Genomic DNA, 122,135 nt, shown 5'->3' on the forward strand with positions numbered 1-122,135 from the left:
CTGTAATCCCAGGGACTCTGGAGGCTGAAGCAGGAGGATCACAAGTTTGATGCCCTAAGCAAATTAAAATAAAAAGGGCTGGGGAAGTATCTCAGTGGTAAAGCACCCCTGGGTTCAATTGCCAGTGTGGGGCAGATAAAAAGGGCTAAAAATGTAGCTCAGTGGTAGAGCACGCGCCGAACAGGTGAAGGCCCTGGGTTCCAACCTCAGTACCTCGAAAAAAATGAGAAAGGACTAAATTATTATTCCTACTTTATCAGCAACAAACTTGATTCTGCCTGATCTGAGGTCATTTTAAATAACTTTTTCAATTTTGTCCTTGTAACTCGGGAACAATGGTTTTCACAGCAGATAGCTATCTGAATTTAAGACTCCAAACATATCACAAACTAAAATAGTCCATTTAGAAGCAAATAGTAACAAAAATAAACCAAACTCCCACTCACCCAAGGTCTAGTCTGAGCAGGGAATGTCTCCCTTCCAGGTGTATTTCTGGGTAGACAAGGGGGAAAAAATCTCTGCTCTTAATAATGTCAGGGCTGGGACCAGGTTACACAGAGCTCAGCAAAGTCCACCACAAAGCATGGTGGGATCTAGTCCAAGCTCTACCCTGACAGCCTCTGTGAATGTGGGTGATTACTTCATCCTCAAGGATGGCCTTGACCTAACCCTGTGAGTTGTTAATGAATGGTGCACAAAGTGCCCTTGTCGGACAGGAGCTAGATAAGTGTAAGGAAGGATCCTGGAAACCCAGACCCCAGCCACTATTGCATAAGATCCTAAGTGCTATATTCACAGGAGAAACAAGAGTGTTTAGATTTTAGGTGCACAGAAAAAGAAGGGAGCTGGGAAAGTTTTCACTTTATGTCAAAGCAGTTTCTAGACCAGCAGCTTCACCCCAGAAGATGTTAGAAATGCAAATATCAGGCCCCATCCCCTACCTGCAGAAACTCTGGAGTCAGGCCCAGGACTCTGCACTAAGCAACTTATTGAGAGCCCGTTTCTAAATAAAATACAAAATAGGGCTGGGGATGTGCTTCAGTGATCCAGTGCCCTTGAGTTCAATCCCTGGTACCCTCCCCGCAAAAAATATTGGGATGGGCAAAAGGGAAGGACTTTAAAATTTTAAAATCATTAAAATTGAATGCAATTAAGGCAAAATATTATATTTTCAAAATGGACCAGCAGGGCTAGGGTTGTGGCTCAGCAGTAGAGCACTTGCCTCACATGTGCGAGACCCGGGCTTCATCCTCAGTGAAATAAAGATATCGTGTCCAACTACAACTAAAAAATAAATATAAAATATAAATATAACATGAATACATAAAGATTTATATATAAATTTACATAAATATAAAAATATTTTTAAAAAGACAAAGAAAATGGTTCTTCAGACTTTCTATTTCTCACAGTGCACCACCAGCTGTGATGGTGAATTTGACATGCTCCTGCCTAAAACTACATGGGAAGCGGAAACTAATGGCCAGGTAGGAAGGCTGTAGAACACATGAACATGAGGTAATACATAAGAAAACAGAAAGTTATGAGGGAAAGTTAGAGTTAGTTGAACCAAACTATAGGAGCAAGTGGAGCCTGAAGGTCTTAAGAACTCAGCTCTTGTTGGGCAGGGTGGCACATGTGTATAATCTCAGCAGCTCAGGAGGTTGAGGCAGGAGGATCGCAAGTTCCAGCCTCAGCAATTTAGCAAGGCCCTAAGCAACTTAGAAAGACCTTATCTCAAAATAAAATATAAAAAGGGCTGGGGATGTGGCTCAGTGGTTAAACACACTGAATTTCAATCCTTTATATTAAAAAAAAATAATAAAGGGCATCTCTCTCTTGAGATTGCCCCCATTCACAGCCCTCTCTCTCTTTCTGTCTCTCCCTCTCTCTATCAAGTACCAGGGATTGAACTTGGGCACTCAACCACTGAGCCATATCCCAAAACCTTTTTCATATTTTATTAGAGACAGGGTCTCACTGAGTTACTTAGCACCTTGCCCTTGCTGAGGCTGGCTTTGAACTCACAATCCTCCTGCCTCAGCCCCAAACTGCTGGGATTACAGAAGTGCTACACCAAAAAAAAAGGGGGGTGGGGGGTGGGGCAGGGGTTGTGGCTGAGTGGTAGAGCACTCGCCTTGCACGTGCAAAGCCCTGGGTTTGATCCTCAGCACCACATAAAAATAAATAAGTAAAATAGAGGTACTGTTTCCAACTACTTCCAAAAAATAAAAAATGTTAAAAAAGAAAGAAAGAAAGGAAGGAAGGAAAGAAAGAAAAGAAAAGAAAAGGAAGTCTTTGCCGAGGGTGTAAGCTCAGTGGTAGAGCACTTGCACAAGACCCTGGGATCAGCCCCCAGCACTGCAAAACAAAACAACAAACCAACTCTAGTGTACACTTTTGCAAAGGATGAAATAAGAAGAGTGGGGCTGAAAAGTGGGTGGGGAGCTACTGAGCAGTTCGGGTCTTTGTATCTGGCACCTGACCTGAAACAAGCAAATAAATAAAAATGGAGAATTCTATCCAGGTCACAACCAGTAAAATGTATCAATGGAGCCTTGCAAGTCATGAGACAGGAAGGTGTAGGAGGAGAGGCAGAGTTCATTGTGCATTCTGCTTGCCTCATCCAGCCTAAACCCAGCAGCAGAGCACTGGCTCTGGAGCCAGAGTGTCTTGGGGGAGAAGTCCCCCTCAGCTGCCTCCCACTGTCCCTGGGGATTTCCTTTCCCCTCTCTGCTTCCTTCTCTTCCTCAGGTGAGCCTCCCTCAAGGTTGTGAGGATTAAGTGTGATAATGAACATGCTTTCATTCCAGTGCCTGTCCCATAATGTTCAGTAAGTGCTTTTTGTTATATTCTCTACTCTGTGGGATTAGGCATTAAACATTGTCTCAAGACCTTGAAACTTGCCACAGCGTGCAATTCCTTGCTACCCTGAAACTCTGGTGGAACTGTGATCTGCTGTGTACTCTGCTATACAGCAGGCCTCTCTGTGTCATGGCAAGTTCAGAAACGTGGCTGCAGCTTTGCCTGACAGCAACCAAGTGGTCCAGCTTGGAAATTGACAAGTTCTGGCCCCTGGCATTTTCACCCACTGTTCTTTGCCTGGAGGGCTCTTCTCCAGGCAGTGCCAGGGTTTGCACCTCATTTCACTTAGGTACCTGCTCAGATGCCACATTATTACAGACAAGCTTTCCCTGACCTCCCTATATAAAGTAACATTCTCACTGCTGCCTCTGGGGTCTAGCACTCCTTCCAGGTACCCTGCTTATGGTTGTCATTGTCCCTGACATATAATTATGTGTTTATTGCCCCGGAGACTCTTCTCTGTCATGGAAAAACAGCTACTTGCCAGCTCTCTCATGCCTACAGAAGGAGGATGTACTCCAACACAATGTAACTAGCACACAGCCAGGTCTGCCAGGTATCTGGTAGGTAGTGTTGCAGGGTGAGGGATAGCAAGAGCAAAGGCTCTAAGGTGGGAGAAGGTGGGTGAGGCTGGAGTGCAGGAGTTGGGGAAGAGAGGATAATTTCAAGGTTTTTGATCTAAATACTGAAAAAATTGAACTGACAGTTGCTAAAATGAGTCAGGTGGAGGGAGGACAGGTTTTGAGATGCTTTCAACATCTAAGTGGAAACACCTGCCATAAATCAGACAGTACACTGAGTAGCTCACATATGGCCTCTCCACTGCACAATAAGGAAACTAAGGCTGGGGAAGTTGTGTCCTTAGGCCTCAAGTCACATACAGAAGGACTGGGATTTGAGCCCAGGCTGCTTCTCCAGGGTTTGTTCCCCAAAGAAGTGCTGGCAACTAAAGGAAGAGCTGAGAAAAGACCTGTTTGAAGCCTGAAAAAATCAGGACTCACCAGGCACACGTGTAGTCCCAGCGACTCAGGAGGCTGAGGCAGATTGAAAATTCGAGGACAGCCTCAGCAACTTTGCAAGACCCTAAGCAACTTAATGAGACCCTGTCTCAAAATAAAAACAAAAAGGGCCGGGAACGCACCTCCATGGAAAAGTGCCCTGGGTTCAATCCCTAGTACCAAAATAAATAAATTAAAATAAAAAATCAGGAATCATTTGGATAAGGTAAACTCTGATGTCTTCTCCAAATTTTGGAAAACTAGAATAAAGACCCTTTTGTAGTTGGCCTGAGTTTCGGGCAAATAAAAGGATATACACAGTGCAGGAGTGGTGGGGCTGCAATTCCTCTGGCCTTACCAGGTTTCTAGCTGGCAGTTGTGTTTCCACATCCATTCAGGCTGCCACATGATGCCAAAGCAAGGGCATGAAATGTGGAAAATCAGTTTGAAGTTATTATGGATCACACTCCAGGTTTTCACATTTTCTGGATGTGTTTCCCTAGAAAGCATTCACTAAAACAGTACTAATGGAATGAACTTTAAGGGCCTTGATTCTTAATGTGTAATCTGCAGATAGCAGCATCAGGATTGTAATTACCTGAAAGCCATTGGAAATGCAGAATCTCGGATCCTTGCCTGGACTTACCAAGTCAGAATCTGCATTTCAGTAAGATGCCCAAGGATGTGTAAAGTTTGCAAAGCCCCATAGAGTCAATAGTTCGGGTTCTAGGGGCCTTTTATGACTGCCTGATTCTCCCACTGTAGTGCCAAAGAAGCCAAACAGTATGTAAAGGATCTGGAACTGGTTCTAGTGAGACCAACCTTTGAATCTGAAACAATTTTCATGTGTCAAACATTATTCTTCTGATTTTTTTTTTTTTTTTTGTACCGGGGATTGAACTCAGGGGCACCACTGAGCCACATCCCCAGCCCTATTTTGTATTTTATTTAGAGACAGGATCTTAGCACTTCGCTTTTTGCTGAAGCTGCCTTTGAATTTGTCACCCTCCTGCCTCAACCTCCCGAGCTGCTGGGATTACAGGTGTGCACCACCGCATCAGGCTCTTATTCTTTTGATTTTTCTCAACCATTTAAAAAATGTAAGTCAGGCTGGGGATGTAGCTCAGTGGTAGAGCCCATGCCTAGCATGAGGCCCTGGATTCCATCCCCAGTACTGCCAACAAAAACAACCAAATGCTTAGTTCCTGAGATCACCTGAGCCCAGGGTTTAGGCCAGCTGGGGCAACATAGGGAGATCCCATGTTTTTTTTTTGGGGGGGGGACTGAACCCAGGGGCCCTTGACCACTGAGCTAAATCTAAATCCCCAGCCCTTCTTTTTTTTTTTCCTGGAAGGGGTACCAGGGATTAAACTCAGGGGCACTCAACCACTGAGCCACATTCCAGCCCTATTTTGTATTTTATTAGAGACAGGGTCTCATTGAGTTGCTTAGCACCTTGCTAAATTGCTGATACTGGCTTTGAACTCGTGATCCTCCTGTCTCTGCCTCCTGAGTCACTGGGATTACAGGCGTGTGCTACCATGCCAGGCTACCTTCTTGGTTTTTTTTTCTTTCTTTCTTTTTTTTTGGTACTGGGGATTGAACTCAGGGGCACTTGACTACTGAGTCACATCCCCAGACCTACTTTGTATTTTATTTAGAGACAGGGTCTCACTGAGTTACTTAGTGCCTTGTCGCAGTTGCTGAGGCTGGTTTTGAACTTCGGATCCTTCAGTCTCAGCCTCCCGAGCTCCTGGGATTATAGAGGAGCACCAATGCCCCATCTTGTTTTTTATTTTGAAACAGGGTCTGGGTAAATTGCTGAGGCTGGCCTTGAATTTGAAATCCTGTTGCCTCAGGCTCCTGAGTTGCTGGGATTATAGGCGTGTAACAATGTGCTCAGTGATCCCATCTTTTAAAAAATAAAAATGTAAAAATCATTCTTAGCTCACAGGCTATATAAAAACTGATGGGGCACATTTACCTCTGAGGCTGGTGTTTGCTGACCTCTGGTTTATGTCCCACCCACCTCAAAGCACCTTTTTCCCCCCACATTGTTTTATTGGTGCATTATATTTGAACCTAACTATGGGGTTTTTCTTACATATTCATACATGCACACAATATAACAATATAATTTGACTAATATCACTCCCCATACCTCTTTTATAAAATAAGGCAAGCAGGTTCTGCTCAAATGACTGACCTCCTACTTAAGGTACAATAGTCTAGATTTAATTCTGATATCCCATTATTGGGGACAATAGGTACTCCCCAGTATCACCATTGAACAGTTTTGGTCTCACTGGAATCCTTCACAGCTGTGTGGTTTAAACAGCAACCTGCTTTTGGGAGTGGTGAAAATTAACCTCAGGAAGCAAGGTTTCAGTGCAGTGTTGGGTGTGTGGCACTTAGAAGTTAGTCTGTCTTCTCTCCTTAGCTTTGTACCTCTGAACTACCTCCCAGTTTGTGTGTGTGTGTGGGGGGGTGGGGTGGTGGGAGGTGCTGGGGTTGGAACCCATGGTGCTCTACCACTGAGCTATACCCCCAGCTCTTTTAAGTTTGAGACAGGGTTTCCCAGGCTGGCCTTAAGCTTTGGATCCTCCTGCTTTAGCCTCCTGAGTAGCTGGGATTACAGGTGTGCACCACTGTGCCAGCTCTACTTTTTGTTTTCCCTTTAATCCTTCCCTGTCTTCTTTATATAGAAATATTCAACATTATTCAAAATCACCCCCTTGCCAGGTACCGTGACACATGCCTGCTTGTAATCGCATTGATTCAGGAGGCTGAGGCAAGAAGATCACAAAATCAAAGCCAGCCTCAGGAACTTAGTAAGGCCCTAAGGAACTTAGTGAGACCCTGTCCCAAAATAAAAAAGTAAAAGAAGGGATGGGATGTTCCTTAGTGACTAAGTTCCTCTGGGTTTAATCCTCACTACCAAAAAATAAACAAACAAAAAAACAAACCACAGCCTTCTTCTTTCTTTTTTTTTTTTAAAGAGAGAGTGAGAGAGGGGAGAGAGAGGAGAGAGAATTTTTAATATTTATTTTTTAGTTCTCGGCGGACACAACATCTCTGTTGGTATGTGGTGCTGAGGATGGAACCCGGGCCGCACGCATGCCAGGTGAGCGCGCTACCGCTTGAGCCACATCCCCAGCCCAGCCTTCTTATTTCTTGATTGAATCCAAGGGTGCTTAATCACTGAGCCATATCTCAATCCTTTTTATTTTTTGAGACAGGGTCTCACTAAGTTGCTTAGAGCCTTGCTAAATTGCTGAGGCTGGCTTGAAACTTATGATCCTCCTGCTTCAGCCTCCTGAGCCACTGGCATGCACCACCACACCCGCAGCCTTCATGTTTCTTCAGGAACATTTTAGAGTCGCTCGTTTTTCTCATCTATATCACATGATTAATACTCCATTCTTTAATCACACCCATCCAAGCCCAAGCCACCTATCAGTGGTGATCCATTTCTTTCTTCTCTATGGGTATATGGTTCAGGCCCCATTCCCCCATGACCAGTGTTAGCATATAGGGAGAATTATTACTCAGGCCAATATGAAATGTCAGAAGAACAGAGCTTTTAAAAATATGAATTGCCAGTTTCAAGCAATACACTGTGTTTGCCATTGTCTTTATCTTTGAAGTTTTCTTTCTCAGAAAGACCGTTATGGAAAAGTGGACAGCTAAAAGGGAGAGAGGATATTACATAAAGTGGAGTTCATTCTTTTCCTCTCTATTTTACATTTTATCAGCTGGAAAGAAGGAACATGCTGCACGAAAAAGATAATGATTAAAAAGCAGTAACATTCAGGGAGGGAGGTGAAAGAGGATATTAGAAAAGCAAGGTTGCTCTCCACAAGAATGGAAGATTGTTCCAGCTTCAGTGGGCTGTGAGGAAGAACTCCTGACTTGATAAGTAAAACAAATGGTGTCAAAGAGACTTGCTTCGGAACTTCTGAACTGGGTGGTAGAAGGATACAAAAAGCATAGACAGAGATAGGAGGATGATTGACAGAGAACTTTACGAAGGCTGAGATCTGAGTTTTTAAAATCAGTGGTGAATTTTCCAGACACTTTTTCATTTTGTTAAGAAATGAGGGGAAATAACACTGATTAAATGTCTACTCTATACCAGGCATTGTTACAAGGCTATTTTCCAACATTATTTCAATTTTAATTAGTACCTACTCATGGGCTAAATGTAGTGGCACACACCTGTAATTCCCATGATTTAGGAAGCTGAGGCAAGGAGGATCGAAAGTTCAAGGCCAGCCTCAGCAGGTTAGTGAGGCCCTAAGCAACCTTGTAAGACCCTGTCTCAAAATGTTAAAATAAAAAATAAAAAGGAGAGCTGGGGATGTGGCTCAAGCTGTAATACTCTCGCCTGGCATGCGTGGGGTGCTGGGTTCAATCCTCAGCACCACATAAAAATAAAATAAAGATGTTGTGTCCACCAAAAACTGAAAAATAAATATTAAAAAAATTCTCTCTCTCTAAATAAATAAATAAATAGGGCTGGGGAAGTAGCTCACCGGTATAGCATCCCTGGGTTCAATTCCTAGTACAAAACAAAACAAAACTATTCATGGAATTAGTATGTTATTGGCCAATTTTCAGATGAGGAAACTGAGAGGTAAAGAGATGGGATTGGAAACCATTTTTTTTTTTTTTTTTTTGGTATCAGGGATACTTTACCACTGAGCCACATCCCTGGCCCTTTTTTTTAAAATATATTTATATTTTTATAGACAGGTTCTCACTGAGTTGCTTAGGGCCTCACTAAATTGCTGAGACTGGCTTTAAATTCTTGTTCCTCCTGGCTCAGCCTCCCAAGCCGCTGGGATTATAGGCATGCATCACTGCACCCGGCCCTGGAACTCAGTTCTGTAAGACCACAATACCCTGTGTTCTACACTGGCTTACTTAGTATAATTCATAATGGAAATACTGCCTTCACAAAATTCCTTATTCTTTTAAACCCTTGACTGGGGGTATAGGCCCTATGTTCAATCCTCAGCAAAACCAGACCAAAACCAAAAAAACCCTCTAAATTTTTGAGGTGGGGGGAAATAACATAAACAGACTGGGAAGTTTTTATATTATTCCTCTATCTACCCCAACAAATGCAATAATTGCATTAAAATGACATCAAATCCTTTTTCTGCTATGAAGAAAATAGTATCACTAATGACTCAGTACATTGGCAGTCAGGTGTTCTAAGTTAAATCTGTGCTGCTAAATCAATCTAATGACAAATATATAAATCCTTGGCAGAAATGTGAAGTTACATCTGGGGACTATTAATTCAGGGTTACTGTGAAGCAAATGTACTATCTCACTTAATCCTTCAACAGTCCTGTGAAGTAGTAACACCATTTTATGGATAAAGAAGCTGAGGTTTAAAGTAGTTAAATATCTTGCTTAATGATGAGAGGCAAGAGCAGGATTAAAACAGATGGCCCTGAGTAGGGTCTGATCTGGTCATAACTATCGTCTCTTTCCAGAAAAGGCCTAGAACAGCAGCAGTACAATCATACAGGTTAAGGTATCTGAGGACTGTCAACTCACTTGGTATATTAACAACAGTTTTTTTTTGTTGTTGTTGTTAAGCTGGGTATTGAACGTAGGGCCTTGTACATTCTAGGCAAGCAGTCTACCACTGAGCTACATTCCAAACACTGCCACCATCTTTGTGATGAAGATGGTAGCTATTATGGAACATCCAAGAAAATGCTAGACATCTTCTTTTTTACCCCTGGTGCTGGGAATTGAATCCAGGAACTCATACTCTGCATGTACTCTGTCACTGAGCTATAACCTCAGCCTTTTTTTCTTTTGAGACAGGGTCTCACTAAGATGCTCAGCCTGGTTTCAAACCTGTGATCCTTCTGCCTCAGCCTCCTTAGTAGCTGGGATTACAGGCATGTGGTCACCATTACTAGGTAATGCTTAACAATCTTTAGTGCAGTATAGGTAACAGAACAAAAGAAGATCAAACTACTCTAGTTTTCCCCAGTGTTTTCCTCAGAACAACTTTCCCATAAGGCAACCTGTAATAACTAACCAACCAAAAGCCAGGGTAGAGCTGGACGTGGTGATGCATACCTGTAATCCCAGTGGCTCTGGAGGCTGAGGCAGGAAGATTGCAAGTCCATAGCCCCAGCAATTTAGCAAGGCCCTAAACAACTTAGCAAGACTCTGTCTCAAAATTTAAAAAAATTAATAATAATAAGAAGAAGGGCTGGGGCCCAGTATAGTGGCACACACCTGAAATCCCAGTAATTTGGGAGGCTGAGGCAGGAGGATTTCAAGTTCAAAGCCAGTCTCAGCAGATTAGCAAGGCACTCAGCAACTCAGTGAGACCCTGTCTAAATAAAATAATAAAAAAGGGCTGGGGGGCTGGGTATGTGGCTCAAGCGGTAGCGCGCTCGCCTGGCATGCGTGCGACCCGGGTTCAATCCTCAGCACCACATACCAACAAAGATGTTGTGTCCGCCGAGAACTAAAAAAAAGTAAATAAATATTAAAAAAAATTCTCTCTCTCTCTCTCTCTCACTCTCTCTTTAAAAAAAAAAAAAGGGCTGGCGATGTGGCTCAGTGGTTAAGGGCCCCTAGGTTCAATCCCTGGTACCAAAAACAGCGGGGGGCGGGGGGGGGGGGAGCTGGGGATGTGATTCAGTGGTTAGGTGGCCTTGGATTCAATTCTCCACATTGCAAAAAACCCCAAACCAAACAAACAATCAAAAACCAGGGTGGTGGTTCCAAAGGAAAATGTTAGGAAGATGAATATGTATCCAAATCCCCCTCTTGAAGACTGATTTATTCTGTTTAAATTTAATCTAAAGTATCCAAAATTCCTTCTTAAAAGGTAACTTTTACTTCCTCTCATGTCCCTATTTTCCCTCCAGTACTGGGGATTGAACCTAAGGCCTTATGAATGTGAGGCAAGAACTCTACCAATAAGCTATCTTCCCACCTCCTTCATGCATTATTACTCTATTGCAAAGTACACAATATACCAAAATTAGTCAGAGGATATCCCTATATGGTCCCCTATGACTGTGAACATGAATCTGGAGGACTTTCCATTCACTTCCCCGAAGGTGGGAAGGACCTGATAACCAACATGAACATTTTCCAGGTCCATATTTCAGTCCTCCATAGCTGATGGGAACTAGGCCTTTGCATGGGGGCATGCCACCATTTGCCATTCCATGACAGGCTGAGTCTCATGAAATTGCCATATGACCAAACACACTTTTAACAAGTTGACTCGAGAACCCCAGGTGAAATACAAAGAACCATCTGACAACAGAATTTGTTTTGAAAACATCCTGTTTCCTCTGGGAAAGGGTGAGATCTATTGTCTATATTCTCTTGCCTTTCTGTTAATATTTCCATTTATATGATGTTTAATATGTGGATGCTTAATACATGGAAGCACTCAAACTCTGTGGTAAGCAAACTCATTAAAAATTCTCCCAAGCAGCTGTTTTTGGGGTGATGTTAGGCCTAAAGTGGGGCTGAAAGTAGACTTATGGTGGTGTAAGTTATTTGACTTGTGGAGAAAAATGAACTACGAAAAGTGAAAGTAAAAACTCATCTCTGGGGCTAGGGTTGTGACTCAGTGGGAGAGCACTTGCCTTGCACATGTGAGGCATTGGGTTTGATCCTCAGCACCACATAAAAAAATAAATAAAATAATGATATCGTGTTTATGTCTAACTAAAAAAAATATTAAAAAAAAAACAACTCATCTCTGTGTTCCAAAGATTACTTACATAATTACTTTAAAAAATAGAATAGTGGACTTTTCTACCTGGAGAGGACTTGGGAAATTCTCTAGCTCCAATCCCTTCTTCACACATGAGGTTGGTAAAGGCTGAAAAGGTTAGATAATAGGTTCATGACGCTGTCTATGGAAGAGCTGGGCTGGAACTCAGTTCCAAAACTGGCTAGTGCTTGTTTGCCTTTTTTTTTTTTTTTTTAATCACAGTGCTGGGGATTGAAACCAGGGCCTTGTACAGGCTAGGCAAGCCCTCTCCCACTGAGCTACATACCCAGACCTTTATTTTTTATCTTATTTTTGAGGCAGGGTTTGGCTGAAGTGCTTAGATGGCCTCCAATTTGTAATCCTCCTGACTCTGCATCCCAAGTAGCAGGGATTACAGGCAAGTGCCACTGTGCCAAGCTGTATTCTTTTATGTTCTTTTCTAATTTACGACAGTGTAATTTTAAGGAGTTACCTTCTTGATCATTGGCTGTAATGCAAGAGCTTGCCTCATTTGCTTTCCTTTGGTGCTGCAGTGGGAAGCAGGCCCACAATATCCCTCTTTGCTTCTCCTGCTCTATCGGGTGGAGCTTGTACTCAATTCTCCACCTTGCCATTTTCCCCAACCTCTGCAGCTGATATTCTCCTTCTGCCTTTCAAAGAGTTATCAGAAATATGTGTATATAACTTTCCAAGTAGTCTGGGACAATAAGGAAAATGATTCCTGGTTTCAGTTTTTCCATAGGGCTTGAGTTTGCCCCAAGATTTTGGAAGGTTGGAGAACTAACAAAAAGTAAAACTGCCATTCTTTCCCCATTTCTCAAGTCTGTTTTCTCTTAATTTATGGAAGAATTAGGAGTAAGAAAGAATTAAGCACAGAAACTTCACTTGGAGTACTTGCCTAGCCCTGGAAAAGTTCAAGGTCTGAACTTTCCCCTTGTGATTTGTTGGTAGTCCTTCAGTCATATGGTCAAAGAAGCATCAGAGAAAAAATGTTGGGTAGCCGTACTTGAAGTCAGTGTTTTGATTCATGGAAATCAATGAAGAAAGTGTATTTTTTCCTTGGTGCTGAGGGTCAAAGAGGGAACCCTTTCCCATGCAGGAAGCCCACCTAGGGCACAAAAACTCACCCTACCTCATTCCTCAGGAGACACTGTTTTTCCATCCTAGCACTTACTATCAGACCCCCCTCCCCAAGTAGCCGGAGGGCCTTGTTTTTAATCCGAGGTTGAAATGGAACCTTCCCTTGGGTGCCGGAGAGTGTCCCCTGAGGGCAGTGGCCTGCCTCTGGAGGGCAGCATCCTGGTGGGGCTCCTCTCCGATCCCAGAGCACCTTTTGTCCCTGGAGACGCCTTGCCCACCAGGTATGTGTAAAGCAAGTGCGGCCCGCTTTCCGGGGAGTCTGGTTGGGGTCTGGAAGAGGGACCATGGTTTTGGAGAGTGGCGGGCCAGCGAGCACGGGAACACGCTGGGCACAGCGAACTCACTAGCCGGGCGTCTCCTGGAAGTCCGGTTTGGGTCCGCCGGCTCAAGGGTTTTCTTCCTCTCAAATTCATCCCTGGGCAGAGCAACCTCACTTCTCATCCAAACTTGTGCAGATCAAGGATTAAGCGGGCGCGGGCCCAGCCCGACAGCGAGGTCCCTTCAGCGCCCCGGGAGCCGGTTACACAAAGACGGCGGTGGGGGCCCTGGGACTCCGACGGGCCGGGCGGGACGCAGGGCGACCAGGGGCCGCCCGACCGCCCCTCGCGTCGCGGCCGGTCTGCCGGCGCCGCCCGTCGCCCGCCCTCAGTCGTCCGGCCAGGCGCGGCCTCCTTCGCCAGCGCGGGGTCCCGTGGTTAACCCCTGCCCGCCAGCCCGGCAGCTGATTGGAGGAGGCGGGGCGCCGGGGCAGCGGGGACCCCCCCACCTTCCTCGTTCCCTCCTCCTCCTCCTCCTCCTCCCCCACTGTCGGCGCTTCCCCCACCCCCCCAGGACCCCCCCTGCCTCCCAGCCGTGCAAATCTCGCGAGGAAACACGCGCTTTCACTAGTGTGTTTACACCGATCACTACTAATCCGGACCGAACCGATCCGGATTAAGGGGCCGGAGGCGGGCCCTGGGCACCAGCGGTTCCGACCCCCCCGCCCTCCGCGCCGCACCCGAGTGGCCCCCAGCCGAGAGGGCCCCCACCTCCCAGCCCGGCCTGGGCCCTCCTGCGCCTCCCTTGGCCTTTGTCCGGCGCCAGGAGGCCGGTCCCGCGCCCCCCGCGGCCGCCCGGGCCCGGGCCCGCGTCAGGCGCCTAGCTCTGTACGCGAGCCCGGGGATCTGCGGCCTCCACGACCCCCTCCCCCGCTCGCCCTCTCGTGGAGCCGGGCGCCGGCGGCGGCTGCCCGGGCGGGGGGTTGCGGCGCTTAGGAGAGGCCCCGGCTCCGCCCCGGGCCTGCCCAGGGGTAAAGCGGAGCGGCCGCTGCCGGGTCGGGTCGGGGCCCCTCCCGGGAGAAGCGTGGAGCGGCGGCGGCGGCAGCGGCAGGTGAGAGGCTGAGCCCCGGGCGGGGGAGGGCGCTGGGCCTGGGGCATTAACCGTCCCGGAGACCCCCTCGGCCTGAGGAGGCTGCGACCCGGGCCCACCCCGGGACCCGCGCCGGGCCGTATCTCCACGGCGCTGAGGCGGGAGGGACTCCCTGAGGGCTGCGGGTCGCCGAGGGGCTGGGCCGAAGATGGGGCAGGCCCAGGCCTGGGAGTGGGGCCAGCGGCCGGCGGAGAGAGGGGGCGCCTCGGCAGCTGGAGGCCTCGGCAGTCTCCCGGGCGCCCCCGAGAGCTGGCCCTCCCTCCCTCCGTGACAGGTGGGCTTGGAGTTGGGGAAAGTTTGGAGCCAGTGAGGGGCGCGGGACCAGGCCCCATCGGTTTTGCTTCGCGGCTGTGGGCTGCGGGGAGGATCCCTGTCCAAAGCCGCGATGGAAGGAGTCGGAGTGGATATTTCCTTAACATGAGTTGACATTAAATGGAATAACCGCTGGGGCGTCATTTTCTGGGCCAGGCCTGGGGATGAAGATTTGGGAAATGTTGCGAGAGACCTTGGGGTTGGGGAGAGACTGCAACCTCTGCGATTCCGACCCGATTAGGTCCGGGCTGGACGCTGGGAAGGGCACTTACCTACTTAGGGAAAACTCATTCAATCTCCGTCTTTCTTTTTTAAAAAAAGATGATTTTCTACCCTTCTGAGAATTTCTTAATTCCTTTTTTAACCTGCACTTTTAGGTGTGGGTGAAACTTTAACTTGTCACCCTTTCATTCCCCTTTGCCCCATGCTCTCAATCCAGGAAGGGAAACGAAACTGAAGGACTTTGTAGGGCTGTTACTGGAAACTGTGGAGTTGTTAGATTGCAGAGGGGAATATTTGATTCATGTTTTCTGTGAACTTTAAAATCACACCAATCATTCTAATAACAGCTTAATAGTGTGTTTGAAGGGGTTCCATGTAGTGATAACATACTCTTTTCCCACTTTTAATGTTAAAGATTTTCGGTGCATCGTGTAAGAGTTGATCTCTTGCAAAGGATGGACACATTTGTTCAAAGGAGCCTGTGCATTAATTGGTCAAGGAAGGAGTTTAAAAATGGTGCCCTCCCGCCCCTCCCTGCTTGGAAGGAGTACTAAAAGCAGATGTCCAGAGTGAAGAGAAACCCACTGCTTCAGGGAGTGGTCAGAAAATGATTTTGTAAAGAAATTGTTACGGAGCTATATTAATTTCCTGAGTGAATGCAAGTTGAGGATTTTACCTTAGTTGTCTATTAAATTTAAAATAAAATAATTCATTTTTTTTCATGAGGTACTGTGAGCTCTTCAGAGAAAGGAGCTACATAATAGTGTTATTTGAAGTAATTTGTAGCTTCTGATTCATGCCATATTTTGAAATTATTAATGATTCATATTTTTAGTTTAAGAACTAGTTCCTGTGTGTTTGGGAAAGAAATATCTGAAAATACTTAGCTAGAATTCAAAGATACAAAGGTTGTTAGAAGTAAATTTCTTTTTGCAAGCTCATCCATGTTTTATTGTTGTTGGTTTTGTTTTTGGTCCTGGGGATTGAACTTGGGCACTCAACCACTGAGCCACATCCCCAGCCCTATTTTGTATTTTATTTAGAGTCAGGGTCTCACTGAGTTGCCTTGCGCCTCGCTTTTGCTGAGGCTGGCTTTGAACTTGCAATCCTCCTTTGAACTTGCAAGCCTCCGAAATTGCTGGGATTACAGGTTTGTGCCACCACCCCGCCTCATCCATGTTTTTTTTTTCCCCCTCTACTACTTTTACAGATGTTGTATGAATGGTTTGTAGTTTTTCTTTATTGGGATAAGAGTAAGTTGCCCCCATAGACAAGGACTTCCAAGCTGCTATAGAACTTTGAATATATTGGTAATGTCAACTAATTATTTGGTGCAATGCATTATAGTTAACTACTCTTATGCTCTATTTTTTATTTTGAGGTTTACCATATGTCTCTACTCAATCAAATAACTGCTCTGAGTTTTGTTGTAATAAAACTTTTCCTCACATTTTAGTTTGCATGGTTTTTACAGTCTACTTTTTCTTTTTCAGTAGAAATGATGGAAGAATTGCATAGCCTGGACCCACGACGGCAGGAATTATTAGAGGCCAGGTTTACTGGAGTTGGTGTTAGTAAGGTGAGTAAAATGAAGATGATGAACACTATTGGTAGTCTAATGTAAACACATTTAAAGAATGATTAAGAGCAGTTTGGGTGAAACATACTGATGGGTGCAGGGAAAATTTGTCTCATGATTCCATTGAACTTTTAAATCCTGCCAGTCTTTCCAATAGCGTATTTGAAGGTGTTCTACATGGGAGTATATGCTTCTTTCCCCCTTCAAATACAGGAGAAGTTTCTTGAAGGGTTTGTTAAAAGGATACTGATAGAATGTGTATCTAGAATTTATGCCATATTTTGTTAAAAATTCTCAGCTACTCAGAAAAAAAAATAATTACAAGGCTTTGCCTAGTTTTATTACACTGATTTTACTGGGTAGTTATATGATATAGCATTGAAGAATCTTACTCTGGTGAAATCTTTCTGTTCAGTTCTGCAGCTTAGCTGATTCCTCCTGGTTGCACCCCAGACCGTTTTCTCTCTCCTCTTATTTTCCTCCCTTTTCATTGTTTTTGTTTTTGTTGTGGGAGTGTAAAATAAGTTCAAGGCCCCATTAATGGGCAGGTGAGATGTCAAACAGTGCTATGGCTGCCTGCATATCCTTATGTACTTGCCAGTTCGCCCCTCTGTTCCCATGGGATGATTTTATTGTAATATATAAAGAGTGTGTGTGTGTGTGTGTGTGTGTATGTATGTATGTATATGTATGTATGATGCTTTATTTAAAAATTTCACTGACCCATGATTGTTAGATTATTTAGGCTTGAGGTACGTGAATATGTGAATTTTTGATCTTTAACCAATATGATACATTTCTTTCTTTGTTTTCCAAGAAGTTTTATCTCAAGGTAACCTAGGTTTCATGCTTTGGTTAGTTGCTTCTTCAGGGAAGTGAATGTTAAGGTTTATAGTTGGAAAACATAACTTCTTTGGTGGATCACACAATTTTGGTGAGCTCTGGGATAAACTTATAGTTTTTGTTTATTCAGTAGGTATTGAGTGCCTATAGTATTCTAGGCGTTGTGCAAAGAGAGAACGCCAGTCTCTGAGGAGAGATGATATTTTGATGAGAGCTGCATTAGAGCTGTGACAAGGTGCTTAGGAACCCAGGATTTGTTACACATTTTTGGTTTCTTTGCCACTTTAATTAAATAACTTGACTTTTGGTGGCACTTTGGAGTGGCTACTCTTGAACATTGTGTTTTGAATTTCATGTGGATAGACATAAATTCTCTGACCTAGGTGAAGTAGCTTCAGATAGAAATGAGCAGTGTATTTGGATATTAAATTGATCCATGGTTCAGTTGATTACTTATTGATGACTTTTGATGTGTCTTTTAACAAGGGAATTTGGCATAAGGCTTACATCCAAATCTATATACTCAGTTGGTTCCCTATTGAGTAAATTAGAAAGTTGGTGTTCGAGTTGTATGCAGTTTAAACTCATTGGTTTTTGTTAGGATGTTTTTCTTTCTTTCTGCTTTTAGACTCCTGATGGCTATATCCAAGAATACTTTTGATGGAGTGGGGCATAAGTAACGGAAATGAGGGTGTTCTGAATTTGCTGCTTCAACCCAATTTAGAATCATGGAACTAAGGTGTCAGAAGACTTGAAAGCAGTATCCTGCTTAATAAGAAGTTATACCTTTAACATAAAGAGAAAGATGTTCTCTGTGGAGAGAGAAGTTCCTCTAAGTCCTGTTGTTTTTATTCCATTAATTGTATGTTATTTTGATGTTCAAGTCATAGTGTATTTATCACAATAAATGTTATTCAGGGACTAGTAGGAGAGTATTGTTTTCCAGAACAAAGAAACTTGAAAAAAAAATGTAGTATCTGTAATTTGCAGTTAGGAAGAGGTAAAGAAAATATCCATTTTATATGAATTTTGTTGCCTATGAGACATATTTATCAGACCATTGATTAGAAATGGAGAGGGGAAGTAAAAAGGACTGGGTAAAAGGATGCTTTTGGAGAAACTCTTGGGTTTGAATTTATTGTTACAGGTCATAGTTTCCCAATAAGGATATCACTATAGATGACAGTTTTAGTTTTATTTAGTGTTTTTTGTTTGTTTGTTTTTTGCTTTCTTGGTACTGGGGAGCTTTCAGTTTTGCTAAGATCAACAAGAGATTTCAGGGCTGGGGATATGGCTCAAGTGGTAGCGCGCTCGTGCCTGGCATGCGTGCGGCCTGGGTTCGATCCTCAGCACCACATACAAACAAAAGATGTTGTGTCCGCTGAGAACTAAAAAATAAATATTAAAAATAAATTCTCTCTCTCTCTCTCTCTCCCCCTCCCTCCTCTCTCTTAAAAAAAAAAAAAAAAAAAAAAAAAACCAAGAGATTTCAGCCTTTGCTGTTTCAAATGGGAGAGCAGAGTGACTTGCTTGTGATAGTGCCATCTAGTGGGACTGGTGCAGCCTCACAGACTAGCGCTTAAGTTTCTCCTAACTATTCATAACATTTTCAGTACTTAGAAGGAAGAAAGGCAGTGCCCCTGTGGATTCTTTTCTAGTGGACAAGGGCAAGAGTTTTATAAGTAGCTGCAGTCTTTGAACTTCCTAGTTGTTATAGATCTTCTGTCATAATGCTCCAAGTTTTTTAAACTTACAAATACTTCACAAAACTTAGGCTAAAATGAAATGGCCAAACCACCACATTTATTACTTATATTTAAGATACTTACTATTTATATTTAGGTTTTTTATTTGCAAGTTTTTATTTTTTATATAGTACATTTGTATGCCTTTAATTTCTATATTTGCATATTTATTTCATAATAACTGGTAAACCAAAAGTTCATTTGTTTGGGGCTTTGGTTTTTGTTTAAAATATTGATATTTTCTGTTGTTCATGGTTGAGGATGGGAAAGAAGCCTAATACGCACTGAGACATCTATGGCAGCTTGTTTTCCTTCTCTACCTGCCATTTTTTAGGAAAACCAGAAACTATCCTGTTTGTTTTTTTTGGCAGTACCAGGGATTGAACCCAGAGGTGCTCTACCATTGAGCTACATCTCTAGTCTTTTTGTTTTTTAATTTTTAGACAGGGTCTCCCTGAATTGCCCAGGCTGGCTATGAACTTGCAATCCTCCTGTCACAGCTTCTTGAGTTGCTGGGATTACAGGCATGCCCTAGTATACCTGCTCCTCTTAGTTTGTCGACCCACCCGCCCGCCCGCTCGCTCGCTACTGGGAATTGAACTAAGGGGCACTCAACCACTAAGCCACACACCCAGCCCCATTTTGTATTTATTTAGAGACAGGGAGGGTCTCTAAATAAAATACAAAATACACTGCCTTGTGCCTTGCTAAGACTGGCTTTGAACTCTTGATCCTCCTACCTCAGCCTCCTGAGCCGCTGGGATTATAGGCATGCACCACCCCACCTGACCTGCCCCTCTTAGTTTTGACATGATAAGATTAAATTGGATTGTGAACATACTTCTTCATTTTTTTATTGACCTGATATTTGAGCTATTCTACTTCTTTTATAAGATACCATCTTTTAAGCACTGGATTATCCACTTTTGGTAATGTGAAACTGTCTACATTTTGTATTCATATGTTTTCTATCAGGACCTGTTACAGTTTATATTCCTTACTCTGTTCCCTTTTGGAAATTTAAGTATAGGTAGTCTCTGTGATTTTGAAGACTGAAGGAAATGGAATCCTGACCTTGCATGTACTGTTAACTATACTTCATTGAACAAATAGTTGTAGAACTTGCTATGTACCCAGTACTGTCCCGGGAAGAGCAGAAACAATAAGAAGTAAATTTAGTGTGTAGGGTGGGGGTGGGTACTAGAGATTGAGCCCAGGGGAGCTCTACCATACAGCTACATCCCCAACCTTATTTATTTATTTATTTTCTTTTAAGGGACAGGGAATAAAACTCAGGGGTTTTATACTTGAGCTACATCCACAGCCTTTTTTAATTTAATTTTTATTTGAGATAGGGTCTTGCTCAATTGCTGAGTCTGGCCTTGAACTTATAATATTGGTTAACAAATTTGTATTTTAAGCAATTCAGCACATTCTCCATCCTCTTCTTATAAGCTGTACTGCTTGATGCCCACTGCATTTCTGCCACTAGAGGAAATATAGACTTGCCAAGGATCATTTTATTACACCCTGGATTTGTATTGTAATTACATAGCTTTAGAGTTGCATAAACCAATAAATATGATAGTGAAATGAAAGGTTTATTTTTTGAGCCGGGCATGGTGGCGCACACCCATAATCTCAGCGGTTTAGGAAGCTGAGGCAGGGGGATCCCTCGTTCAAAGCCAGCCTTACCAACTTATCAAGGCCCTAAGCAACTCAGCAAGACATTATCTCTAATAAAATATAAAAAAGGGCTGTGGCTGTGTCTCATTGGCTAAGCATCCAAAGGTTCAGTTCCTGGAACAAAAAAATAAAAAAGATGTATTTTATGAAACTGAGTTAACTGCCATAGAAAGGTGACATATATACACATAGAAAGGTGTTTATGTTTTTTGATGGGAAGGATTGAATCCAGGGCCTTTTACATGCTTAATATGTACTCTGTCCTGAACCACATACCCTCTGCACTTATAATTCTCTTTTTTAATATGAAAGACTTTCATTTATGACTTTATTTTTTTTTTGAATTTTTTAATATTTTCAGTTTTTGGTGGACACAACATCTTTATTTTATGTGGTGCTGAGGATCGAACCCAGCGCCCTGCGCATGCCAGGCAAGCACATTACCACTTGAGCCACATCCCCAGCCCCTCATTTATAACTTTAATAAGTATTTTTTAAGTTCTCACTTTACTCTTTAAAGATATTGAAACTGGAAATTATAGATTATGTATTATAAGTGTAGCTTGTGTAAGACTACAATCACTGGACTTATAACTCAAAAGGCCCACCTCAAAAGACTGGCAGAAGGCCAGATGTGGTGGCACATGCCTGTAATCCCAGCAACTAGGGAAGTTGAAGCAGGAGATTTACAAGTTCAAAACCAGCCTCAGCAAATTAGGGTATTCCTGAGTATCTTATTGAGACCCTATCTCAAAATAAAAAATAAAAAGCCTGGGGATGTGGCTCTGGTTTAGCGCCCCCTGGGTTAAATCCCCAGTACAAAAAAAAAAAAATGTCAAAAGAATGTACATTTAGGTTGGAAATATACATGCTTAGTGGTAGGAGAACTTGCCTAGCATGTGCTGAGCTCTGGGTTTAATCTCTACTAGATATCTGGTGTTAGCTCTTTAATATACCAATGCCATTTATTTATTTATTTAGGCACTGAGGATTGAACCCAGTGTTTGCCACTGAGTTACATCCTCAGTCCTTTTTATGATTTTTTAAAAAATTTTGAGACCCAGGCTGCTGTTGTAGCTCACTGGTAGGGAGCACTTGCCTAGCATGCATGAAGTACTGGGTTGGATCCCCAGCACCACATTTAAAAAAAAAAAAAAAAAAAAAAACTAAACAAAATTTTGAGATGGGGTTTCACTAGGTTGCTTAGGGCTTTAACAAGTTGCTGAGACTGGCCTTGAACTTGTGATCCTCCTGCCTCAGCCTCTTGAGTTGCCATGTCCCCTGGCTCCATTTTTATTTATGTTTTAAAAATTATTTAACTATTTTATATGTATTTTTGTTTCAAGTATTTTATGTGCAATATGTATTAGACAATGATAAGTAAATAAATGCTGAAAAATAGTTCACACTTATACTGATGCTTTTGAATTCAAATTCAGATTTTTCTTTTGGTACCAGGACCACACATCCCTAATATCCTTTTTTTTTTTTTAAGTAGGTGGACATATACCCTTATTTTATTTATTTATTTTTATGTGGTGCTAAGGATCAAACGCAGTGCCTCACACATGCTAGGCAAGTGCTCTACCATAGAGGCCACCAGTGTACCCCAGCTCTTTTTTATATTTTATTTAGAGACTGGTTCTTGCTGAGTTGTTAAGTGCTTTGCACAGTTGCTGAGGCTGGCTTTGAACTTGTAACCTTCCTACCTCAGCCTCACGAGCCACTGGGATTACAGGTGTGTACCATTAATGCTTTCAGTTTAGTACTGGGGACTCTACCATGGAACTACCTTCTCAGTCTTTTCTATTTTTTATTTTGAGACAGCATCTCATTAAGTTGCCATTACTGAGGCTGTCCTTGAACTTGTGATCCTCTGGCCTCAGACTTCTGAGTAGCCAGGATCACAGGCATTCACCACAATGCCTGGCTTCATGTCTCTGAAATTCACGTAATCTGAATTTCTCATGCCATTAATTCCATCACCATTGCTACTGCCTTGATCCAGACCTACCTCATTCATAACTGTACTGGTCAGTTTCTCCTCCCTAATACATCTTTCTCTAAACTGCTACCAGTTATATTTCTGTTCTGTTTTTATTTATTTTATTTTTTTTTCATGTACTGATGATTAAACCCAGGGATGCTCTATGATGGAGCTATACCCCTAGAACCTTTTTATTTTTTTAGGGACTGGATCTCACTAAGTTTCTCAAGCTGTCATTGAACTTGTGTTCCTCCTGCCTCAGCCTCCCAAGTCGCTGGGATTATAAGTGTGCACCACCATGTCCAGCTACCAGTTATATTAAAAACAATAATATAATGTTACTCCTTTGCTTTACAGGCTCCCCATTTCTATTCTATAATTAATTACCTCAGAAGTGATAGCATATATATTTAATTTATCAAAAATTGATGTTAATCAATACCTTTGCCCTCTTGGTCAGTCAGGGCTCTTGTAGAATAAACTTCATCTATTTCTTTCCCAATTCACATGCTATTGGTTTTTATATTTGTGTGTGTGTGTGTGTGTGTTTAGCAGACTTTATTTTTTAGAATAATTTTGGGTAGAAAATCAAGGTAGAGATAGTACAGAGTTCCTACATATTCTACCTGGCTCCCATTTCCCTTTATTAATATCTTGCCTTATGTGTGGAGTATTTGTTAAAATTGATAAACCAATATGGATACATTTTTAGTAATTGTAGTCTAATTATATTAGGATTTACTTTTTGTGTTATATTATTTTATGATCCCCTGCCCGCACCTGCAGTGGGCATTGAATATAGGGGTGCTCTGCCACTGAGCTACATCCCTATCCCTTTTGTTTTTTATTTTTGGACAGGGTCTCACTAAATTGCCCAGGCTGTCCTCAAACTTGGGATTCTCCTGCCTCAGCATCCTGAGTAGCTGGGATTACAGGCCTGTGCTGCTGCATCTGGCGGTTTCATGGTTTTGAAAAATGCAAAAAAAAAAAAGCCAGGTATAGCCCATTTGTGTGTGTGTGTGTGTGTGTGTGTGTGTGTGTATGCACATATATATTTTACATATATGTATATGTATATACACATATACATATATTTACACACACATTTTATCAGTCCACAGATTATTATTTAATCTATTTTATATAGGCAGTGTTCATTTAGCTTGGTCTACATATTTGCCACTTGATTCTGTGTTCTTTTTTGTGGGTACTTTTTCCTTTGCCTGAAATATATTCTTTGGAATAGATACTGTGGATCTACCAGTGATGATATCCTTAATTTATCTGCTTAAAAATGTCTACTTTGGCCTTGATTTTTTTTTCCCTCCTGCTAAATGACGTTTCACTGTGTTGCCCAGGCTGGCTTGGAATTCCTACACTCAAGCAGTTTTCTTGCCTCAGCCTCCTGAGTAGCTGGGATTCCTGAATAGTTGTGATCTGTCTGCACCTGACTACTTTGGCCTTATTCTTGAATAGTATTTTGTTAAAATTGTAGGCTGGCCGGGCATTGTAGGTATACCTATAATCCCAATGATTTGGGAGGCTGAGGCAGGAGGATAAGTTTGAGGTCAACCTGGGCAACTTGTTTTTAAAGAAAAATAACAATAATAACAAAAAGGACTGGGGGTTTAGCTTAGTGATAGAACACACTGGGGTTCAGTATTGTTTCCCCCACCCCCCAAAAAAATTCTCAGTTGTCCATTACTTTTTCTCAGCGTGCTGTTTCTTCTGGCTTCCAGTATACTGCCTTTTATTTTTAGTCAGTACTGTTCTATCAAGGGTTATCTGTTTTTTCGGTGCCCATTTTAAAGATTTTTCTCTTTGTTATCTTCTCATATTTCTTCTGCTTTATTCTTTCTTCTTTTGTGGCACATCATTTATATATGCTAGATCTTCTCGTTGTGTTTTCTCTAACCCCCCACCTCCCTGTGGGGCTGCGGATCAAACTTAGTGCTTCCTGCATGTTAGCCAAGCGCCTTGCCACTGACTTATACCCTGGCTCTTTTTCTGCCTCTTAATCCTGTCTTCTGTGTTCTGTTTGTTCCCCCTGTCTGAATACTTGGTAGTGTTCAGTTGATTCATACTTGGTAGTGTAGGTCAATTTCTCCTGACCTGTCTGCCACTTCCTTTATTTAAGAGACAGGGTCTCAACTGTATTGGTGAGGCTGCCTTTGAACTCATGATCTTCCTACCTCAAGCTCATGAGCCACTGGTTCTGAGTCACTCTTATTCTGAGTGAATAGCCTGTGGGTTTCTTACTTTTATATATTAATTTGTTTTTGTGATTCTGGGGCTAAACCTGGGGCCTTATACATGCCAGGCAAGTGTTCTATCTCTGAACTATAGCTTTAGCTCTCATTTACTTTTCTTTTTTTTTTTTTTTTTTTTTCTTTTGTAGCAGGGATTGAACTCAGGGGCACTCAACCACTGAGCCACATCCCCAGCCCATTTTTGTATTTTTTAATTTAGAGATAGGGTCTCACTGAGCTGCTTAGTACCTCTCTGTTGCTGAGGCTGACTTTGAACTCATGATTCTCCTGCCTCAGCCTCCCCAGCTGCTGGGATTACAGGCCTGCACCACCACACCACTACCAAAAGTAATTAATTAATTAAACTATTAAATAAAATATAGGCTGTCTTCTTCACATTCTTTTGAGGCAGGTTTTAGGTTTTGGCTTATTTCTCTTCCTATACCCCTACACATCCTAAATTCAACTCAGTTTCAAAGCTTTTCCTATAGAATTAAATCAGCAAAACCCCTCAAATTGACATAATAGTGTTTTGGGTGTCTTTTTGTTTTGAGTTGTAGGCTTATATCTCTGACTTCTTGCCTTAGAGATTTTGGTGCAGTAATTTTTTTTTGGGGGGGGGGAGTTGCTAGGATTTCAGGAATTTAACCCAGGGGCGCTTTAGAACTCATGCTTCTCCTGCCTCAGCCTCCTGAGCTGCTGGGATTACAGGAATGCATCACAGCTCCTTTCAGTCCTCAGCCCTTTTTATCTTTTCCTTTTTTTTTTTTTTTTTCTTTTTGTGGTACTGGGGATTGCCAGGCAAGTGCTCTATCTCTGAACTATAGTTTTAGCTCTCATTTACTTTTTTTTTTTTTTTTCTTTTGTACCAGGGATTGAACTCAGGGGCACTCAACCACTGAGTCACATCCACAGCCCTATTTTGTATTTTATTTAGAGACAGGGTCTCACTGAGTGAGTTGTTTAGCGTCTCACCATTGCTGAGGCTGGCTTTGAATTGCAGTCCTCCTGTCTCAGCCTCCCGAGCTGCTGGCATGTGCCCCTGTGCCCAGCCTTTATTTTTTTCTTTTGAGATGAAGATTCACTAAGTTGCTGAGGCTGTCCTTGAATTTGTGATCTTCATGCCTCAGCCTCCTGAGTTTCTGGGAGGCATGCAGTACCATGCCTGGCTTTATTTTGCTTTTTTACAGTCAATAACATTATGTAAGTCACAAAGTGAGTATGAATTCCTTTGATACAGTAGGTAGAAAATCCATATCTATTTTTCACTTGTGTGATTTTTACTTATCTGTTTCTTTCCTTCCCATATGGTTGGCATTGTCGTTGACATTGTTCCTGGTATTTGCAGTCATTTGTTTGATCTCTTGTTTTCTATTTACTTTTAGTTAAGTAAAATTAAATTGAAAGATTTCTTAACATTTTTTAAAAAAAAGTCCTGGGGAAATAAAATTAAATAGTCAGTTACTGTTTCAAAACATGAGTCTAGGAATGATTTGACTTAGTTGGTCCTTTTCTTCTTTGTGAATCTCAAATTATCAGGTCCCTTCTGGTGATAGGTTTCACTTGGTCCTGACTACAATTAGGTGAATGGAATTTGTGTAGAATCTGCTTCATAGTATGTTAGCCATGGCTAAACACTCTTATACTATTCTGTTTGACCATTTACAGTACTGGTACCCTGTTTCTCTAATCCAGAGGCGTGGTTCTTTCTAGTTCCAACTATTCCTTTCTTAAACTTTAGGCACATTTATCTTTCTCGGAGTACTTGGTGACTAAGGGCTGCAGAAGGATTCACCTTCCCATCTCTGATTCTGTTTGGTTCATTCAGGAGTATCCTTTTAAAAGCAAAGTGTGGAACCATAGGGTTTTGGTCATAGGATCATTTGCTCTATCAGCTGCTTACTCCTGGTCAGGTTTATGCCCTAATAGGCTTTCATGGGAAATCTTGTTTTATAATTTGACTATTTTGGAGGGGGGACGAGTACTGGGGATGGAACCTAGAACTACATTTGCAGCCCTTTTTAATTTTATTTTGAGACAGAGTCTGACTAAATTGCCCAGGCTTGCCTTGAATTCCTGATCCTCCTGCCTCAGCCTTCCAAGTGGCTGGCAATTTCCAAGTACATTTCACCATGCCCTACTAAAATCCCAAAATTCTATTTAGGCATTAATACTATCAGAGAATGAGTAGTGGTGTTAAAATATAAATCCTCAAGGGCTGGGAATATAAGTGCCTTGTATGTACAAGGCTCTGGGTTCAATCCCCAGCAACACACACACAAAAAAAAAAAAAAAAAGAAGAAGAAAGAAAAATATATATTTATCTCATCAAGAAGAAAGCTCTTTAGAATAAAATCTGCCATATTATTTTCTTCGTTTGTGTATAGGCTTTTGGGAATGTTGATCATGCAGAATAAAGTAACAGTGGGAAAATGCCATACATGTATACTTGGAAGTTCCATATATTACTGTAAAATATACAACATATAAATTTACTATTTTAGCCTTTTTTTTTTTTTTTTCCTGTAGTGGAATTGAACCCAGGGGTACTTTACCTTTTTATTTTTTATTTTGAGACAGGATCTTGCTGAGTTGCTTATGGGCCTCTTTAAGTTGCTTTGGCTGGTCTTGAGCTTGTGATCCTTCTGCCTTTTAGGCATATAGTGGCATTAAGTGTATTTCACATAATTATACAACTATAACCAATATCCATGTCCAGAACTTTTTCGTTTTCCCAAAGTGAAACTTCATACCTATTAAACGATAACTCATTTCCATCCCCTGGCAACCTCCATTCTGTTTCCTTCCTTCCTTCCTTCCTTTTTTTTTTTTTTTTTAATCTACAAAATGTTCTATTTACTACTTTTACTTTTAACATTCTTTGTGTACTTCTAAACATCTAGAAAGACTAGATGTTTCAAATAGGACCTAAGTTTGTTCACTGTGTACATAGTAGTGTTAAGTAAACTACCACAACAATGGTTATATCCAAAAGTTTTTTCTAAGTAGGAGCTTCCTGAACTAGAAGATTTTATTTCTCTGCACCATTCTTTTTTTCTGACTCTGTTTCACTACTCTAGTTACCTCCGACAGTATTTGTCCTTTTGTGATTACCTTATTTGATCAGGGTTCATCTATGTTGAAGTTTATGTCAGAATTTCCTTTTCTTTTTGGTGGTGCTAGGAATTGTTCTCAGGGCCTTGTGCATTCAAGGCAAGCATTCTACCAACTGAGCTATATCCCCAGCCCAGAATTTCCTTTTTTATTTTTATTTTTTAAGTCTAGGATTCTGTTGTAAGTAAATACCACATCTTATTTATCCATCTGTTGATGGACACTTGGATTGTTTTCACCTTTTTTTTTGTTACCAGGGATTGAACCCAGAGGTGCTTAACCACTGAGCCACCCTATATTATATTTTCTTTAGAGACAAGGTCTCTCTGAGTTACTTAGGAACTTGCTAAATTGCTGAAACTGGCTTTGAATTCACGATCCTCTTTCTCAGCCCAAGCCACTGGGATTACAGGTGTGTGCCACCATGCCTGGTTTACCTTTTGATTATCGTGAATAATGCTGCTGTAAACATGAATGTTTAGAGTCCCTGCTTTAATTCTTTTTTTTTAATATTTATTTTTTCGGTGCATTTATTTTTATGTGGTGCTGAGGATCGAACCTGGGTCCCACCTGTGCTAGGGGAGCTCTCTACGCCGAGCCACAATCCCAGCCCTCTGCTTTAATTCTTTTGGCATGGTCTGGGCATGGTGACACATGCCTATAAATCCCAGAGACTTGTTAGGCTCAGGCAGGAAGATCAAAAGTTCAAGGCCAGCCTCAGCAGTTTAGCAAGACACTGTCTCAAAGTAAAAAAAAAGAAAAAAAGAAAAGAACCACCATTTTCTGTCTGGGCGTGGTGGCACACACCTATAATCGTAGCAACTCTGGAGGCTGAGGCAGAAGGATCCCAAATTCAAGGCCAACCTCAGCAATTTACCAAGGCTCTAAGCAATTTAAGGAGACCCTATCTCAAAATAAAAAATAAAAAGGGCTGGGAGTGTGGCTCAGGGGTTTGGTTAAATCCCTGGTACCAAAAAAAAAAAAAAAAAAGTATTGGGAATGTGACATAGTAGTTAAAAAACTCTTGGGTTCAATCCCTAATACTAAAAAGTAAAAGCACAAAAGGGATGGGGATGTATCTCAGAGGTAGAATGCTCCTTGATTCCGTTTCCAGTATATGTCAAAATACACACACACAGATTATAGACTTGCTAGATTATTTTAAGCTATGTTCTTGTTTTGTTTTGTACCAGGGATTGAACCCAGGAATGGTTACCCACTGAGCCACATCCCCAGCCTTTTTTTAAATTTTGGATTTTGAGATATGTCCTGCTAAGTTGTTAGGGCCTTGCTAAATTGCTGAGGCTGGCCTTGAACTGGGAATCCTCCTACCTCAGTCTCCCAAGCTGCTGGCAATATAAGTGTGCACCACCAAGCCGGCAACTATGTTCTTTTGTTGTTGTATTGGTGGTACTGAGGATTAAGCCCAGGGGTGCTCTACCACTAAACTGTATCCTAGCCCTTTTTATTTTTTATTTTGAGACAAGGTCTTGTTAAATTGCTGAGGCTGTTCTCAAATTTGTGGTCCTCCTCCTTTACCCTCCTCGGTTGCTAGGATTATAGTCCGAACCACCACACCTTGTTTAAGCTATTTTCTTTTATTGAAGTTTGACCTCCCCTCAGGGTTTATTGTCTTGGGAAAGCCTGAAAATCAGCCTGGGGCAGTGCTGTATGCCTGTAATCCCCCTGTAATCCCAGCAACTCAGGCTGGAGGATCACAACTCTGAGGCCAGCCTCAGCAATTTAGCAAGACCCTTGGTAATTAAAATGAAACCCTGTCTCAAAATAAAAAAAATAAAAAAGTAAAAGGACAGAGCTTGTGTGGTGGTGCACATTTGGGAGGCTGAGGCATAAGGATGGAGAATTCAGAGCCAGCCTCAGCAACAGTGAGGCGCTAAGCAACAGGGCGACTTTGTCTCTAAATAAAGAAATGGTTCAGTAGATGAGTACCCCTGAGTTCAACAACCCCCCCCCCAAAAAAAAAAAAAAAAAGTAAAAGGACAGGATGTAGCTCAGTGGTAAGTAAAGTAGCCCTGGGTTCAGTCCCGGGGGGGGGGGGGGGGGGGATAGATCAAGAAAAAGGGTTTAGACATCTTAGATATTTGGTTAGCATTTACAGATGAACTAGTAATAATACTCGAATTGCAACTAGTTTTGCAAATAGTTATATTGGCCTAGTAAGTTGAAAAACTAAGATGTAATTTGGTAAATTATATAGGATAGTTATTTATTTTGACCAAGGAATACATTTGTTGTTGGTTTTTTTTTTTTTTTTTTTTTTTTGGTATTGAGGATTGAACTCCAGGGTACTTTATCACTGAGCTACATTCCCAGCCCTTTTGTTTGTTTGTTTTGAGAAAGGTTTCACTAAGTTGCTTAAGGCCTTGCTAAATGCTGGTCTGGAATTTGGGATTTTCCTGCCTCAGCCTCCTGAGTTGCTGGGATTACAGGCATGTGCCACTGGGCCTGGCTAAGAATAGGTTTACTTTAAAGTGATAATAGAAAATGAATATCCATATTTGGTGTACAACAATTCTGTCTTGTTTTATTTATTTATTTATTTATTTATTTATTTAAAGAGAGTGAGAGAGGAGAGAGAGAGAGAGAGAGAATTTTTAATATTTATTTTTTAGTTCTCGGCGGACACAACATCTTTGTTGGTATGTGGTGCTGAGGATCGAACCCGGGTCGCACGCATGCCAGGCGAGCACGCTACCGCTTGAGCCACATCCCCAGCCCTTATTTTATTTTTTGAGCTTGCTGGGGATCTATCCCAGGGCCTTGCTCATGCTAGGCAAGTGCCAAGTGCTTTACCACTGACGTACATCCCTAGCCCTAGAATTCTATTTTATTTTATCTATTTATTTTGCAGTTCTGGGGTTTGAACTCAGCGTCTTTAGCATGATAGGCAAGTGCTTTACCACCACTGAATCATATCTGTAGCCCTAGAATTCTATTTTGAAATCAGGTGTTGTCTCAAATATTCAGTCCTCTGAAGAGTGGTAATGCTGTATACATAAAGACAACAAAGTGCTGGCATCTATTGTAGTGCATGTGATCTGTATAAGTAATAACTTTGTAAAAAAGGGTAAATTGGGATGGGGTTGTGGCTCAGTGGTGAGGCACTGGGTTTGATCCCCTTCACCACATAAAAAATAAACAAATAAAATAAAGGTATTGTGTCCATCTACAAAAAAAATATATATTTTTAAAAAATGGGTAAATTATGTGACTTTTATCACATAAATTGCTGCCATAGTTGGTGTTCATTTAGTTCTGTTTTGTCTGGGTCTAGAGGACTAATAGGGATTAATTGTAAAATTAAAATGTAATGTGAAGGGTCAACTGATTTCAGGAGGTAGTGCCTCCAGTTCAGGATATTTTCTGTTATACTAATTAACTTTAGCAGTCACATTTAACTTTCAAATTAGGACAATTTACCATCATCAGACTAACTTATCTGGGTTTCTATTAGAGTAAGGATACACCAGCAAGGATAAGACACAAAATATTCTATTAAATTCTTTTGAAAAGCTATTTGATCTACTTGTATCTGGATAGATGAAGGAAAAGAGACAAAATAGTTATATTGAAATAGTAGTATTTACATTTTTCAGCAGTTGAATTCAAACAACTTTTATTGAGTCTGTACTGTTATAGGGGATTTGAAGAAATCAGGCAGGCCAGGTGTGGTGTAATCCCAGCTACTCTGTAGGCTAAAGCCAGGAGGATTGCAAATTTGAAGCCAACCTGGGCAATTTAGTGAAACTGTCTCAAAATAAAAAATAGAAAGTGCTGGAGATGTAGCTCAGTAGTAGAATTCCCCTAGATATAATTCTCAGTACTGAAAAAAAAAAAAAAAAAGAGAGAGAGAGCAAGCGCAAGAGTCAAAGAAACTCACTGTATTTCATTCACGTTTATAAATATATATAAAATTAATATAAATTTTAAGTAATGGATAAATCCACATCAATACTAATTTTATATTTAAAACTTGAAATGACTATATATATATATATATATATATATATATATATATATATATATATATATATATAAACTAGACAAAGAACACTGCAGAATAAGGAAAATGTTACTAGGGGCAACAAAGCACCTTTCATCATGAAAGAAGGATGAATCCATCAAGAAGACACAACAGTCCTAAATATGTATGCATCCAATAATAGAGCAAAGCAAAAATTGACAATTGAAAAGAGAAATAGGAAATCCACAGTTAGAAATTGGAATGTTTTCTCTCAGTGATTAATAGAATAAGCAGACAAAAAAAAAATCAGAATTTAGAAAATTTGGACTATCCTCTCAATGGACTGTACATAATTGACATTTATAGAACACTCTGCCCACATACTTTTCAAGTGCACATGGAACACTTAACCAAAATAGACCATATGCTGAGCTATGAAACACGTTTCAATAAATTTGAAAGGATTGTAGAGACTACTCTTGACTATGTAGAATTAAATTAGAAGTCAAAAAGAAAAAGATATCTGGAAAATCTCCCAATATTTGGAAGTAAAATACTATATTTCCAAATAATCTCTGGGTCCAAGAAGTTTGTTTATTTTTTGCCAGGGCTGAAGATGGAACCCAGGGCCTTACACCCTGCAGGCAAGCACCTTACCACTGAGCCACGTTCCTAGCCTTCAAAGAAAAATTCATAAGGGAAATTAGAAAATATTTAGAATCGAATGAAAATCAAAACACAGTATAACAAAATTTGTGGGATACAGCTGCCAGTGCTTTACAGTTTTGTTGTTTTTTTTTTTTTTTGGTAGTTAAAGATGAACACAATACCTTTATTTTATTTATTTATATGCTGAGAGTTGAACCCAGCGCCTCACATGTGAGAGACAAGTGCTCTACTGTAAAGTAATAATAACAATGAGACCAAGAGACTATGTGCAGAAGCAGGGGTCTTGTCATCCTGGGTCTGGTGGAAACCTATATTTCACATAAATTTTTCGTGAAGGCTGTTTGTGAGAAAAATGTCTGTCTAAAGCAGATGACCAATTGTGAGTATTACCACTGAGCTATAACCCCAGACCTAGAGGGAATCTTATAGCTTTACAATAAAGGTGTAAAATCAGTGATCCAAGATTCTGCCTTAAGAAGCTAAAAAAAGAGCAATTTTCAATAAAGGCGAGAAATAGTAATGAATTGAAGTAAAGTAGAAAAATAAGTCTGAATAACTGATTATTATAATAAAGTCATCCCAGAAAGAAAAGTCCAGATGTACCTGGCTTTACTGTAGGGTTCTAGCAAACATTAAGGAAGAAATAATAACAATTTTTCATTAAAAAAAAACATTTATGAGGACAATACTGTCTTGATGCTAAACTGGACAAAACCATTAGGATAAAAGAAATCTCCCAGGCTTAGTAGCACACACCTATAATTCCATCAACTTAGTGAGGCTGAGGTAGGATGATTAAATTCAAGGCCAGCTTGGGCTCTTTAGTGAGGCTCTGAGCAATTTATTGAGACCCTGTCACAAAATGAAAAAATTAAAGTACTGAGGATGTAGTTCATTGGTAATGCACCCTTTGGTTCAGTTTCCAAACAAACAAAAACAAAGCAAAAAATAACAAAAGAAACAAATACCTGCCCCTCACAAAAGTCATTAGCAAATATTAGCAAATTGAGTTTAGCAATATGTAAAAAGGATAAAGGTTAATACATTATGACAAATTGGGTTTTATCCTATTTTCAGGGTTGATTTAACATTAGAAGTCAATGGTAATTCACCATATTAATGGGATAAAAGAGGAAAGCTAAGTGACCTTGTAATAGATAAGTAAAAAAAAAAAAATTGACAAACTTCAAAATGATTGAATTTTTAATAAAAGCTGTCAGCTAATTAGGGATAAAAGGGAACTTCATAATCTGATAAAAGGCATATATGGAAAACCTGTGATTAACATCATACTTAACAGTGAAAAATGGAATGCTTTCTGCCAAATGTCCAGAGCAGTCAAGAATATTTGTTCTCGAAACTTTTGTTCAACATGTTCTGAAGGTTCTAACCGGTGGGCAAGTAAAAGGAAGTACAGATTAGAAAGGAAAAGTAAAACTGTTTATTATTTAGGTGTCTTATGATTGTACACATATAAAGTTTTAAGCTGTACAGATAAATTTAGCTAGGATACAAGATCAGTTTATAAACATAAGTTAGTTTGTTTGTTATTTTTGACACCAGGGAATGAAATCAGGAGTCTTTAACCACTGAGCCACATCTCCAGCCCATTTTATTTTCTATTTTGAGACAGGATCTTGCCTAGTTACTCAGGGCCTTACTAAGTTGCTGAGACTGGCTTTGAACTTGCAGTCCTTCTGCCTTAGCTTTCTGAGTCACTGGGCCTTGAACCTGAAATTTAGAAAGCACTATTTTTAAAATAGCATGAAATGGTATACAATAAAAAATATTCCCCAAGTACAAAAGAATGAGGATAATTCTTGGGGTTCCCTAAGAAGTTAGGTTGTATTCCCAATTTATGGATGGAGGACGTTAGGGTACAGAGGATTGAAGAAGAACATTAATTTGTTCATGAGCACACCTTTATAAACACTCATTATGTAATAAGACTGTGGTAAAAATATACTAGTGAGTAAAATTACTGTTCCCTGCCCTTATGAAATTTATAATCTTCTAGAGATTGAAAGAAATGCATTTAGAGCACTGAATTTTCATCTTTGCTTAGCATTTATGTGTTTTGCAGTGCTGGGGATTGAACCCAGGGTCATGGATATGCTAGGCAGGTGTTCTATCCCTGAACTACATCCCTAGCTCCTTAGACCTTTAGATTTATTTATTTATTTATTTACTTGCTTGCTTGCTTGCCCTGGGGAGGGGGGGGTTACCAGGGATTGAATTCAAGGGCTCTAGACCACTGAGCCACACCCCCCCAGCCCTATTTTGTATTTTATTTAGAGACAGGGTCTTACTGAGTTTCTTTAGTGCCTCACTGTTGCTGAGGCTACCTTTGAACTCACGATCCTCCTGCCTCAGTGCTCCTCAACCCCCAGCTGCTAGGGTTACAGGCGCGTGCCACCGTGCCCAGCTAGCACTTATGATTTAGATGAGTGGTTCAAAGTCTTTATCTTTTAATTAGACTTTTTTTCTTCTTCTTTTTTTTTTTTTTTTTTTTTTTGCTACTGGGGATTGAATCCAGGGACACTTTACTGAGCTACATCCTCAGCCCTTTTTATTTTTAGTTATTATTTAGGTACCTGGGATCAAACCCAGGGGTGCTTAACCACTGAGCCACATCTTCAGCCCTTTTTTTTAAATTTTGAAACAGGGTCTTGCTAAGTTGCTTAGAACCTCACTAATTTGCTGAGGCTGGCCTCAAACTTGTGATCCTTATGTGTCAGCTTCCTGAGTTGCTGGGAATGCAGGCGTGTGCCACTGTACCTGGCCTAGTTAAATATTAAATATTGTAATTTGTTAAATAATTTGGCCTGTATATGTGGCATCTTGTTTTATTTTAATATATGCTTGGCAGTTTTTAGAGTGGTTGATACTAGCTTGGTTAGTTAAAGTTTCGTATTAAGGACTGTCCATGAGAGACCTCCCATAGTGGCAAAAAGTAGTTAGCTAATTTTCATTAAGTACTATGTTTCCAGCACTGTTTTATTCCCTACAACATGATAGTGTATTAATTTATATAATCCCTGCAGTATCCCTAAGATAGGTGGTCTTTTCTCTTTTATCACAGATGAGAAGACCAGAGCTCATAAAATTTTATTTGCCCAGTTTCAGTCCCACACCTGTCTGACTCTCCCACACCTATCTGACTCTCCCACACCTGTCTGACTCTCCCACACCTCTCTGGTTCCAGCTGTTCTAAATCAGTTTTTTCCATTGGTCACATTCATGGACTGTCTCATTCTTTCACACTTGGGAAATGCAAGTAAGTGAGACTAATTTTTATAGTATATAAAAATTAGCTATAAATTTGTTTGTTATTTTATTTTAAAAGTATATAATTCACAAGAAGAACAAACTCAGTGATTTCTTGTGATACTCCTCACAGTTGATATCTCAAGACACCAGTTTTTCTTTTTGGGGGCGGGGGCTTACCATGGATTGAACTCAGGGGCAGTTGACTGCTGAGCCACATCCTTATCCCCATTTTGTATTTTATTAGAGACAGTGTGTGTGTGTGTGTGTGTGTGTGTGTGTGTGTGTAATTTTTAATTGTAGATGGACACAATGACTTTTATTTATTTATTTATGTTTATGTGGTGCTGAGGACTGAACCCAGTGCCTCACATGTGCCAGGCAAGTGCTCTGCCACTGAGCCACAATTCCAGCCCTATTTTAATTATTTTTATGTGGTGCTAAGGATCGAACACAGTGCCCCACGCATGTAAGGCAAGCGCTCTACCGCTGAGCCACAACCCCAGCCCAGGATTTGTAGATTTTTGATCTAAAGGAGATGCTCAAGTCAGTTTTCTGTTGCTATGACCAAACCTAAGATAATCAACTTAAAAGGAGGAAAGATTTATTTTGGCTCATGGTTTCAGAGGTTTCAGTCCATGGTTGACTGGCTCCATTGTTTTTGGGACTGTGGCAAGGCAGAACATCATGGTGGGAACCTGGTGGCAAAGGAAAACTGCTCATGTCATGGTGGCTAGAAAGCAGAAAGAGGGCTGGGCACGGTGGCGCACACCTGTAATCCCAGTGCTTGGGAGGCTGAAGCAGAAGGATCATGGGTTCAAAGCCAGCCTCAGCAAAGGCGAGGTACTAAGCAACTTAGTGAGACAAAAACTTGTCTCTAAATAAAATACAGAATAGGTTGGGGAAGTGGCTCAGTGGTCTAGTGCCCCTGAGTTCAATCCCCAATACCAAAACAAACAAACAAAAAACAGAAAGAGAAAGGGCTGGGTGCCCAATAAATCCTCCAGGGGCATGCTCCTAACTTCTTCAACTAAGGCCCTACCTCCTCCCGGTAGTACCATCTGCTAGGGACCAAGTTTTCAACACATAAGATTTAGGGGACATTTAAGGTCGAAATCATAACAAGAGAGTTTTTTTTTTTTAGCATAACAAGAAAGCTAAAAACATAAATTATAGTCCTTGAAATATGTTGTGGTTTATATGGCTAGTATTTCTACTCTTTTCTCTTAGGATTAGTTGCTGAACTATTGTGCTACATTCCTAACCCTTTTTATTATTTACTTTTCTAAGTTGCCCAGGCTGTTCTCAAGCTTACGATCCTCTTGCCTCAACCTCCCAAGTAGCTAGGATTGTAGGTGTGTGCTCCTGTTCCTAGCTTATTGTTTCTTTCATTCTTGCATGCATTCATTTATATGTTGGTGCTGGGATAAGGCTTTGTGTATGGTAAGCACACATTCTAGGGCTGAGCTACATCCCCAGCTCCAGGGTCATTTTTCTTTAATAATCATTATGTAAACACATTTGTAAAATAGTGTTTTGTCACTTATTTAAAGAAATCTTAAGTGGTATAAAGGATTTGAAAGTTAGAAGGAGATAATGATAACTTAATTCCTTCCATAGATATTTAGGAAACTGTGGAGGGCAAGAATTGTATTTGATGCCTCCCTATGTCCAGCACGATAGTAACATGGTTCCATGATTGTAATTGCTTCCATCCAGCAAGATCTGTTTGTTTGTATTAGATCTTTCTTCTGTTCACTCAAAGTGATATACAGGGTTGTGTAACTATTACACAATTTTAGAACATTTTTATCACCTCCAAAAGAAACTCTTATATAGCTACTACCTCTCAAAAACCCCAATCCCTCTTAGCTCTAGGCAACCATGGATATGCTTTCTGTCTCTACATACTTGCCTGTTTTGGACATTTTAAGTACATGGAATCATACAATATGTGATATTTTGGGATTGGCATCTTTTCTTTAGCATCATGTTTTTAAGGTTCATTTGTGTTACAGCATAGATCAGTACTTCATTTCTTCTTAATTTCCAAATAATATTGTATACCAAACCACATTTTATTGCCATGTCATATTCCAATTGTACACAAACCAAATTTGTTAGTGAAACCTTTTTCTTTTTAATTGGGTCTCCCCATATTTTTCAAGTTGGTCTGGAACTCTTGGGCTCAAGTGATGCTCCCACCTCACCTTCCTAAGTCACTGGAACTATAGGCATGTGCCATCATGCCCTGCTGCAAAAACCAAATTTTGTATATATGTTTATCAGTTGATGGGTATTTGGATTGTTATAATTTTGTTGGGTATTATGAATGATGCTTTTGTGAGAATTAATATACAAGTTTTTCTGGATACATATGTTTTCTTTAGAGCATATTATACCTTTGAGTGAAATTGTTGGAGCCTAGGGAAAGTTTTTATTGAACCTTTTAAGGAATTGCCAGAGTTTTCCAAAGCATCTGCACTGTTTTGTAGCCCAATCAGTAATGTATTAGAGTTAAAAATTTCCTCACATTCTTGCCAATACTTGTTCTTTTTTTAAAAAAAATATTTATTCTAATTTTTTATACATGACAGCAGAATGCATTTCAATTCATAGTACACATATGAAACACGATTTTCATGTCTCTGATTGTACACAAAGTAGAGTCACACCATTTGTGACTTCATACATGTACTTAGGGTAATCATTCCACCATCTTTCCTACCCCTATACCCGCTCCCTTCCCTTCTCTCCCTTTTGCCCTGTCTAAAGTTCCTCCATTCCTCCCATGCTCCACTTGTCCCCATTATGGATCACATCCACATATCAGAGAAAATATTTGCCTTTGGTTTTTTGGGATTGGCTTACTTCACTTAGCATGATGTTTTCCAACTCCATCCATTTACCTGAAAATGCCATGATTTTATTCTTTTTCTCTATTTTTATTTGTTTATGTGGTGCTGAGGATCGAACTCAGGGCCTCAAGCATCTGAAGCAAGTGCTCTTACCACTGAGCTACAACCCCAGCCCTGGTTTTTTATTCTCTTTTAATGCTGAGTAATATTTCATTGTCTGTATATACCACAGTTTCTTTATCCATCCATCTATTGACCAATACTTGTTGTTATGTCTTTTATTACACGCCCTGGATGAATTTATATATCTATTTATTTATTTTCCTCTTTTTTGGTACTAGGGATTGAACCCAGGGGTACTTAACCACTGAGCCACATCCCCAGCCCTTTTTTTCATATTTTATTTAGAGACAGGGTCTTCCTAAGTTACTTAGGGCCTTGAGTTGCTGAGGCTGGCTTTGAACTCATGATCCTCCTGCTTCAGCCTCCTGAGCTGCTGGGATTTTGGGCCTGTGCCATCATACTCCAGCTCATGCCCTAGATATTGAGTGAATTATGTAGCCTTCCTTCCATAGGCAGGTTTCTAGGTCAATAGACAGCTAAAGTATATTTTGTGTTGAGCTTGTTTGTTTTCTGAAAATGGATGTTATTAAATTACATGGTTAAGATTTGTTATGACTGAAGTATTTCTAAAAATCAGTAATATTAATGAAGGATTTTCTTACCAGTATAATGTGATACCTTTGTTCATTTAGTACTGCACAGTTACTCTGTGTACATGTGTGTTGTCACTGGAAATTAGACCTAAGCCATTGAGTTACATCTTTAGCTCTTTTTAAACTTTTTTTTTGGGGGGGGGGTACCAGGGATTGGACCCAGTGGCACTTAACAACTGAATCACATCCCCAGTCCTTTTTATATTTTGTTTTGACACAGGGTCTTGCTGGGTTGCTTAGGTCTTCACTATGTTGCTGAGGCTGGCTTTGACCTTGCAACCCTCCTGCTTTAGCCTCCTGAGCTGCTGTGATTACAGGCATGTGCTACCTTGCCTGGCTAAACATTTTTATTTTGAGGCAGGGTTAAGTTGAGGAGCCTGGTCTCCAACTTGGGATCCTCCTTCCTCAGCCTCTTGAGTAACTGAGATTGCAGGTGGATGCCTTGCCTGGCTACAAAGTTACTTAATTAAAATTACCTCACTTTTGGTCAAAATTAAGTGGAACTATAGAATGGGCTTCATCATTATCTATACCACCAAAGCATGTTTTCCTGAATTATTACTAGAGTTAAGCCAGTTGATTTAATTGGACATTTCTTCTGGCTTTCTAGATTAGTTTTGCTTATTATCAAGGTGTCAAAGTCAATACCATAGTGAAAGAACGTCCCAGTTATTTTGGTTTAAAGTTATAAAACTTGTATCGAAGCTAGGTGTGATGACTTGGGAGGCTGAGGCAGGAGGATCACAGGGTCACACTTGACAACTTAGTAAGATCCTATCTCAAAAATTAAAAAGGGCTTGGGCAGGGGGTATAGCTCAATTGGTAGAGTGCTTGCCTTGCATGTACAAGGTCCTGGGTTCAATCCCCAGCACCACAAAAATAAATAAATAAATAGGGCTAAGGATTTGACTTTGTGGTAGAGCAACCCTGGATGCAGTCCCTAGTACACACAGTATCTCCCAACTCCCCAGCAAAAGAAAAAAAAATATATTGGGGCTGGGCAAGGTGGTAAATGCCTGTAATTCCAGTGATTTGGGAGGCTGAGGTAGGAGGATCACAAGTTTAGGCCAGTCTGGGCAAATTAGCCAGACCTTGTCTCAGAGTAAAAATAAAAAAGAGCTTGGGATATAGCTCATTGGTAACTGCTCCTGTGTTCAGTCTTCAGTACAAGGGGGAAAAATCATTGAAATAGATTGCAATAGTGCTACCAATTTTTAAATAAGTCAAATTTATTTTATTCTTTGTTTTTTTTTTTCCTTGTGGGGGTTGTTGCTGAGGATGATTGTATAAATTAAAGAGGTAGAATGTTCCTGGCCTAATTAGGAGCAATTCTAGAAGTAATGTGAGTATTCTGCCAGTTGTTGAATATGTCTACTCCAATCATGCATTCTGAAACTGGGGAAATCACAGGATGTGTTTAGGAACCCATCTGACCCACTGTGAGATGATCCTGAGTTGAAGCTCCATTGATCATGTGACCTCTATAATCTCTTATTCTTTTTCTTGTTTCTTTTTCATAAGTTTTTTTTTTTTTTTCTTCTTCTTCTTCTTTCTGGTCTGGGCCTCTAACCTAAGACCTCGTGAACACTAAGTACGCACTCTACCACTAAACTACACCCCCAACCCCATAAGCTTCTGACTAGTGGCCATAGTAATGTTTTGGATCTTCTGTAATTAGTGCCAGTTCACAATCATCTAATAATCTTTTCCCCCTAAACAGCCACCTATGATAAAAGACCATAGGTGCTTTGGGGGAATGCTGAGAGAAAGATCAGAAGACTACATTTTGTCATGAGGTTCTTCCTTTAAAGGATCTGACTTCCACATCAGTCAGTGTGTTTTGAATCTGAAAATGAACTCAAAATTGGGAATTGATTAAGAGGCTACATTTTTGTTCATTTGATCTAGACCTCTTGTGGTTGTACTTAGTAAGATTTAGTAGACTTCCTGTGTATTTAACTTCTAAGAACACTGGTCAACCAGCCCACACAATAAGTCTCTAAGAGTCAAGACTACACTGATTACTGCTTTGGCTCTACTATGGTATGAAAAGGGGTAGAGCTATTAATGACTAAGAAAAAAAATTATAGAGACCCTTGGCATATTTTTTAACCTGTCTTTAATAGAGCATTAGGTAGTTTGACTCTGTTGTCAGCTGTACTGCTTTACACCTCATCAAACCTATTTTTTGTCCTCTGTTCCCAGTCCCTTGAAGTTACCAGTTTAATCAAGGAGGAAATGGAGACTTTAGAAACTCAGCAAATATTGACATTTAAACTTATATAGGAGTGAAAAAATCACCTTTGGTTCCTTCTTCTACAAGTTTTTCTTAGTTTATATGGACTTATTCATGTGCTGAAGGGCTGGTATCAATGTTTGCATCTTTTTTTTTAAAGAAAGTATTCTTTTTTAATTTTAATTTTTGATTTTTATTTTTAGTTATATAGGTGGACACAATATCTTTATTTTATTTTTATGTGGTGCTAAGGATCGAACCCAGTGTCTCACACATGGTAGGCGAGTGCTCTACCTCTGAGCCACAACCCCAGCCCCTGTTTGCATCTTAATCTCATTTGTTGTGGATTTATAGTTTATCCCTAAAGTTCTCTATTTTGTTCTCAAAAACACATTTTAAGCATGTTAGAAATATGTTTCACTTGATTTTTAGAAACTGCTTTTTTAAAAACAAGGAACTTAATATTTGTCCATTTTTTAGTCTGTCCGTTTGGTTTTTTACTTAAAAAAATCATTAGTAGTAAGAGGTTAAATTGTATAAATGAATCATAGAAAATGGGACTTTCATGGAGAAGTCTTAATTTATCATATTAAGTTAGAAATTTACTAGCATTGTTTTGTGCTGAGATTGCAGGTGACAGTTTCCCTTCCCAATGAGTCAGATCATTTATCCAGCTATCCTATGTCAAATGTAGCTGTTATATATAAAATGTTTTATATATCTAGTACATATATATGTGTGTGTGTGCGTGTGCATGTGTGTATTTAGCTATTGCATATCAAATGTGAAGTGCAGAATATTTTACTTAGCATATAAGATAAAGAGTTGTATAATTAAACTTACATAATGTTAACAGAGAACATACAAGAATATGAATTTGCCATATAATTTAAGGTTTTAGATCAGGCGCAGTACTTCATGCTTATAACCCCTGCAGCTTGGGAGGCTGAGGCAGGAGGATCGCAGGTTCAAAGCCAGCTTTAGCAACTTAGAGAGGTCCTTAGCATGTTACTGACACCCTGTCTTAAAATAAAAAAATAAAAAGAGCTGAGGATGTGGTTCAGTTGTTAAGTACTCCTGGGTTCAATTCCTGATACACACCAAGAGAAAAAGTTTTTGGAAAAATAAAAAGAGGAAGTAAAAATAAAGATACAATAAGAAATAAATACATTGCAAAACAGAATAGGAGATCAGTTCAGAGTTGGAAAATTAGAAAAATGAAAGGAAATTAGGAAAAATGAAGAAGAGTAAATGAGAACAAAAGGATGTGAGGATCAACAAAGAGAAAATATTGGAATTTGATGCTATTAGTTATATGTTACATGAAAGTCTCAATGAGGTAAATAATTTGTTCAAAGATAATAGGAACAATAAGACATTAAAAATTAGGGCTGGGGTTGTGGCTCAGCGGTAGAGCGCTTGCCTAGATGTGTGAGGTCCTGGGTTCGATTAAACAAAATAAAGGTATTGTGTATAACTAAAAAATAAACATTAAAAAATCAGAACAGGCTCCTATAGCCAAGGAAAAATTGAGGAAATTATAAACTATTATAAAAGTAAAAATAAATTATAAAATTGTTTCCACTATTCCCCCTAGTTACTGGTCAACCCTCCTAACCTTCTAAGAAATAAATAGTTCTCTCACCAAATGATGACATTGAAGTAAACAACTCTGATTGCAAAATCTGATGAACACACACAGACAGTACAACAGTCTCATTTATCAATGTATTGATGTTTAAATTAAAATAAAGATTTTAGCCATGTATAGTGATGCACAGCTGTCATTTTGAAAAGGCAGGAGGGTCACCAGGTTCGAGGCCAGCTTTAGCAACTAGTGAGACCCTCCATAATTTAGTGAGATTATCTTAAAAAAAAAAAAAAAAAAGACTGGGGATGTCACTCAGTTGTAAATCTAGCAAATGACCACAGGAAATGATTTCTTGACTATATTTCAAGTAGTTCATACTAGGAGTGCCAGACAGGTTTGATGTTTAAGAATTCATTAGCAAATCTAGAGTTGGTGCTATGGTTTGAATGTGTCCCCTCCAAATTCTGGTGTTGCTAGTATGATAATATTGAAAGGTGAGGCCTTGAAGAGGTGATTGTATCTAGAGTACTCCTCCCCTTATAAATGGAATTAGGTGTCTTTGTAACAGGGCTTGATGGAGGGACTTTGACCTTGTTATGCTCTTTTGCTATTTGATCTTGTTATGCTATTTTACTATTTGTTAGTCCTTTTTTGCCCTCGACCCTCAATCATATGAGAACAGAGTTCTTTCCCTCCAGAGAACAGCTGTTCAAGACATCATCTTGCAATCAAAGCCTGAATGTCTATCACACCTCCAGCCGGCCACCACCTTGACCTTGCACTCTCCATTCTTAGGTATTCTATTATAGCAGCCCATAGAGACTAAGTCAGTATAGCTGAATGGTTAGGAGTACATATTTTGAACCACATCTCCCTGGTTCAGATCCTAGTTTTTTTGCTTTGAGAAGGTTGTGTGAGCTTGGGTGAGTTAATTTCTTTTATAGTTCCCTCACTTGAGTAATAATAGCAGCTTCTTCATAAGATTGGGCACTAGTCTGCTAGTCTGCCCAATCTTATGAACAGATACCACAGACTGGGTGATTGAATAACAGAAATTTGTTTTTTCACAATTCTGGAGTCCAAGATAAAGGTGCCAGCAGGTTTGGTTTCCTCTAAGGCCTCTTTCCCTGGTTTGCTGGTGGCTGTCTCCTTATGTTATCTTTTTTTTTTTTTTTAATTTGTGGTGCTGGGGATTGAACCCAGGGCTTTGTGCATGTGAGACAATCACTCTACCAACTGAGCTATATCCCCAGCCCTCCTTATGTGATCTTTGTAAGCATTTGTGTGATATAACTTTGTTGTCTGTGTGTGTGTGTGTATGTGTGTGTCTCTCTCTCCCTCTCCCTCCCTCTATGGCTCCTGCGCCCCCGTCTTGATAATTCTGTTCTTATGAGGACAGCAGTCCTATTGCATTAGGGCCCAACCTAATGACCCATTTTACTGTAATTACCTCCCTCCCCACCCCACTACAAGGGTTTAAACCCAGGGTCTTGTGCATGCTAGTTAAGCACTGTGCCCCTAAGTTACATCCCCAACCCTTTTTATTTTATTTTGACACAGGCTCTCACTTAGTTGCTCAGGTTGGCCTCTAATTTATAATCCTCCTGCCTCAGCTTCCCAAATTGCTGGGATTATAGGTATACGACGTCCCCCCATCATACCTGGTGACTTTTATTTTCAATTTATATAATTACATAATTATTGCATTGCTTTTCTGACTTTGTCAGTAGTCAGTTGAACAAGCTGGGCATGGTTGCCCATGTCTATAATCCCAGCTACTTGGAGGGGCAGGCTGAGGCAGGAGGATCACAGTTTTGAGGCAAGCCTGGGCACCCTAGCAAGATCCTGTCTCAAAATAAGAAACAAAAGAGCCCCGAGTTGCCTTAGAACCTCACTCAGTTGTTGAGCCTGGCCTCAAATTTACAGATCCTTTTGCCTCAGTCTTCAGAGTCACTGAGATTCCAGGCGTGTGCCACTGAACTTATCATAAACAATAACTTCTAAAAATGTATTTGAATAAACTCAATACCCATCCCTACTTTCTAATCTTAAAAGCAACAATATGCCCATTTTATTTATTCATTCATCCATCAGTGCCTATTTGAGTTGCATTTACTTTTTTGGTTATTGTGAATACTGCTGCTGGGAGAATATTTCTTGAAGACCCTGCTTTTAGTTGTTTTAGGTATGTACTTAGAAGTGGCATTGGGGTACCATATGGTAATTTTACTTTATTTTATTTTATTTTTTTTTTTTTAGAATTTTTAATATTTATTTTTTTTAGTTTTTGGCGGACACAACATCTTTCTTTGTTTGTATGAGGTGCTGAGGATCGAACCCGGGCCGCACACATGCCAGGCGAGCACGCTACCGCTTGAGCCACATCCCCAGCCCCGTAATTTTATTTTTTATTTTTGTGAAATTGCCATACTGTTTTCTATAGTGGCTGCACCATTTTTCATTTCCACTAAATTGCACCTGGGTTCCATCTTCTTCAGTATTTGTTATTTTCTGCTTTGGGGTTCTTTTTTGTTTTTGGTAGTAGTTCTCCAAATGGATGTAAGATAGTCTCATTGTAGCTTTGAGTTACATTTCCCTAGTAATTAATTATGTTGGCCATCTTTTCATGTGCTTATTGGCTATTTGTGTATCTTCTTTGGAGAAAGCCTGTTCAGTTCCTTTGCCCATTTGCAATTGGGCATGATTAACTGGATAACATTTTATTATGCATTTGAAATATTAGCTTTCAATAAGATGATTGGAAATATTTTCTCCCACTCTGTGGATTCCTTTTTTACTCTATTGTTTGTGTCCTTTGGACAAAAAACTCTTCTATATTTTAGTTATCTATACTTTTGGTTTTCTATCCAAGAAATTATTGCCAGATCCAATGTTATATAACCTTTTCCTTATATTTTCTTCTAAGAACTTTGTAGTTTTACCTCTTATATTCATTTTTTTGATCTGTGTTGATTTTTATATATAATACAAGGTAAAGGTCCAACTTTTTAATTTTTTTTTTAGTTGTAGATGGACAAGATACCTTTATTTTATTTATTTTTATGTGCTGCTGAGGATCGAAACCAGTGCCTCACACCTGCTAGGGAAGCATTCTACCCCTGAGCTACAACCCCAGCCCCAAGGTTCAACTTCTTTTAATTGCATATGGGTATCCAATTTCCCCAGCACCATTTGGGAAGAAACTCTTCTTCCCCATTGGCACCTTGTTGAAAAATCATTTGATCATTTATGTGAAGGTTTATTTCTGTACTCTCTATTCTTTTTCATTGGTTTGTGTGTCTATCTTTATGCCAGCATCACAATTTTGGTAACTCCAACTATGTTGCCTAGGCTGGTTTTTCTTGAATTCCTCTTAAGGCTCAAATGATCTTCTTGACACAGCCTCCAGTAAGCTGGGTCTATAGTTATACGGCACCATGCCCGTCTTTGTAATAAGTATTAGACTTTGAACTTAGGGTTTTTTAAAAAAGTGTTTTGTCTATTTAGCATCTTCATATAGTTGTCTTTTCTGGTTTTGTTTTTGGCAGTGGGGACCAAATCCAGGGATGCATTACCACTGAACTATATCCCCAAGCTTTTAAATTTTTTATTTTGACAGGGTCTCACTAAGTTGCTCAGGGCTTTGCTAACTATCTGAATCTGGCCTTGAATATATGATCCTCCTGACTCAGCCTTTCCATTTACTGGGATTATAGGTGTGAGCCACCATGCCTGGTTTCATATAGTTTTTTTTTTATTTTTTGTACCAGGGATTGAACTCAGGGGTACTTGACCACTGAGCCACATCCTCAGTTCTATTTGTACTTTATTTAGAGACAGGGTCTCAGAGTTGCTGAGGCTGGCTTTGAACTCGCTATTCTCCTGCCTCAGCCTTCCCAGCGGCTGGGATTATAGGCGTGCACCACTGGCCCAGCCTCACAGTATTTTTTTTTCTCTGTCAATAAATATTTATTTTTTAGTTTTTGGACACAATACTCTTTTTATTTATTTATTTATTTATTTATTTATTTATTTATTTATTTATTTATTTATTTATGGTGCTGAGGATTGAACCCAGGGCTTCGCATGTGCTAGGCAAACGCTCTACTGCTAAGCCAAAACCCCAGCCTGCCTGTTTTCCCATTAAAAACATAGTTTTTAATGGGAAAACACTAGAGGAGTTACCATGGAAATGAATAATAGTATAACTAATTAGATCAGTTTTTAAAAATGAATAATAAAACATTGTTCTCGAAGACAATTACTACTGTATTTATTGTACAGTATGTACAGTAAAATGTGAAACAAGACAAATTGTGGAAAGGAAGGTAGAAACATTATAAACATTATTAACAGGGCTGGGATTGTGGCTCAAGCGGTAGTGCGCTGGCCTGGCATGCGTGCGGCCCGGGTTCGATCCTCAGCACCACATACAAACAAAGATGTTGTGTCTGCTGAAAAACTAAAAAATAAATATTAAAAACTCACTCTCTCTCTCTCTCTCTCTCTCTCTCTCTCTCTCTCTAAAAAAAAAAACATTATTAACAAATTTTATATTTTAGATGTAGACAATAAATCTAAAGGAAGAAACAAATGATTAGAAAAAAGAACAGTTAGTAAAACAATTGGCTAAATAATAAATCTAAAAATTATATAATTTCTGCATACCAGCAGCACCATAAAAATAGAAAAAATTGAGTGCTAGTTATATTGTTTTTAATATCTGAAGATGTCACAATGATAAATGATAGTTAAACCTTGACAGCCTGCAGGCTTTTGTGCCTTGGGGTTTCATTCACACTTGGGAATGGTAATTAAGGCCATAGTTCTGAATTGGAACTGTAGAAGTGGGAAAAGACAAGCCTGCCTGGGACTTGGATTAGTCAACAGCTCATCATTCTAAGGGCTAGACAGAATTGAGCCACTTGTTTTGTATTGGGTCTATATAGCCATCTGCAAGAAATGGAACTAGACAAAAAAAACACTAATGTATAAATGTGTTTGGAAAATGCTGTATGTTATAGGGAACTGACATAGACCACCATGAAACTATCCCTTAAGGCCTATTCTTTAACTTCTGAAATGTGGAGGACTCTCCCAAAGCTGAATGTGAAAACTCACAAAGCACATTAATAAAGGAGATGTAGCAAAAGAAGAATTTACAGTTCAGGACCTGATAATAGGCCAGTCTAAAAAAGAACTTGATTTATTTTCTTGCCTTTGGTACATTCTTAATATTGATGTAAATAATAATGTTTAACATATAGTCCATACTACATTTTGCTATATTTGCTTTGCTCCCAGTAATTCTTTGTAAATATTGTTTGATTTTACTTGTTTTCCCCCTCAATGCTGAGGATCCAACCCAGGAATTCATTCATGCTAGGCAAACCCACTTCCACTGAGTTACATCCCCATACTCCTATTTTGTTTTGGTTTTAGTTCTCGGCGGACACAACATCTTTGTTGGTATGTGGTGCTGAGGATCGAACCCGGGCCGCACGCATGCCAGGCGAACGCGCTACCACTTGAGCCACATCCCCAGCCCCATTTCTTATCTTTTTGATTCTAGCCATCCTAGTGCAGTTGAAATGGAAGGTCATTGTTATTTTGATGTACATTTCCCTGATGGTTAATGTTATTGAACATCTTTTCATGTGCTTATTGTCCATTTGTGTATTGTCTTTAGAAAAATATCTGTTCAGTTCAGGTTCTTTGTCCGTGTTTTCAGTTGAATTCTTTCTTTTTATTAATAAATTGTAAGACTTATTAAACTGCATAGAAATTCCTTATCATGAAGGTTTGCAAATATTTTCTCCCGTTTTTTAGATTGTTTTTTTCTTTTTATTGATAGTGTTTTTTGAAGCAAAAAAAGCTTGGTTTTCCAAAGATCCAATTTATTTATTTATTTTTGTTGTTGCTTTTTGTGTCATATCTAAGGATCTTTTGCCCAATCCAAATTCATAAAAATTTACCTTTATGCCTTTTTAAAGAAGTTTATAATTCTAGCCCTTACATTTTTTTTGAGAGTGAGAGAGGGGAGAGAGAGAGAGAGAGAGAGAGAGAGAGAGAGAGAGAGAGAATGAGAATTTTTAATATTTATCTTTTAGTTCTTGGCGTACACAGCATCTTTGTTGGTATGTGGTTCTGAGGATCGAACCCGGGCTGCACGCATGCCAGTTGAGCGGGCTACCGCTTGAGCCACATTCCCAGCCGCGCCCTTACATTTTTGATCCTTTTTGAGTGTATATCTATGCCTATATGTATGGGGAAAGCAATCATTTTGCCCTTTGTGTGTGGGGGTGGGGAGGTGTGTGGGAATTGATTGAACCTAAGGGCATTTACCACTGAACTACATTCTTAGCCCTTTTTAATTATTTAGTTTGAGGCAGGGCCTTACTAAGTTGTGCAGGCTGGCCTCCAGTTTGTGATTCTCTTGCCTCGGCCTTCCAGGCTGCTGGGATTACAGTAGTGCACCACTGTACCCAGCTTGCCTTTGTGTTGGTTTTTGTTTTTGTTTGGGTTTGGGTTTGTTTTTGTTTTGTTTTGTTTTGTTTTTGGTAGTTGTAGTTATAGATGGACAGCATGCCTTTAATTTGTTTATTTTTTATATGGTGCTGATGATTGAACCCAGAGCCTCACACGTGACAGGCAAATGCTGTGCCACTGAGCTACATCCCCAGCTCTCTTGCCTTAGTTTTTAAGAGACTACTTTCCTTGGTATAGGTTTCTTGGTTGGCATTTTTTCTTTGAGCATTTTTAGTATTTTATTCCACTGTCTTCTGAACTCCGTTTGTTTTTGCTTAGAAGTCAGATGTTAATCTTAACTGGGTTCCTGTATGTTATGTTGTTTTTCTGTTTTTAAGAATTTCTCCTTGTCTTTGCCTTTGAGCATTTTTTCTGTGATACATCTATTTATAGATCTCTATGTGTTCATATTACTTAATGTTTGTTGAGGTTCCTATTTGTGTAGGTTATTATTTTTCTTTTTCTAGGGTGTGTGTGGGGGGGAGGCCAGGGCAGGTGAAGGATTGAATTCAGGGGCACTCAACCACTGAGCCACACTTCCAACCCTGTTTTGTATTTTATTTAGAGACAGGGTCTCACTGCATTGCTTAGTACCTCGCCTTTGATGAGGCTGGCTTTGAACTCTTGATCCTTTTTTCTCAGCCAGGCATTTGCAACTGCTCCTGATTATTATTTTTCAATAAATTTTTGAAGAGTTCCTTTCTCACCCCTCTTTGACAGTTTTACGTATTTTTCTGATGCTCAGTTTATTTTTCTCCATTCTAGCCCCCCCCACCTTTGTATTTGGTCCTGGGGAATTGAAATAATAATAATAAGCACATGACCTAATGTCCTACCATAAAGCTACACCACTGGCCCTTCAATTGGTTCAATTCTACTATTGAGCCTCTCGTGATTTTTCCCCCCTTCCCTTAATTTCAGTTATTTTTCTTTAAACTCGGGAATTCCCATTCATTTATTTTTTTTATAACATCTGTTCACTCGTACCTTTATTTCTTTGTTTTGTGGTGCTGGGGATTGACCCAGGGCCTTGTGTATAGAGGGCAAGCACTCTACCAACTGAGCTATATCCCCAGCCTGTTCTTTATTTCTTTAATGATGGTTTCCTTTGTTTCTTTTGCCTGATTTTTTTTTTTTTTTGTGGGGTGTGTATGGATCATTTTTTTGTTGCTTTATGATTTCTTTTGTTGTTGGAAACTTTGTTTTAGATTATGTATTGTAGCAACTCTTTTTTCTCTCTCTCTCTCTCTCTCTCTTTTTTTTTTTTTTTTTTTTCCTTTGGTGGCAACTCTTGGTACAGATTACTTTCCTACCTCCTGAGTTGTTACTGTGGTTTTGCTGGGGGAGTCGGGAGTGACTAGAGGGTTATTTAGTAGACTAGAGGGTCTGCTAATACTTCTCCATCCTTATCCCCTAGTATTAAGCCTCTGATGTTCCTCAGGGAGGCATGCCTTTCTGTAGGCCCATAGTCATCATCATCCTGCAATGACCAAAGTACTGGTAGGGTTCTCTTCTTTACTTGTCCAGACAGTACCCTCCTTATTAACATTATTGATTAGTTGTTCCATTGTTTTCAACAATGTCCTGGCCATAAATTCCCCCATAATTGAATGCAATCAAAGTATGACTCTGAATTTCAGAGGTCTTCTTAGTTGTTTTCTCTGTCCCCAGCAGGACTCCTCCCAGCTGTCTTATGCCCTGGTTCTTTGTAGCAAACTATTCAGCCTACAATCTAGATTTTTATTACATCCATGAATCTTCTTGTAGTTGTCTTTTATCACAATCTCTGCTGTTCCTTTTGTGTGTGTGTGTGTGTGTGTGTGTGTGTGTGTGTGTGTGTGGTGCTGGGGCTTGAACCAAGGACCTTAAAATAAACATGTAATGTCCTATCACTGAGCTACATATACACCTTCAGTCCTTCTTCCACTATTCTTTTCCTTTTTTTTTTTTTTTTTTTTTTTTGGTATGAGGTCTTGCTTTGTTGCCCAAGCTGGCTTTGTACTTGGGTTTCTTCTTGTAGCTGGAATAACAGGGTGTGCGCCATCACATCTGGCTTTACACTGTTCTTGAGGATACCCTTAGAAATTAAACTTGTCTATGCTTTATTGCAAATGAAGTCAAGTCCTTTGTATACTGTGTGTTCCTGCTTCATCCCTTAGGGTCAATTTATCTGAGCCAAGCTTCTGGATGTATGGATGGGGATAATCATGAGCTTTTCTGTGATTGATATCTCAGCCCTAGGAGTGAGTACAAGGGGTGGGGTGCCAGGATGGTATTAGAGGCCTGAGGTCCTTTCGATTTCCTTTTGTTATGGAACCACTGTCTCCTGAGCTGAGTGAAAAGGCTCTTGGTTACCCAATATTCTCTGCAGTATCTATAGTAGAGCCTCTGCCCTTCAAGTAGGGGTTGAGCAGAAGGGAGTCCTCTGCCTTTGATGGTACTTGTTTGGAACAGTATCAACAAGAGGGGTCTCAGATTGATTGACCCTGAAGTCTTTAGGCTGTGTTTTTGGCTGCAATAGTCTGGAGCCAAATTGAGATTTAGGCAGTAGAGTTGATTCAGATACCACAGACTGTTATTTTTCTGAATGATTTTTCACAGCACTATTAAAATATTTTCCTTTCTTCTTCCTCCTTCTTTTTGTCCTCCCTTCTTCCTTCTTTTTTCTTCCCTCCTTCCCTCTCTCCTTCATTTTTTTGTGGTACTGGGGATCAAACCCAGGAGTGGTGTACCACTGAACTACATCCCCAACCCTTTTATTTTACTTTGAGAAAGAGTCTTCCTGAAATTGCTGAGATTGACCTCAAACTCAGGATCCTCCTGCCTCAGCCTTTATAGTAGCTGGGATTATTGATGTGTGCCACAACACGTGTTGAATGCTTATCTTTTTATAATTTTCATGAGTTTCACTGAGGAGCAGGCCAGTGGAACTCATGCTGTTTTATGCAAGTTGGTCTCCTATAACTTTGGTTTTTTAGTTTGCATTCATGCCTCGGTAAGGTATGTCTTAGAAAAACTTCATTTGTTATGGTCTCTGACCACCCCTCAAAGAATTCTTAACATAATATTTAATGTTGCAACTTTCAGATAATATTTTGTGAGACAAGAGGCTGGAGGAATTTATTTCCCATGCTTATTTTTCTTTTTTTTTTTTTTTTTTTTTTTTTTTTTTTTAGAAAAGCTGGTGGTGGGGCATGGATCTACCACTGGCAGACTTGGGTTTGAATCTCAGCCCACATTCTTTTTTTTTTTTTTTTTAAAGAGAGAGTGAGAGAGGAGAGAGAGAGAGAGAGAGAGAGAGAGAGAGAATTTTCAATATTTATTTTTTAGTTCTCGGCGGACACAACATCTTTGTTGGTATGTGGTGCTGAGGATCGAACCCGGGTCGCACGCACGCCAGGCGAGTGCGCTACCGCTTGAGCCACATCCCCAGCCCCGCTTATTTTTCTTAATGAATGACTTCAGAACATGTGCAGATGTTCTAGAAGGGAAAATCTCTTTATGAGTACAGAGTTTGTAAAGCAAATGAAAATAGTAGAACTGAGGAATTTAACATGGAAGGCTCAGTATTATAGCTGAGTTCTTTTCAAATTTTTCTGGAGGTGTTACAGTCAACTCTTGGCTTTTGTCACTTGTCTTGGACATCAAAATCAGTAGGCTTCTTCCTTAGTTTTGCTATCATCTTAAATTAAAATTTCTTTTGATCCTTTTAAACATTTTTTCTTTCCAGGGGCCACTCAATAGTGAGTCTTCCAACCAGAGCTTATGCAGCGTGGGGTCCTTGAGTGATAAAGAAGTAGAGGTAAGAATATTCAGTGCAAGACTTTTTGTATTCTTACATTTTTTGTCTGGGTTAAAAGATAGCACTATGTAACTCCAGGGGCTCTGTGGTAGTGTGTTTGAATGGCTCCCCTTTGGGTTGTATGCTGTTTGCAACTATGATGTTACCATGAAGGAGGGTTTTTTTGTTGTTGTTGTTGTTGTTTTAATACCTTTATATTTATTTTTTATGTGATGCTGAGGCTCCAATCCAGTGCCTCACACATGCTAGGCAAGCGCTCTACCACTGAGCCACAACCCCAACCCTACCTTGATGAGTTTTTACTACTATAATCAAGTACGTGCCTTGTTTTGTTTTTTGTTTTGTTATGATTACCATCAATAAAGGGCAGAAATTTGCAGTTGTGGCTTATGTAGCCTAACCTGGATATTATTAACACTTGCAAGCAATTCAACAGAGTAAGTTGGTCACTGGCTGACTTTAGTAATAGAATTTTCTAATTATCCTTGCAGTACTGCGGATAGAACCCAGGGGTGCTCTACCACTGAGTTCCATCCCTAGCCTATTTTATTTTATTGTACTAGGTTTTGAACCAAGGGGCACCTGATTATTGAGCCATATCCCTAGGCCTTTTTACTTTTTATTTTGAGTCAGGGTCTGTCTCACTAAATTGCTTAGGGCCTTGCTAAATGGCTGAGGCTGGCTTTGAACTTATAGTACTCCTACCTCAACTTCCGCAGTCCCTGGGACTACAGGCTTTTGCCACCAGGCCCAGCTATTTCTTTCTTTCTTTCTCTCTCTCTCTCTTTCTTTCTTTCTTTCTTTCTTTCTTTCTTTCTTTCTTTCTTTCTTTCTCTCTCTCTCTCTCTCTCTCTCTCCCTCTCTCTCCCTCTCTCTCTCCCTCTCTCTCTCCCTCTCTCCCTCCCTTCCATTCATTTGAGGCAGGATCTCACGAAGTTGCCAAGGTTGGCCTTGAACTTGTGATCTTCTTGCCTCAGCCCCAGAAATTGCTGGCTTTGTATGTATGGGCTACCACATCAGGCTAGTAATTGAATTTGAAGGGGTTTTAAAGTTAGCGCATAACCTAGTCTCATGGATATAAGTGTAAGTCAAAGCCAGCAAGGACCTACTTTGTACCATGATAAAACTTTCAATAAATTGTAGTCAGTTTATCAATTATGCAGATCTTTTAACAGAATATCTTATTTAAGCTTTTTAGCTACTCTTATCTACAGGTGAATAAATTAAAGATCTGACATTGTAAGCATTTTGCCAAAAGTTGCTTAGAGGATTTGGATCTATACCCTGTACTTTTTCTTTTCCTCTGTTCTAAGGATAGGATGCTGTTTGAGGATTGTCTGTGACAGTTTTATTTCTATTATATGTGTGATATTCTTATTTTTTCTAATGTGAAAATTTTACCAAAATGCTAATTTTGACTTATATGGTATTTAACAGACTCCTGAAAAAAAGCAGAATGACCAGCGAAATCGGAAAAGAAAAGCTGAACCGTATGAAACTAGCCAAGGTAGTAATACTTTCACACCAATGAAAATTCTGAATTCTTATGTACTTAAGAATTTTACAGTAAATAATTAGTTTATATCCAAGGATTCCAATCAAAGAAGGTTTGTGTATCTTAAGGGAATATCAGGCTGTTTATTATATACTTGTCATTTGATATACACCTGACAAAACCTTCAGTTCTTTGGGGATTCTTGTTTGCCCTGTTGGACTTTAATGATCTTCTCACTGCAGGATATTCTTCAGACTTAACATGCATTGTGTGGAGAGGAGGTGACATTATAGTTTTAACTATTTCTTACATTAAATCAATGATTTGTTAATAGTGGTAGCCATAAGTGATTTCATTTTATTGCTATTCTTCCATGCCAATTACTTAGTTTAGTTGCACATTAGAGACTGGAATAAATTTATAAACGTGATAGTTTAGTGCCATATATTTTATATAATTAAAGAAAGAGTAGATGGTTTGGCTATTTCCCCCTCTCTTTCTAAGGAGTGACAATCTCTTCTTGCATTATTCTTAGCTTTATAAATATAGATAATTCATCCAACATAACAATATTATGTAGTTCTGTGTGAAATAGAATCAACTCTGTAGTTGTGATAAGTTTGTTTGAACCTCTGTTTTCTTAAATTGGGATGTGGATTAAAGATGAAGTTTGGTTTTATTTCCCAATTATGGCACATTTTGTTAGTATTTATAAAAGGAAGATTATTGTATCTTAATGGAAAACAAGCTGTGAAAAATTCTTTCCTGCACTCCTACTTCAGTTACTTATTGTATGGAGTAAACAGTCTGTTTAGAGTACAGGTATTTTGGTTCATTTGATAAAATAAAGTTGATGGTAGCAGTGTTTGCGGTTACTGAATACATTATGCATTTTGGTGAATGATGGTTTACATATGCATTGGAAAAACTGTACTTACTTTGGTTTCATTTTCAGGGAAAGGCACTCCTAGGGGACATAAAATTAGTGATTACTTTGAGGTAAGTTTACTTTTTTGGGAAAAAAAATCCGCAGTGATTTTACGAAAACCAAAGTCCTTGTGTTCATTTACAGTATTAGAAAGCAATTATTTTGCCTTTGCTATGATTTCCCCACCCTCTTTCTCCCCGTCTTCATCAACCTAATGCTGCCCCATTTCTCAATAAGAGGAAATTGATGCTGACTTTGTAAATTTAAGGTTTTTTTTAAAATTATTATTATGTGTCTTATCTGTGATGATATAAGAATTCACATATAAGGTGATTTTTTTTTTTCCTTCTGACCAGACTAGGTTTTGTGTCTTTCAAAGATTTAGGTGGAATGACTTGGACTCTTCTTTTGTCCTCTTCCCTTAGTCCAGTGGAACATGGCCCATCCTTAGTGACCCATCCTTAGTGGTATTAAAGAAGACTAACACCCACTGCACCACTGTTTTTCTGCTTTGTGTATTTTGAGATAAGAAGGGAATACATTCTTCTCTCATGTCTTTTCAAAACCACATACACTTTCAGCTTTCTAGCCATTTCTGTAGGAACTCTTTCTTAAAAAATCTAGTTGAAAAGATAGTGGAGTTTGGCTTATGTGGCATTTTTCTCTCTAGAATAAGATGTATTGACTTAAGGGGGCCATGTATAATTAACACCTGTTTGTGTTTTAATCTTTTACTCTCCTATCTGAAGCATAGTACTGTTTTGAATTATTCATATCCATTTTTCCCTGTTGGCCAGTTTGCTGGGGGAAGCGGGCCAGGAACCAGCCCTGGCAGAAGTGTTCCACCAGTTGCACGATCCTCACCGCAACATTCCTTATCCAATCCCTTACCGGTAAGCATTCACCTGGAGAAATTTGACACCTGTTATAGGAGACCAGAAACCCAGGAACACTCAGCAGTTTTTTTTTTTTTTTTCCCCATTAATTACCCATGGGGAATTAGGCATCAGGGAGAGAACTTCATGCTATTGCCTATGAATCAGACTTAGATTCATGTCAGTACCAGTAAATTAACTTTGTTCAAGAGCTGGTCCTATTCTCTCAGTATAATAAATTGCCTCTAAACCTGTATAGCTCATTTATCTGTCAAGGAAGTGATTCCAGTCCAAACATGAGCTTTTTATCCTTGTTACACTTACATGTTCTAATTTTTTAAAATAATGTTTTATTTAATAATTTATTAAAGTTTGGTTCAGGTCCTGGTATTTGAATTACCTCTAGGGCTCACTCAGTGATAGAAAAGCTAATGCCATACAGATTTGAGATAGGTTTTTGCCCAGACTTTAAGTGAGATCCCAAGGTCTTAAAAACATTGTACATCATTAAGTGATTTTCAATTTCGGGCAGTTAATGCCCCTTAGGGAATATTTGTCAATATCTGGTGTCATTTTGATTGTCACAACTTAAGGGATGAGAGGATAAGTGCCATAGCATCTACTGGGCAGAGGCTGGTAAACGTCCTGTGAAGTTAGGACAGCTGCTATTACTATTGATACAAATGTCAGTAGTGCTGAGGTTGATATTCCTGAACTAGCCAGAGTAGGATTCTGTGTTAATTTGCTCCAGTGTCTTTGAATAATTTGTTGATACTAATCAAGACCTCTGTACTCAAGAGCACTCTGTCCATAATGCTGTAGGTGTTGCCTTAGGTGGGATCTTTGGGATTGGGGTTGCTGAAATTATAAGTTTGCATCCTAGATCTGCTTGTTTAGGAAGGTTGTTTTTCTTTGCCTTATTAAGTGATTTAGATTTTTGTATTTTTAAAGCATTTTAAAGTGCACTTCCTTCCCTTCTACTAGCTCATTAAAACATGGCATCAGGATGATTGTAATTGTTAACATACTTATGAAAACATAAGTTAAAATGACAACTTAGGATTTTTTTGTTAGGATTTTTTTTCATCCTTACCATATTTTTTAAATGTCAGATAACTCTGGTATGTGAATTATTTATGAATCCATTCCTGCTATTTCTTGCTTTGCTTAGTTATTGCTTATGACTTTGTTTCTTTTGTGTTTTGTTTTCTAGCAGTGTGCTCCTCATTGTTCTTGAAAAATTATTTGTGTGGTTTCTTCAAAGTCTAGGATGAGTGTGGGTTCACAGGGAGAATTTTTATTGGCATCTTTCTAGTGCTTAGAGATTTTTACCTCTCTAATACTACTTTACTGAATTTATGGCTTGTATTTTGTTTGATTGGTTTATTTTCTTTTTTGTCTCAACCATTAAGAAATATTGATTTGTATTGTCTTAGCGTTTTTCAGGGGAACTCCTGACCCCTGCACTGTCAAGGCAACTTCTTGCACACCTCCAGGGTGGCAGAAATTTTCCTCTGGTTTACGCTTTTACTGAGAGTGCAGTCAGCTGTATTGGAGACCCACCCAGCTTGAACTGGAAAGGGTTTCTTGTTGATAGACCTGTCTGCTGGACACCACAGTGCCCTAGACATGGAAATTCAATATTTGCAGGTGCCTTTAGGGCCACATATGACTTTGGAGATTTTTTACTTGTCTGCTGTTCCTAATTTTCCTTAGGTTTGTTTCCCTGGCACATTCCTTATATTTTGTCAAATCTTAAGTGCTTTTAATGTCCCTTCAAAATATTTTATCCTTTCTTCATAGTTGCTTTCAAAAAGAAAATTGGTTTAGACATCTTAGCCTGCCTATATTTACAGAAAATTTTTAACATATTTTAGAATTTAGCAGACATTCATTGAATATATGGCAGAATGATTTATTTTAGTATCATGGCTTCAGAGATATATACATTTACCTATGTAGTGAGCGTACACTGTGATAAATGGGTATCATAAGTATTCTGGAACCTGAATTTAGGCTGTTACTTTTGGTGTAGTAGAAACATTAATCTTGAAGAGGACTTTATTTGTAGATTGAAAAACTAAACTCCTTTGTCAGAATCACATGATTGGCTTGTTTTACTTTTATTGCCTACAGTGAAAATGTTCAATAGCTTTTCCTGATGAAGTATAGGTAGACTATAAAAATTTGGCAATTCTTATTTCAAAGTGGTATAATAGAAGGCACCTTCCAAAAGAACGGTTTCTAAAGAAGAGTCCAGTGAGGCAAAGTGTTTCTAGACCTTTTCTGGATGTGTACATGTATGTTTACATTATAATTTTCCTCATTTTCATTGTATTATTTTATTTAACCAATATCCTGTAAACATCTGTGTATTCTATAAATAGTGTTGTAAAGAATGTCTTTGTACATGTATGCATCTTTTTTTCTTCAGATAAATTTCTTTGATTGCAATTCCCAAGTATGTTATTTTAAAAAGTCACCATGTAAATTGCTAGAAGGTTATTGCAGTTTAAGATTACCAATTTCGGGCTGGGGATGTGGCTCAAGCGGTAGCGCGCTCGCCTGGCATGCGTGCGGCCCGGGTTCGATCCTCAGCACCACATACAAACAAAGATGTTGTGTCTGCCGAAAACTAGAAAATAAATATTAAAAAAAAAAGATTACCAATTTCTGCATACACTGATACTGATTTTGTCATTATAATGTCTGCCAGTGACAAAAATCCCTTATTTTAACTGCATTTCTTCACTAGTGATATTAAATACGTTTCCATATGTGGAATGGCTTTTTCTGTTTTTCTTTTAATACTTGTTTAGGTCCTTTTCCTGTTTCTCTATTGGAATATTTTTTTTCCTTAATGATGAATAGAAGCGTGTTATTAAGATTGATAAGCTCAGTGGTAGATCACTTCCCTAGCATGTCAAGGTCCTGGGCTTGATCCCCAGTACGGGGTGAGAAGAGGGGGTTGTTGCTAATTCATCATTTATATCATAAATATTTTTTTGCCTATTTGTAATCTTGTCTTACAAATTTATGTTGACACTTAACATTTAGGAGTATAAAAATTTGAAGAAATCAAATTTGTCAATGTTTTGTGTTATTCATAGGTATTCCTGTATGTTTTATATTTTTCATGTCATGTTTAAAATGTCCTTTACCAGTAAAAAGGTATAAAAGTACTTTTTTTAATGTTTTCTTCTTATGAATTTTACATATGATATAAGGTAAGAATCTACTTTACCCTTTTTTCTTAATACTTTACAAATATCCCATCATCTTTTTAATAAATACCCAATAATGTGAAATGTACTCTAGTCACAAATAACATATCCATATTATATGAATCTGTTTCTGAATTCTCTTTTCTGTGCCACTGGTCAGTCTGTCTGTTCTTACACTTAATGTAATTTTATAGTATGTTTTGATATCTAGTCTAGTGTCCCTGGTATTCTTTATCAAAAATTATGTGGCTAATTTTCACCACTTTTTCAAGTGAATCTCAAAATTAATTTGTTAAATTCCACCAGAACAAACATGAAAAGTGAACCTATATGACCACTATTCTACCATAACACTTCCTTTTTGAAACGCCCAAAACAAAATAAATAAACCCTGTAAATATTGGTTTTTGGTGAAATTTACTATCTAGACAATTTGAATTCCAGAATATGAAATCATCATTTAATTTACATAATCTTTTATATTCATCTGTAAAGCTATGTAGTCTTCTTCACATATATTCTTCATATTTCTTCCTCCTCCTCCCCTCACCCCAGGATTGGGTATTGAACCTTATAATGCTCTACCACTGAACTACATCCCCATCCCTTTTTTATTTTTCATTTTGAGACAGGGTCATGCTACATTGCCCAGGCTGGCCTCAACCTCTTGAGTTGCTGGGATTACAGGCATGTGATATTGTGTGTGCCTGGCTGTCCTTCATATTTCTTTTTTATTTTTTGTTTTAAAGAATTGCTTTTGCTCTTTTAATTTCTCTTTTCAAAGTTTTTATTTGTTCTTTTTAGCTACACTTGACGATATAATGTATTTTTGACATATTATACATACATGGAGTATAACTTCCCATTCTTTTATTTTTTATTTTTTTTTAGGGGAGGGGGGGGGAGAGAGAGAGAGAGAGAGAATTTTTTTAATATTTTTTTTTTAGTTCTCGGCGGACACAACATCCTTGTTGGTATGTGGTGCTGAGGATCGAACCCGGGCCGCACGCATGCCAGGCGAGCGCGCTACCGCTTGAGCCACATCCCCAGCCCAAACTTCCCATTCTTGTGGTCCTTCATATTTCTTGTTTTAGTATTTTATAGATTTTTTTCCTGCTATTTTATTTATCTTTAAAGTTTATTTACTTATTTGTGCTGCAAATTCAGGGCCTCATGCATGCCAGGCAAGCACTCTACCACTGAGTTGCATCCCCAGCCCTTTTTTTTGTTTCTTTTCCTTTTTTGGTACTAGGGGCATTTAACCACTGAGTCACCTCCCCAGCCTTTTCTTTTTTTCTTTTGAGGCTAAGTTGCTTAGACCTTGCTAGCTTGCTGAGGCTAGCCTTAAAGTTGCAGTCTTCCTGCCTCATCCTCTTAGATTGCTGGGATTACAGGTGTGCACCACATCTCCCAGACCAATTTTTTAACTATTTTGAATCTGCTTTTTCTTCCATTATATGCTCTAATTATAATTAATTATTGTTGGTATCTGGGGGAATCTACTAGGTTTTGTATACTTATTTTGTGTGTGGCCATCTTACTGAACTTGCTTGTTTATTGTAGTAGTTTTTCAGTTGATTTGCTTGGTTTTCTTTGTGAATATTTATATCATCCAAAAATGACACTTTTGACTATTCCCCATTTTTATCCCTCATCATTATCTTGGCTAAAACTTCTGTAACAATGTTGAATGTATTAATGTGTCACCCCTGCCTGGCTCCTAATTTTAGTTAAAGGTGTCTCTAGTGTAGCATCATCAATTACATTTTCTACTAATTTTGAAAAAGTACTCTTTCAGGTATTAAAATTGGGTACCTTGGTTTTTAAAAGTTGACCAAAAATATGCAAATCTTTTTGACATCCAAAGGGAAAATCATAATTTTCTTCCCCTAACATTGTAATGAATTACATTAGTAGATTTTCTTTTATTTAACCATTCTTATATTTCTGGAATAAACCATAATTGTGATTTATTATTATTTTAGTGTATTATGGTTGTTTTGTTTGCATGTATTTTAGATTTTTTTTGCATGTAAGGGGTATAGAAAAGAGAATGCATGTAAGGTATAGAAAAGAGAAGAGTGAAGTAAGTCCGGTTTATAAAGTCATGGGACGATTGTCTTAATTCTTTATTTACCTACAGGATGGAAATAATGTATCTTGTATAGGATAGAGTATTATGAAGTTCATTTATCAGTCTCTACAAAGTAATCTTCAAGTTCAGAGTTATATAAACATAGAACCTTTAAAATGTCATTGAACAAAATTTGAGTAAGATATTATAGACAGGTAATAATCCAGTGATAATGTTGTTATCCTTGCTATAATTGTTTTCCTGAGAAGTTTGTTTTCTTTTAATTCATTCACCTTATATTTTCTAACTATATTTTAACCTGTTGAATAATTTGGCACCATCAGATTTTCTTTCTCATCTATGTTATGTATTTTCTTTAATGTTTTCCAGCGGCGAGTAGAGCAGCCCCTCTATGGTTTAGATGGCAGTGCTGCAAAGGAGGCACCAGAGGAACAATCTGCTCTGCCAACCCTCATGTCAGTGATGCTAGCAAAACCTCGGCTTGACACAGAACAGTTAGCACAAAGGGGTGCTGGCCTCTGCTTTACTTTCGTTTCAGTGAGTACTAAGGCTCAATTTATTCAGATGCTTGTCATTGTCCTGGGGCTTCTTAATGAAGTTGGGTTAATTATTTTAGTAGAGATGGGGATATTTTTCATTCTCTATCCCTTCTAGAGTTATTATGCTTTTATTCAGTCCCTCCTGGTTCAGGCTCCTGAAAGCGGCTGCTTTGTTGAAGTCTGAGCACTGAGTGGGAAGGAATGTATAATCTTAGATTGACAAAAAAGCAAAGAAAATGCAGGTTAATTCTTTACAACCAGAATATTTGTATAATTAAAAATAAATTTTCTAAACTTCAGCCATCACTTATATAAACCAATTCAAGTCAGCAGAGTTCAATATGTAGGCAGGGCTCCTACAAACTTGTCTTCTCACCCCTTTGGAGTGTTCATATACTTACTTTTTCCAGGAATATTCAGCTATCTGTTTGTTCAACTTATTTCTCCCTTTTTGAAGAACAAGAATTCAAGTATTATAAAAGCTTGACTTCATTTTAATTTGCCAAGTTATAATGCAATTGGAATCAAAAGTTATTATTTCCCTTGGTTTCTCTGCCCCATCAGGTATAAGGGTGGTATCAAATAAGAGAATGCTCCATTGCCCTATCATTCCATTATTAGGAGTGTCTTTCAGAACTGAAGTCACCACTGCAAAGGCAGCTTTAAAGGAAAGAAAAAGCCAAACAACTAATCTTGGGGGGAGCTCAACTTAGGCCATAAAAGAAATTCCAAATAACACAAGATAATGTTCATGAACTATCAAATTGTCAAGGATTAATAAATTTGATAATTCTCAATGTAGGTGATAATAATGGAGATGGGTAGTTTTATGCTAACTAGAAATTAATTAGAATAGTCATTTTAAGTTTATATATCCTTGGGTCCAGAAATTCCATTCCCATGAAATTACAAAGAATTTGTTGAGATATTTGTAATTAAGAAAATTGGAAGCAGTTTTCCTCAATAAGTGTTTTAGAGGATGTAACCTCTATGTTACTAACCCAGTGATCACTTCTCAGAACTCATCCAGCATTTTTCATTAGCTATAGGTGAATCGTTCCCTTCTCCCAGAACCTCTCAACATTGGCATGTTCCAGGACTCAGTGTTCCTTTTTATTCTCCTTAATTTTCTATTTATTTTCATCTCGTTTCTTTGCCTGTCACCTATGTACAGAGGGTTCCTATGTGTATGATTGTAGTCAGATCTCTGCCCTGAATTCCAGACCTATATAGTCAGTTGCTTCTAGTCATCTCCTCTTTCTAACAAGCATATCAAATTTAACATATCCCAAACTGAACTCCATTCTGTTCTTCCACTCAAAACCGTTTTTCCCCACAGCATTCCACATCTCAATATTGTCAACTCTTCTTCTTTTTCAGACTAAGACCCTTGGAGTCATTCTTATCTCTCTTATCTTCTCTTTTTATTATACCCCAAATTCAAAGCTATCAATAAATCTTCAGATTATTTTTTAGAGTTCTACTCCTACCTCACCCCCACCAACTATTGCCGTTCCATTCTAAACCATGTCTCCCTCTGAAATTTTGGCCTTCTAACTGGACTCCTTGCTTCCACCTTGATTTCCTTTTAATCTCTTTGTGACAAAACATGGTGATTTTATTGAAACTTTAAGTCCAAGCCTGCCACTCTACTTTCCAAAAGGTCTTTATAATGCCCCTATGTGGTTTGTCCTCCATGTCCCCATCTCTTGTAACTATCAAGTTTCATTCACACTGGCTCCTTTTTCTTCAGATGCTACCAGCAGTGCTCTTACCTCAGGACCTTTATACTCACTGTTGCCGTAACATTGTTGCCCTAGATATTAGCATGCCTCCTACTCCCTCAGTATCCTTGGTCTGACTAGACTGTATGAAATAACAGTTCCTCTCTGACTGCTTCACTCAATATTTAGCTCTAATGCCCTGCTTTGTTTTTCTTCTTAGTCTTATCACCAGCTAACATTCTTATAATGTACTTCTTTGGGTGTTACTCTTGAACATAAGCTCCACAGGTCAAAGACTTTGCTCTGTTCATTTCGGTATCTCCAATGCCCTGAATGGAATTTGCTCTGAAAGGAATTCAGTGTAATTATATGTTGTATTAATTAATAAAAGCACTTTTCATAGATGGGTTTGTTACATAAATTATAATACATTTATATGATGGAATGCTATATAATTGACAAAAAAGTGAAATAGCTGTGTATATGCTAAAAATGAAATATCTCTAAATATGTGCTGAGAAAAATAGTAGGTGATAGAATAGTAGGAATTTGATCTTTTAATATATAAAATTATGTAACATAGGAAATTTGTTTTTTAAATTAATGGGGAACAAGTGAAAATCCTTGCTCTGTACTCCTCGGAGAGATAACCATTACTGACATTTTGTTGTTTAGATTTTTCTATTGATTACCATTTTAACTTCAAATAGTATGTCTCTTATTTAATCAATTTTAAACAAGATCTATTTACTCCCCATATGAAAGATAAGCTTAACATACTCATAATGTTTACCTAGCCTTCCTTTGGTATCTTTCAAGTTTTTAGTCATTCTTACTAAGTGTGTGTTATTTAGTTTGTTATTTTACCTATAACTGAGTCTTTTTCTATTCTGAAAATTATTCTAAAAGACCTGAAAGTGATTGAGGAACTTTTATAATTGTTATGATGTTTCATTGTTGGGCATTGCAAAACCAAATGATTTTATTGAACTCTTTGAGAAGAAAACAGTCATAGTCCTTGAATTAGTTTTTATTAAATGAAATAATTTGTCAAGGTCTACTAGATCTTTTTCTTTTCTTTTTCCCCCTTTAATGCCAGGCCTATTATTTCCTTAAAAGCTGTATCATTTAACATTATTCAGATGTAATTGAAAGTTTGAAACCTCCCACTCACCCCGCCACACACACACAAGAATCAAACCCAGGGCCTCTCACATGCTGGGCAAGCACTCTACCACTGAGCTACAACTGCAACCCCCAAAAACTGAATTTAAAAACTACTATTACTACCACCACTACTACTAATGATAATAATAATGTAGTTAGCTTTATTTATGCTGACATTTTTTTAAAATAATTTCAGAATTTTTGACTTCCCATCTAAATAATTTAACAGGCATTTTCTACAAAATAGTTACCTTTTTCTATATACCCAAATTAACATTATCATACTTTTTTGAGATTTATTATTATATATTTAAACTAACTTTTTTTTTTTTAAGATTTTTTGTTTGTTTATTTGCTTTGGTACTGGGGATTGAACTCAGGGGCATTTTACAACTGAGCTACATTCCCAACCCCTTTTTAAATTTTTAAAAATTTAAGACAGGGGTATCACTAAATTGCTTAGGGCCTTCTAAGTTGCCCAGGCAGATCTTGAACTTGGATCTTTCTGCCTCAACCTACTGAGTTGCTGGGATTACAGGTATGCACCACTGTGCCTAGCACCATACTTCATTTAGTGTTTATTTTAATGTGAAATAGAACTTTCCTCTCATCATCTCTGCTTCTTAGACTATATTGACATAGTTTTACTAGAAAGGCAGGCTAAATGCTTACTTTTTTACCCCTTTAATTACCAATTTCAATTTTTAAAATAAATTTTTAATTTTTAAAATAGGGAGTTGATTATAATATTGGCTTCATCAAATAGTAACAAATAGCTTCCTCTTTGATATCATTATGACCTCATGGATTTTTTCTTTCTTTCTTCTTCCCTCCCTCCCTCTCTCTTTCTTCTCTTCTTTTTTTTTCTTGGTGCTGGGGATTGAACCCACGACTTCGCACATGCTAAGCACGCGTTGTATCACTGAGCTATATCCCAAGTCCTGGCCTCATGGATTTTCATGGATGTACATAAGTAAATATAATCATTCTTTTTGTGCCCATCTGGTCTTAGCTTTATTTATCCTTTCATCAGTTGGTGGACCTTTGAATTATTTCACACTTAGATTATTATAAATAATATTACTATGAATATTCATGTACAGGTTTTTGTTTAGATATGTTTGTTTGCTTTCTTTCTTTCTTTTTTTAATATGCTGAGGAGTGAAATTGTTGGTCGTATAGTATATTTTTGAAGAACTACCAAACTGTTTTTCACAGTAGCTGGACCATTTTATATTTTGATCAGCAGTATATTCCAATTTCTCTACATTCTCACCGAAACTCCCACCCCACGCCCCCTTTCCTAGTAACTGGAGTTGAACCCAGAGCTAATGCATGCTAGGCAACTTTACTTAGCTAAATTTTTGGCCCTTTTTGAGATTTTGTTTTGAGGCAGATTCTGAGTTGCCCAGGCTGGTTTTAAACCTGTGATCCTCTTGCTCCAGCCTCCCCAGTCTCAGGGATTACAGGTGTGCATTATAATAGGTGGCATGTTTTACAGTTTTAAACATCTAGATTTTGCACTTCTTTTGTTAAGTATCCTTTTTGATTACTTGTATTTTAATAGTATCCATTTAATTTAATTTTCAGATTGGTGATTGTTAAGAGGATAGAAATACAGTCTGTGTGAGTGTGTGTGTGTGTGTTTGTGTGTGTGGTGCCAGGGCCTTGTGCATGTGAAGCAAGCACTTTATCAACTGAGCTATATCCCTGCCCACAGTAGTTTTTTTAATGTCGATCTTGTATGCTACAAGATCTTGCTGAAGTCTATATGTTAATTCTGATAGTTTTTTTTTTAAAGGATTTTTTGCATATAAAATTGTTTCATCTGAAAATAGTCAGTTTTACATGCTTTCCATTCTGGGTGCTTTTATTTTGTTTTCTTGCTTAATTGTCTTGGCTAGAACTCAAGTACATCAATGAATATAAGTTATGAGAATAGACAGTCTTATCTTGTTTCAGCTCTTAGCACAAGCACGAAGTCTTTGAAAATAAGTATGATGTTCACTGTGTATTTTTCAAAGATGACCCTTTTGGGGGTTAAGTTTCCTTTAGTCTGAGTTTGTTAAATGTTTTTAACATGAAAGAGTCTTGAATGCTTTTTCTACATTTATTTAAAGCATGGTATCTCTTTGTCTCTGAAGTCTACCCACCATTTTATTTTCCCATTAATAGTGCTTGCCATGTAGTAGATGTTTTACTCTGAAATTTTCCCTTTTTATCTTAGAAAAATTTTATTTTACTGTCTCATTCTTTTCTTCTATTTTCTCTGGAAAGCCTAATAAAGTATTGGAACTCTGCTTAATTCATAGCTGCAATGGCACCAGGCTAACTAGGCAGATTGTGTTATCATTGTCCTAGGACATTATTCTGAAACTTGACTTTGTGGGAAAGTGGAAGCTATTGTTTTTCAGTTTTGCATTTCTGGTGTTTTACACAGGACTTGGCATAGAGGTCCACAATTAATATAAAACAAGTGCTCAAAATTAGAGCATTTTCCTCATTATGGGCTCATGTTGTCACATTAGGATTTTATATTTGTATATACCTTTTACCTTTTAAAAACATTACTTTCATTTGGATTTGCTTTCCTAACAACTGTAGCCCACTTCCTCAGTTAACTTTTACACTTCTTATCATATGTATTTTTACAGAAAGATTTTAGAAGTATCCCACTAAATCATATTTTAGTACTATCAGTTTGCTGGAAGAAAACTTCAAAAATGAGCATTTTAGCAAAGTCTCCCTATCAAAATCTAGAAATTTATAGAAGAGCCCTTTAGTTCAGTCAAATTTATTTAAAAACAAATATGAAAATAAAAGATTGCAAGAAGCAATCTAATGATAACCGAAGGAGACAATACTTGTCTTGTAATACTTGCAATACTTAAGGTTCTTAATGATGACTCCTAATCAATAAGAAACAGTTGGTTTTGCTGAAGTTTAGAAAGGCTACAGATAATTTTCAATTGTTTGGAATGACATAGACCTGGCTTTTAATCACAATTCTGACATTTACTGGCTGCACAAGTTGTTTAACAGCCTCTTTGAGGTGTGTTCCTCTCTTTTACCTTCTCTGAACCCCATATCAATCTTTTCTCTTTTCCTAGCATCTTCTTCCATGTTCTGGAATGACTCAATCATCTCCTGTCTTTGACTCTGATTACCTTCAGATCTTTAACTTTTTCAAGTCAATCCCTTTATTCTAGATTAGCTTTCATATCCTGTTGTGTGGTGTTAAAGTACTTCTCCTAATTGTAATTTTGCATTTGTTACAATTGTTCTTTCAACAGTTTCTTTGCACCCATATTTGAGTATTCATTAAATCTTCTCTTCATTTTTAAGTTTCATTAAGGCAAAATAAGGATCGATGGTTTATGTTCATCTTTTTCGGCCATGTGTCACCAGAACCCAACACAGTGCTTAGATAAAGGGACTACTCTATAAATAGTCAGTGAATGAAGAAATAAAAATTGAGTTAGTTATACTGCCCTCCTTAAAAGACTGTAGTGATACTTCCATGAAATAATGTGTAGGAACTCATTAGCTTATTTACCACCTAGCTGTAATAGTTTGCTCTGGTGATTGAGAGCAATTATTGTGGATGCAGACAGCCTCCAATTCTAGTTCCCCCACTTACTAGCTCTGTGATCTTACATAGTTATATGTAAATATTAATATTTATCAATACATTTAATTATTTAATAATTGATAGTTATTAATAATATATCAATATATTTATTAATGTTGTATATATGTAGTTTTTTTGTTTTTCTGGGTGATACTAGGGATTAAAGCTGGGGCTTTGCCACATGCTAGGCAGGTTCTACTACTGAACTACATCCCTAGCCCATTTTAATTTGAAACAGGGTCTTACTAAAGTTGTGTATGCTGGTCTTCAAGTCATGATCCTTCTATCTCATTCTCCTGAGTAGCTGGAATTAAGAGCATGTACTACAGTGCTCAGCTGATTTGTATATTCTTTTTTTTAATATTTATTTTTTAGTTGTAGTTGGACACAATACCTTTATTTTGTTTGTTGTTATGTGGTGCTGAGGATCAAACCCAGGGCCTCAAACGTGCTAGATGAGCACTCTACCCCTGAGCCACAACCCCAGCCCTGATTTGTATATTCTTTATCTGTAAAATGGAAATAATAAAAAATAACTTATAATACTTTGTAAGGGTTACATGTACAATGACTTTGAAGCATGTAGCGTATACTTATTACTCAATAAATGGTTATATTACTATTAATATAATAATGAGTAAGAGCAATAATTCAAAGACTTAACCACTGAGCCACACACACCAGCGCTTTTTATTTATTTATTTGTTTGTTTGTTTGCTTTGAGGCAAACTAAGTTGCTGAGGTTGGTCTCAAAATCCTCCTGCTTCAGCCTCCAGGGTCACTGGGATTACAGCCATAACAGGATTATATTTCAGTGGTAGAGTGTTTGCCTAGCATGACTGAGATCTTGGGTTTGATCCCTAGTGCTACAATAAATAAATAATAAAGATGCTTTAGAATGTTCAGTTAGCAAGTGAGAATATTGGAGATTAGCCTAAAGTTTTATACACATAGTGTTTATGGATAATATTGGTGTATTTAGAGAGTTTTCTGAATAATAGTTTGTAGTCCTTTCTGTCTGTACTCATGTGTATCCCCTATGCATTGGATGTTTCACTTGCCTTTTCTGATAAAGACATGTTGAAACAAAGTGAAAAGAGCAAATAATTATTGGAGGAATGTGGGGACAAGTGCATGGAGTACTGCATGCATGGCATATGTCAAGGGCATCTGAGTGGCAGGCTGCATACCCTGTAGGCACAGCCCTAGGCGTGAGGCCATGTGTTGTAGTCCCTGCGCTTGTTCCATGGCCCACTTCTCAATTGGTCACTGCAAGGACAGTTAGCCGAAATTGCATTGGTGGCTGCCTGTAATCTGCTTAGCTACTGCCTGAGTATATATACATGGTAACTGCGCAATAAAATCAGACCTGTTTCCTGCTTGGTTCTCTGGAGGTCTTGATTAGCGACTCTGCAGCCACATTCTCCTCTACCCTGTTCTGTGGACGTCCTCGATGGACGAGAGAGCGCCCATGAAGGAACTGTTCATTTCTGTAACTTAAACATTTAAAAAATTCATTTGTAAGTATTTGATACTTTAAAACCTATTTACAAGGTTTGGGGTATAGCTCAGTAGTAGAGTGCTTGCCTACCATGTGAGAGACCCAGGCTTCAAAAATAAATTAATTAAATAAAAATAAAACCTGTTTATAGGAATATAGTCTTAAGCTACCATATCTAGCCCTTTTATCTCATTCAACTTGTTTTGCTTTCGCCTTAACCTTGTGGCCCTGACTACTACTTCTTTTTTTTTTAAATCTTTATTTTGTTGATTTATTTTTATGTGGTGCTAAGGATTGAACCCAGAGCCTCACCTGTGTGAGGCAAGTGCTCTGCCTCTGAGCCACAACCCCAGCACCCCTGACTTCTGACTTTTATCAGATAGGATTTATTTTATATAGAAGTAATTGTATTCATAAAAATGTTTGTGGAGAAAGCTGCCAAGCCTTTCTGTGATTGGTGATATACCTTTATTATAGGCTCAGCAAAACAGTCCCTCTTCCACAGGATCTGGCAACACAGAGCATTCCTGCAGCTCCCAAAAACAGATCTCCATCCAGCACAGACAGACCCAGGTAGGTTGGGGGTTGATAAACAGTGGAGAAGTTCTGCTTAGGAGTAAACCTAAACATGTAGAAAATCTGTAATTCCTCACTTGATCTTCCCCTTATATCTTTGACTGTATCTCTTTTGTGTGCATTATATTCAGAATTTGCATTATGAGTATTTAAAGTTTTTGTAAAATGTGCATTAGCTGTTTGAGGCTTTTCTTTACCTTTCTGGTATTGTAGCAGAAATGGTTTTACTTCAGCATGGAAAGAGTATACACTTTGAGGTCTGGAGGCTTGGGTTCCAATTCTGGTTCTGCTGCTTATACTTTGTCTTTCTGGGCCGAAGCTTCTTTAGAAGAAATTATCTGTAAAATGTGGTTGATCCTTATTACCTCAGACAGTGTTTACAAAATGCTTATTAGGAAAGTGCTTACAGTATATTTTTGATAAATATAATTACCTACTTTCTGGAACTAGTCAATTTATGTATTCCTTTACTTCCCTTGCAAGACCGAGCTAAACTTAAGTTGTGCTATACCAATATAATTTCCTCCATAAACAGTCTTCAGAATTTAGAGAATGTTGTGAACATTTAACAATTGTATCTGAAAAGTATAGTAGATATATCCTCCATTTCTAGTGTTGAGTTAACCAGTAGTATATTGGGTGTTCTTGCAGCCTCTTTTGGCACTCTGTTGCTTTCAAGACGGGATGCCTAGCAATCTAGAATTTCTTATTTTAAAACTTATGTGACCCTGTGGAGTTTAATTTTATTTGAACCACCAGCATCTAGATGGTTAAATAGACTTTTCCCCTTCTGATTGCTCCCTATTTCCACTAGATGGCATGTTTGTTCCTTAGAGATTTTTGGTCAAGTTGCCCTTTGAGTCCTTTTTTTTTTTTTTAATATTTTATTTTACTTGTTGTTGAACACAATACCTTTATTTTTATGTGGTGCTGAGGTTCAAACCTAGGGCTTCGCACGTGTTAGAGGAGCGCTCCACTGCTGAGCCACATTTTTGTAAGCAGATACTTTTTTGCAGAAAAGTAATGAGTCAAATGTGTTGACATGTATTATTTTGAGACTAATCCTAAATTTGTATTGCCTTTGTCTCTGTAGTCTGACCTCACAATAGAAAAAATATCTGCACTAGAAAATAGTAAGAATTCTGACTTAGAGAAGAAAGAAGGAAGAATAGATGATTTATTAAGAGTAAGTATTAAAATGTAAGAAATTTTATAACAAGTACTGTTATATATGTTTGGGTTATGTGCATAGCATGGAAATAATTACTAAAGCCAGATAATTAAGTTACTTTTCTTTAATCTGAGGGAATCTAAGTGGGAACCAGGATCATACATACTTTCTCAATAGTCTTTACAGTGGAAATCTTATGTTGTATATTTTAATATTTTTATTTAGAGAATTAGATATGTGGAATGTTATATTTCATCCAAAACTGTGGGACTAAGTATGTTTTCACATTTTAGGGAAATTATTTTATTCTTTAATTTAGAAAACTATATTAACAAGGACTTTTCAGTGCAGTTTTTATTTTGTGTCTTTCAATAACCTTGTCATCTAAAAATTTTTTGTGCATACAAAAGAAACACCTAGTCTGAAATTTATTTGGAAGATGTACCATGACATTTTCAAAATATATTCTGAATATGCAGCTTGGCATTATTGACCCACAGTTTTTTTTTTTGTTTTGTTTTGTTTTTAAGAGTAAAATGTTTGCTGGGCACAGTGGCGCACGCCTGTAAGCGGTTTGAGGCTGAGGCAGGAGTATCACAAATTCAAAGCCAGCCTCAGCAAAAGTGAGGTGTTAAGCAACTCATTAAGACCCTAAATAAAATACAAAATAGGGCTAGGGATATGTCTTAGGGGTTCAAGTATCCGTGAGTTCAATCCCTGGTACTGCGCCCACACCAACAAAAAGAATAAAATATTTATTGTTTTCCTTTTATAATTTTTTTTTGTAATAGAGAATACAGAATGGTTAACTAGGATACACATTTTGTACATTTACTTCATATACTGTGTGTGTGTATGTGTCTCTGTGTGTATGTGTGTAATAGGAGATTGAGCCCAGAGGCTCTCTACCACTGAGCCATGTCCTCTGTCCCAGCCCTCCCTTTTATTTCTTATTTTGAGACAGGGTCTCACTAAATTGTCAAAGCTGACCTCAAACTTGCGATTCTCCTGCCTTGGTCTCCCAAGCCTCTGGTATTACAGGTGTGTACCACCATGCCCAGCCCTTCAGTAATTGTTTGAGCCATTCATAACATATACACAAATATTACTGATTTATAAATGAAATTGGCTAGCATTTTCATCTTTCCAGTGATATAGAATGAATAGGTTTGACCTTTATTGCTACTAATGTGGTAATTTCTAACTGTCTCAATGGACTATGACATGTTAGGGTGGGAATCAGCAGCCTTACTTTGATCAACTGTTTTTATTGGGCTTTGGAGTATCATTTTGTCTGAATAAAAGGATGTTTAATAATAAAAATGATTTAAAATGACACTAGTTGTCTGCCTTTTGAAAGATTTTTTATTGTATTTCTGTAATTAATCAAAATATAGGGTAAAATAGCTTATTTCTACTTTGTCTTCTGTAAGACTTAGCATTGATCCAAACCATAAATATGCTCTTTATTAATAAATTCTGTTATTATTACTATTTTATATGAGAATAATTTCTTACGTTTGTGGGAAATTTTATGTTCAAATTTACAGAAATAGGTTTACAGTTCATTGTTGCTACTTTTTTTGTTTTTTTTTTTTTTTTTTTTTTTTTTTGGTACCAGGAATTGAACTCTGTGGCACACAACCACTGAGCCACATCCCTAGCCCTATTTTGTATTTTATTTAGAGACAGGGTCTCAGCCGGGCATGGTGGCACACACCTGTAATCCCAGGGGCTTGCAAGGCTCAGGAAGATCACAAGTTCAAAGCCAGCCTCAGCAAAAGTGAGGTGCTAAGCAACTCAGTTGAGACCCTGTCTCTAAATAAAAAATTGGGCTGGGGATATGGCTCAGCAGCCGAGTATCCCTAAGTTCAGTCCCTAGTACCAAGAAAAAAAAGGGGGGGGTCTCACTAAGTTGCTTAGTGCCTCGACATTGCTGAGGCTGGCTTTTTTTTGGGGGGGGGGGGCGTGCTGGGGATTGAACCCAGGGCCTTGTGCAGGGGAGGCAAGCACTTTACCAACTGAGCAATATCCCGGCGCTGAAGCTGGCTTTGAACTCACAATCCTGCTTCAGCCCCCTTAGCCACTGGGATTATAGGCTTGTCACTATGACCAATGTTGCTTTCATTTTTTTTTTTTTTACATGGCCTTTGTCTTTTTGTTTCATCTATTAATTGACTGAATTATTACACTTTTAAGTAATTATTTTTTTCAGGAAAGCTATGTCAGTGTTAAATTCTCTGTGCCCTTATAGAGCTGGGAAATTCTTTCCTTTACCCTTTCATGAAAAAGACAGCACTCTCTGTAAGATTTTTGTGTTATAACCTGTTCTGTTTCCCAGGTATCTCTTTCTCTGTGTCTCTCTCTACCTCTCTCTCTCTCTCTCACCCCTGCCTCCTTCCCTGTCTCTCTAAAACATACACATACACACCTTTGATTTTTCTAGCATTTAGTGTATCTGAGAATCCATGGCCAAAGGAATAAACAACCTGTCAAATTTTACCAGGTTACATCTATGTGTGAGTGTCTCTATTTTTATTCTGAAAATGTGTGATCCTACCTAATTTACTGTTTTTTTCCCCTTTTTATCATTGATTTTCCTCTTTAGTTCCTAACTTCAATCTCTGATATCTTGGCTTCCTGACATTTTATGCTTCATTTAATATGATTGGCCCTTTCTTCTGGATCTTTTAAATGTTGTTTATCTTCTATATATTTTCTGCTATTTACTTGCAGTTCATGTGAATTTTGATTCTGTTATTTACATTTTTTTGTTACTCACTTTCCCCCCCTTATGTAATCAATGTACTTTCTTAACACACCCTGTATATTCTTTATGGTTTTTTGTTTCCTATTTCACATGTATGTCTTGCATTTTGTAAAATATGATGGGCAATATTTTGAAATAACTTTTTGAAATCTGTATATGACCATTTGTCTCATTTGAAGCTGATGTTCCCTTTTCTTATTCAGAAATTTATTCCTTAGGCCTATTTTTATTTATATCTTTTTCTCCAACTTTGAGTGAGGAAGCCATGAATAGACTCAGCACCTGTTTTACATCTTCGTTGTTCACTTGCTTAGAATTGCTCTTATTCTTGTTTTTATTGATTTGCGTGTTGATGGAATTGCTATCTAAGATATATGGAGTATCCTTTGGGTATAAATATTTCCAACATTTGGAAGGATTTTTGTCCAAAGTAACTTTGCTGGACCAAAAAAGGATAAGGTCTTGTTTTTTTCCTTCATAGCCTCATGAGGCTGGAGTATAACTCAGTGGTAGAGTGCTTGCCTAGCATGCATGAGACCCTGGATTTGATCCCCAGCATGGTGGGTAAAGGTAGCAGAATTGAAATAATTTGTGGAAAACTTATCCTAGCTTGGTTTTTTTTGGTCTGTTTGTTTTGATTGTTTGTTTTTAAAGTTTATTTTCATTATTCAGAAGGCAGTATACTTCCTTAACTCACCCTCACCCTCTACTCCATTGCCTTTGGTGGTGGTGAGGGGTGGGTACCAAGGATTAAACCCAGGGCCTCATTCATGCTAAGCATGGACTCTGCCATTTTGTTATACCCCCAACTCCTACTCCGTTGTTTTTTGAAGGTTGTAATTTTATATGGATACAGATTAGTAGTGAGGGAATAGATCATGCAAAAACAAAGACACAGAAGTTCAACTGTCCTTTTTTCAAGTTGGTTAGAATTTGTGTTTTGAATCTGGAGGATAGGCAGTCAAAGAGAGACCATAGGTTTTTATATCTGCTTTCAGATATAAAATGAATCAGTCATTGATCGAGTTTTCTTTTTTTGTCAGATGTTGGGTATGGCTGGCTGGGCACTATTAGCCAGTTTCCACTTTAAACATAAACTCATAGAAGTTGTTAGTCCAGAAACCATAAACATTTAGAACTTTTTAAAACTTTCAACTGCCAGAGGTTAATTGATTGTAATTGTTTACTTGATTTCAGATTTTGAGGAAATATTTACCTTCTAAAAGTAGATTGGATTTCACATAAACATTACATGGTTGCTACTGTGGAGCTGAGGCAGCCTGGGCAACTGAGTGAGACCATATGTCAAGATAAAAATTTTAAAAGGGCTAGAAATGTAATTCAGTGGTAGAACATCTCTGGGTTGAATCTCCATTACCACAAAGAAACAAAAAAACTGTTATATCATCTTTAGCTTCTTATAGGTTGTTTAATATGAATAGGTCACATTTGTCATATGTAGTTGTACTTTTTCATCTTTAATAATATGGTGTCTACGACTAGAGTCCTGAGAAAAACTAAAGTGAAGCATTGTGTTTATGGGGAGAATAGAACCATTTGAAGATGAAGCTGTTTCATACAGGTCACTTTAAAGATGAAGCTGAAAAGTCTCAAAAAGTGAGAGTCCTGTAATATCTTCCTTTTGTGCTTTGTATTGTTTCAGAAGTGCTTGAATCATTTGTTTGGAAATAATAGATTTTTTTTTTCACAATTCAAGGATGTTATAAGGTAGCATTATTTGCCAAATAAGTACAGATCTTTTGTTTAGCCCAAGATGAATAAATTCAGGAGTTGCAAGTCAAATTTGATATTGGCTTAGTAGTTCTTACATTCTCTTAAGGAGGCTTGAATTTTTCAAAATATTTATTAGCCTATTCTGTAGGCCCCTGGCCACAGCTAATTTAACTGTGTATTTACATTCCAGCATTCTTGAACTAGATCCTTATTGGTTAGTTCTGTGTTAGGTGGGCACAGGTGTGCCTGGCTTGCTTCTCTGGTGAGAATCATTTATGAAAATTCACCTTTCTTTTTCTTTAGAAATAGGAATTAGAAAGCAAAGGACAAATTGAACTTAAAGAACATTATATGGTTTAGAAAATATTCTGTACTTTTTTGTAAGTGCTTAATCACTTTCAGTAAGTATTTAATATGTATATTGTTAATCACCCCTCACACTAAATAGTCATGGATTTTTCTAAATTTTATTGTATTTTGTGATGGTTTAAGCACTTGTGATGTACACAATGAGTTGTATCTGGGTATTGGGAGGAGTAAAAGATGATTAGTAGAAAAACATGCCTATTTCTAACAACAGAATTCATTATTGATGAATAGATACTATTAAGCAAGATTAAAAGGATGAATTATTTACCTTTTAAAAAGACTTGGTTACTTTTATCTCTTTGAATCTAAATTTTGATTTTGATTTAATAACAGAAATGATTTTTCTCTTTCCCTAGAAACTACTTTTCTATTAATCTGTCTTCTTTGGAGCTAATTAAAAACATATTTTTCCATTGAAGGCCAACTGTGATTTGAGAAGGCAGATTGATGAACAGCAAAAGATGCTAGAAAAATACAAGGAACGATTAAATAGATGTGTCACAATGAGCAAGAAACTCCTTATAGAAAAGGTTAGTGCATTAATGGTGGCCTGAGCTCTGTATTCCAAGATACATAATGTATGTCATTGAGTGGCTTTTTACTTCTTACCTGAGATGAAAATATTTTGTAAAATAGGGGTTTTAGAAAAAGACTTCTTGTTTTTTGATAATTAGAATTATTTTCCTTGCATGAACATCAGGTGTTCACCATTGCTTCCGGTTTCTTTGCATGGACATCAGACTTAGCCTCCAGAGTGATAAGAGAGATATACCTTCTGGCTGTTTAATTGTTTTGAGTATGATATTGACAGCTTATTCTAGTAGAGTTTGGGATGTTTCTTGATCGCCCCACACACACTTTTTTTTTGTGGTGCTGGGAGGTTTGACCTTGTGCATGCTAGCCTAGCATCTACCACTGAGCCATGCCCCTAACCTAGGGTTTGCAATCTTAAATTTTTGTGTTTATCTGATTAATTGAAGTGAGTATATTATTACTATTTATAAACATTTAATGATAGTGAGATTTTTGTTTCAAAGATATTTGGAATTCCTTTTGTTTATAACAGTGTGATAATTAAGTGCTTTGTGCTTCAAAAAAATGAAGTTGTCATATTTTTGCATATGATTACAAATTGGTGGATATTCCTTTACTTTAGTAATTGGTTAGTTGCAGCCTGCCTTTAGTAGTTATTAGTAACTATTTCTTAGAAGTTTTAAAATGTCAGTACTTCCCAATGAAGTTATTAAAAGATTATGAGCTAGAGAATTGACCATTTTACTGGTTACTTTTTTTGAAAAATTTGGAATGCTGTTAAAGGTTAAAGGAGCATAGTCTTTTAGTCAAAATGAAAGGGATTATTTTACTGAGATCAAAGATACTAGGAAGAACTTTGCTTCGTTTCTTTAATTATTAACCAGTTTTATAGAAGGGAAATTACTTTGTTACATTTTTATGAGAGAGAGAAATAATATTAACATGTTAATACAGAGAATGTATTTAAAATTTCAGGACTCTTCCTGAAATCAACATGGATTCATCCAGTTGTACTAAACTCTGAGTAGCATAGTACAAAAAAACAAACATAATGCCATCTCCTCAGTTATCATAGAAAAATACAATTTTATATTTGTTACTATTAATAGATAATTTAGATTTGTTTATAAAATAATTCCGTTTTCTAAATATGAATATTTATCAAATGTCCAATATACCATGCTGGAATATAAAGAAACAAATGAAAATGCCACTACAGATTGAGAGGAAATATTAATAACATTAAAAGTTTTTTAAATAAAAATATGTAAAGATTCCTGTAATTTAATAATTAAAAAAAAAACATTAAAAATGTGAAAAGATGGAGGTGGCAGTGTAGCTCAGGATAGAGCACTTGCCTAGCATATAAAAGTCTCTGAGTACAATCCCCAGCACTACCCAAAAAAGAAAGAGGAAAAATAAAATAAAATATTTTAAAAAATATATTTTTAATTGCAGATGGACACAATACCTTTATTTTTATGTGGTGCTAAGGATCGCACCCAGATCTTCACACATGCAAGGCAAGCACTCTTACCACTGAGCTACACTCCAGCCCAAGCAAAAAATCTTGAACAGAAACTTTATAAAATATTTATAGATATCTAAATGGTCATCATATGAAAAGATGCTGCACATTATTAGGCATCTGGGAAACTCAAAACTAAGACCATGGTAGGCTGAATACAGTGGTGTTCACACCCTATAATTTGAACTACTCTGGAGCTAAGGCAGGAAGATCACAAGTTCCAGGCTAGACTTGACAATGTAACTAGACCCTGTCTCAAAATTAAAAAAAAAAAATTAAAGTTTTGGAGGTGTAGCTCAGTAATGGAATATTCCTTGAGACCAACAAGAAACAAACAAAAAAACCAAGTGAAACCATATTATTATATACATATAATAAAAGTAAAAACATTGACAGTATCAAGTGCTGGTATAGATGTGTTGGTGTCCCAATTTCTTATACTAGTAGGAATGTAAAATTGTATAGCTGGCTGGTTGTTTGAAGACAATTTGGTTGTTTATGGTGGTTCTGGGGATTGAACCCAGGGGTACTCTACCATTGAGCCACATCCCTAATCCTTTTCATTTTTTGTTTTGAGGCAGGGTTTCACTAAGTTCCCCTGACTGGCCTCAAACTTGTGATGCTCCTGCCTGAGCTTCCTGAGTTGCTGGGATTACAGGCGTGTACTACCATTCCTCTCTGGGGCAATTTCTTGTAACAACATGCATGGATCTAAGAAACATAAAACATGGCTCCTATCCCCAGAGGGCTAATAGTCTATGTGGGGTGGGGGGAATAAGATACATTCACATTCACAAAGAAACCTTTTCAGGTAAGCACAGTTTTATTAAGAAATTGGCTGAAGGAAATTAAAAGCAGGGCACTAATTGGGGGAAGCTACAAGAAAGATGTTTTAGGTAAGTACAACTGCAGGTTTATATTGCCTGTCCATTAAAAATACATAGTACAGCTTAGGCAGGAGTATTACAAGTTCAAGACCAGCCTGGTCAATTTAGTGAGGCCCTGTCTCCAAACAAAATAAAGTTAAAATGCACAGTAGAGCCAGGCATGGTGGTGTATGCATGTGATCCCAGCTACTCTAGAAAGTGAGACAGGAGATTTGCAAGTTCTGGGTCAGCCTAAGCAATTTAGACCCTGTCATAAAATGAAATGAGATAAAATAAAACAAGGGTTGGGTAATGTCCTCAGTGGTAGAGTGCTTGCCTATCATATGCTAGGCCCTCATTCAGTCCCCAGTACTGCCAACAATAAATAAATAAAAATGCATAGGACATTTCAAGTAGGTATATCCCATGATATTATCTCTCACAGTACTTTGTTCTTTTCCTGTAAGTTCTTTATTAGAGTTTGTACTTAGAATTACAGATCAAGAAATTCAATGGTTGTATTTCCCTCTTGGCCATAAACATCATACTTTATACTAAGTGGTCTTATAATTCCTGTCATGTAATGAATGAAGTCCTCAAGAATCAGAAGTACATAAAGTGTCCTGGAATAGGAACCCTGTGGGGAGGTGCACTTGATCTTCCATGCGCAGTGGAGGAATGGAGGATGTTTTCATGTCAGAATCTAGAGTTGGGGAGACAGAAGCCATAGAAGGTTTGGTGCATCAGAGTGGAAGTGTGCAAAGTGATTTTCTTACTTTTTTCTCAGTACTGGGTATTGAATTCAGGGCCTCCCTTGGCCATGCTGAGCGAGCATTCTACTGGTGAGCTATATACCCATCCCTCAAAGTACTATATTAAGAAGATGAATTGATAGCAGGTCTCTAGAACAGATTGGAGAGAAGAAACTGAAAGTAAAGAAACAGCTTAGTAGTTGGGCATTGCTGTGGTGCAAATATAATATGCTGATAAGATAAAAGAGACTAGGCAGATGGGAGAAATTTTACCAAAGAAGAATTCACGGTTCTTCACTAGCATATCCTGTTTACTTTGGGAATACTGTTTCATCTAAGGAGTCATTACTGACTGTTTTGAGATGTTGAGTGGTTTTTCAATATATTTTCCATGAAAATCTTAGAATTTTGAGTTTCTAAAAAGTGTCTGTCTCCGTGCTAATTTGATGATGAATTCCTTTTTTTTGTTTTTGTTTTTTGTTTTTTGATCCTTTTCCCCAAAGTCAAAACAAGAGAAGATGGCATGTAGAGATAAGAGCATGCAGGACCGCTTGAGATTGGGCCACTTTACTACTGTCCGGCACGGGGCCTCTTTTACTGAACAGTGGACAGATGGTTATGCTTTCCAGAACCTTATCAAGTAAGTGAATTGTCATGATTAATTGAAAAGTTTGGATTTTTCAAGTTTTCTGTTAATTGTAGTATTAATAATCCTAGTAGTCATAATCATCTTTTCATTGAGTTTAGTTACCATTTGTATAAAGAAATGTAGGGGGCTGGGATTGTGGATCAGTGGTAGAGCGCTTGCCTAGCACAGGCGGGACCCGGGTTCAATCCTCAGCACCACATACCAATAAAGGCATTGTGTTGTGTCCATCTACAGCTAAAAAAAAATAAATATTTTTTAAAAAATGTAGGGAATTAGAAAAAGTCCTGAAAAAATGACAAGTAATCAGAGGAATAGAAAGTGAGTTCTTCATTAAAGCTTAGAATAACAAAAATTGATGAAGGTAAGGAAGGAAAAATCTAGTATATATATTTTAATTAGGTAATGTATTTGTGCTTTTGTGTGGTACTGGGGTTTGAACGCAGGGCCTTACACGTACTAGGCAAGTGCTGTTCTACTGAAAATCCTAGGTAGTGGATTTTCATGAGGATCCTCTTGAGCATTTATTTGGGGCCCACAGAAAAATGTAATGGGTAAGGGCCCATGGCAAGATTTTTTAAGTTAGGTATAAAACAAAAGAAAACCATAGAAGATCCTTATAGAACATGTCCCTGAGGCTCTTTAAAGAGTGATCAGGGATTGGGGTTGTGGCTCAGTGGTAGAGTGGTAGAGTCTTGCAACTTGAACTCTTTATCATAACTTTTGGGTCAGCCTCAGCCTCCCAAGCCGCTGGGATTACAGGCATACACCACTATACCAGCTCAATACATCTTTTAAAAAAATTCAACTGTCTCAGTGGTAAAGCAGTAAAAATTCTTGACTAATATTTTGTTTTATTGAAATAAACAACATTAAAGAATCTAACATCCCTATAAAATTTTGATCATTTAAGTGTGGAATATCAGAGGGAATAAATTAAACTTTATAGCTTTGCAGTGCTAATCCTGGTATTCTGATGTGTATGGCGCTTATCCATTTTAAAGCAGTTTCTGGTGAACCATCTGATTCTTAGTCATATGATCCACAATGAGACCATTCATTTTGTTGCTTTTCTTGTCACATCTTGCTTGAATAAGCCATACCATTTCACAGTTCCCAGTATATACAAAATATAGCCTGGGGATTTTTAAAAAATTCTCTTCTGAGATGTTTGTGCGTTGTTCATACAGGTCTTCTTTAAAAAAAAAAAAAAAAAAAAAAAAAAAAGACTTTTTCCCCCTTCAATAATGTCTGAAAATTTGTGCATTTGTTTTTTGTTTTCATTCTTCTCCTGCTAGTTATTGCTAGTGTGGTTGGATCTGAAATACAGTTTTGCTATAGAAGATTCTCTTTCATTTCCTTGAGATGCTGTAACAAAATACCATGAACTTGTGGTTTAAAATAACAGAAATTGCCTATAATCCCAGCCTTTTGGGAGACTGAGGCAGGAGGATTGCATGATTTGGTCAGCCTGGGGAATTTAGCAAGATCCTGTCTCAGAAGAGATTTTATAAAAGAATGGGGGAATGTAGCTCATTTATAGAGTGCTTGGCTAGCTTTCCTGAGGCCCTGAGTTCTATCCTGAGTATCACAAAACGACAACAACATCAACAACAACAACAAAAAAAATACAGGAATTTCTTCATTTTTCTTTTTTTAATATTTATTTTTTAGTTGTAGTTGAACACAATACCTTTATTTTAATGTCGTGCTGAGGATCAAACCCAGGGCCTCACATGCGAGGTGAGGGCTCTACCACTGAGTCACAACCCCAGACCCCAGACCCCACTCCCCAGCCCCCAATCACCACCACCTCACCTCTACGGAGGAATTTATTCTTTTTACAGTTCACAAGACCAGAAAGTCAAAAGTAAAAGAGTGGCAAGCATATGGGGAAGATCCTTTTTGGCCTCTTCCAGTGATCCTGGCTTGTGGCTGCATAACTTCAGTCTTTATCTTCATCTTCATATGGGGTTCTCCTTATGTATTTCTGTTCCTTCTTTTTGTGGCGGGGTGGGGGGAGATGAGGGGTTTAGGGATTGAACCCAGGGGCACTTAACCACTGAGCCACATCTCCAGCCCCACCCCCCCTTTTAAAATATTTTATTTAGAGATAGGGTCTTGCTTAGTTGCTTAAGGCCTCACTGAGTTTCTGAGGCTGGCTTTGAATGCATGATCCTCCTGCCTCACCCTCCTGAGCCTCTGGGATTACAGGCTGCACCACCATGCCCAGCTTGCTCCTTCTCTTTTAAGGACACCAGGCATATTGCATTTTGGACTAAGGGCTTAACCTATGGCAGCACGATCTCCTCCTCCCCCTTTTATTTATTTATTTAGCATTGGGGATTTAACCAAGGGGCACTTAACTACTGAGCTATATCCTCAGCCCTTTTTATGTTTTATTTTGAGATAAAGTCTCGCTAAGTTAATTGCCTTACTAAGTTGCTGAGGCTGGATTTGAACTTGTGATCTTCCTGCCTCAGTCTCCTGAGCCACTGAGATTACAGGTATGTGCCACTGTGCCTGGCTTAACTAATTATTTCAATGAAGTGAGGTCATATTCTGAGGTACCAGGACTAGGACTTTAATAGAATTATTTAGATTTCAGTGAGATGAATTTATTGGGTATTCAAAATTTCTATAGAAGATAGAAGAAATACTCTTTTCATGCTTGTTGCAGGACAAGTACTCTCTAAAACTGATACTACACATGAAATATTTAAGCATCAGCTCCGTAAAAGGTACTGTTTTATGTGCTAGAGGATATAAGAGTTGGAAAGACATGATTCCTATTTTAAGAGAAGTTAACAGTTTATCGAGGTAGTGTGGACTTTGTACTCCTCAGATAAGCCTAAATGAAGATTCTCTTTAGATGACTTTTGTTCTTCTGTGTAAATAAACAATTTTAGGAATATCAAGAATTGTTACAGAGAGCTGGGCACTGTGGCACACATCTGTAATCACAGCTACTCAGGAGATCGAGGCAAGAGGATCAGAAGGTGGAGCCCAGTCTAGGCAATGTTAGTGACCCTGTCTCAAAAAATGAAATGGGCTAAGTCAGTATAGGAATCTGTATAACACTGATCTTTGGTGAATCAACTTTCATTCTTTCTCAGAATAGCTTAAGAGTTCCCTAAAGGTGTTTTGGAATCTTTGTATTCTGTGCATATGACTCATCTATATGATGGCTGTGGGGCTACCTTCTTGTTGAACATGAAAAGATAAATGTGTGGATTCTCCCTGAAAATAATAAAGGTGATTTCTGAAATCTGAAGCTTACAAAGCACAGGTGTAGTCCTCTGAGGCATAATGTTGTGGTATTCTCCTAGGCCACTATAGTTTATAGTTTAAACTGCATAATGTGTAACTATTTCCAGGGAGTTCAGAGTGCTTTACACTCGGTGCCTCCTAAAAAGGTGGAGATATGAGCTAAAAATATTTTTCCCTTTTTTTAAATTGGGAAACTTATGTTCAGATAAGGTAAATGTTTTCCTCAAGGACATTCATTGATTCAGAAGGGACATTACAATTTTAGCTAAGGATTCTGTGTCTCAACCCAGAATTCTTTCAAGTCACAAATTTTATATATTGGGGGGAGGGGTGAGTAGGAAAAAGCGTATCTAATAGTATACAGATTTTTCAGGGAAACAAAACTCTTGAATGAAAACATTCAGTTTACTGTTAAATTGATGTCTTATCAGTGATCTCTAGCTCATGTAGAATCAAGGAGATTGTATTGTCAAATAAATGGTTGGTTGTTTGTAATACTCTGTTTATTTTAACCTTGCTTGTACTATTACCCTTCTACATATGGTAGCATAAATTATTTATATTATGGGCATCAAACCTAGAGGAATATTGTTTTGTTTTGTTTTGGTTGCTATTCTTTAAGAATAGGAAACTGCATTGTTCAAGGAAGAGGTATTAAAAAAAATAGATTTCATTATTCTGCAAGATTGATCGTTGGTTCCAGAAAAGAATATGGGAAAAAAAGACTTGTAGAAAGAGAGAGAGAAGAGAAGGCAAAGGGAGTTTTGACTATCAACTGTAATAGGTGATTTAAAGATGTTAGCCTGTTAAATGGTTAATCTGAAATATTGGTATACTTTTATATTTAAGCCTGTAAGCCTTAGTATTTGTTTGGTGATGGAATACATGAGACAAAAGTGTTTTTTCTTATAATAGAATTTTTATTGGTTCCTAATTTTTAAACTGTAAGTTGAATATCCCTTATCTGAAATGCATGGGACTAGGAATATTTCAGATTTCATAGTTTTTTTGGATTTCAGAATATTTGCATAGACTGTACAGGTCAAAACATTCTTAATCCAAAATCTGAAAATCTCTGAAACTCAAAACCTTTCTAGGGATGTTCTACGAGTAGATTTCTTTTTTTAGAGGAAAATAAGACATCTTATTAGTAAGTACTCCAATAGTAATAGTATTAAATTATCTGAAGATTTATAAAATACATTTTATACTATTTCACTTTATATACCATTCCCTAAGGAGTTATTTCATTAATAACTTCACAGCTAGTAGTACTTCATTGGCTTTCTCTGAATATGCTTTTTTAAAGCTTAGATTGGGTGTGTCACCCTGCTCAGTGAGTGGAGATGATTTGGGGGATGCTAGAGGTTCACTTAGACTAGAGTAAGTGATATTCCTAAAAAGAAAGTCTTGTTTACTTTGTCTAGCATTCTGCAAGCTTGATATCTTTGTAAATTAAATTTGAGGAAGCTTTAATCCAAACAAAAAATAAAAGGGCACTTGGGACAGTCTGTATCGTCTTTTCTTAAAAACAACTCTTTATGGATTCATACTAGAGTTGTTTTCATAACTGCTAAAAAGGAATCAGAAAATTTTTCTTTGGAGTCAGAAAGTAAGTTCATACTAGAAATTTGGTATTTTTTTTCTTATTCACTTTCCCTCTCCTTTTAAGACATAACTATTGTCTTAAAGTACAGCTTCTTTCCAAATAATCTCTCACTAGTTATTTGGTTTCTTACTACCTGAAGGTTAAATGCAAATCTCTACTTAATTTAAGGAGCTTATGTTTTTCTGAAGTTTATCAAATATCCAGCTGACAAATTGTGTTTGTTCCATAGCAATAAGAAACTTGTTTTACTTTCTTCTTCTGTCCACATATTTTATGTCTTTAGGCAACAGGAAAGGATAAATTCACAGAGGGAAGAGATAGAAAGACAACGGAAAATGTTAGCAAAGCGGAAACCTCCTGCCATGGGTCAAGCCCCTCCAGCAACCAATGAGCAGAAACAGCGGAAGAGCAAGACCAACGGAGCTGAAAATGAAACGTATGTTCTTTATTGATGTGAACAAATGTCTTATTGAATGGCACTGGGGACAGATATAAGTTACAGAGGTCCCTAGTGTTTGAGATCTTTCCCATCACATTAATGGATTTGCCCAACTCATAAAAACCATATAAAATTAACTGACTTTCTTAGTCCTGCACTTAGAATTTTGAATGAGAGGGAGAAATAATGTCACTTCTTGACAGCATGATTTTTGTCTAACCATCACAAATATGATGTTAATATTATTGCTTATGTGTGACTCTAAGTTCTGGTAATTTGGTGTCCTCTTGTGGTGATTACATGGCTACTATTTCAAACTAAAGAATGCCCTTTAGGGCTGGGGATGTGGCTCAAGCGGTAGCGCGCTCGCCTGGTATGCGTGCGGCCCGGGTTCGATCCTCAGCACCACATACCAACAAAGATGTTGTGTCCGCCGAGAACTAAAAAGTAAATATTAAAAAAAAAAAAAGAATGCCCTTTACTGGTCAAAAGAGCACTTAGTTAACAGCTGTAAGCCAAGAAAAAAAATAAATAACTGTTGTTTTAGGAAAGAACACTTTCCCAGTAACTCATATCTTTACTAGGGTCTTTTCCAGTTTTGAAAACCTAGGGAAAATACAAGTATCTTAAATTGAAGCATAGTCATCTTTTTCTCTGCCAGTCCACAATTATTACATAGCTTTCATGTATAGGAGGGGTTGAAAATCCTGAGCACAAATGCCTTTCTTTTCTATTCCTTTTTCCTTTTCTCTTTACTTGAAAGTAAATTTTCTGTTCTAAGATAGCCACAAATAAAAGGTATATTATATAACTTATTGACTAATATGCCTTTTGTCTTTTTTATGTTTTTGTATCAGTTCACAAAAACATTGTAACCCATTATCCACTTCAAGTATACTACTTGTATTACAGCATTGTTAAAGGTCCATGACCTCCCAGACATGCATATTCCTTTATTCCAGTGAGAAAGATGGCTTAACACCAATCCTCACCTATACATACCTGATGTGTTGGGAAGTCTTTTCTTTGACATCATTTAGTAAGTCTACATTAAATGCTTATTTTATGTTAGGCCGTGTTGTGGGAATATAGAGTTGAAGGATACAACCCTAGTTTTAGGAGTTCATAGTTTATTTAGGAGAGATGAGTAAACTTATTAGTGATTGTATAAAGTATAGTGATTAAAAAGTATGTACAGTACGGGGCGGGATGGGGGGGCTGGGATTGTGGCTCAGCAGTAGAACACTCGCCTAGCATGTGTGAGGCTGGGTTCGATCCTCAGCAATATACCATTTGATGTTTTTTAAAAATAAAAAAATAAATGTATTCTGTCCGACACAATAAAATGAAAATAAAAAATAAAGTATGCAGAGTAAACTAAATTTGGAAAACATTTCACCTTATAACTGAATGTTTTAAAACTTAAAGTCTAATTAAAAAGTATTTCCTTTCAAAAGGGCCCAGATTTGAAAGATTCTTCAGACAGATTTAATCTGATCATTGTTTTCTGAGTCCTGTGTTTATTTTGTGAAGGGACTCTCGCTCTAGCATTGCTTGAAAATTATTTTGTGCTAACACACAAAAACCATTGGCTTAGGAATAATAAAAACAAGATAGGGTTTTTTGTTTTTGTTTTTGCCATTGAACCATAATTAGAATTCAGTCTAGGCCAATAGTATGTCAGTGAGTAGTTGCCATCTGGAGTCCTGTATAAAATCCAAGCTAGGAGGCCTTTAGTTCACTTTTTTAATTAGAATGTCTGTGACTTGGCTCTTGACCAAAAGCCAAAACAGGCCTCTTAAGTGAATCACTTTATCCTCTCCTGGTACTGAACCTGTTTGAGAGTGAATTCTTAACTATGATTTTTCATTTTTCCCTTTTTTACTGGTATGAAATAGAGTAATAGATGGAGATATTTCTGCTGCTGAGAGGATAAGTTTAACAGCTCAGGGGGATGTACTATTTTTTAGTCATTCTATTTTCTTTGAGTTAGGCCTTAAGAGTTTTGTTTTTGTTTTGGTAGCCCTTTCTGCTGGATAGGATAACTTGTTTCCACTTTTGTTATTTAGAATGTTCTAAACCTTGAGATCTAAAACTTTGAAGTATATGTGTGTGCTTCCAGAATATCACTTCTTTCTTCTTCATTCTTAAAATAGGAGGATGTGATTAGATTTGGTGAAACATGAACTGAGAAATTACCCATCAAGTTTACCCTTTGAGCATTGGTTTAAATAGCATTTTTTATATTCTTCTTTCCACATTCTCAATAAAGTTACAGCACTTTATTAGGTAGGTGTTATTACTTGCCTAATTTTCAGGAAACTGAGTTGATGAAGTTGACGTTGCTGCCAAAGGTCACATGGCCAGCATCCAAATCTTGGACTCTTTTAACCCTGTTTTTTCTCCTTATTATTATACTATCAATATATAAGTTATCATGGGCTGGGGATGTGGCTCAAGCGGTAGCTCGCTCGCCTGGCATGCGTGCGTCCCGGGTTCGATCCTTAGCACCACATACAAACAAAGATGTTGTGTCTGCCCAAAACTAAAAAATAAATATTAAAAAATTCTCTCTCTCTCTCTCTTTAAAATATATATATATATATATATATATATATATATATATTATCATGAATAATAAATTCATTGGCTTATTGCTTTTCCCTTTGAAGATTTTTAGACTTATTATTTGATCTGTCTCTTCAAATAGGTTTTCATCTGAGCAATATATGAAACAAAACTCATTTTCACAAAATAATGTAAACTATAGCTCAGTTATTTTTTTCATTTTTATGAATTAAGCATTTGACTTTGAAAGCATTTCTTCATAGTACATCTGATAAATCACAAAAGTTTTCTCTTATCAGAGGATGCAAAATAAATTGGTTTTTAGTCATTTTATCTGTGAGTCCAAATTTACCTTGTGACATACTTGAACATTTCTATTTAAAAAGTCATTATTATTTAAAATTTACTGAAATTTCTACCATTACTTTTCAGGTTAACATTAGCAGAATACCATGAACAAGAAGAAATCTTTAAACTCAGATTAGGCCATCTTAAAAAGGTAATTATAATGAGGAAATCTGCCTGGAGAAATGTGATTTCTAATTTTTGTTTGGTATGGACGTTATTTGGTTATTTGAGCAAATAAGTAGTTTCACATACTGCAGAAGTCTTGAATAGATAATCTCATTGTCATGTCTTGTATAATGATGGGACTCATCTTTTGATTTTCAAGTCAATTCTAGTCATCCAATGACAGTATTTATTCCTTCAGTGTGACCTATTAGTAGATAAGTCTGTGTATATACATTGTAAGGCTTCCCAAGTGGTTATGCATTGAATAAAACATACAGGAGCAGATGGTTCTGAAATAGATATTAAGACTCTTGGAATATTTTAAATCACTTAGTGTCTCTTATTTTCTGACTAAGCTAGCTAAAGGGAAGGTGTTGGACCAACCATATTCTAACACAAAGGCACCTAACATAATTTGTTATTGATTCTGTTCATTGAGATATTTTAGGTATATCTTGTCACATCTTAAATTCAATAGCTCATACATTATTGGTAGATGTTATTTATAGTGATGGTCGTCAATAAGCATTTAATAAATGCTGTTGTTGTGTATTTGTTTTTTATTCACAGATTGGTCTTTCTCCCTCCCTCCTTCCCTTTCTTCCTTCCTCCCTGGGATCGAACCTAGGAGTGCTTAACCACTGAGCTACATCCTCAGCCCTGTTAATTTGTTTATTTTGAGATAGGCTGAGTTGCTTAGGGCCTTGCTAATTTGCTGAGACTTTGAACTTGTCAGCTTCCCAAGCCGCTGGGATTATAGGCATGTGCCACTGTGCCCAGCTTCATATCTTTTTTCTATTGGGTTCTCAAATCTTTTTAAGTTAGTGGAATTTAGGTACCAAGTATAATCCATACCTGGAGAAGAGAAGCAGATAGTGAACTTGATTTTTGTAAAAAGTATTTGCATGACTTTATGTTTATACATAAAATATTTTTACAAACTTACATAGAAACAGTGGTTACAGGGAGTGGTCAAGAAGAGGAAGGTGACTTTTGCTTTTCCTACTGAACTCTGTAGTTTAGATTTTATCTATTATTTGCTAGAGGCTTATTTGTATGATTAAGTTTCTAGTTTTTAAAATATTTTTTCTCAGTGTAAAACATCTTCCATTAGCTTTTCACAAGAGCAAAGCCTATTGTTAGGCTGAGGGTATAGCTTAATGCTGGAGCATTTGCCTAGTATGTGTGAGGCTTTGGGTTCAGTTCCTTAAATAAATAAGTAATAGGCATACCTAACATAATTTTTGAAACAAGACTCTGAAAAGGTAGAAGTACCTGTACCCTGAGCTCTTTTTTCCCTTTTTATTTCAGGAGGAAGCAGAGATCCAGGCAGAGCTGGAAAGGCTAGAAAGGGTTAGAAATCTACATATCAGGGAACTAAAAAGGATACATAATGAAGATAATTCACAGTAAGTAACTTGGGGTGTATTGGGTTGGAGATTGCTGAGCACTTTCTGACATGAATTGAGTGGTCAAGAGCAATGTTTTTGCTGAGTATGCATTTGAAAAATGGGTTGGGGGATGTAGCTCAGTAGTAGAACATTTGCCTTGGTTTCACCCCCATCAAGGCCCTGGGTTCATCCCCAGCACCACACAAAAAAAAAAAAAAAAAGGAGGGGGGGATAAGTGACTCCACAGTGTATTTAGTTCTTTCATAGAATATAATACAGTTTCATGAGCAAAATTATGATCTGCTTTGCTTTAAATATAGATAGATATATGTCGTATATTTAATATGTAAGCTTAGTATATATAATACTAGTATTATATATGATAATAATACTAATAATACTAGTATTATAATACTAAGCTTATATATTAAATATATATGTATGCATATAATATTTGTGTTAGCTATCTGTAGCCATTAGAGAATACCTTACATAACAATTTAAAAGGTGGAAAGATTTTGGCTCACAGTTTTAAAGTTTTTAGTCCACTATCATTTGACCCTATCACTTAGGGCCTTGGCAAATAGAATATCTTGGCAGGGTGAACATGATGGAATAGAGCTGTTCATGGCTCATGGCAATCAGAAAGCAGAGAGAATAGTAAGAGTGTGAGTGCCAGGCTCCCATTATATCCTTCAAGGGCAAGTCCCCAGTGATCTGTTTCCTCCAAGTAGGCCTTACTTCCTAAAGTTTCTGCCACTTCCCAATATGCCAACAATTAGAAACCAACCCTTTAACACATGAGTCTTTAGGGAACATTCCAGATCCAAATATGATAGGATTTTTTACATGAGTAGAAGTCAATAAAATGATACAGCTTTGCAACTGTATAAATAGGGGGAATATATTACATATTCACATTTACCTGTGGATCCTTGAGAAAGGGAAGCATGGGCGACAGTGTAGTACTGTGGGAAGAATATTAGGTTGAGATGAAACCTGGTTTCATTCAGTGTAACAACTTTTTTTTATAAATCATTGAAAGTATGGAAAATAGGAAAAGTAGACTTTAAGTGAGAAAGGACTTCTATCACTAATCTTTTCTTTCCCACATTTCTGACTCTGAAACATTTTTTCATATCCACAGCTTATATATTGTCACTAAGCCAATGTGAGCCATGGACTGTTCCTCTGCCAAATGTCAGGCACCAGCAGTTATCAATATCTGAGAATTTACTGTGTATTAGGCACAGCACTAAGCGCTCTGATAATCTAGTATTTAATGCTCACGATAACACCATCATCTTCAATACATTGATCAGGAAACAAGCTTAGAGAAAATAAGTTTATTTGACCAGGAGACAATAACTGTGTAAGAGAGTCACTGAGCTACAACCTCAGCTCCAAATTTGAATCTTTCTAATCTAAACAATTATGAAGTAATGTCATCTTCCCACAGGCATGCTACTTTTTTAAAAATAGAAATAATTTCAGGACTAATAGGCCAAGATTGGAATCAAATAAAAATACTCCTAAAATTTATTTTTGCCACAATCTGGCAAAATAAAACAAATTTATTTCTTTGTTGTATTGTTAGTAAATGACATAAAATGGAATTTTTTTTATGGGGAACATAGTTATATCATAGACTTTTTATCTTAGAGAAAAATGAATGCACATGGAACATATAACTTACTTAATAATTACCCGTTTTTAAGACCATATAAAATATTTTGGAATTTTAGTGTGTAAAGTTTTGAAATGATGAAGAGAACATATGACTCAACAAATTTTGGAGGCACCAGTTAGCACTATTTGAAAAATCCCTGTAACTAGTTTTAAGGAACTAGTATTTCCCCTTACTTTGTATCAGGGCAGAAAGGGAGTGAGATCAAGAAAGGTCTAATTGTGGCCACACTGAGACTAGCACCAACTATGACTATTTATTATAAATATACTGTGTACTATGTAACTTTTAGCTTAAAGTTCACTGTATTGATATCAAGACTATCATCATCAGCTAAAATCATGTGTGTGATATGTTAGATAGTCTAGGAACTTTGTGAATATGGAATGCTATCCATGTCCTCAGGATGGTTATACATTCCCTCTTTCTACAGATTTAAAGATCATCCAACGCTAAATGACAGATATTTGTTGTTACATCTTTTGGGTAGAGGAGGTTTCAGTGAAGTTTACAAGGTGAGTATGAACAACTGGGTACAAAGATGTAGGATTAGATTTTTGGTCATTACCAATTTGGAGAACATATTAGAATAGTGATAACTGTGAGTTGATGTATATTGGTTGAAATCCAGAAGCTTTAAGAACCTGTATTTTGAGAAGCCTGATTTTAGTAAATTTAAGTGACCAAGTAGGATTTAATATTTCTCTGTTTTCAAGCTTGAAAAATAAGCAACTATATACCAGACATAAAGGGAGAACAATTACTCATTTCTGGGTGGTGGGACTTACGGTGATCTTTAGTCTGGTTCTTTATTTTCTGCCTCATCTGAATTTGCTATGTGTTACCTTTATTTTATGATTTTATACATACACACGCGCGCGCGCGCGCGCGTGTGTGTAAAAGAACATTTTATTTAACCATTTTAAGTGTAAAATCAGTGGCATTAAGTAAATTGACAGGGTTGCACAGTTGTCATTATTTCCAAAACATGCAGGTTTTTTTTTTTTTTAGTTGTAGATAGTCAACATGCCTTTATTTTATTTATTTTTATGTAGTGCTGAGGATTGAACCCAGTGCCTCACACATGTGAGGCAAGCACTCTGCTACTGAGCTATAGCCCCAGTCCTCATATTCTTAATATGTGCTCATAAGTCTGACTGGAGGCCCATAGTCATCTTTTTGTTTGCAAGCAGCTTTGGCGAACTTTGGTGTTATAGTTATTCTAGCTTCCTAGCACGAGTTGTGAAATTTTGCATTACTCGGGAGTTGTTGGTTTCTTGAATTTGTTAGAGCTGACTCCTTAAAAATCACCTATGTGAGTGTCACTTTGGAAGGAAACATTTGCCCTTTTTTTTTCCAGTTCTTCTATAGATACAGATCTTTTCAGATTTTCTTATTCTCCTTAAGTCAATTTAATTGTTTAAGAATCTTCTATTTCATCTAGATTTTTTAAAAATCCATACATCTATTCTTTTTTTTCTCTTATATTTATTTTATATTTCTTGACTGATAAACTAGAGATTACTCAGTGTTAGTAGTTTTTCTAAGAATCAACTTTTTATTTTGTTGACGAAATCTACTGTTAGGGTCTGCTATTAGGGTTTTCTATTATATTAACTTTTGTTTTCATTCCTTCCTTTTACTTTTTAAAATTTCCCTCCCCTTCGTCTCAGCCTTCTGAGTCACTGGGATTACAGGTGTGCTTCTTTACCCCTGGCTTATTTTCATTCTTGCTTACAAATTGCTTGTAAGTTTTTTTTTATTGTTGGAAAAAGAATATAACACTGACTTTAACAGCTTAACCATTATTAGGTATGCAGTTCAGTAGCATTAAGTACACTCATAACATTGTGAAACAGGTCTCCAGAAGCTTTTCAGAAACTTTGGCTAATTACCAACTCCCTTTTCCTTTTCCTCCAGCCCTTGGTATCCATTTTATAACTTTGTTTCTATGAATTTGACTACTTTTAGACACATCATATGTATAGCATCATAAAATGTATGTTTGTCTTTTAATGACTGGCTTATTTCACTTAACATAATGTCTTTAAGACTTATCCATACTATTGCATGTGACAGAATACCTTCCTTTCTTAATATTGAATAATATTCCAGCCAGGTTTGGTGGTGGATGCCTGTAATCCTAGCTACTCAGGAGGCTGAAGAAGGAAGGTTACAAGTTCAAGGCCAGCCTTAGTAATTTAGTGAGACCCTGTCTCCAAATAATGATAATAATAATTGTCATCGTCCATTGTATATGTGTACCCCATTTCATTTATCCATTTCTCCTTTGTTGGTTCCTTGGGTTACTCTTACATCTTGGCTATTGTGAATAATGTTGCTGTGAACTTAAGTGTGCAAATATTATTTCAAGACTCAGAAAATGAATTTTTCCTTCATTGTTACAATTATCATTATCAAAATTTGTTCTTAATACTTCTCAGGTATTTTGAATGACTTCGTGATCATTTTTTCCTAGTATGTTTCTTCAGACATCTTGATTTTTCTGCAATCTGTATGCTTCTTACAGCGATATGTACATTTCATGTAGTTATTCTTTTGCTGTCCTCCACTCTCCTAAAGTCCTTCTCATATAAGTGATAAATGACTGGGATTCAAGATAAGTTGTGGTAGTTGGGGAAAAAAATGACACTTGCAGTAGCATTAGTGCTGTTACAGATGAGGAGCTATTTAACCTGGTTTTCAGTGATCTGAAATGGTTTTCTACAATGAAGTCTTGATAACGTACATGCTTGTAGGTGGACTTCAAACTGTAAAAAAAGTAGTTCAGAAGTTTTATTTCTTTGAAATAAGATGATATCTGAATTGAATGGTGCTTTTACTTTAAACCATCCTTGTTTTGACAAATGAGAAGTTGCCCTATTTTATAAGCAGCCCCCTATTGCATGCTGTGCTTCACTAGAGGGGCTTACACTGTAAGAGATATGTGATAATTGATCACCTCTGTTCTGGACAGTGTGTCTTTTACCTGTTGACTTCATCTGTTTGTACATCATGGAAGGTAACAGGTGGGTGGTAATGGTGTAGGAACTGAAGTAGTAAGCTTTTAGGATGAACCTTTAAAACTAAGAAGAACTGTTCATTCGGATGAGTTCCTCACTAAACTCTTATATGTGGAAGAAATGTACTGTTGTCTTAAAATAGTAGTTTATCAGGTTGTGATTTATACCCAACTTCTCAAAAACTCATCTGTTAATTTTTTTACTCGATGACATAGTACCTACCACCTGGCTGATTCAGGATTACTAGCAGTGGTGGTCTCTGTGGGAAGGCCTGTCCTCTTTTCTGGACAGTGTTGTAAAAGTGACTTAGTGTGATTTTGACAACTATTGCGATTAAAAACTCAATTCATTCATCCAGCATTTAGGCATTTTTCCCCTGTTTTTATTTAATAAACAATATACCAAATTACAAGGTGGTTTTGTAATCATACCTAAGAATTGTATTCTGAAGGGTTTTTCCCTCCAAGAAGCAAGCAGTATGTGTTCCAGGATTTTTAAAAGTGGTAAGACTTATTATTGAAGAGTGTGAAGTCCCAGAATCACTGAGGGACAAGAGACAACCTAAGGGAGAAAGGTCTCAATTGAGGAGAGATGACTTCCCAAAAGAGCATTTTTGGGAAAAGGCTGTGAAGGCATGGGCTGATTGTTTGTGGTATATGCTTGGGTTTGTTTTCTAAACCCCTTGGTGCCAGTGTGTCTGGAGACTTCTAAATTATCTAATCACAAGTTTCAAGAAGATGGTTGTAACACCAAAGCAAGTATGTAGTAGAAGCTTCAAGTCAGTTCCCTGTAATTCTTGTAGCGTTTATCTAGAATATAATTTATTCCTTTTCTTTCATAGGCATTTGATCTAACAGAGCAAAGATACGTAGCTGTGAAAATTCACCAGTTAAATAAAAACTGGAGAGATGAAAAAAAGGAGAATTACCACAAGTAAGTGATCTTAAGTTTCTGATTTTTCAAAATATAGTAGTAATGGCTAGAGTTTGAGCACTGTGCTAAGAGGTTTAGATGAATTGATGTTGGTTTTGTTTCATTTAATCCTCCTAACTGCCCTAGGAGAGCAAATATACTCTGATCTTACTGGTGAGAAAACTGATATTTACTGAATTTGAGTAGCATTTAAGAAGTGGCTGAGCTGGTATTTAAATACAGATTTCCCTTAATCCAAAACCTCTACTCATAACTCCCCTTCCATTGTGACTAAAAATAGCCCCAATAAACAAAGCCTTGGAAACCATTGTTGCTTGTCTGTAGAAACCAAGTGAGAGTGTTCTTTAGTGGTCTAGGGACCCTGGGGAGCTCTGAGTGGGGCTCTTTGCTATTCCAGTTATCACTTTCTGGAGAGGGGGTGCTTTTGGTATGCTTGCTTTGTTGTTGTTTTTCAGTATCTTTATTTTAATTTTATTTTTTTAAATTTATTTTTATGTGGTGCTGAGGATCAAACCAAGGGCCTTACACATGCTAGGCGAGCGCTCTACCCCTGAGCCACAACCTCAGCCCCACATATGCTATATTTCTTTGTTTCATTAATGTCATGTTTTTCCTGTATCACCCTCTTAAGTTTCCAAACACTGAATTCATGGTTTATTTGGTTTGGAAGCCCTAGACTTAAGTTGCTATTAGGATTCCTGCTGGGCTGAGTTTTGTTACCTTGTTGAAGGTACAAGTATTGAATGAGATAGTTCCCTTTGGTACAAACAGCCATCTCCTGATTCTAGAGGCAGCTTTGTGTTTTTTCTCATAAATAATACTTTGGAGGGGGAAAAACAGTGGACTGTAAAGAAGCCTTTTTAGTGGCCTTCTAAATCTCACGAGGAAAATCAAGCATTTTTTTCATCAATAAACAGTTCTTGAGACCCAGACCAAGGCAATTCTTACTTTTATACCTGCTATTGATTGGGGACCTGGAAATTCTTTCTGTTCCACACAGATTCCTATGATGCTAGTGATGAGAGCATGTTCCTGTGGCACTAAGAGAAGTGGGGCTTAGCAGATAGAAAAAATGGTGATGTGTACTTTACACTTGGCTGACCTGTGGTATATCTTATGTGACAGGCAGCTTCAGTGCAGATATTCCTGAGGAGCAGATACATTATTATATGTTTCAGTGGCTTTATGTATTGGGATGAATGATATATAGCAGTGCATGCCAGGAGCACTTCAAAGAAAGGAAACCATGTGTTGTTCTGACCAGTTATAAGTGAGAATTGTCCCTATTGTATCAAGATTCTTAAGAGTGGCTAAGGTTGTTGGAGCAATGCAAGTGTCCTCTAGTTATCCTTGGAGCCTGTTCTAGCTTTCCTATGCACTCACTGCATAAAACAGTTGACTGTACTAGGGACTAGCCATGGTCAATCTTGAAAATAGTCCCTGTGCTGGAGCTTGAATAGTCTCAAAATCCAGCTTTTAGGTTGACCTTAAGAGACCTTAGGAGAACTGTGGGGTTGCATACCACAGTAATTGCAGGAGGGCAGCCTGCTCTTCTAGCCTTTAAAAACAGTAAGGATTTAGGGGCTGGGGAGGTGGCTCAAGCGGTAGCGTGCTCGTCTGGCATGCGTGTGGCCGGGTTCCTTAGCACCCGGCTTAAAGATGCTTAAAGCACAAAGATGTTGTGTCCGCCAAAAACTGAAAAATAAATATAAAAAAAAAAAAACAGTAAGGATTTGAAACCAGGCCTTTGTCCTTGACACAGTAAGTAGATTGAGTCCTGGTGGGTACAGATTGGGTGTATTCTCACATTATTCTATCTAACAGAGTGAGAGAGCAAGGGAAAGGGATTGTCATTTGTATAAGCTCCTTGCCATTCCAGCTCTGGCTGGCTGTGATACCTTTCTACTGTGTGTTTCCTCATGGCAGGGGAAGGGGGGCAGGGGAAGGGGGGGGGCAGAATCATGGTGCTTGAGCACCATCAATGTCACCCTGTGGCCAGGGACCACTTCCCACTTGTCAGACACAATTGGGAGGAAGTGTATCAAGTTCTTGGGACTTCCATTCTTTCTTGGAGGATATTCTTCAATATTTCCACTTTTTCCTTGAAATATTTGCTTTCTAAATGATATGAAGCCATTCTATAAATTTCAAGCTGCAGGAAATGCCAAGTGTCATTTAACACCTTTGAACTTAAAGAAGGCTTAAATCAAACACAAAATTTTGAAGAGTGCTTTAAAAATTCATTAGGCATGGTGCTGTCCATCTATAATCCTAGCTACTAGGGAGACTTGAGTATCACAGGTTCAAGGCCAGCTTGGACAATGTAGTGAAATCCTCTCACAAAATAAAAAGAGATAGGGGTGTAGTTCAGTGGTAGAGTATTCCTGGGTTTCAAGCCTCAGTATCTCAAAAAATATAATTGTTGTTGTCATCATCATCATCAAAATTAAAAAGTCTGGAGATGTAGCTCAATGGTACAGAACTTATATTTACAAGGCCCTGGGTTCAAGCAATATGAAAATGCTCTTACCCTGCCTTTTCATTGCTTACCCATTTGGGGGGATGATTTCCTCATCTCATTTGGAATCAAATCATTTATTTGAGTAAATAAAGAAAGAAAACCTCAAAAAAATTAAAAGTGGTTGTTTTGTTTTTCTTTCTTCCTTATTTTTTCCCCCTGTATATGTATATATAGGCTAGGGATGTAATGCAGTAATAGAGTACCACTGGGTTCGGTCCCAAGAACTGAGAAAAAATAAAGAAACAGGAGTGGGTGTGGGGGGGTTCTGGGGGAATGAAGCTTGAGAAGAAGCAAAGTTGGTCAGAAGTGGCAACTTGAAAAATAAGTCCAAACAAAACAAAATGTCCATTGGGGGAAAATATATTTAATTAATTACTTTTAGATTTCTCCTTCTCCCTGCTTCCAAAAAATTTTTCTTAAGTTTTGGGTTTTTTTCTTCAGTACCAGGGATTGAACCTAGGGGCGCTTAACCATTGAGCCACATCCCAGTCCTTTTTAATTTTTTTATTTTGAGACAGGATCTCACTAAGTTGTTGAAGCTTGCCTTGAATTACAATCCTCCTGCTTTGGCCTGCTGAGCTCCTAGGATTATAGGATGTACCACCACACGGACTTAAGCTTTTTTGTTGTTGTTGAGTATTTTTTATGTATTTTTTTAAATAAAGTGGAATATAACAATTTCAGAAAACATTACCCTTTTTTTTTCTATTTTTTAAGTTTTATTTTGTTTATACTATGGAAAATATCTTCCTCCTAACTCTTACCTTATAACCAAAACATTCCGAATTAAATGGTGCTAGATTATGTAAAATAGTTTCCAGTTATTCTGTGTAGAGAAGAACTAAATACGTTAAAAAATTAATCTCGTTGTGCAAACAAACTCTGTTGTTCTTTTAAAATTTCATATGTGAATATGTTAGATTATATAATGCATTTTTGTTCCTAGTCTTATTAAATTATTTTGACTTTAGAAAAGTACTTAAGAATGATAATAATACAGTCATCCCTTGGTATCCTTGTGGAATTCATTCCAGGACACTCACCTGTACCAAAAATCTGCAGCTAAGCAAGTTTCTTATATAGAAAGACATAATATTTGCTTGTAACCCATGGACATTCTCCCATATACTTTAAATTGTCTCTAGATTACTTTTAATACCTACTGTATAAATAGTTGAAAAGCCTGTGCATGTTCAGTACAGATGCTGTTGTTTTTCCTAAAAATTTTGACCTACTATTAGTTGAATCCATGGATATGGAGGGACAGCTGTGCATGAATTTAAATCATCTGGTTCTAAGAAAATTATAATTTTTACAATTTTACATTTTTTTATCAATTTATATTTTCTTAGGGCAGAGTGAAGCTAATAACACTTGAAGTTTTATTTGTAAGGAGTAAGATTTCAAAATAAAAGATAAAAGCATTGCCAGTTCATTTATGTGTTAGGTAATCTGTTAATCCAAGTAGTTTATAAACTAAGTTTGATTGTATATGTGTGAAATAAACCCAAGGATATAAATATTTATATTTACAGTTTTAAAGGAGATGGAGAAAAGTTATCTTTTTAATTATTAAATCTTTGCTATTTGGATATAAATATAAGAGGTATGGTTGTAATAGAAGGAACTCGAAAAGGATAAAAAGTTGACTTTTTTTTTATTGGTTGCTCAAAACATTACAATGATCTTGACATATTATATATCATACATTTGATTCAAATGGGGTATGAATACTTATTTTTACCACATGTACAGATTACAGGATCACATTGGTTATACATCCACGTTTATACATACTGCCATACTAGTGACTGTTGTATTTGACTTGGTGTAGATATCAATAGAGAAATAGAATAAGGAAATAGACAAATTAGTTGAGGGACCAGATGGATCTGAATGGAATAAATATGTGGAAATGGTAGATAAATGAGAGAATGTTTATAAAGATCTTTAAAGAGTTCTAAAATGCAGACCGAAGTGTCTTCTTGTTAATATTCCATTTTTTTTTACAGGCATGCATGTAGGGAATACCGGATTCACAAAGAACTGGATCATCCCAGAATAGTTAAGCTGTATGATTACTTTTCACTGGATACTGACTCGTAAGTGCTGTGCCCTTTTATTGTAGCAGTTAATATTATTTTTTCAAAGTCTTGAGTATTCATGGAATAGAGCTTAAATCTGGACCCAGGAAATACCCTCTGATGGAAACAAATTTATTAATTTATGGGAAAATTATCATATATAAATTCAGATTTGGGTCAGATGGATATCTCTAGGCCGAAAGTTATGGACATTATGTGATAATAAATGTTTAACAATCAGCTTAATGGGGATAGAGACAGGCTTATTTGTAGTGTTTGCCAATTTCTATAGTATAAGTACTTCCACCATCTCCAGTTTTTAGCCACCAATTTAAAAAAAACAACAAAATGACTTTATTTATAATTCATATACCATAAGACTCATCCATTTAAAAAAGGACACAATTCAGTGATTTTTTTTTTAGTATATATTCAGACTCATGCAGCCATCACCAGAGCTGTTTTTAGAACATATTCATCACCCTAGAAGAAGCCTATACCTTCACTATCATTCCTCTATTTCAAAACACACATCTCCCATCTTTCTCCCCCAGCTCTAAGCAACTGCTACTTTCTGTCTGTATAGATTTTCTATTCTGGACTTTCACATGAGTGGAATCAAATTGTAGTATGTAGTGTTTCATTCATTTTTATGGCCAAATAAAAATCTGTTATGGATTTGCCACATTTTGCTTATCCATTTGTCCTACAAATTATTTAGTAATTGGCTCACAAAATTCCAGAAAACTTAGTAGCCATCTCTTGGTAATTGGCACAAATTAATGCCAGCATGCCACTGACATGGCCCAGAGAGGGTAGGTTAGTCAAAAGTCTACACCACATCTTAGAGATTCTCATGAACCCTGCAGGCTTTGAAAAGGAATCAGCAAGATGATGTTACCCTGGAACAAGATTATGGATGTGACACAAGTTTAGAGCCTAATGCTTCAAGTTGAAATGTAGTTCATAGGGGTATGGGATATTAAAATTGAAATGTATCTCGGACTCCAGTCTTCTTATTGTATAGGTATCTTTTGAGAACCAGAGAAAGGTAACAACATATAAGATTATCCAAGCCTGGTATGGATAAGTAAGTTCTAGAACTTCTGGGCTTATCAAGGAGTCAAGAAATAGTTCAGCACTTGGAAAATGTTTTCTCTGTAATGACAGAGTCAGGCCTGAGTGAGAATATACCTTAGCTCTGGCCTTCAAGTGTTCCCTCAGCCTCCTAAGGTGATTCTAGGAATTTGGCCTATTCAGCCAACAGCTATCTTAAATTGCTACACAGATAATTGTCTGACATTTAGAAATGTCCACAAAAGGCCATATTCTCTTTGGAAACATGGCCTCTCTTCCATCTGCTCAGGGTATCATTCCCTTGTCATTGAGGAGGCCCTTTGCACCAGGCACAGCCGTTTGTTTTGAATGGAGTAGGATTCAGAAAAATAATCTGGTTAAAGGGCAGGAGTGGGAAACCTGGCTCCACAGGATGGCATGACTGTTTTGCTTTGAGTAGATTCCTTGAATAACAGGTAGAGCCCCCTCCCCCTTTCTAAAATGTAAGTAGTAAGACTATTTCAAAAATAAATATAATGGCTTGGATTACCTGCTGTTCTGAATTGTATGTTCACTTTTAATGTGATAAGTTGATTCCATACTATTCTCGAGTTGTTTTTTTCTTTCTTCCTGTTGTATATGATGAAATTTCTCCAAAAAAAAGACCATTGTTTTAGAATGTCTCCTGAGAATTATTTAGGTACTAAAAGAGAAATTTTATTTCTAGCTTACATTTGTGTCAAAGAATCAGTTCACTGAGCATGAAAATCTGTTTCTGATTTTAGCATCTATATAAATCATATTTATTTTCAAAAGAGTGATAGCATGCCCTGCTATGTTTCATAAGACGTATAAGCTATTGCTCAGGTTTTAGATTCCATAAGACCATGAGTGTTTGCAATCAGTTGCAGTTCTTTTTGAAAGTCTCCAGTTGCCCAGAACTCACATTCCTGAGCCTGTGTGCTGTTACTTCTGTTCCTCACCCTTCCCTGCTCTGCATCTAGGGGGGGTTGCCTCTTTTTTGTAGGCTGTGCTTACCAAGCTCATACATTAGTTGATGTCCAGCAGATAGGGAGGCAGAGATGCAGGGGATGTGTCTCTTCCCCAAAACCTCACTCCACAGTTCCAGTTTCCTGGGTTCTGATTGAACCATCTCCTCCCTCTGACCCTTTCGCCTTAGTGTACTAATGGCTCTCTGCTGTAGTTGATCTCTGGGGCTCCTCACTGGTCAGTGTGTTCGCTTAACTCTTCCATCGCCTTTGTGATCAGTTTTTTTTTCTCCTCAGTCTTAAATACTTAAGTGTGGGGTGTTTGTTTGTTTGCTGTATTGGGGGTCAAACCCAGAGCCTTGTACTTGATAGATAAAACACTCTGCCACTGAGCTACATCCCCAGCCTGTACTAAAGTGTTTTTTGTTTCCTGGCTAGACCCTGAATAATAGATCCAACATTGTAACAAGTTAGAATAGTTTAAAAGGTACTCATCTCTCAGAGATATTCAAATAGTTCAAAAACCTTACTTCAGTTTATAACACCTTGGAAGATAGACACCTGACCTACAATGCCACTAATGATATGTAGTCTTAAATGTGGGTCTTAAATGTGTACAGATGTGTTGACATAAAACAAGAAAAAATAGACCTGATACCATGTAATAACACATTTGTGTAGCATTATGCCAAACTGCTAGGATACATAATATGTGCCCAATTTGGGGGACAGTCAGCACTCAGGGTTATATAAAATGTTTGCAGTGAGAATTGTGTACTTGATCACAGCATGGCTGTTTAGAAATGTGTGCATGATGAGTATGTGAAGGAGACCCTCACAAGATGTCCAGCTCACATATCTTATAGTTCTTCTCAGTGTTTTTCAAGTCTGGGATCCGAAAGAACTGTTCCATGGTGACTCTCAGTACAGTTAATGCCAACAGGGAGGGCATGAGGCTCTTCTCCAAGAGAGCGAGTACTTTTCTTCCATGAACTGCTCCGGTAGCAGATACTGAGTAAAGAATGTGTTTTAAGAAACAGAAAAAGGAGAAGAGAAGCTAATGACCTAAAGTTTTCTCTGGGACTGGTTTAAATCATCTTAATTGGCTTGTTCTTATTCCATGGCTAAATGTTGGTTTATTTGTCTTTAGGTTTTGTACAGTGTTAGAGTACTGTGAGGGAAATGATCTGGACTTCTACCTGAAACAGCACAAATTAATGTCGGAGAAAGAGGCCCGATCCATTATCATGCAAATTGTGAATGCTTTAAAGTACCTAAATGAAATAAAACCTCCCATCATACACTATGACCTCAAACCAGGTATGTCTAACTTTTAGGAGACAGTATTGGTGACTTTTCAGTCTTCCAATTGACCTTTACTTTTTTTTAAATATTTTTTTAGTTGCAGATAAGCAAGATTTGAGAAAGAACTGTTCTGACAAGCTAGTTTTGCTTTTTCTCTCGTCACTCACACTACGTAGTGATTCCTCTGCTCCAAGTCTTATTTTGATAAGTGCCTCCAAAATGACTTATTTTGCACATGTGCCTTCCATTTCATTAAATTTTGAGAATTTTTCACCTTTTCGTAGATTATCACATAATTTTGATAGTCATCAACAAAGAATATAGGACACATAGACTTCTTATCTCTCTCTTTTTTTGTACTGGGATTAAATCTAGGGTTGCTTAACCATTGAGCCACATTCCCATTTATTTATTTATTCGTTTGTTTATTTGTCTGTTTATTTATTGTGTGCCAGGGATTGAACTCAGGGGCACTCCACCGCTGAACTGCATCCCCAGCCCTATTTTTGTATTTTATTTAGAGACAGGGTCTTACCGAGTTAGTTGCTTAGCACCTCGCTAAATTGCTGAGGCTGGCTTTGAACTTGCAATCCTCTTAAGCCTCTGTGATTACAGGTGTGCACCACTATACCCAGCTGTTTTTATATTTTATTTTGAGACAGGGTCTCACTAAGTTTCTTAAGGCCTCGCTAAGTTGCTGAGGCTGGCTTTGAACTTTGAATCTGCCTATCTTAACCTTCTGAGCTGCTGGGGTTGTATGAGTGCAGCACTGCACCCAGCTTTATCTCTATTTTTTGTTGTTATCTTCAGCTATTTCTTAAGAGTCTACATGTGTTCCATGTAGACAGCTCTAACCAATTCAGTTGGGAACATTAAGGAGATGGTTCCCATTTACCTCCCAGTGTGTAAAAATGATTAATATTGTTTTACTCTTCTGATAGATACACATTAAATCTCACTATTAACTATTATTTAATGTGCTAAAAAGAGTCAGGTGACTTAAAAATTAATTATAATAAAATGATTTTTAAAAAGCTACTCTGTGACTAGGTTTTCCATCTATGAATTCAATGCACTTTACTGCCATATGACCTGTAGGTGGTGCTGTGATGTTAGCTACCATTCCTATGTATATATTTTTTTTTTAACACACACACACACACCCATTCTAAACAGGGTAGAGATTTCACTAAAGTTCAAATGAAGTTTTCCCATCATTATGACCAACTATGCAAGTGATATTTTACTTTGGCAACTTATTTCTGTTTCCAGTGCTCATAGTAGTAATTTTGGCACATTAAGCAGATAATTCTTGGGAAACAGAACTTTTCAGTAGACATCAAGGATTCTCCTGTAGCATCCAGAGTTATATAGCTTTATTCTGAAGATTTATATGGTTGTAAGAATTTGAGTCCAGTTCTTCTCTTTTTGTCTGTTATTACTTTGGATTTTTCTCTTAAGTCTCTGCTTATTCATGAAGATTTTTATCTTTTTAGGTAATATTCTTTTAGTAAATGGTACAGCATGTGGAGAGATAAAAATTACAGATTTTGGTCTTTCCAAGATCATGGATGACGATAGCTACAATTCAGTGGATGGCATGGAGCTAACGTCACAAGGTGCTGGTACTTATTGGTAGGTATCCAGGAGGCCTGGCAAGTTGGCTGGTGGGAATGTGTCTCTGCCATACAGAAGCCTTGGTAATTAACAATTTTCATATACTGTGTACTAAGGCAGAAATAATATAACTGTCTTTTCAGCAGTTTGACCTTTTATATTAATTGTCTTACTTTTTCTTTCCTCTCTTGAAAATCCTTGAGAGCTTATGTGTGGCCAGGTCTTAGAGATGTATGTTTTCTCCACAGGGCTGACCTTACAAGTCAGTAGAGAGTGAGGTTGTTCATGTGGTATATAAAAAGAATGGCTCCAAATTATTTTCAGTACAAATGGAAGTCTCTCTCTTCATGGGTTAAGGGGATGAGGGATTTGTTTCTAGAGTTACCTGAGGATGGTGGACTATCAAGAATTAAGGAGTTGTGAAGATCAGGATGGAAAAAAAAAACCACAGCATCCCATGAAATCTATACAGGAACAAGTGAGCACAGTTTACCAGAAGTTTATCCATATCTGTTAGCCATGTTCTACAAAGTTGTGAGACACATTTCTTCTCACCATTTACTGTCACCTGTCTTTCCCCAACTACCCTACTTCAGCTAGTTTTGCTATAACCTCTTCTATTCCTGCCTACTATTACTTTTTCCCCTTGCTATTACCTATGGCTGAGGCATTTAACTTTGTAATTGTAAAAGTACGTTAACAAAGCTTTCCTTTCCCTTCAAGGTGGTTATACAAAGCCACACATTGGCATCTGTGATTTTGAACCTGGAAGGGCTCCTTAGCACTAAGGAAGGCATAACATGCTCTTGTATCCCTTCGTCAGGGGTCACTTATATGTGGGACTAGAGGCAGTAGGCCTTAGCAGAATACTGACTAGGAATGAAGGGCTTGACAAGGAAGCAGACAGGGAAGAGGACCATGCCATTCACTATGCACAGAGTGAGGCTGTTAATACCCAGTGCACCACACAGTGCTTTCTGTTGCTCCTTGTGCTTGTGGAAATGGTGCTTATAGCAAAGAGTCAGTCTCTAAATTAAAACTCTGAAATTTGAGGTTTAAAATAGAAGCTGCACTTACAATGTTTATTCAATATGATAATTATTGTGGGTTAGTGTCCCTGTCACTACCTGATGCAAAAATATCTATTGTTGGAAATTCCGGAAAGTTTTATACCTCAACTATATAAATTTGCTAGAACTTAGATTTGGGCTTTATGTTTGACAGCTCATTCTTTTTAAAAGGTGCATTTTTTTCTTGTTTAAAATAGTGATCGTATTGCTACATAATGCTTTATTAGTTATAAAAAAATTCAGCAATTGGAATTTAAATAAATATCATATGAAGGCCTGGGGATGTAGCTCAGTGGCAGAGGGCTTAACATCACATGCATGAGGCCCTGGGTTCAATCCCCAATACCACCCCCCCCCCCCCAAAAAAAAGAAAAGTTTTGCTTCAAAGTTATCTGTTATATGGGGGTTCATGGGAAAGGGTGTGTATGAACAAAGATTGGCCACATGGTGATGCTTATTAAAGCTGGAGAATGGTTATTTTGGGGTTTATTTTACTGTTCTTTTTTTTTTTTAATACTTCTGTTTTATTTATTAACTTTTATGTGGTGCTGAGGATTGAACCCAGGGCCTCATACGTGTTAGGCGAGGGCTGTATCACTGAGCCACAAACCTAGCCCTGCTGTTCTTTTTACTTTAGATTATGTTTGAAGATTTTCGTAATGCATATAAGAAAGGGGGCTTCTGAAAAAATTAAGTTTTATAGATTTTTCTGAAGGTTTGAGTCTCTGTTAGTGAAAACATTATCATAATCACCATCCCTCCATGTCATCCTCTTAACATGACCCAGAGAGCTACAAATATACTGGAAGGATATAATATTCTGAGTGACTATTTGCAGTTTTTAGTTGTTCCAGAATTCTTCTACATTGACTACTTCTTTAAAATAGTGAATCATAGACTATGCCGTGAACATCATTTCTCTGTAAGAATTTTTATTGTGATAGAAATACAGCTGTGTGTGTGTATTTGTAGCATTATAGAATGGTCTTTAGTTTTCTTCCCAAAGTCCTTGACAGGAAATGAGAATCTTTATTTTCAGTATTATTTGGGTAAAGAACTAATTTGTTTCTTCATTTATAGATGGAGAAACTGAGACCTAAAAAGTGATTTACCAGACTTGTACTGTCAAGTACAAGTGTCATTTATATCCTGAAAATCTTGCCAAATTATTGTGCTATCTTTGGATAAGCTTACCAACCCCTGATCTTCCCTACCACCTCCACCAAAAGTTAAAAACACATTAAATTGATCATTTTAGAATCAAGCTTATGTTTTTCCTTTATCCAAGATCATATTTAAGTTTTGTATATTAAAGAATCAAGACTGTGAAAGCTTGGATCTGGGGAGGTTTTTGTTGACAGTTGGAAGAGCTGGGTTTTTAAATTTTTTTCCCTGTATTTTTTATTTCTTTGATTTTTTTTCCTTCTTTAAGTTCTGGATGGATCGATATTTCATTTTTCAGTGTGGGTTTTGGTGTTTTTTTGGGGGGGGGGTACTTTACTTCATAGGTATGTTATTAATGCCATAAATTGGAAACTGTTTCTGTTTTGTTGTGATGATGTCTGTGTTGCCCAGGCTGGTCTCAAATTCCCAAGCTCAAACCATCCTCCTGCCTCAGCTCTTCAACCCCCCCCACCCCCCTCCACCCCGCCAAAAAAACCCCAAAAACCTGGAACTACAGAAGCACCTCATTGTGCCCAGCTGGTTATTTGTTTGGTTTTGTTTTTTGTGGTGCCCCAGGGCCTCCTGTATGCTAAGCTTGCACTCTGTTACTGGGCTACACCCCCAGGCCTCAGCACATTTTGGCTAAAAGTTTTCATTGTGAAATATCATCTAGTCAAAGGCCCTAATCGTTCAAAAATATTTTGTTAAGAAAAATAAGACAAGTGAACAAACTTCTTTTAAAGAAAAAAAAAATGCTGTGTACGGCAGCATAAGTCTATACTCCCAGCTGCTCACGAGGTTGAGGCAGGAGAATTGCTTGATATCAGTAGTTCAAGTACAAGTTGGGGAACATATCAATACTCCTACCTCACAAAACAAATGAACAGACAGACAAAAAAAGAAAAGAGAGAAAGCCTTTCATTTGAACTAAACAAAGATGGAAAATAGGAGAAGGAACATCTGCCTCTCACCTTTTATGGTCCCTCTAAGCTCTAAGTTTAGATTTTTATCCCAGGTATACAGTGAGGGTCCAAAATAAGAGTTTTTCATAGAATGGGTTTTGCCTGCACAAAATCTACAGAAATTGATCTGTTTTCTTCAGAATTTTACCTTCTAGTTGTGCCAAAGCTAAGACTCCAGGTGTATTTGTTTGGTTTTCTGAATGCCCAGAAGCACTTAACTTTCCATACCTTACAATTTGGTGTGGTCAGCTGTCCTCTGTTTCTTTAGAGACCATTGGTGGGGAGAGAAGGAATTTAGGTGAGAAATAGGTTGTGCTAACAAGTTTGGCTTTTGCTGCATTATTTGCCAGTAAGCCCCAATCCTCCTTAAAGTAGGAAATATAAAATCTTTTGACAATTTGAACTTTAATATCTTTTGATTTATTTATTTATTTTGTTGTTAATGGACATTTATTTATTTGCAGTGCTGAGAATCAAATCCAGTGCCTCACACATGCTAGGCAAGTGCCTCACCATTGAGCTACAACCCCAGCTCTATTTTTGTTTGTTTTTGCTGGTAGTACAATGGATTGAACCTAGGACCTTGTTCATACAATGCAAGAGCTGTAAATATGAGCAGTGGTCCTAGCCCTTTTTTATTATATTTTGAGACAGGATCTTGCTAAGTTGTCCCATCTGGCCTCGAAATTGTGATTCTCCTGCCTCAACCTCCCAAGGAGGTGGCATGCGCCATCACACCAACTTACCCTTGATTTTTTATATTAGAGTTAATTCTAGTCAACATTTCACAAAAAGGCTACCTTAAGAAGGCAGAATAGAGCCAGGTGCAGTGGCACATGCCTGTAATCCCAGTGACTGCAGAGGCTGGGGCTGGAGGATCATAAGTTCAAAGCCATCCTCAGCAACTAAGTGAGGCCCTAAACAAATCAGTGAGATTCTTTCTTTAAATAAAAAGTAAAAAGGGGCTGGAAATGTGGCTTGGTGGCTAAGCACCCCTGGGTTCAATCCTCCGGTACCACCAAAAAAAAAAAAAAAGGGCAGACTACCCGCTCCATACTCCACAGAGCTCTATAATGAGACCTGAATTAACTTGACTTTTAAAACCATCTGTTAATTTTTCAGGGCATGGTGGCACACACTTGTTAGTCCCAGCAATTTGGGAAACTGAAACTGGAAGACCATAAGTTCAAAGCCAGTCTGGACAACTGAGTGAGACCCTCATCAACTAAGTGTGACCCTATTTCAAAATTAAAAAATAAAAAGGGCTGGGGATATAGCTCAGTGGTAAAGCACCCCTGGGTTCAGTGCCCCAAACAAAAAAATCAAAAAACCAGCACTAATTTTTAAGGACTGGCAGTAATCTTAGTGGAAGCCATGGTTTTAATCCCCAGTATTTAAAAAAAAAAAAAAAAAAGCAAAAACCATTTATTGATGTTAGAGACATCTTTAGGCAATGAAAGAAAACCATTTCTAGTTATATTTTAATATTTGTTCATAAAGTGATTGTAAAAGGGAAGTCTTTTCTTTTGTCCCCACCCCATTAAAAAAATCTGTTGAGGGGTTGGGGTTGAAGCTCAGTGGTGTAGAGCTTGTCTAGCATGTGAGAGGCAGTGGGTTTGATTCTTATCACCACATATAAATAAATAAAATAAAGGTCTATCAACAACTTAAAAAAAAACCTGTGAGGATTAAATAAAGGTTTATGTAGCCCAGTGGTGGAGTGCTTGCCTAGCATGGGCAAGATCCTGGGTAACAACAACAAAAACAACAACAACAAAAAGAAGCATGTTGAATGACACTTGGATTAGGCATAGCTCCAGGAAAGGAGACTGCAGACTAGGGAGAATATTTTCCTCTTTCTGTAAAAAGAGAAATGTATTTTAATGCCTATATGGGCATTACCACCTTCCTAAATCTTTTCATCGACTCTCATAATTTTCTAAGTTGATTTTAAATCCAGATATTGCTATTATCAATAAGACCTTTTATTTTGCCTTTTTATACTTGTCTTAGATTTATATATTCATTTTCTAAGAATTTTTATTTCTCTTTTCTCCCAGGTATTTACCACCAGAGTGTTTTGTGGTTGGGAAAGAACCACCAAAGATTTCAAATAAAGTTGATGTCTGGTCAGTGGGTGTGATCTTTTACCAGTGTCTATATGGAAGAAAGGTGAGGAAGAAGGGTGAGATAGCAGCTTGACTTGCTTCCTGGGTGGCATATATACATTGTACCTTGGTGTGGATTTGCTCTTGGAGTTAATCATTGGGTTATACTAAATGGAATCTCAAAAGTAATGGTTCAAAGAAAATACAGACTTACTAATAAAAGCTTTATGCATAAGCACAAATTCTCAAGTACAGGGTATCTAATGAATTCTGCTGGGCCATTGAAAACATGCAGTTTTGCTATTCTCAATTAGATCCAGAACATGTTTTGATTCTCATAATATGTGAAGGGGTTTAACATGAAGTAGTTTATAGTGAATAGTCAAGATCATTCTCAAGGGGCCTAAGAACTAAAATTCAGAAAATCCCTAGACTTTATTTTTAATGTTAATGAAAGTGTGCTTTACATTTTGTATTAGGGAGGTGGTTTCAGAAAGTATCCCTTGCCTCTTGTCTCTGATTGAGGTAATGTTATTTAAACAAATAATAACCCAGGTAGTAAACTACATCTAATGAATTTTTACATTTGTTTTTCCCTTGTAAGTTTAACTTATAAATACATAGAGATCCGGTTATGTATATATATATTCCTATTTAATCTTCAGTTTTGTGTGTGTCAGTGATTCCATTAGGCTATGGGTGTAAGCCAGATGGGAGCCCTGAAATACCTCTAAAGTCTTGACATTTTGATTAGACTCCCCATACCAAGCTCTTAATCAAGATGACTCCTTCCCATTTAACTTTTCCTTGGTCTTTCTCCTACCTCTCCGAAACATGGAGACTATTCAGGGAAACTAGTAGGGCTTAATTATTATTTATACTCTCTGATAATGTTGAATTGGCTGCTGATAGTGGTAGTGGTAGAGGTCATCTAGAAAGAATCGTTTAAGGTCTCTTGGTAGAAAGATGGTAGAGATGACAGTAAGGTTGAACTTATTTAAAGAGTTTATCAGGAAATGTCAATTTGGGGATAGATACCAGCAGTAAGTGGCCCCAGTCCTTTTTTGTTCCCACTCTCTCCTTAGCACTTCTACTCTTTTACTTCCTATTTTATACTTTTTTCTCTGCATCTTAGGTTAGCCAGTGGCAGGCACATGTGTGTAGTGCTTAGGCCCATAGGTGTCATTCAGAGTACAACAGGTTGCTGGTTCCTGCTCTGTATCTTCCCCTTTTTTATTGTGAACAAAGCTTGAGATAGGAAATGCCGCTGCTGGTTCCTGCTCTGCCTTGTTTGACGTAATCCTTAAGCTGTGAGCCCTTTCCTCTTATCTGTGAAAGGAGCGAAATGGAAAAAGTCATCTCCAGAATCCCTTCCAGCCATAGTAGGGGAAAATGTCTTCCCCTCTCTCTTCCCTGTGGTACTGAATTGTATTCTCTTTAATTTTAATCAGAGACCTACCCTTATTTGCTTGTTTGTGTTGTTTTTAATATGACAGCCCTTTGGCCATAACCAGTCCCAGCAAGACATTCTACAGGAGAATACTATTCTTAAAGCTACTGAAGTGCAGTTCCCACCAAAGCCAGTAGTAACACCTGAAGCAAAGGTAAGTTTAATCCATCAGCTAACAGAAGTGACTGCTTTGTTTTCTGTTATTTCTTTGGGTAGTAGTGGTTATGTAATTATTTGATTTGAAAATCAGTTATTAAAAACATTAGGAAAGGCATGAGTTAAATATTCCTAAAAATAAGAGAAGAATATTGCTTATACTCTGCCCATCTCATCTCTAAGTCCAGTGAAAGAATGTTATGTAGGTGGGTTTTTAATCCACAAAGGCTCCCTAGAGTCAGGACAGAGAAAGGAGAGCAGTTCGATGGTGATGTACCAGGCTTTCTGGGCAATAGAAAGGATTCCCAGCCTCATCCCTATTTAGGGACTATCAATTTTGGGAGTTAAGTCCCATGTGGGAAAAATGATATGAGTACTAAGGCATTGGGGTTAAACAGCAGTGAGTGGTAAACAGTAAAGTCTATACCAGTTGGAGAACATGTATCTAAACCTTCACTGTGGCCAAGGAAACATGGAATGGAGGTGGTGAAAGAAAACTAAAATATTCAGTCTTGCAAACCAAGATTTCATTAGCTGTTCATATACTTGATCTCTTCTTATGTATTATCCAAAGCTACTTAAGATCAGTGGTGGTCAGCTCTGTTGGATGCCATAGTCATTCAGCAACTTTAAAGTCAAAGCAAGCAGTATAAGTCTAATTCTTTTTACAAGTGTTTGTCTTGCTGTTTCCTCATGGCACACCTATGTGAAGAGATTAGAAAGGAGTCTCTTTTCTAAGTGTTCTAGCTCATGTATTACATGGAAAGAGGGAACATCTTTAGCAGTTGTTTATAATTACTGATAGGATGACTTCTTGCCCCCATCATTTGGGCTTAAACACTCCCTAACCAGTAAATTAAATCTGCAAGGGAGTGCTGTGTGCAGTGATGTACACCTGTAATCCCAGTGACTCTGGAGGCTGAGGCAGAAGGATAGCAAAAAAAAAAAAAAAAAAAAAAAAAAATTTAAAAACTGATGATGTAGCTCATTGGTAAAGTGCCTCTGGAGTCAATCCCCAGTGGGCCCCCTTCCCTCCCCCACCAACCACCCCCCCCACAAAAAAAAATCTGCAAGGAAGGAGTTCCATAATACATTGCTAAGGCACATGCAGGGTTTCTAACTCCTGGGAGAGGACTAGAGAGACCCTCAGTGGTGAAGCCTGCCCTAATTTTGATGTCTGCACTCGACTCAACAGCTATATGACTTTGGGCTAGTTTACTTAAACTTTCTGAGTTGTTTTGCTTTACCCATGAAACAGAAATGCTTTCAGGTAATTGTGAGGTTCAAAAGGACTGAATCACTTGCCATTCAGTATCTTCTGCAGTTGCTCTTAGTTAATGACCATGCCCCATCTGCCATCTAGGGTGACACTGAGGAACAGGTTGCCTAAAAGATGTTTAATTTTCATCTTTCAGATCTCTGAAGACCCATTTCTTCATTTTGACCATTTTGTCAAATTTTAGTATTCATTCAATAAATAGATGAACAAATGTTCTTGACTTTAGAGTAAATTGAATGGACCTCCTATAAAGAATATGGAAATATCTGAGTTTTTCCGCTAATTGCCTCCTATCTGGCCTCTTCCTACATAAGTATTTCTCCAACCCCTACCCTCTTTTCTCCCTCTCCTCCCACAGCAAATATTTATTGAGTGCCTATTAGTCATTGGACAGTGTTGTAGATAGTGGAGATGGAATTGTGAAAATGTGGCAATAAACTATACAGATGAGTTTCCTGTCCTTAAGGAACTTATGTTCCAATAGGAGAGACAATAAAACATAATTGGATGCATATCAGATGGTTATAAATGTTATAAAGAAAATAAATTAGAGTAAGCGGTAGGGGAGAGGGTTCGCTAGGGAGGTGGGAACCCCTTTTTTGATGGCATGGTTGGGGGTGGCCTCGATGATGAATGGACATTTCAGGCAGTGTCTTGAGCCATTGATGTGAAGATGGGAGCCATGTGTAGATCTGTGGGGGAAGCATTCTTGAGAGAAGCAAGCACAGCTCACGTGTGAGAATGAGCTCACAGGTCCACCACTTATGCAGAACAGAGGAGAGAATGGTAGAAAGGCCCTGGGCCATTGTGAAACATGGTGGAAGGAGGCGAGGGGTGTAATTAGGACAACTGTGTGATCCAGTTGGCAGTTTTAAGAACATACACTGGCAGCTATGTAGAAAGAAAATTAAAGATAGAAGAAGTAGGGCTGGGGATGTGGTGTGGCTCAGTTGTTGAACTCAGAATGAGTGCCTCTGAGTTCAATCCCATAAATAAATAAATAAATAGATAGATAGATAGATAGATAGATAGATAGATAGATAAATAAATAAATAAATAAATAGCATTTATTTTAAAAAGTAGTAGTAGTAGTAGTAGTAGTTGTTGTTTATTTTGCCAGTGTCTGACCCAAACCTGTTAAACTTTTTGCATGTGTGTATGTGTGGCAGGAGTGTGTACTGGGCACTGAACCCAGGGGTTCTCTACTACTAAGCAACATGCCCAGCCCTTTTCATTTTGAAACAGGGTCTCATTAAATTGCTGAGGCTAGCCTGGAATTTGTGGTCTTCTCTTCTTGCCTCAGTTCCCATGTAAACTGGGATTATAACTGTGTGCTACTGCATCCAGCAGAAAGGTTCTCTTTTAAAGACCAAGTGTTGTTATATTCATTTCTGTGAATTTGTTTATATCTTCCAAATCTTCAATCAAGTAAGTAAGTATCTTTGATTTTTGAAAGCCCAAATTTGGCATTGTATGATTTTTGTTTTTCTTGGGTTTTTTTTTAGGGGGGTGGTGGTTTGATACTGTGGATAGAACCCAGGGATGCTTTACCATTGCACTACATCCCCAGGCTGCCCTCTATGTTTCATTTTTTCATTTTTTTTTTTTTTTTTTTTGAGACAGGGTCTTGCTAAGTCACTAAGGCTGGCTTCCAACTTTTGATCCTCCTGCCTCAGCCTCTGGGTTGCTACAATTACAGGTCTGCACCACTGCACCTGGTGACATTGTACTTTTTAAACTTGGAAAAAATAGAAAATCATTTATTTTGCATTACAGATTTTGTTGTAAATAAACTTAGGTTTTTTGGGCAGTGTTAGGTTCCCAGCAGAATTGAGCAGAAAATACATAGTACACATATACTACCTGCCCTCCCCTAGAACCTCCCATATCAACATCAGACACCAGAGTAGTACATTTGTTATTATTGGTGACCCTACATTGGCACATCATTTTCACCCTACTGTAAAGTATAGGCTTTTGGTGATAATGATGCTTTAGACTTTTCAAAATTGATTCATTTATTTAAAATAGTTGCATTATAAAACTGAGTAAATAGAACTGTCTAGTTGAATAATAGGAAGAAAGCAAGAGGAAAATAATGGTATATATAGGTCCATGATGATAAGAATTATAGAAGTAAGACTACATAGCCTTTCATACCTAGTAGAAAGAAAACCGCCATGTTGGTAATAAATTCGAATTCCTTGTCAAACTGCCTCACTGTTTGTTTTTGTGTCTGTAGTACCTTTGGAGATATAGTCCTATTCAGTTTTCCCTATAATGCTTAGATAGTGCCTCATCATTTGCTTAATGACCTTTCACGGGAAGATAGGGTATGTAGGGAAAGCATTTCAAAGCCACTGGGCATGTTGCTCGGTGGTAGAACACCCCTAGGTTTAGTGCCCAGTACACTCCTGCCACACATGCACATATTGTGTTGTCAATCATTGTCAATCTCCTTTCACTGCATTGGTGGTAGTGTAAGCTTAGAATTTCCACTTCCTTGGAAATTCACATGAGACTGTGGTTTGTTGATGCAAGACTGTGAAGTTAGACTTTTCCCATCCAAACCAACACTTTTTGGTTGGTCTAGTGCTTTACAGGTCAGGAGTACTTATAGAGGCCCTTCTGTAGCGGGTGGGAGTGGGGAATATTGCAACAGAGGGGTTCCCTTTCCTTATCTTCCCTGGGTCTGCCTGATGGTTTCCAGGAAAGGCCTTAAGCACCTTCTCTTTATGAGATGTCTGCTTTGGGCCCTGGCAGTAGATCCAGAGCCTCTAGTTCCCTCCGGGGTGCTGAGATTGTCTGCTACAACCTTCTACAAGAAACTTTCCTTTGCAGGCTTTTATCCGGCGATGCTTGGCCTACCGAAAGGAGGACCGCATCGATGTTCAGCAGCTGGCCTGTGACCCCTACTTGCTGCCTCATATCCGAAAGTCGGTCTCCACAAGTAGCCCTGCTGGAGCTGCTATTGCATCAACCTCTGGGGCGTCCAATAACAGTTCTTCAAATTGAGACCGACTCCAATGCCACAAACTGTTAACGCACAGAGTGGACAAACAGCATTCAGCAGCGGGTTTGGAACTTAGCGAATCCGAATGGATCTCATGAAACCTGTACCAGGTGCTTTTATTTTCTTGCTTTTTTCCCATCCATAGAGCATGACAGCATCGATTCTCATTGAGGAGAAACCTTGGGCAGCTCTGGCCAGGCCTCGTAGGAAAAGGCCCCGCCCGAGGTTCTGGCGTCACCGGCCACTGTGTGTGGCTGCTCTGAGTGAGGAAAAAATTAAAAAGAAAAACTGGTTCCATGTACTGTGAACTTGAAAATATGCAGACTCAGGGGGGTCCCTGATGCAATGCTTCAGATGAAGAATGTGGACTTGAAAATACAGACTGGGCTAGTCCAGTGTCTATATTTAAACTTGTTCTTTTCTTTTAATAAAGTTTAGGTAACATCTCCTGAAAAGCTTGTAGCACAAAGGCTCAGCTGGGGATGGTGTTTGACTTCGGAGGAAAAAAGTTGCTATTGCCCGTTAAAGGCACTAGAGTTAGTGTTTTATCCCTAAATAATTTCAATTTTTAAAAAACATGCAGCTTCCCTCCCCCTTTTTTATTTTTGAAAGGATACATTTGGTCATAAAGTGAAACCCGTATTAGCAAGTACGTGGCAATGTTCATTCCAGTCAGATGCAGCTTTCTCCTCCGTCTGGTCTCCTGCTTGCAATTGCTTCTCTCGTCTCAGTTGGGAAAGAAGGGAGTGGGAGTACTGAGATGCGCGGGTTTTTGCCATTGGACAAAGAATGAGGTTAGAAGACTGCAGCTTGGAGTCTCTCTAGGTTTTCAACTATTTCTTCACAATTTGAACACTTGACGGTTGTCCCTTTTAATTTATTTGAAGTGCTATTTTTTTAAATAAAGGTTCATCTGTCCATGCAGTCCTCCTGGATTCTCTGAATGTAGTAACTATCAAAACTGTTCCAAAGGTAGGCAGAAAACAGGCTGGAAAGCCAAAAACTCCAGGGATCAGTAGTTCCTACCCACAGTCTTTGTGTGCTTGCTAAATGGTGTACATTTCTTGTTACCACATTATTAAAACTTGATCGGCACATAAGCTTTCTTCTGTTAGATCTTTTGGCAGGAAACAACCTTCTCCCAGTATTTGGTGGGTGTGTGCCGGTGTGTGTGTCTATGTGTGCATGTACACACACACTTTGTCTAACTCACTTTAATAGATATATCAAGTGAAATTTTTTAAAAAAATCAGCTCAAGGAAAATAGGTATTTCAACTATGAATGTTCTTTTGGAACTAATTTTTAAAAACATTTGGTTGTTTCTGAGACATGTGATTAACTGAAGATGGAGCTGAAATGGGAGACATGTGGCCCCACAGTGCCCTTGAAACAGCAGAGCCCTCGGCAGGAGAGGGAAGGAGTCCAGAGCCTGAACATGTGGTAGCCAGCTTGGAATGTTACTGACAGATGTGGCAAGAGGGCTCAGCCAGAAGTATTTAAAGATGTAGCATTCGGGCCCGCTTGTTTTCTGGGCAGGAAGGGAGTCAGGAAGGGCAGAGCTCTCAAATTGCTCATGATTCTAGAGTTTCTTTTACACGTGAAAAATGTCACTGATGACATGTTTTCTAGGACTGTTGTTTGTTTTGTGGACCTGCCCCACTTTCCTCAGTATCAAGCCATCTTAAGAGAAGGTGGAACATTCCAAACTGAATGGGTAGGTGTTATATGGAACGCGGAAGGAAAGAAGTCAGCCCCAGAGGCCTTGGTGTTCCCTCAGCTTTTTAAAAACTATTTTATTGAAATAAAATGTTGATATTTATACACACATGCCTGTGTGTGTGTGTGTGTGTGTGTGTGTGTGTGTGTGCACGTGTGTGTGCTTTTCTCTTTGATTTTCTTTTGTGCCACTGAGCCCTGCCCTTTTTTTTTTTTTTTTAAACCACTGCCTTCAAGCTGCTAAGCAGAGAGCAGCAGGTTGATTGAACAGAGTGGTCTTCACATATATGAAGAGATGAAGAGACAAATGAAGTTGAGACCATATTAAACCAACTAAAAACAGTTTAGTTCTGTGCTTTTTTTGTTTGTTTGTTTTTGATACCAGGGGCACTTAACCACTGAGCCATATCTCCAGCCCTTTTTAGTATTTTATTTAGAGATAGGTTCTTGCTGAGTTGCTTAGGGCCTCACGAAATTGCCAAGGCTGATCTTGAACTCACGATCCTCCTGAGCCTCTGGGATTACAGGTATGCACCACTGTGCCTGGCTGCAATTTAGTTTTTCAATTAACTTTTTAAATAAAAAATAAAAAGTTCATCTTTATGCCTTTTCTCTAATTTCTTGTCTCCTTTTATCTCATGGGCTGATCATTGAAGCTCAGCATTGACTTGTCTGTCTACCTTTTCTCCCTCATTCTGAAGAAGGCACCATCTCCCCTTGCTTTGACTGGGTGTAGGGCCTGGTTGGGCTTGGCCAAGTCAGAGCAAGACATCTTTTCCACTGTGTGGGCCAGCCCCGAAGAGCACACAGAGCACTTACCTTTCCTGGTCTTGGAAGGAGCCAGTGAAATCACTAAGTGGGATTCTCCATGACAGACTTTGTTGCGGTGGGTTTCACCTTCTCTGAGGATAACCCCTATTCCCACAGTGTTAATTCACTTTACACGGTGATACAAAAATGTTTATTAATTTGTAAATAAACCCAACTAGACTGTTCTGACCTTTCCTAGTTGGGGGTAAGGAGAGGAAGGATATTAAAGTTTTGTTTTTTTTAAGAGAGAGAATTTTTCAATATTTATTTAGTTAGTTAGTTTTTGGCCGACACAACATCTTTGTTTGTATGTGGTGCTGAGGATCGAACCCAGGCCGCACGCATGCCAGGCGAGCGTGCTACCGCTTGAGCCACATCCCCAGCCCCAGGATATTAAAGTTTTAAGGAGAAAATTTCCTAGCCTCTTAATTTTCCTCTATTTCTCCAACTTCCAAACAAAGCCCTTACCATCAAGGGTGTTAGATGAGGGGGTTCTGGCAGGCAGCAGAGCAGAGCCCCTTGGACATTGTAGGCATAGTGAGAATGTATTGATTCATGTGACGCATTTTGTGCCTCTGATGTACTAAGAACTAGGCTTGTATGGTGGGATCCAGCAGTGAACAGGATAGGGATGGGCCAGCTAGTGGCTCAGATCCAGGAGTGGGCACCCAGGCCCACCCAGGAAGAGATGAAGTGTGGGAGAACCAGGGGAGGGATTTGGACCCTTCCATTGGGGGATGGGCAGCACTGAGAGGGGAATCCCCAGAAGAGCTGCATGCACCCCACTTCTGTGGCTGACCTGGCATACCAGCTGTCTTTTGGAGGAGTGTCCCCCTCCTGCTGTCTAGTCTTTCTTCCAGCTAAGATTAGCCATCAAGGAGCTCTTACATTTCTTAATTTAGAAAATAGCGCTCTTTAAACATAGTTATCTCTTAGAATCCTAGAGTTAGAAGCAAGCATTGACTTCTTCCAAGAAGGCAAAGTTTACAACTAGCTGGGCCCATCTTAGTGGTTTTCTTTCTGAGCATCTTTCCTGCCCTCCCTTACTTCATCACTCAAATTGCCCAAGCCATCTGTTTTCCTTTCTTAAGATAGAATCACTCAAAGGTTAAGAGTCTGAACTTTAAAATTATTGTTTGGGTTCAGATCCCACCTCTGCAAACTTGAGGGATATCTCCTCACTCTGGAGGAGTAAGGAGTAACGATAAGATAGGTAAAAGAGCCTGGCATATAAGAGGGGAATAAAAAATGTAATCTAAAGAGGATCACAAGTTCAAGCCCAGCCTCAGCGACTTAGTAAGACCTTGTCTTAAAATATTAGAAGAGGCCAGGATGTTGCTCAGTGGTTAAGTGCCTCTGGGTTCAATCTCCCGTATTTAAAACACACACGTACACACATACAAACACATACATACACCCGACCAAATGCAAGAGTTAGTTAATCCTGTACCCCCCCCCCCCCAGGTTCATGGGTTTTTGAGGTTCAGAACCTCCTACCCACCAGTGTGTCAGATGATACTTTGACCTGGGATAGGTAATTCAGACTTCCAGAAATGGCTCCTCCAACTTGAGATCCAACATGAATCTCTTCCTAGGTTAGTGGGTCTCCTCTTAACCTAGCTCCAAGACTGCTTCAGGCTGAGTCTGGGAGAAATATCCTTTAGGTAAGTGGTTCTCAGAATGACCAGCAGCATCAGCTC

General features: G+C 38.1%; 1 protein-coding gene across 4 annotated transcripts; it reads left to right on the forward strand.

The window, feature by feature from the left end:
* The first annotated feature begins 13,666 nt into the window (after positions 1–13,666).
* On the forward strand, positions 13,667–120,181 carry TLK2 (tousled like kinase 2). Of its 4 annotated transcripts, none has more exons than XM_081271708.1 (22): positions 13,670–14,148; positions 16,218–16,300; positions 53,505–53,576; positions 55,014–55,083; positions 56,027–56,070; positions 56,797–56,892; positions 62,563–62,730; positions 71,233–71,328; positions 72,425–72,517; positions 77,795–77,905; positions 81,559–81,695; positions 86,864–87,016; positions 90,020–90,086; positions 91,412–91,509; positions 93,612–93,693; positions 97,043–97,134; positions 101,668–101,757; positions 104,935–105,104; positions 106,586–106,724; positions 111,963–112,074; positions 113,507–113,614; positions 117,737–120,178. In XM_081271708.1, exons 2-22 carry the CDS (start codon positions 16,220–16,222, stop codon positions 117,908–117,910), a joined length of 2,253 nt encoding a protein of 750 aa, XP_081127834.1. In that variant the 5' UTR covers positions 13,670–14,148; positions 16,218–16,219; the 3' UTR covers positions 117,911–120,178. The 4 variants fall into 4 exon arrangements, with proteins under 4 accessions (XP_081127836.1, XP_081127835.1, XP_081127834.1 ...); XM_081271707.1 differs by having other exon boundaries at positions 16,215–16,300; positions 117,737–120,177; XM_081271710.1 differs by lacking the exon at positions 62,563–62,730 and having other exon boundaries at positions 13,667–14,148; positions 16,215–16,300; positions 117,737–120,181.
* Positions 120,182–122,135: the final 1,954 nt, after the last annotated feature.

The sequence above is a fragment of the Spermophilus citellus genome (assembly GCF_964194105.1).
Source record: "Spermophilus citellus genome assembly, chromosome: 17".
In the NCBI taxonomy this organism is placed as follows: domain Eukaryota; kingdom Metazoa; phylum Chordata; class Mammalia; order Rodentia; family Sciuridae; genus Spermophilus; species Spermophilus citellus.

What these genes read in the sequence shown, in the direction of transcription:
- TLK2 (XM_081271708.1), top strand. Translation starts at nt 16,220, where the DNA reads ATGATGGAAGAATTGCATAGCCTGGACCCACGACGGCAGGAATTATTA. An exon ending in TTTTCACTGGATACTGACTC is followed by an intron (nt 101,758 to 104,934) that starts GTAAGTGCTGTG and finishes ATTTGTCTTTAG; the next exon opens with GTTTTGTACAGTGTTAGAGT. An exon ending in AGTGTCTATATGGAAGAAAG is followed by an intron (nt 112,075 to 113,506) that starts GTGAGGAAGAAG and finishes TTAATATGACAG; the next exon opens with CCCTTTGGCCATAACCAGTC.